Raw genomic sequence first — 143,046 nt, forward strand, 5'->3', positions numbered from 1 at the left:
TTCGCAACAGTCGAAGGTCTACACGTCATCATCGGGAGCACCACATACCCAGCGTTCATCAACTCAGCACTCGAACAGGATCACTATTCAAACTGAAAGATGAGATCTTGCATGGAATCAACAAAATACAATAGGAACATAGTGTTACTTACGCAAAAAGTGTCAGAGAACAGCAACGAAATGGTTGGGTGAAGTTCCTCAAGGAGATATAAACACTAAGATCACAATGGGAAAATGAAATGTTAGAAGATAACAAAAATCAAGATTGTCTTAGAATGCATGAAATATTAAGATATTCGTACGATATCAGTATCCAAGATGTATACGGATGATTCTTGTTGTAGGTAAGCTTGTCTAGCTTGTAAATGTAATTATACCAAAAGTATCCAATCTGACATAGAATGAAATCTGAGAAAATTTGTTGGAGTCATTATGGACTATGAAAAATGTTAATCCAATAAAATCTAACACTAGTGAAACTGTAACAATAGATGTCTTGATTGATATCCGTTTCCTTGTTTCAGCTTCTTCAAGCTTTTCCATCCACCTCTCCATCTGTAATGACAAGAACAAAACAGGTTTGACAAAGACCAAAACATAGATTCCAAACATACATAAGCATTCATACTTTTAAAGCAAAGAGATGTATTTATCTTCCTTCTTCAAGCTTTTCCATCCACCTCTCCATATTTTTGATTTACAAATCAGGAGGCACCTATTAGAGCTGATATCAAGATCCTCCAATTGGCCAATCTTGGTATCATCGTGGCTTCTATAAATTAAGCTGTACCTTTTAGGAAGAAGATGTTTGTCCCAAAACATTATGGAGTTGATACTAAGTATTTAATAGTTCAAGGTATTGAAACCTACTGTTGGATGATAGTAAGCATATATCATTCCGATACTCCATAGATATCGATCAAGTCCAGACCGGAAATGCCATTCATGTAAACGAGGGAACTTGGGCTTTGAAGGATCTGGATCATTGTAATCTGGATGTGGTTAATGGACGTTAGTTCCGATCAAATTAAAGAGAGAGGTCCAAGTCATAACTTTAAAAAGAGTACCCACCAAGGAGGAATGTAAATGGGCTCCAAACAACATCAAAAATCCCAGGTACCTCCCAGATCAAAATAACAACAGAAAAGCAAGCTGCAAACTTTATTGCAATCACAACACCAATCTCAGTGTATTTGTTTAGAATTCCAAGTGCACCATAGACCATAAGGGTAAACAGAGTATGCATTGGGCAGATATAGTACAGCATATAGTCATTGATAAGGGTGAGTGAAAAATGCCACAAAAAAATTAAGGCACCACATCATCTGTTGGACAGTCAAAAATGTAAATAATTAATTAGCCAAACATAGGAAAGAAACTAGAGGGTGAGTGAAAGTAAATGCAAAAGAATAACCAAGTCACCTGAGCAAATCGAGCAAGGCTAAAATCCTTTCATACATAATAGTAAGAAAAATTCCCAAACCCAGTCAACCACACATATGAAGCAATGAAAACTCGAATTGCATTGTAAATTTCCTTTGCATTGAAGTAGTTGTACATTAAAAACAATACCTGTAGAGGAAAGAGAAATGATAATAACAAAGAAAACTAACAGTTGATGGGTCTTATATTTGTTAGAATGTTAAAATGATAAATAGTTTCAATGCTTAAGAATTACACTGAAATAACACGGTTTACAAGGGATTAACCTAAGCACATGTCAAATATTATCTCATTCAAAACACAATAAAGTTTCAGAAGAACAAGGACAACTTGTGTTCTTCCTATGCTTCAATGATTTATTTTCATTGCCTTTCATCACTCTAATAATATACTAACTACTAAGATTGAGAAGATGGATTATTCTCAAACAAGTTATGTTTAATGATTAGCAGAAAAAATCAAACTAACAAATCACATGAATGCCTTCTGGTTTAACCATATATAAAGCTCTGTTCAAGGCAATGCTTCCAGAGAAAAAAACTCCCAATAACACAGCTCTGGGCTGATATACTTACGCCTATAAATGACGATGCCAGAAGAAATTGAAGCTAGAAAGAGAAACATGAGGAAGTAAACAGAAACTATGAACTAAATTGACAGTTATATGAAAAGAAAAGTGCAATTAACGCTCCTACAATTTTAGTACACTGAAGTTTTCAACCTTGTTTATGAGAACCAACTTCGTTGACTCTCCCCAAAACATGCTCCTCTACGTGTTACATAAACAAATCTAGGGACACAATGTTAGGCTGCTCAGTTTGGTATGCTATATAGAACATAAAGCTTTAAACTAGAATAATCTATTTTGTATGAGAAGCCAATACAGTTAATCTTAGAAAATAATTGTTATATGATCAAGTACGAAATCAAATGGATAACCAACCTGCATCCATCCTTTCCATTCCTCAGTCTGATGCCTATTCAAATACAATATAGATTTTCTTGAGAATGTTGACTTGTCTTGGTGAATTATAAATGAAGTTGATCATGCTCCGAGGTTCTCTAGGAGGACTCGCCGGTGTGTTGGCAAGAGAGTTGACGCGACTGAGCAATGCGTAGGTTAATCAAATTAGACAAGAGAAATGATCCTCCGCTCCCTTGCCTTTTCTTATTACTACCCTTTTATACACTTTTCTCTCAAACCTTTTACCCTCCTCATTAATGAGGTTGTATTTATTACAAGAGAGTAATGAAGCAATTATTGGTTCATTAATTACAAGAGATCTTTCGTCTCCTTCCAAACTTTTAATGAAGTTATGATTGATGAGGACATAGTAAATGCACATGACTATTAATTTACTTCTTCTGCCTGTTCTCCTTTCTCACATATCTATGAGCTCATAATGAACACTAAATATAAGTGGTGTTGGGCATTTAATGTAGGTCACAATAACGTATCAAGTTAATGCAACAATTCTACCGATCGGTGACTCGGTAATTTACCTCCCGAGCAGCAAGATGTCCGAGTTATGACACGATTTCTCAAAATCTAGAAATGATACCTAAGCGTCGGGCGATGACTCTACTCTAAACTCGCTCGGTAAGGCTTAGAAATGATTAGGACTTTCCTGGTAAATGAATTACCCACTCTCGATCAGCTTGATCATTACACGAGTAGTGTATCTCCCCTCCTAGACCTTAACTTTGACTGCCTCCTCCACTTACTATATTGACTTCTTGACACCACGTGGCACCTCCTGTGAACCGCCACGTCATAAGCCTCCCCCTTTAGTTCAGTCAAAGGAAGTGTATAGTTGACTGACTAGAGATGTAACTTAGTTAAAAGCTAATTATCATTGTCACGTGGAGAGAGAGAGAGGGAAGCCTTCTGCATTTATTTATTGCAAAAGAATCCGTGAGATTTGTTCATTTAAAGTCGTGGCGTCCATTAATGAGGCGTGTCATGATTGGTGACGTGTCATCTTCAGCGAATCAATAACCTTACGAGTCGTCATTTACCGAAATAAGGTCGCATCATGGTCACATCAAGTGATGTGACTATTAGTTGTTCCAAAGTGCTAACACAGATGAGTATACTCTGCACACTAGACGGCAATTAAATCCCGCCCCTTAGCAACTTTTGATATGACGACCACGTCGAGGAATCAATGCTATATTAGGATCTCTAAACATTTTGTCTTCTTTGCCGCCTCTGAGCTTTTGACATCTCTCTTCATCGTCTATACTCCCTTATTCTCATGTAAGTCCTCAATTTCATTTGGCTCCCTTTGTTTGTTAAGTCTCTTTCTCAAAAACTTCCAATGGCTTTCATCCCATGGTATGAGACAATGCATTCCTCTATGACCGGGGAGTTAAGGGGACTTAGGCTAGACTATGACATTCCTCCTGATGATGTGATTCAGGTGACTAGAGGGGACCACGTACCCTCGATGCCTCCTCCCGGTTTCACTACATTCTTTTACAACCAAGAGAGCGGTCTTCGCTTCGCTGTTCCCGAGTTTGTCAGAGACGTGTGTACGTATTTTGGAATTTCCCTTCATCAGCTAGCACTGAATGCTATTAGAATTTTGTGTAGGGTGGCTGTGATTTTCCGATTATATGACATCCCGCTCACCCCTACTTTCTTCCACTCCTTTCATCCAAAGCAAGTTGAGTTAGAAGTCTTTCATTTTATGTCCCGAGCTGGATGTAAGTTTTTAGAAGGCAACCCCTAGTCTCACAAAGGCCAAAAGAACAAAATTTTCTATTTGAAACCGCCGACCCTTTTCAACTTTTTGACTGGCTAGAGAGGAGAGCTCCCAAAACCACCGCCACTCGGGAAGTATAAGAAGAATCCCGAGTATCAATGGGTGTTAGAGACACTAGTCGGCATGTGCTTCAACTAAACCGCCATAATCCAAAATGAAGGTCTTCTCTATCGGCCTCGTTTAAGTCCTAACGCAGCCGATCTTAAGAAGTCGCTGAGTAAGCATTTCCTAGTCTTTATCTTCGGTGAGAACTAACTTACTTTTCTTGTCGACCTACAAAGGATACAGCTTCAATGAGCAAGCTCCTAAAGGCCAACCGAGCGGATTTTCGAGCTCTGATTACTCCAAAAGTTTCATCGGATGCCGATGGTGCTGCTTCAGGCGAGGTCGACCTATCTTCCCCTCGAGAGCCCTTGGGCACGGGCGTTGAGATTGCCTCATCAAGCCGAGATGCCACCACCTTTGAGGTGGATTCTAAAGCACTGCCACCTGTGGCCGAGCGAGTAGAAGATATTGTTCACTCTGTCCCTTAACCAACTATGGATCCAGATCAGTAGAGTGGCCCTTTCTCCGATCGACGAGGAGATCGAAGCACCGGCTTTCCCTCTGAGAATTAGGAGGGGCAAGCGCCCCAAGCCTCCCAGCCGAACGACGGCTTCGCTTGAGAGACCTTCCCCCCGATCGAGAACAAGTATTACAATTAGGGAGCCTTCTAGAGAACCCTTAATTAGTTCTCCAGTCACCAGTTATGTGCCCTCTGTATCTGAGACACCGCCTATCGTTCCAGTGGGCCTAACCGAAAGCGACTTCGTACCCGAGCTAGAAGGTTCCTTGAGCCCTATCTTTCCTCGAATTCCTCCTAGTCCCTACCAATCGAAAGATATGGCGCGCCAGGCCGGTATGATACAGATGTTGAAGAATGGTGATTATGCTAAGTCATTAGAAAAAATAGACCTGCTAAAAGTTAGCCGCCGCACAAATGGTACTCTGCTTAAGGTACACATTTTACATTTGTTGTCTTAGCTTCCTTACATAGTCAATTAAGGTAGCCGAAAATTCTTTGTGTAGCTATGGTCAGAACACATGCCCATCCATAGCTACATTCCCGAATTGGTTAAGCAGATGGTCAACTGCTGCAACAAATCACTGATCTAGAAGTGCGTATAGCAGAGCCTACCCGAGTGGCCGAAGAGGCTAAAGCAGAAGCTGCTCGAGCAAAAGAAGAATGTCTCATCTAGAGAAACTCGACTGCTAGGCTCCACAAGGAACTAGAACTTTCCAGCGCACAAGTGTTTTTCCTCCAAGCTAATTTAAATGAAGCAATTCAGAGGGAAAATCATCACAATCCAAAGTTATCTCGCTGGAAGCCGGCCTGGACAAGCTTACTTCCTGACTCACTGAACAAGAGGTTTGGCTCGCTGCACTGGATAAACAAGTGGCTGATCTGCAAGACCACACAGGCTGATGGAGAAACTACCACCCTTCACAAGCAGATGGCTAACGCTATTCAGAGCGAGGCGAAGGTGGTGACACTGCTGGAGGACGCTCAATAAGAGATGGCTTCTTATAAAGCCCAAGAAGAAGAGCGCAGAGCGGATTTCAAAGCGGACTTCCCAAAATCCGAGGAATATTCGCTCAGATTTTGAAAAGATTGAAGCAAGGGCTCGAAGGAGCTTCCCAACAATTTCTTAGAGTGGGATTGATTCCCCCAGACACCAACCTAGATTTTCTCGACTTAGAAAAAGTGTAGGAGGATTTACCTAAATCTGAAAAGACTTTGTAAGCAATTTGTAGCTTGGTCGATCTTTGTATAGCTTTTGAGCTCCTAAAGTCTTTCGAGCTTATATAAGTCCTTGTCTTGCTTAAATCAAACTTAGCATCAGAAATCTTTCGAGCACATATAAATCCTTGCCTTGTTAAATCTATTTTAATTATACAACGGTATGTCTCTAAGCTTCTATATGTCTATTGTATGTCTCATCGGGGAGAGAATAATGTGTCGAATAGATTATGGCTACCTCCCGAGAACATAACACTTAGAAAATATTGCTCTTTGTATAACTTTAGCTTCCGCTCGGGAAGGTTGAACCCTCATTTAGAAGATATCTTTAGTTAGGAAGGTTGAACCCTCATTTAGAAGATGTCTTTGGTTAGCTTCCGCTCGGAAAGGTTGAACCCTCGTTTAAAGAATATTTTAAGACATTGCAGCAGAAAGGCTAGGCAATAATAAAGTTTTATTTCCCAAAAAATGAAGCATATATTTATCTTTAAACAACATAAAGGAGATAAGCTTCAGTGACTTCTGTAGAGCTGCAAATGGTTAGCACTCCACGGTCAAGGTAGCTTTTTCCCGTTGAGCTTTTCTAGATAATAACTCCCCGAGCTTAACTTGACAATCACCCAGTAAGGACTCCCCCATTTTAGATCAAGCTTGTTGACATCCCCGATCAGTTTGATTCTTCGCCATACTAAGTCCCCAACTTGAAATGATCGAGGGATTACCTTCTTGTTATACGCCTATATGTAGTAAGCTGAGCGACTGCTTTTTCCCTAATTTCAGTAGCCAAGTCTAGATCAATGAAGCGTGGCTCAGCGTTATATTCTTCATCATAGTTTTGCCTACGAATTGACTCTTCTCCTACCTCGATCGACACCACTGCTTCCGCTCCATAAACTAAATGAAAAGGAGTTTCACCAGTGCTTTCTCTTGAAGTTGTTCGATAAGCCCACATGATACCCAGTAGTTCTTCAACCCAACTGCCTTTCACGTGGTCTAGCTTTATCTTGAGGCCACGAATAATTTCCCTATTGGCAACCTCTGCTTGCCCATTGCTCGGAGGATAAGGTACAAAAGTGAAAGCTTAATGAATACCAAGTCCTTCACACCATTCCCGAAGCTTGTGCCCTTGAAATTGTTGATCGTTATCAGATACTATTTTGTGAGGTATTCCATATCGACAAACAATATTTTGCCAAAACACTTTCATGACTACTTTTGTGATCTGAGCAAGAGTTTCAGCTTCTACCCATTTGGAAAAATAATCGATGATGACCAATAGGAATTTCTTTTGCTTTTTGACTGATCGAGAAGGGGTCTACCATATTTATTCTCCATTTAGTCAAACGAATATGACACAATAGAAATGTTAAGCTGCTCGATTGGGCGATATGACATGCAATGCTCACAAGAGGCTACAAATTTAACTATATCCACCTGTAATGTAGGCCAATAATATCCTGCCAATAACACCTTCCGCTTCCTCCTATATGATTTCCACATATGCCTTAATGAATTTTCCTCATGACATAATCAGTGTCATCAGGTCCAAGGTATTTAAGTAAAGGACGAACAAAGACACGGTAATATAATTGCTCCCCGATCAAGGTAAACCGAGCAACTCTTGTTTTAAGTGTAAGAGCTTTAGCCAAGTCGGCTGGTAATGTTCTATTCTGGAGGAAGGAGATCATAGAATTTCACCAATCTTCTTCCCGCTCGGTAGTATGGCTTATCTGAGCTATGTATAGAGTTTGAGAGCTCGGGCTATCCAACGTCCACGAGGCTAAAGCACTTGTCATCTTTGCTAGTTCATCTGCTCTCATATTCTTCGCTTGGGATATCTTTTGAAGACTTCCAAAAATTAAGTTAATCTTTAACTGTTCAAATGCCTCCACATATCTTTTCAGTCGCTCGTTCCAGACTTCAAAAGTACCTTCCAACTGTTGTGCCACAAGTTGTTAGTCACAATAAATAACTATCCGAACGGCTCCTACTCTTCTTGTTGCGTGGAGACCAAATAACAGAGCTTCATATTCAGCCTCATTATTAGATGCTCGAAAGTTGAGTCGAACGACTAACTGTATGACATTTCCCCGAGGTGAAATTAACAAGACTCCTACTCCGCTAGCCAGCCGATTGGAAGAACCATCCACGTCTGCCTTCTAGGTCTCATCATAATTTGGATTGGATACCTCTGCCATAAAGTCTACTAGAGTCTGATCTTTAATTGTCATGCAGGGTTGATATTGAATGTCATATTCTCCTAGTTCAGTTGTCCATTTTACAAGTCGCCCAAAAACTCCAAGGTTAATAAGAACCCGGCCGAGCTGACTATTTGTGGGAATAATAATAAAATGAGCCAAAAAAATATGGTCTTAACCGTCGAGCGATTAAGACCAATCCGAACATCAATTTCTCTAATATAGAATATCTTATTTTTGATATTTTTTTAATAAATGACAGAAAATATATGGGATATTGAATAGTACCTTCCTCCCGTAACAGAACTAAGTCGACTGCCTGCTAAGTCGTAGATAAATATAGAAACATCACCCACTACTGGTTTGGATAGCACAGGTAATCCAGCAAGATATTCCTTGAGTTCGTTGAGGGCTTGATCACATTTGACATCCCACTCAAATTTTAAAGCCTTACAAAGGATTTTGAAGAAGGGCAGACTTCGATCAGCCATTCGGGAAATTAACCTTGATAGAGTGGCTATTCGGCCCAATAACCTTTGAGTCCCCTGAAGGTTTCGGGGAGGAGTCATATGTTGCAAAGCCTCTACTTTGTCTGGGTTGGTCTTGGTCCCCCCTCGGTCACCATATATCCCAGAAAACGCCGCTCTTCTCTCCGAAGACACACTTCTTTGGATTTAGTTTAAGTCCATACCGTCTCAGAGTGTTACATGTCTCTTGAATATCAGTGCTCAAGTCTTGTCCATGAACTGTCTTAATAAATATGTCGTCCACATAGACTTCAAGATTTCGCCTAATCTGGTGTTTAAATGTCAATCCATCATCTTCTGATAAGTGGCTCCCGCATTTTTGAGACCGAACGACATAACAACAAAACAAAATGTTCCGTTAGTAGTGACAAAACTTATTTTTTCTTGATCATTTAGATCCAACAGGACTTGATGATATACCTGAAAGGCATCTAACATATAAATATACTCGCACCCAAAGGTTGAATCTATCATCTGGTCTATGCGAGGGAGAGGATAATAGTCTTTCGGACACGCTCTATTAAGGTTTCGAAAATTAATACAAACTCGTCACTTACCGCTCGGCTTTGAAACTAATACTACATTTGCGAGCCAGGTCAGGAATTGCACCTCTTACATATCTTGCCTCTAGGAGTTGATCAACCTCTGCTTGGATAATTTGATTCCGTTCTGCACTGAAATGCCTCCTCTGTTTGACTAGTCAGGAATCCGGCAATATATTTAACTTGTGCACTATCAAATTGGGAGGAACACCTTGACCTCTTTTGGTGACCAGGCGAAGACATCATAATTTTTCTTCAAATAATCTATTAGCTGTTGCTTCAACCCTGGCTCCAGATCAGCGGATATTCCTGTAACCTCGTCCTCTCGCTCGGGATGTACGCAGATCTCTTCTTGTTATTTTCCTTCCGAGCGTTGTGGCTTTTCTTCTTTATCTGGTCAAGGAAATGGAAACTCCTGAACTATTTAAAAAGTCTCGCTTGGGATGTACGCAGATCTCTTCTTGTTCTTTTCCTTCCAAGCGCTGTGGCTTTTCTTCTTTATCTGGTCGAGGTAATGGAAACTCCTGAACTATTTAAAAAGTCTCCATGGTTCTTCGAGCTTTCCGTGACTCAAGCCGAATAACATCTATGTAGCATTTCCGAGATGCTAGTTGATCACCTCTTACTTCACATACCCGGTTGTCAATCGGAAACTTGATGTTCTGGTGATAGGTGGAAACGATTGCTTGAAAAGCATTCAATGTCAGCCTCCCTAAGATGACATTATACGAGAAGGTTGTGTCTACTAACATAAACGATGTTCTTTTGGTCCGATCAGTAGTGTAGTCAATGGTAGCAACTCTTCATCATTGATTTGCATTAAGAAGGTGTCACGTGGCATCAAAAAGTCAATGTAGCAAATGAAGTAGTAGTCAAAGTCAAGGTCGAGGAGGGAAGTACACCGCTCGAGTAATGATCAAGCTGATCGAGGGTGGGCAATTCATTCACCCTGAAAGCTCTTATCGTTTCTAAGTTTTACCAAGCGGGTTTAGAGTAGAGTCATTGCTTAGTGCTCAATAACCTTTCTAGGTTTTGAGAAATCGTGTCATAACTCGAGCATCCTGTTGTTCGGGAGGCAAATTACCAAGTCACCGATCGGTAGAATTACTGCATTAACTCAATACGTTATTGTGGCTTACATTAAATACCCAACGTCGCTTATATTCAGTGTTCATGGGCTCATAGATACGTGAGAAAGGGAACGGACAGAAGCAAATTAATAGTCATGTGCATTTACTATGTCCTTATCAATCATAGCCTCTTTAAAAGTTTGTAAAGAGACAAAAGATCTCTTGTAATTAATGAATCAATAATTGGTTCATTACTCTCATGTAATAAATACAACCTCATTAATGAGGAAGATGAAAGGTTTGAGGGAAAAGTGTATAAAAGGATAGTAATAAGAAAAGGCAAAGGGATGGAGGATTATTTCTCTTCTCTAATTTGATTAACCTACGCATTGCTCAGTTGCATCAACTCTCTTGCCAACACAGTGGCGAGCCCTCCTGGAGAACCTCGAAGCAAGATCAGAAGTCATTGCTGTTGCAAGAATAAGAAGTACAGAAAAAGAAAGAGATCACGGCTGTAATTCTGCAGACAGACAAAACATAGAAGTCAGACTTCTGTAACTAAGTAGAATGACTTTAGTACTATTCCAACAATAGAGATTTTTATCCCCCATCATAATCTAAAGTGAATTATTGTATTCTCAATAAAAAACATGGTTGAAGGAATACAAGTCAAAAAGTGTTGGGTTAAATGTAATAAAAAGAATAATTCCAGATATTTCACAAACTTTATTATATAATCAAGTTGGGAGATTGTGTAAATTATATGTACAACTTTAGTAGTTCAATCTATTAGTATTTTATGCACCTGGCATTCTTTTCCCATCACTTTGTTATATAACCAAGTTGGGAGATTACATATTTCACCATCAAACTAAAAGTAGTAATATTTGAGTTATCAAACATTGAAATTGATAGTAACTGTTATCAATGACATGATCTGTAAAATGAGGCCATATCAACTAGCAGGAGGCACTAGTTTGTCGATTCACTTCAAATAGCTAAAATGTTGTATAAATTTTTTGTAAGTTATTACAAAACAAATAAAAATCACTTTGACAACAAGGGATGAGTTTTTGTGGCAATGTCATCCAATAGTTGATGGGTTGCTCTTATAGCATGCCCTTAGCCAGTTTTAGTTAAACTTAACCTATCCGTCACATAATTAAGTCCACCATTTCAAGATACAATGAGCTAAACTTTAAACTATAATGAACGAGAATCTAAAACAGTAATTAAAACTAGATAAAAGGCCTCTTGTTAAACGAAATAAAAAAGCTCACGGTTTAGTAGATGCCGAACTCTCTGTACTCCAACCATTCTGAATACATCCATGCAGTGGCGTAGCTAGGATTTTAGACTAGAAGGGGCGATTTTTAAAATTCTAAATATTAGTATAAATCAATTTTCACTCTCTAAAAGTTTAAATTTCGAATTCAATAAGTTAAAAATAAACTCAAATTTGAGATTTTTTTAGTTTAGCCCTTGATTTTAGTTAACACAATGATATGTTAATCCTTAGACCTTATCTATGACTCAAAGTCGAAGAATCATTTAGGTGGAAAAGGTAGAGGAGAAGGATGTAGTAGAGGGGATGATGACCTATTTGAAGTAGGTATATCTCATATTTTCTTAAAATACCTCGACATTCATATTTCACCTAATTTATCATTAGAATAATATTTTTAACACATAATTACTTAATTTAATGACTATCTTTTTTCCAACCATTCAAAAATAATAATAAAATTGATAGTAAACAAATAACATACTTGACTAGCAAATAAAAACATGAATATGAAAATTTGACACTATATATTTTTTTTAGCACTTTAATCTGTAACGAAAAAGAGCAAACAAGAAAATTACACCATAATCAAAACGTGTTTACTGTGGAGAATTGGTGTAGCGGCGATGACGATACTCGTAGCAAACAATGGCAGCGTTGGCAATAATATCGTGTGGTGATAATAATGTGGGTGGTTGTGGCAGAGGGGAAAACACAAGGAAAAAAAATAAAAACACGATATTGAAGACAAATAAAAAAAATGGGAGGGAGAGGGGAAAATGAAATCGGGGGAGAGAAAAAAATAAAACATGGTTAGTTTTTCATTACATTTTTTAAATATAAAAGTCCATAGATTTTTAAAATTTATAATAAAGTCTTTTTATTTTTTTCCCAATGTATAATTTTTTTTCTTAAATTTCAGGGGGTGCGGTCGCACCCCCAAAGCTCCACCTAGCTACGCCCCTGCATCCATGCCACAAAAAGTGGGATAAATCCAAGCAAAAATGACACCTGCCGTGTTACATTAAATAAATCAATTGAACCACTAAAACAGATGCGAAGTTACTTCCCAAACCTAAAACCAATAATCAGTGAGAATATGGTCCTTAATGAAAAGAAAGAAAAAAAAGGTCAGATTTCACTAGTTTCAACCGATCCCAGAGGATCGCTTAGTTATCAGTCCATTTCAACAGTATAAATATGGTCGTAATCTTTAATACTGAACCACAAGAAAACAAATTAGCTTTACTATCTTTCCTAGACAAAAAAAAAACAAGAAATTTATTCGTCACTTGCATTTTGTTTACCCCCGTGGATACAACTAGGGAACTCACTATCACTAGGTCTTGCTCCTTTCGCTTCTAAACCCTAGAAGTCCCACCGATTCAGCAATGTCACGACAGATAGACATAGACTACCACAAATATCGCGACTCCATCAACTACAATATATTGTAGATCCGAATCAGAACCGTAACTAAAATCGTCCTAAATCCCCCCAAAATGGAGGGCGAGTTACATTCTCAGTGAGACGGCAACTACTAGATCTGATTCAGGCCCCTTACCTGTCCCGGTGTCACGGCCTCACGGGGCACGGGGCTTGAGATCGCCATGGACGATCGCACAGACGAATCGAAAGTATCCTCATTTTGAAAATATTATAATAATAATAGTAGTAGAATAAGATATTTTTTGAATAAAAAAATAAGAGAAGGGTTGTCTTAATATATTTTTTAAATAAGGGTATCCTTTTAAATTTTGGGTAATTTTGCATGCAGTCCCTATTGGCAAATAAATCTTTGTATGCAGTCCCCATCTATGAAAATCTTTGTTTTCATTCTCCAGTCAAACATCTTTACCTAATTGCCCATGATATTTTTGGATACAAAAAGTCTAAAAATCAATATAAATCCTCTTAAATTGAGTATATTAACTTAGAATCTAATATATTTTCTATCAAATTGAGTACGATTCTTTTTTACCTCAAAATATACTCGATTTTAGTTTAATGTGCTGAATTTAATAGGAATTATACTCATTTTTAGACTATTTGTACCGAAAAATATGAGGGTTAATTTCGATAGAAAATATACTTAAAACTAGTATAGAGTACTAGATTATAGTATAAAGTGCTGAATTTAACATGAATTATACTTATGTTTAGACTTTTTATACCTAAAAAATAAGAGGGACAATTTTGATATAAAATATACTCGATTTTTAATATAAAGTACTGACTTTAAGAAGAATTATACTCATTTTTGGACTTTTTGTACTCAATTTTAGAATTTTTGTATCTAAAAAATTTGAGGGGTAATTTAGGTATCAATATTTGTATGAAGGAGTTGAAACAAGTAATAATTTGCATGCAGGGAGTGGAAACAAAGTTTTTTGGACATGGAGATTGTATACAAAGTTAACATTGTGATTGAGAATTTTTCTCTAATTTACCGTTAAATTTTTCCGTATTTTATTTTCGAAAAAAGAGAATTTACAGTATAATGATAATTTAAAACATGATATATTTAGAAACTGATAAATAATAAATCTTCATTAATTTAATATGGTTGCTGTGTCGGCAAAAAAAAAAAAAAAAAAAAAAGCCTGATCCGGTAGATATCCGAATCAATTTGATTCCGTTCTCTCCAAAAGTTTAGATTATTTTTATGGCAATTTAGTTAACAGATCAAAATTATATGACACATTTAAATAAAAATTGATTTCACCAAAGATACGATTCTGGATCAATTTCACTTATAAAAAAATATATGCATTCAAGTTAAATAAATTTTGTTGCTAATCTAAATGCATGAGCCACGTGACAGGTAACCCAGTCAAATGTAGATCAGGTCGGATTGGTCTGATGGAAGATAGACCGTGTTGGTCCAATGTAGGAAATGACCCGAGTCGGCCGTTTAGATCTCCGAGCTTGGGCTGATCTGAATAGGCTGAGGTGAGTAGAGCGGGCCGATGCGGACGGAGTCCGAATTGAAGGGTTTCCGCGCTTGAAGTAACACATACATTTCCCTAAATAGCAAGAATTGCCATTGACCCAGTTTTCACCCCCAACTCGCCACCGCCAAGATGCGAGTGCCGGACCTTTGTCAAAGTCAAACAAGGCACTAGATCTTTCACAGACTGGTTGACCTAACCAGAACTACAAGACAATGTCGTCGCCCTCGCATCCTGTGTCACGTTTGACATCTGCTATACGACTTTCGGAATAACAAAAATACATGTGCAATTAACAACGTCATGTTACGTGAAACAGGGATTGTTAATTAACTGAAGTTTGTAATAAGCTCAGCTCAAGACCTCTCCTGCATGCGTCAATCCCACCGGCCGTGCCTAAAATTCTATATAATCATGTTCATTTGTCAAACTTTTCTAGTTTATTTAATCATATCGTCTTGTTTATTTAATCACGATCTTCTTCTTCATCATCATCGTGGTTTTGGTTTTTATATTTGCTTTGTCTCCTAATAAAGATTCCCTTCCACCATTAGTGGCCACTTAGAGCAGCTAGCGGAGGTCAACTCAGGCCATGGATCTAATCTCTGCTTCGTCGGATTCCGAGAGTAACGAAGCCGGTGCCCTGTCGCTGGTGCAGTACCTTCCGCTGCTCCGGGCGAGGTCTTCGAGGTCGCCGACTCGGTCGTTGGGTCTGGTGAAGGCTGCCGTCGACGTGGTCCGGTCGCTGTTCCCCAGCATGCAGGCCTTGCTCCAGCCCTCGTGCCGGTGGACCCTGTCGCCGATCGTGCCGGCGCGAGGGCTGGGATACGGGGTCGTCTCTCACGGCGGCCGCGGACGGAGAGGAGTGGTCGCCGGCACTTTCTTCGGACGCCGGAAAGGCCGCGTCAGCTTCGCCGTGCAGGTCGACTCCCGGTCCGAGCCGGTGCTGCTGCTCGAACTGGCCGTGACGACGTGCGACCTGGTCAAGGAGATGGCGTCCGGGACGGTTAGGATTCTCCTGGAATGCGAACGGGCCGCGCAGCCGGACGTCGCCGGAGATCACAAGAAACAAAGCAACCGTGTACCCAAGAAGCAGAGGCCGATATGGGACGAACCGCTGTGGACCATGTACTGCAACGGGCACCGGTGCGGCTACGCCGTGGCTCGCCAGAGCAACGGCTTCGACCTCCACGTGCTGAGCACGGTGCGGGCGGTGTCGGTGGGTGCGGGAGTTCTGCCGTCGCCGCCGGCGGCGACTCCTCTGCTACCCGAACCCGACGCCTCCGAGCCGGAGAAGCCCCCCGGCGGCAAGGCCAGCTACGGGAAGGAGGCGGAATTGGGGGAGGTGGTGTACATGAGAGCCAAGTTTGAGCGAGTTATGGGGAGCAAAGATTCGGAGGCCTTCTACTTGATCAATCCGGACTCAGCGAGGCACGACATTTGCGGCGGCCCTGACCTCTGCATCTTCCTCCTCAGGATGTAGCAGTCGTCGATCTAATGATTGTTAGAGTTTGTCAAATGAGTATGTACATATATAATCAAAACAATTTTCTTCTTGTAATTTAATTTGCATCGGCAATGATATGATCGACAGCGTGCCTGATCGCTTCTAAACTCGAATTGGCTGAAAAACATGTTCCTCTGTTTTTTTTTGCATAGCACTGTTTACAAATCGATCGTCTTAATTTTTCGCCTGTAGCAAGTTCTTAATTTCCTTACAGTTCGAGTTGTTGCAGCCACGAGTACTCTTCCATGTTCCACGAGTTCTCGTCCCAAATGCTCTGGTCCAGTTCCCACGAATCCAGTGGCCTCCACAGGTCCTCGGAGGCCAGCAGCGGGGAGAGCTCCAGCGACTCTTCGACGGCCGCGCTAGACTTCACCGGGGAGGAAAGCCCTGAGCCGGCCTCCGCCGTCCTTCGGTCGTCGCAGGGATTCATCGGAACTGGTCCGCCGCCGCAAGCGGCGGCCACTGCCGTCGAGTTGCCGCCGGCCAAAGCGGCTCGGTGAATTCTCTGGAAGAGATGCGGCATCCACACGTGCCGCACGATTTCCTCGAACTGCTTGCTGTTGGCGTCGCAGTTGAGTAGCTTCGCGTGCTTCTGCACCCTAGTCCTCCAGTAGTTCTTGATCTCGTTGTCGGTCCTGCCCGGCAAGTACTGAGCAATCTTCGACCACCTGAAAAAATATTCACGTTTCCATTTCAGTCTAGCTAAATGGGAAATCGTACGTTCTAACAAGGTCGATCGATATACCGATCGCGCGCTTACCGGTTCCCCCAACGAGAATGGAGATCGAGGATGAGGAGTTGCTCTTCCGGAGTGATGTTGCCTCGCCGGACGTCGGGCCGGAGATAGTTGAGCCACCGGAGGCGACAGCTCTTCCCTGTTCTTAGCAGCCCTGTTCAAATTACACGAGAGAGAAGAATTCGATCAACTACCAATTCTTAACAAGAGGTTACGTTCATCCGAAGAATCAATCAATCGTCAATACCTGCAACGCTGGCGAGTGAGTTCCATCGCCCTTCTCCATGGGAAGCGACATTGTTGATCAGAAGAAGGTCCTCCTCCAGAGTCCAAGGCCCCCTTCTAACGTTCATCACCTCACTCTCCATTAAAGGGATTAGATATTCGAATTGGCTTGGTTTGCAGAAGAGTTGAGGGTTTATATAGAGTGGAAATGGCATGTAGGAGTCAAACAGCGTACAAAGCATTTGAACTGAAGTTTGACCATTCTGCCTTCGTCTGCTGTCTTACTCGGTTTGACTTTTCAGTCGGCATTGCCCTACTTGAACCCTACACGCGGGTCTCCATTCCGCGAAAGGCTTTACCGATGACAGGTGAAAAAGTTGCACTAGATAAGATTCATCACTTTAGGATTAATTGACGTAGAATGAGCGCATAAAATTTTACTCTGGGGACGAGGGAGCACTTTACGGCGACGACGAAATTAGAGACGTACAGTGAACTACAGGGTCAATGCAGTTTGGCACAAGATGACGTACGATGTCCATTTTCCCCTGCAAATTTCAAACGACAAATGGCACAAGTGCTTCCAAAACTAAAACAAAAGGCAAACCTTTGGCTTCCATCGAACCATGCGCATCCAAGCTCGCACCACTCGGCACGGTTGCACGATCAACTCCATTACTGGCACTGCACGATTGATTGGACGTGACAGTGCGATGAAGCTCCAAGTGGCCGGTTTATTCACAGCAGCAGTGTGATTGTAAACTTGAACAGTGAAAGTTTGACCTTTTGAGTGGGTCTCCATCTCCTGCATTCAGTCGGTACTCAGAAATTAGAAAGGTTGAAGAACCATCGTGACCAACGCAGTAAGTCTTCTTCGTATTTTATAAAAAGGGAAAATCACTGTTCGGCTCAGGGAATTTCTTTTAAGTACGTAAATTGTAAAACTTAAACTATATGTATTCGCAACAACAACTAATGATAAATAAATCTAGAGAACTTTTTAAAGGCGCTAACATTGTTCAAGTTGACAAACGTCGACGTCAACCTTACTTCCTAATCGTCCCTACTGACGCTCGATCGTTAGCGAATAAGAGAGGTCAACGCCTACGGAGTTAGTCAATATCCGAAGGTCAACGGGGAGCTTATGGTGCCCAATTAGTGCGGCTTACTGTCGTTGGTGGCTTGGTGCTGCGTGTGTGCCCGCGCACACAACGCTTTTGCGACGCTCGACGAAGCCGACGGATGCTGTATGTATCTAGTCCATTGAACTATCTTTTCATTAATCCTGAAAGAGTTTTACTTTAAACCTGACTTCCAAAGGTCAACGAACAGTTTAAAGTGGAGAAAGTATATGCCGTTTTAGGACGTAACATAGACGATAGGCGCATGATATATTTGGTGTAATTGTCAGAGTTCGATTTTCAAGAACTGACAATCTAATATTTATCTAATCATACGTTTGACGTATGTATACTTATATCAAGGTCGGCTCAAGACATAGATCATTAAGACATATGAATAAGGCTCCTATTATATTGGGACCATCAAATTATATATATATATATAATATTAATTTAGATATTAAATATTTAAAATTATAGTTAAAATAAATTTTAGTCCAGATTTATTTTCATCGATAATTTTAATTTTTTACTAGTTAAATTATATTTGGTCAATAATTTTTAATTTTTAGATTTAACCAATAATTTTTTATTTTTTATAGATTAAAGTTAATTTTATCGGTTTTATTTTTTTTTACTCGTATTAAATTTGATTGATAATTTTATTTTTTTAATATTAAAGTTAGATTTGGATGGTAATTTATTTTTATTTTTTAATAAAATTTGACTCATAATTTTTAATTTTTTAATAAAAAATTAATTTATTAATTAAAATTAAGTATCGTTAATAAATTAAAAATGTTATACTTAATTAATATTTATTTATAAAAGTACTTTTGAAAGTCTTTCAAAAGCATATTTAACATTGTATTATTATTTTTCTCTAAATTTTATTTTTTTTCTTTCTTTCTTTCCGCTCGTTTATTATTATATTTTTACCATTATTATTGTATCCTTGCTCTTCAATGAGTTATTATACACATCTTTTTTTTTAATAATTTGTCGTCGATATTTATTAGCTAAATATTTTTGACCAAATAATTTAATTGATGATTTATCCAAGTTAAAATTGATAAAAGACAGCTTGGTTCACGAAGGTCCAGCCAATGTGGGTCTATCATACAATATCGATATCTACTAGAATATTACTCGAATCTATTATATCTAAATCACACAATAATAATTTTTACCATTGCATCAAGACTTACCTTAAGTTAAAATTAATTGATAATTTTTTAAAACAAAATAACAATTAAAATGTATATTAATAATATTATATTAACTTATTAATCATTGTCAAATTAGTTAACATAAAATATTTTTTATTTTTTATAAATTTTACTAATAAAAAAGTGAGGTTTAACATAAGATAAAATTATTACTTTGTGACCTAGTTGGTCACTCTTCCGATTGTATAAATAATATTGGCAATGTATAAAATTGTCCTTTTAAATTTTACTAATAAAATTAAATATCTCTAATAATATTTTTAATATTTATTTTTTAAAAAATATTAAGGCTTTAATTAATTTTCAGCCTAAGGCCTCCAGCATAGTTGAGACGGTCCTGACTTATATGTATCTCCTTCCACAGACTCGGCTCAAGGCATAGGTCATTAAGGTCTATGTCTAGGGTCCAATATTATTGGGCTGATTAAATAATTAAGTAAAGATATTTAAAAAATTAAATTAGTCATTAATATTAATTAATGATAGTGTACACATTAATAAATATGTTAACCCATTAATGACATCTTATTAATTAATTTATTATTCCTATTTACACATTACACATATCATTATTTCTTCATAATTATACTTAATCAAGATTTTATTCTATTTAATTATATATCTTATAAAACTAATAAATTTTTTTCTTCTCAACGTCTTTAAAAAAATCTTAATATCTATAAAACCAATGTCTATTTCTTTTCTCCTCATTAATTTTATATATTTATATTCTCTGGCCAATATCTTTTTTCTTTTCTCATCAATAATTTTATACATTTATACTCTCTCAGCCGGTGGTACTCTTAGCCTTTCTCCTTTTTCGCTGATAATATTTTATTATCACTTTTTCTTTTTCTTCCTCGATAATAACATGAATCAAAGATTTTTTTTTATCCATACAACGCAAAGTAAAATGTTTCATAAAAAAAAATTTAGAATTAAAATTAATAAAATTTTATTTACGTTCAATATTTCAAAAAAATTAAATAATTTGACTGTGCTAAAAAAAATCTAAATATTAGCTAGAAATCTAAATTTTATATAAAAATAATATTTTATTTTTTAAAAAAATAAATTAATTTTTTTTAAACCGATCATTCTCATGCCAAAGTCAAATGAAAAAAATGAAAACAAAAATTAAAATATATTTAAAAAATAATTTATTTTTGTCTAAGGTCACTGGAAATTTTGAGATAGCCCTATCCTTCCAGATTCATGAGCTAGCACTACGAGAATTATTAACGTAGCGGATATACATTTGAGAAAGTGTATGCCTATCTACATCACCACGATGACGTTTCTTCTCACACACACGGGTCCCCATTTTCAAAAAGATATTCATAGTAGTGGGCTTTTGAGCCTTTGGGTGGGCCAAGAATCACTCCAATGAAGCCCAATGGAGCCCTGTAAAACAGATTGTTTATGTCTCGATAATTTAATGACGAATAATGAATAGATTAATCGTTTGATCGCTGTAAGCCCGCAACTACTCCATTCGGAGAGGTCGGCAACGGCGCTGTCTCAGTATTTACCGTTCGATTTCCATCGAGCGGCTGATCCTAATCCAAGTGTTCATGTACGGGCCCGGGCCGACGGTCTCTGGTCGGCGGCTCGATCCTGACGTGGCCGCACGGTCCGCGGACAGGAAGACGAAAAGCGCAGGGAAGGAAGGCGGTGATGCCTTATCTGAGGATCCCGAATCTCGACGCGAGATCTCCGGCTCATAAATCGTCGTGATTCCTGCGGAATCAAGGATTTCTGTCCAAAATCTACCGCCTTTCCATAAACACCCCTATCGGCGCCTATTTATACCGCCCCAACCCTCCGTCTGTCGTCTCATCGAAAAACACCTGCAAGATTCCGAAAGCTCTGTTTTTGATCCGCACACATGGCGCCGCAGATCGTTTCCAAGGTGGTCTCCGGGAAGGGAAAGAAGGATGAGTCGGTGGCGAGGGCGTACGTGACGTTCCTGGCAGGCGACGGCGACTACGTGAAGGGAGTGGTGGGGCTGGCGAAGGGGCTGAGGAAGGTGGGGTCCGCTTACCCTCTTGTGGTGGCGATGCTTCCCGATGTGCCTGAGAGCCACCGCCGTCTCCTCGCCGCCCAGGGCTGCGTCCTGCGTGAGATCGAGCCGGTGTACCCGCCGGAGAACCAGACGCAGTTCGCCATGGCCTACTACGTCATCAACTACTCCAAGCTTCGAATTTGGGAGGTACCGATCCAATCGATTGGTTATACTCGTCGGTTTGATCAAAACAGAGGATTGATTTTGTTTTTTTTTTTTTTTTTTGTTGAAGTTCGTGGAGTACGAGAAGATTATGTACCTCGACGCCGATATCCAAGTATACGACAACGTCGACCACCTGTTCGACCTGCCGAACGGCGGCTTCTACGCCGTCATGGACTGCTTCTGCGAGAAGACGTGGAGCCACACGCCGCAGTACCGGATTGGGTACTGCCAACAGTGTCCGGACAGAGTAGCGTGGCCGGCGGCCGAGCTCAGCCCGCCGCCTTCGCTCTACTTCAACGCCGGCATGTTCGTGCACGAGCCCAGCCTTGCCACCGCCGAGTCCCTCATCGCCACCGTCAAGATCACCGCTCCCACCCCCTTCGCCGAGCAGGTACAATAAACTAATTCACTTTGTTTCCCTGATCGAGAGGCTTTTGTTTAATTTTTTTCCTTAAAAATTTGTTTTTTTCCTTATATATCGTGCAGGATTTCTTGAACATGTTCTTCAAGGACGTCTACCAGCCGATTCCTTTGGTCTACAACCTGGTCATGGCGATGCTGTGGAGGCACCCGGAGAACGTCGAGCTCGAGAAGGTGAAGGTGGTGCACTACTGCGCCGCGGTACGTGTTCTGCATTCGTCTCATCAGGCTCGGTCAATTTTTATGATGAAAAATCAACGGCTATCGTTGGAATTGTTTCAGGGGTCGAAGCCATGGAGGTACACGGGGAAGGAGGCGAACATGGACAGAGAAGACATAAAGATGCTGGTATCCAAGTGGTGGGAGGTGTACAACGACGAGAGCCTCGACTACAAAGTTCCAGCCATCGCCGCCGCGCCGGAGGAGGCTATGGAAGCGGAGGAGGTGAAACAGCCGCTGATGTCGGCGGCGCTCTCGAAGGCCGGAGAGGTCAAGGTCATCAAGGCGCCGTCGGCGGCATGAGGACAGCACAATTGGTCCTGCTGTTGATTAATAAATAAATAAATAAAATTAAGCCTAAATATATTAATAGAACTCTTTGTCTAATATATTATATTTTTAAAAAATAATTGGACAATTTTCTTTTTATAGTTGTGTGAGTATATGAATTTTTATTATTGAGCGTGTATTTTATCATGATTGTAAGTTAAATGTTAAATAAGTAAAGAAATATATAGTTTTGGTATTTAATAATAAAATATTTTTTTTCCAAAACAAGCATTAAAATCGAATTAATATCGCACCAGTCTATGCGTACGTGTCGCTTCGCTGGATTCCGCCGACACCAACGTGGTGCGGCTGGAAGTCCGCCACGCGTCGCGATTGCATGTTTTGAATGACGTCGCCGCGATTAAGTGGGACTTTGGCGAATGAGGATGGATTGCTTAAGCAGCGGAGATTAACTTGCGGATTAAGGTTTATACGTGTCTAATTAATCGAGTAATTAATTAGCCAATTAACATCACATTGAAATCGATTGATAAAATGATGAACAGAAAACAAATTAAGCCCCATAATTCCTATTATTACATCGAGTAAATGTTTTTACTTTCACTCTATACACGCTGTTTTGATCTTCTCTGCAATCTCGATGATCAGTAACAGCCGCTCGACTCGATGTCCATGGTGGACCGCGGCACGCCGCGCAGCAGGCAGGCCACCGGCGGTATCGTCAGCGTGCGCGACACCCCGTACACGTTCCAGCAGAAGGGATCGGCGATGATCTCCCCCTGCGCCGGCAGGAGCTCCACCTCCGCCAGCGTGATGTTGGTGCAGGGCACCGCGTCGCTGCACCCGAAGTGCACCGCCGGGCTCCGGCTGTCGTACGACCCCTTGATCCCCTCGTACGCGACGTCGGAGACGAAGACCGCCGACGTCTGGTTCCGGCACGCTCCTCCTCCGACGCCGACGAGGCAGTAGTACTGGTTGATGATGATGGGGTTCCTCACCGCCTCCATGAGAACGTTGACGAAGCTGACGGAGGAGACGGATCCCGACCCGCCCTGCCACGTCTTGATCCGGAGACCGTTGTCGGAGTGCTTGATCACGCAGTCTTTCACCGTTATATTCCTCACGCATGCTCTGCTGCTCTGCTTTCCCAGGCTTCCGATGCTTATGCCATGGCTCGGCCCGCACGTTATGTTTCTGATGTGTATGTTGCTGCTTCCTGCTCCGATCGACACGCAGTCATCGCCTGTAAATGTGTATTTCACATGAGTCACCAATTCCAGAAGATCCTCAGCACTAATTAATTACCGCTGGAGATCACGGAATTGCGTAAGTTCACGTCGACGCTGTTCTCGACGTGAATGCCGTCGGTGTTGGGGCTCAGCGCCGGCGATCGGATCGATACGGAGTCGACGGTGACGTTCCGGCAGTTGTCGAACCGGAAATGGAACTGGGGGCTGTTCCTGACTCTGATCCCATGCACTTTAATATTCGAGCTCATGAAGAATCGAAAAGCCTGAAATCAAAAAAGAGTAATCACTGTATCAGATTCTTGGTGGTGTTAGTTGATCTTTTCAGTGAGTGTAGAGCTCACGACGGGACTATCGCAAGGTCCGGGCATCGTGGTGTGGTTTTTCCCCTGAGAAATAGAGTTAATCGAGATGGTTAGTGGAGTGATTAAGTAGAGTTGCGATCGATTTGTAGCGTGGTTGTATTACTCTGTGTGGTTTACAGGGGAGATTCCACCATTTGTGTCCTTTTCCATCGATCAGTCCACCACCTTGCAGTGCCAAGCCATTTGCTCTGTAGAACACCAGCCACTGCCGCAGGCTGTAATGCTGAGGCCACTCGCCCGGTCCATCAGGAGCCATGATCGTTCCATCAACCTTAACACAGCACAATTGAGCAACAGTCGCAAGATCGTGTTTTGGATAATCGACGATGTACCTGAAGAACGAGGCCGTTTCGACAAGGCCCTGCGAAAATGATCGACCTGATCTTGAAGGAGTAGCCGCGGGGAGCGACGATGACTGCCGGCTCTTCTTCTTCGCAGGCGGAGTCCCACGCGCTCTTGAAAGCTTCGGTGTCGTCGGAAACCCCGTCGCCTACCGCTCCAAACGACATGACGCTGTGAACACCGAGTTTAGTCAGAGGCGCCGGTGCCGGAGCAGGAGGCAGAGCGATGGATGGATTCGCCGGAGGCTTCTTCTTGTGGTAATGAGCTCTTGAATCCACACGAGTGCAGAAGAAAATATAGACAATGGAAAGAAGCAAAATTAGCTTCTTGCTTAGCTCCATTAATTGGCTTCACTTTGAAACCGCTAGTGAACAGTGTTGGTAGAACACTAACTCTTATAGAGCAGTACTTTCGCCATTGATGCCTGATGAAACATTCAATTCGTGGACAAGATCTTAAAGTGAGTAAATAACAACTACAATATCCACAAGTGATGGGTGGGCTCTAAAACAAAGCATTTGCTCTCTTTAGGTCCTTTTGTCTGGTTGCAGCTTTACGTATGCGACCTTCCCCTCATCTCTAGCAGCAGAAGGAATCTGTGATAAAGCAAACCGCAACAATGGTGGTCTCCTGCATGCTTCACTCAATGGCTTTAACTTAAGCACACTATAAACTCCCTAACCTTCAATTTTAATTCTTGGCCAATCGCAATGCACTTTTAAAGCTGCTTTAGATAGTCTTGCAGTTTCAGCACTAATCCTTAAAGTTTAGCCTTTTAGATTTATATACGCAATTGGCAGCATATTCTAGACGCAGGTTAATTATTGACAGATGATTGTTCTCCAATGATTACATATACAAACATCAAGGAAATAACACGCATGGAGGATTTAAGGACCACCCTCTTTTGATCGAGGTTATTTGTGGTCTTTGCTGCTTGTACATGGTAAAAGCCTAAAAGGCATTCATTTGGAGCCACGCCTGTAGTGACTACTTGCACGCGGCCCTAATGGTATTTGCTATATGCCATATTGGCATCCACAAAAGCTTAAACTGTAAATACTCTACTACTTCTGCGTCTCCAAGCTTCGTCTGTGTAATTCTCTGCTTAAATCGATCGTCTTGTCCGGATCTATCAAAGATTTCAACTAAGTAATAGAAAGGAAAAGAAACCCACGTCAAAAGATAAGCCGGCAGAGACAAGGTGCAGCCAGGCTTGTTCAGGATAAGTTGATCTCCCTGTCCAAAAGCAAGGTAGGAATATCATATGCAAAAGGTGGGGTGGTTTTAAAATCGAATCCTGGTCGACTCAACTAGTCGGTTGAGTCATCATAACAGAAAGGTGGGTTTATGCGTTGTTGGCTTTGGTCCAAGTAGTGTAATTATACACTACTAAGTTGGTCCATTCCACTATGTATCTTTCTTTTTTATTATTGCAGGATTCTTGAATTATGTTTACGTCTTGTCTGGAATCGCTTTCGGCCAAAGTTTATTGTCTCTGTTTTGATGTTTTGTAGAGCTTTCTAGTAATGGTTTTCTCAGTTAGTAGACTGACGTTTAATTACAATCAAGATGTGCAAACATTCACATTACGCAATGGCAAAATATGTGAGATTAGATTCACATAATGCACACAACTATATATTTGTGAAAGAGTCGTAAATGGCAAAATATAGATGCACCTTTGTTGAAGAACCTGATGCATTTAGATCATCCAATCAACCCCGGGAAGACGGTCAAAAAATAAATGATGCCTTCAGGCATTCTTGCTAGAGTTAGCAAAAAGTCTTTGTGCACCACCACTTCGCCAAACACCTCGGACTGGTTGGGTTTCAGAAGAACCATCAGCATTTCTGTTCTCTTGTGGTTCAGGAATAGCATCCCTGCGAGAAGGATCAAAAAGTGCAGCTGCTGAACCATCGCCCAGGCGTACCCTATTAAACTTTGATGTCTTCTTGCGTTGCTTACTGCTCCCACCATCAGCCAAATTCTGCTTTGTCATGCCCGTAACAAATTGTGGTTCCCTGTCGACACTAGTTTCGATGAAATTCACATCAATTGCGCCAGAGTTGGCAACTCCTGATGAACGAGGTTGATCCTTAGAAGCTTGGTAGCCATCCTTATGAAGTACCTCTTCTTCTTGAGCCTTCTGATTCAATTGTAGCTTCTTTACTGTGTCCAAAAAGTTATCAGATAATTTATTATTAGCCTTACTTATAGCTCGGGCAGAAGTTTTTCCCTTGCCTTTTCTACCATCACTAATGCCAGCATTTTCTCGCAGAGTTTTGTTCCGTAAATTCAGATTATAAGCATCAATTAGTTCCTTCTGCTTCTGAGCATCAGGACAGAGATGAGCAAGTTCAAGAACAAGATGTGACAGGCCAAATTGCTCAACATAAGAAAGATACTCCAATGTATTGATCAGATCTTGACGATACTCTAATGATATGCTTTTGAATGCACTATATTTATCCTCGTCCATACCTAAGCTAGCTCGAATCTGTTCTACCATGGATTTGTTAACAGCATAAACATCATTTGTGGAAGTATGAGATTGATTGCTTGAAGTTGATGATTCCTCTCTCTTGACAATAGGAACAGCTTGGCTTGAAAAACTCCCAGAGGCTAGGTTGGGAACTGATGCTGAATGCTTCATCCTATTAGCAGCGTCTGAATTAACAGAAGAACTAGCAGGTGAAGGTGATATAAATAGGTTTTCTCTTGTAGGGGCTCGTGGTTGAGAACTTGAGAAAGTTGATGCTGTGATGCCATGATTTGGAGTGGTCCTCAATTGAGAAGCAGATGGGAACATCTCATGATACTCTAGTGGCCTTGCTGGAGCAGAGTTAATCACAACAGAGTCTCTCTTCCGTTGGAGGCGGGCAGCAAGGGTATTTGTGGACAAACCTTCTGATCCATGAGAAGGCTTAGCCTTATTAGTCACACCAGGTAGAGGAGGAAATGATTCTTCCCTAAGTTTGGCAGGATTTCTGGAACTTTGACTAAGAGCCTGAGCATATCTAGAAGATGGCTCTGGTAGTTCTCTATCAGAAAGAGGAGGGAAGGAGGATTCTTCTAGTATCGGAGTTGTCCTAGTGCTTTGGTTCAAAGGTCCTTCTGGACCTTCATGGACAGTTGAGACCTCTGATGAACCAGTACCTGTATCGACACGCCTCATCCTCCTATTCCCACTGTCTGAATGAGCACCAAAAGAAGAATCCTGAAATCTACCATCAGCATCTGCTGCTGTTTCAAGGCTAGCTTGTATTGCCATAGTCAGCTGATCACCAGAAGAATTTTGGCGGAATCCACGACCTCTTCCTCGGCGCTGCTCTTGTTCATTCCTCCGATACCTGAAGCTTGTTGGTATCTGAGTGAAGAATGTGAATCAGAAGAATACTTCAACAGAATAAACAAAAAAAACAGTGATGAAGAAAACTGTTTCAGGAGAGAGGAAATCAAGTATAGTTTAATACCCTAAGTGCAGCATTTCGCATTGAACGCGACATGTTCCCCCCATGCTCAAGAGCATTATGCCTCTGCATGGAGATGCATAAAGGTCAGATAATTATGCATGAACTGTCTGCCAAAATGTGATATTGTTTATGAAATTGAAAGAGAAAAAAGACAGGACTGTCTGCAGAATGTCACCTTCATCTCTGCTTCAGTTTGAAAAACAATGAACTTCTTTTCTAAACATGCCTCATTTTCACAGAGGAAATGCTCCTGGCGGAAATGCATCTGTTGTACAACAATAATATTATAGTTAGATAATAGAGCTCTGAACTAGGAAAACGCTACTCTCATAGTCATCAGATGTTATTTTGCTCATCTTTTGACAGTGCATATGGAATCCTATATACAATGCAAAAAGGTTTGACTCCATTAAAATACGTCAGGTATGCACTCTTAAGCAAGTCTTTCTGAATACAGACGCAGCAGATTTCTCTAGGATTACATAAAAGTAGAGATTTACTACAAGTATTTCTAAATACAGCCGCAGCAGATTTCTCTAGGATTACATAAAAGTAGAGATTTACTACATTACCTCCAAGTCATTATAATCTCTGAAATAATCATATTGTCCTGGATGTTGTCTGCATTTGTCATGACAAGTGAAAAAATGTCATATAAAATTTGGACATAAAGAAGTCATCTGGCATGAGCTAAAACATACCGTTGACATATATGGCAGGTATAGTGTTCTGTTGACATGTGCATATAAAGTTCATTATCTCCATAGAATCGATTTCTGCAAAACTCGCACATGGGGTGCCCCATAAACCCACCGCGTTCACTCTCAGTGCCATCTACCTCAGAGTCCCCAGTGCTCTTGTGTTGATTTAGTTGTGATCTTGTGTATAGCTTTTGTTCGCAAATAAATACCTGCTTGAAATTACTAAAAAAATTCAGCAAGACATTGATATTATAGATATTCTTGACAATACAACAACAACAACAACAACAACCAAGCATTTTCCCACTAGGCGGGGTCGGCTATAGATATTCTTGACAATATATAAAAAAAATCAAATCAATTAGTTTGATGAGAAGCTAAAACAAGCCATGCCCTAATTTATTATTGTCTTCCCCAATAAAGTCATCATCATATCACTAAGGTGAGATCCTAACACAAATTTTTGCAGTAATTAGCTTTGCCAACAACTATCACCATTATGACAAGAATTGTTTAGCCTTGCCTTGATGACATCATCAGAATAATTAGAGGTTGATAATGTCACAATAGGTTTCTAAAGAAAACAGCATGGAAAATACAAAGGCATAAGATATTTTAAGCAATCAGGCTATAGTAGCTTCCGCTAACTTGGAAATTCAACCATCGAACCAAAGATGACATACTTTTTTGCCTATTCAACTAGCTAGAATGTTTCTGTTCGGACTGAACCGGCATGTATTAAGTGGTTCTAAATTAATTAGTCAAACAGGTTGGTCTATTCCATCTTTTTGAGCTGGGTGTATCAGTATTGTGAGCATGACTTGGGTGTTTCAGGAAAGAAGAGAGTTAAAAAGAAAAAAGGGAAATGCAACATCTGAAAAAATAAATACATAAGACAAACAGCAAGTAATATACCATGCAGAAAAAAACCAGTGAAAGAAAGCAAAAGAAAAAGAAGTATTTTAACAGAAGCACTAAGAAAACATGTCCATTAGTTGGAATCAGATTCAATGCAGGCATGTAAACAACAAACATGCAAACAAGATATTTAATCTTCTCATGCAGGTTAGGACATTCAGACACAACACTCAGCCATGAAAATAGAACAATTTTTTACGTTTAATGACCTTTCTTCCTTCCAAGCATAGATTGCACATGAATAAGTTGTGCTGATGCCTCAAATGACCATTTAATTGTTCTATGCTCCTAAATCTTGTCCTCCTCTTTGTGCTCTCGCCACCTTGACTCTCAGAATTATTGTCACAGATGCTACAGGAAAGCCGACACATTGCTTTTATCATCTTGTAATGGTCAGCATCGTCAAAGTAAGCTTGCGTGTCTTCATGGTACCAATATTGTCCAGTTTTCCCTTCAGTTGCTCCAGTTAAGAAAACTGAAAAATCAGCTACCACTCTAGTATAATCTCCAAGAGCCTGTTAATAACGACATTAGCTGATTGAAAAGTAACAATCAAGTAAGAGCCAAATAATTTAAATATACATGTAAGCAATGTATAAAATCACATCCGGTTCCTTGTAGGTAGATAAGAAAGAATCGGAAGACTACAATTTCATATTAATCAATAACGATTCTGACTGTGAACCAACGAAAAACAGATTGGAATATGAACAAAATAAGGCGAATCTTACCACTGTATAACAATTACAAAGAAACCTAATTTCGTTGGTAAAATAGAGGAAGGAACATTGGAGATGCCAAAGTTAATGCAAAAGTTCTCTCTCCAAAAACAATTGCTAATTAGGCATGGAAAAAACCAATATCACCGAAAAGGGAGAACAAGCGAGAGATGAAACATATTTGAGGTAATTCCCCGGGTGGGGTACCTTGGTGACAAAGATAATTGGGCACTCGGTCTTGCAGATACAACAACGGCGATCGCCGAGCACGAATCGGAGGCGCACGACACAGGTGGAGCAGACCTCCCGGTGGCCACATGGCCCGTAGGCAACCCACTCGAGGGGATCGGCGCAAACCGCACAGCTATCGTCCATCGGGGCCTGCCAGAGACCATCAAACACGCGGAAGGAGAGAGCTAGAGATCCGCGTCGAGATCGACAGCGAGGTAGGAGGAGGAGAAGCGCGAGCACGAGGAGCTTTGGGAAGGCGAGCGGCCGACTCTGGTACTTTCCCTTCGAACTGGAGTTTAGGTATCTATTTATTAAATAGAAAAATATATAAAAGGGACGTAATAAAAATTTCCATAATTTATTCTATTTATCCTCTTAAATATAACAACCCAATTAATAATTAATAATTAATAATTAATAATTTTTTTACTCTAGAACAGTCGATAGTTAAGTATTATAATGTATATGTGTTGGTTTTATAATATGAAAATAAGGTCGGTAAACGTAAAAAATAATCAATTATCTGGTCTCCACAATTTGGCTAGCTGCTGGCTCAAGGTCGGTAAACCATCAAAGATCGTTTGTCATTTAAGAGGATAAGCTCTAATCTTTTTGGGTCGGTACAAAGGAGATATAGAAACATCTATTCTTTAAATGTTTCATCACCAACTTAGTAGAGAGGAAGATCAGAAGTTGATTATCCATGCAATAGGGGAGACTATCTACGGGAGAATATTCAGAGTATTGCCAAATGATACCAAGACATTTGGGCCACGTATAATTAGAGGTAATATAATTAAATTAATAATGTAATAAAATTTATAAGGTATGTAATATTACATGGTTGTTTTTGGTGAAAGAGTTATATATTATACATGGAGTAACGATGGAGAGGGAAAAAATGGTAGGAAAATGGGAAGAATAGATATAAATTAATAGCTCGTTATTTTTTTTTTTTTTTGGTTTATCATTTTATGTGTTTATCTCTAATTTTTCTTTGAGATTTTTCTCTCTTTATGTCATTTTTCATTATTACATGTTGTTCCTATTCGAAAGCATGAAGCTAAAAAGTCGAGGATGTGATGACTTTGCTAACTGGATGAAGACCTCGCTTCTCTCTACAAAACAAAAGTAAACCAGGGAAGGGGTCCCTGCATTGGCCCTCCGACGCTCAAGTTAGAAACAGAAAAAAAAATAAAAGAGTGAAAGTACTAGGGACAAAGATTAATCCTCCTTTTCATCATATCTATCATACTCTTTATATCTATCTTAGTGTCCATTTATATTCCCCTGTTTAATGATATTAATTTTCATACAGAAGATATCTTTATCTTGGCTTCTCCGCATTCAATAATAGATGGAATGTTCTCTTTTGTTTTCTCTTCTCCTTGTTAAGTATCCGTTTTTTCCTCTTTTATTATACCGGTTCATTATTCACTTGTCAATGACATACCTCGAGTCAGACGGATGGTCCACTCAGCCCGCTCTCCTACCGATCGGCCTATATATCCCCCTCTCGCTCGGGCCACATTAATCATCTTGACTTTGACCTCCACCGTGGTCGTTGATCCGTGCCAAGTGGGCTCCTCCTTACTACTGCATCACAAGTCTCCCCTTTAAGTATAGTCGAAGGAGGTTGTAAGTCCGACTGACTGGACGAGATGTGTCGTGACGACTCTAAAGCCCCAGCGACCTTCATGCTCCAGTTTCCGATCGACGACAGGCTCACACCGCTCGACCCTCTTTCGAGGGGTCATTGCTCGACCCAAGCTTTTGAAGTGAAAAGATGCATAGGCCATTCAGATATGTGGTGATCACGTGTCTATGTCTGATCGGAACGACAGGCGATTATATTTGTGGCAATTTTCTCCTGCTTGCTCCTCGTGCCCCTCGGTCGAGAGCAGTCATGGCTGATGTCATCTGAATTTCTCGAAGACTGCGTAAATCCCTGATAATCATGGTCAAGCATGCGGCCATACCTTTTTAATTAAGTGCCTTAAATGTTGCTTCATGATCGAAGGGCACGTGTCTCATACTGTCGCCGCGTGCTTGATGTGGCAAGCGGATATCCACTTGTGACGTGGCATGCGCCTTTTCAAATTCAACGGTTGGATCTGTTTCTGTGTTTCCATAACTCCCAATCGGACGGCTTGGGTCGATTGGCCGCGAGGTTTATAAACCTAGCATGCATCGCCGTCTTCCTCACCTCGCATCTTCGTCTTCAAGTCTTCGTCTTCGAGCTTCCCTGTGACGCTACGTGTTTCTCTCTTTCCGGTGATCTTTTTAGTAAGTTCCCTCCTTTCAATCGAATTTCATTGTTTTCTTGTCGACCTTTGTTTTCGATGGCAAGCTCCTCACAACCTTCCGTCTCCGTTCCTGGACCCTGGTACACGTCCATCGAGTCCAGGTTCGACGGAGACGATGTTGAGAGTTTGAGAGCCGCATTTGAAATTCCCTTGGATTATCAAATCGATCTTCCTTCGGCTTTCGACAACCCGAACGAGCCGCCTCCGGGTTTTGTATGCTTCTTTTGGGACCAATTTACCACTAGTCTGCAGTTCCTGATCCACCCTTTCTTCTCTGTTGTTTATAAATATTTTTGTATTTCTCTCCATCAACTAGTGTCGAACTCCTTTCGACTGTTGTGCGGAGTTGTCGTTCTGTTCCGCCTGCAGGGCATTCCTCTTACTCCTCTGCTCTTCCACTATTTTTATTATCGCAAATTGTCTAAGCTGAGAACTTTTATCTTCCAAGCCCGAGTGGACCTAGTCTTTTTTGATAAAATGTCGTCATCCAACGAACATTGGCTACTACTTCTTTGTTCACTTTCCCGAGCGCCCGGACTTTCCGACAAGCTGGCAATTAGAGATGTCGAACCCTCCCGAGCTCAAGAAATACAAGAGTCGATCAGACTACCTTCATGTAGCTTCCAACTTGGCCAGTCAGAAATATCATATCCATAAGTTGCTGCTGGAGGGCGTCATCTACGTGTTTGACCTGAGCCCGATCCGAACAAGGCTTCCGTCCAGCCTAGGTATGCTCTTTCACTTCCCCAAACTTTGAATCTAATTGATTTTTCTTCCTTTTGTGCAGCTTGAATTATGTTGCGAGTGCGTCTGGTCGGTAAGTGTAAGCTTGCAGACGTAGACATCAACGTCATCGCCGTGGCTGTAGTCGAGTTAGAGAGCCGCGATTTGTAGCCTGTCGGTTCCAACAAAGATCCGCTTGACGAGGAAGAGGGAACTCAAGTGCTGGGGAGTGGTGCTGGAGGAAGTTGGACAGCATGGATGAAACCTCCGCGCCCTCGACATAGCAAGAGGGCCCGAGCAGAAGGGGATTCCTCCCAATCTGCGACTTTCACCTTGTAGACTCCAGCACCGATCGTCTTTCGTCCCCATTCCGAGCTGGACGAAACCTCCGCGCCTACTCCCAATCAGGGAGTTGCTGTGCTCCCAGGCTCTATATATTCCTATCGGACACTGTCTTTGTCTGGTTTGCCTAAGGAATTAGTAGTTGCACCGCCCGTCGCCTTCATGCCACCTCCTTTTTCGGCGGCACGAGTGTCCCACGTTCGACCGGCGTCATCACCCCAATCGGCTGGCAGAACAACATCAGCCTTGTCCTCTCCAAGCGGTCGATGCCAAATAACGACAGTCATTCATCTTCCTACGGATGAGTGGCATGCTTCGAACAGCGCTGAATCCCGAGCCCTTGAGCGTCAGATAATTATCCAGGGGACGCTCGCCCAAATATGGGCCGACGATAGGGCTCACGAGGCGGTCATGCCTTTGGGGGCACTTGTCGACAGTCATACCAGATGTCAACTGGGTGAGCATTTTAATTGTACGTTCTGATTTATTTTAATGCCTTAGGTTCCTTATAGTATTGGGTAGAGAGTCTGACCATGTGTCAAAGGCTCGCATTTTTTAAAATACTCCTTGAGCTCTTCCAATACCCGATAGCACTCCACGTCCCACTGGAATCTTGTCACTCGACGCAGCACATTAAAGAATGGTAGACTCCGATCGGATGACATGGATATGAATCTGGACAACATTGTGATTCGTCTGGTCAGCCGTTGGGCCTCTTTCAAGCTACGGGGCGGGGGCATGTCTTGCAGTGCCTTTACCTTGCTCGGATTTGCCTCGATCCCTTGCTCGGTGACGATGTATCCGAGAAAGCGTCCACTTTTAGCATCGAACAGACACTTGCTTGGGTTTAGTTTCATCCCGTGTATCCTCAAAGTTTGGCATGTTTCTTCGATATCTGCACATAGATCGACAACTCAGACTGACTTTATTAATATGTCGTCGACGTATATCTCTAAGTTACGGTCGATCTGCTTCTGAAACATTTTGTTCATGAGCCTTTGATAGGTGGCGTCGACGTTCTTCAGTTCGAACGGCATGGCGTGTTGGAGGATCGATGGTCGGCTTGAAGGGGGGTTTGATAGACGGCACCCCCAAATCCTTGCTTCCTATGATGTTAGCACAACGGAATACAAACAAACACAAATAGAAAGCTAAACACTAAATACAAGAATGGAAATGCAAACCGCTAACACGATCGTTTACGTGATTCGGAGATAACTTGCTCCTACTCCACGGCTGTCCGTAAGGTGGACGATCCCTCAATCCGTCGGTGGATTAGTCCCCGGAAACTCCGGTTAGCACAATCCTCCTTGTCGGTGGAGAAACCTCGCCACAACTCGATCAAGAACACTTGGATTGCTAGAGCACTAGATGACTACTAATTAGGCTTTAACCAAGTCTAATTTCGTCGTCTTGGCCGGCCATACCAAGCTCCTTCTTATAGAGCTTGGAACAAATCAGAACCTGATTTGCCCGTTACCAGTCGACTGGTCCATGCACCAGTCGACTGGTGCCAGCCCAACGGCTATCTAAACGGCTCTCTGCTACAGTGCATCAGTCGACTGGTCCATACACCAGTCGACTACTACAGTACGCTACAGAAACTGCTACTGTACGCTACAGTAACTGCTACAGTGCCGCTACAGTAAAACCCTAAAACTAGAATTTTACTCTGAGTACAATCTCTCATGCACTCGTACCCTCACGACTCATTTGACTCTTCTTTGCAGCCTTGACCTCTTGCCTTCAAGCCTACTTCCTTTGGCTCTCGTCCCTCGGATGCATCCAAGCCCGCGGTTCGTCTCCAATGTCATCCTTCGCGTATGCCTCGAAGTCGCTTCCCTCGGCCCTTGTCCTCGCTGCCTTGTCCACGGTCCCTCGGATGCTCCATCCTTCACCGGACCCGAAGCCGTCATATGTGTCACCTGCAGTCCTGCACAACTCAAGTACACATATCAAATAACAAGGGTAAACCTAACTTAAACCCTTTGCCCAAACACCAAAACACATGGTCCCGCGGACCATTGGGATTGCTCCAACAATCTCCCCCTTTTTGGTGTTTGGCAATACGTTTAAGTTAGGGAAAATAAATAGCAAATAAACATGCTAATACAATGGACTTACGATGCCAAGGCTACACACTTGGACTTACTCCGCCGAATGGACTTACGATGCCAAGGCTACACACTTGGACTTATAATGCCGAATGGACTTACGTTGCCAAGGCTACACACTTGGCCACCGCCGAAACAATGCACCAAGCATCGGAACCTATCACAAGGCTCCCCCTACACCTAAGCTCCCCGTTGAGCTAGGATTTTATCACAAGGCTTTTTAAGAACCTATCACAAGGCTTCCCCTACGCAAAGGCACCAAAGGTTTTCCCAACTAAATCTTAGTTCTCCCCCTTTGCCTAACATCCAAAAAGTTCTCCAACAATATCTCAATTGTTGAAAATTTATCATCCAAACTGACCCTAAACTCATGTATTAATCCCCCTTGGATCCCATACATCTAAGTGAGTTGACATGGTCACAAACCAATGCTGAAAACAATTTCAGACTGGTATCAGTCGACTGCCCTAAGTGCCAGTCGACTGCCCCCTTCGACACAACCTTACAGAACCATTCTGTGGTCGAAAAACACTGTTACTAGTCGACTGGTATCGGCACCAGTCGACTGGTATCGACAAAATGAGCTTACAGAGACATTCTGTGCTCAAAAACACTGTTACCAGTCGACTGACACTCTATTTCTGAAAAAATCAACCTTTTCATGCCAACTTCAGAAATGCACCAGAAATTCCCTAGATCTCCAAAAATTCTCAAATTTTGTGGAGAGGTCTATTGTACCATTGTCTACTTGGGAAAAATACATTACAAAATGTATCTATTACCAATCCCAAGATTGACACAAAATCCAAAACTAGCTAAATGGTTCAATTGAACCTTGACCTAAAGTCCTAGTTTTGGCTTCCTTTTGATGTATTTGCCCATACCAACCCACAATGCATCCCTAGCATTGGTTTATATGGCATCTATACATCCAAAACTAATTATCATACTATATGACCCCCAAATGTCATATTTCTTGCATGAAACATAAACCATGTGTGCCAAATCCCTAGGTTTGAGACTCAAATCCATCTCCAAACCTTTTGGCACACTCCATGGCTCCTCTAGACTCCCAAGTAGTATCCACCTGAGATCCATTGACTATGGGTCCAAATTTGACTCTTTGAGCTCCCCTAGAGCTCTTAGCCTTAGCCACCTCCCTAGGTGACTCATCCACAATGGCTAGGCCACATCGGTCCACCCCCGGTGACACTTGGCCTACAAACGTAACTTTCTTAACCTTGGACACCTTGTCCTTGGTTAATTTCTTCTTACTATTAAATGGTTTTTCCTTGCCATAGTCATATGCAACCCTAGCATAAGACTTTCCCTTAGCCTTGGAGGACTCTCCCTTGCCATGATCATTTGCCACCCTAGCATATGATCTCTTATTAGCCTTGGAGGGACTAGATCGGTATCCCAAGCCCGATCTATCATTGTTGGGTTTTTGACTCCCCAACACCATACTTAATCCCTTAGATCCAATAGTGAATCTCTTAAGGAATTTCTCTAAACCATCAAGCTTTGCCTTCAAAGCTTGATTCTCCCTTTCTAGGTTCCTAACCCTAGAGTCAACATGTCCACCTTGGACATTCCTAGACCTACCCTTTCTAGGCATATGTCTCCCCTTCTTGGGATTAATGCCTTGGGTCTCCTTAGGTCTACCATTTCTAAATTTATCATGCATAGATTTCCTAGGGTTATGATCCACATTTACCCTACTCCTATCATGATATCTAAAACTAAAATTTTGCATGGGCATATAATGATTAACATTATTTTTCCTAGCATTCATGGAGGAGTTTAAATTTGAATTAACCTCCAAGTTAGGGTATACCTCCCTTACCCTTGAAGCTCCCCCTTAACTCAAGCTCCTCTTCTTCTTCTCCCACTTCTTTAAATGCTCAAACTTCTTGATTTCCCCCTTCTTGGGACATTTGGTGTGGTAGTGTCCCTTCTCCCCACACGTGAAGCACACAATGCGCAATCTCCTCCTTTGGACTTCTTCATTCCTACAACCCTTGTTAGTGTTTAAATTAACTTGAATGTGTTTAGGATTTACCTTCTTCTTACCCATTGGACACCTACTCTTGTAGTGTCCCTTCTCATTGCGCCCGAAGCAAATGATGTGGTTCTTTGACTTTGCTTCGATAGAGGTGCTCACTAGGTTGACTTCTTCCAAGATTTCTTCTTCATTTGTCTTGGACTCTTCTTCAACCCTTGAGGATGTAGATGATGTTTCATCTTCCTTCTCCTCCTCAGTTGTTGAGCATTGCTCAACTTCCGGTCGCTCCTCCTCTACTTGAGCTTCAATATCCATTTCTTCGGATTTTTCTTTGTCTTCTTCTTCTAGTGTAGGCATAGGTTCTTCCCATTGAACCTTCTTGACCTTGCTCCACAACTCATGGGCATTCTTGTATTCACCTACATAACTTATCATGTTAGAAGGCAAAATTTCAATCAATATTGATATTACCTTGTCGTTTGCCTTCGACCGTGAGATTTGCTCCTCCGTCCAATGTCGTGGTCGAAGATTCTTTCCTTTCTTGTATTTCGGAACTTCGAATGGCTCTTTGACCACCATCATGGTGTTCCAATCCGTATTGAAGAAGACCTCCATCTTCATCATCCAATATGTGAAGTCCCATAAGCCTCCGCCTTCAAACTTTGGCGGTTCTATCAAGCCGGTCATCTTTGCTTCCTTGGCGGTTAGTCCAACGGAGAGCGTCCTTGCTCTGATACCACTTGTTGGAGGATCGGTGGTCGGCTTGAAGGGGGGTTGGATAGACGGCACCCCCAAATCCTTGCTTCCTATGATGTTAGCACAGCGGAATACAAACAAACACAAATAGAAAGCTAAACACTAAATACAAGAATGGAAATGCAAACCGCTAACACGATCGTTTACGTGGTTCGGAGATAACTTGCTCCTACTCTACGGCTGTCCGTAAGGTGGACGATCCCTCAATCCGTCGGTGGATTAGTCCCCGGAAACTCCGGCTAGCACAATCCTCCTTGTCGGTGGAGAAACCTCGCCACAACTCGATCAAGAACACTTGGATTGCTAGAGCACTAGATGACTACTAATTAGGCTTTAACCAAGTCTAATTTCGTCGCCTTGGCCGGCCATACCAAGCTCCTTCTTATAGAGCCTGGAACAAATCAGAACCTGATTTGCCCATTACCAGTCGACTGGTCCATGCACCAGTCGACTGGTGCCAGCCCAACAGCTATCTCAACGGCTCTCTGCTACAGTGCATCAGTCGACTGGTCCATACACCAGTCGACTACTACAGTACGCTACAGAAACTGCAACAGTGCCGCTACAGTAAAACCCTAAAACTAGAATTTTACTCCGAGTACAATCTCTCATGCACTCGTACCCTCACGACTCATTTGACTCTTCTTTGCAGCCTTGACCTCTTGCCTTCAAGCCTACTTCCTTTGGCTCTCGTCTCTCGGATGCATCCAAGTCCGCGGCTCGTCTCCAATGCCATCCTTCGCGTATGCCTCGAAGTCGCTTCCCTCGGCCCTTGTCCTCGCTGCCTTGTCCACGGTCCCTCGGATGCTCCATCCTTCACCGGACCCGAAGTCGTCAACCTGAGTCATATGTGTCACCTGCAGTCCTGCACAACTCAAGTACACATATCAAATAATAAGGGTAAACCTAACTTAAATCCTTTGCCCAAACACCAAAACACATGGTCCCGCGGACCATTGGGATTGCTCCAACATGGTGTTGTAGCAGAACGTTCCGTCGGTTTTGATAAAGTTAATATTTTCTTGATCTTCTTTGACGAGCGACACTTAGTGGTAGGTTTGATATGCGTCTAGCATGCAGATCAGCTCGTAGCACGCTGTAGAGTCCACCATCTGGTCTATCTGAGACAACAGATAGAAATCCTTTGGGCACGCCTTATTCAAGTCGCAGAAGTGGATGCACACCTACCATTTATTGCTCGGCTTGGAGACCAACACGACATTAGCAAGCCAACTCGAGAACTGGACTTCCTGAATGTGACTGATCTCCATCAATTTCTCTATTTCTACTCGGATGATCAGGTTCTGCTTCGCGCTGAAGTCCCTTTTCTGTTGCTTCATGGGTCGGTCGTCTAGTCGGATATGAAGCTCGTGCTGGATGATGATCGGTGAGATTCTATGGAACTCGTGGGTTGACCAAGCAAATACGTCATGATTCAGCCTGAGGCAGGCAGACAACTTCACCTTTTTCTCGCTCTCCAGATAGGCAGCAATGAAGGTGGTCGCATCCGATCGGCTCGGGTGAATCTAGACTTCTTCCTTTTCTTCATAAACCATCGTAGGGGGCTTCTCAATGATAGCGTTCACCTCCAAGCGCGGGTTTTTCCGAGCGGCTCTTACTTCAGACTAGACTATCTCAACGTAGCATCGAGCGGTCAACTGGTCTCCTCTGACTTCCCCTACCTTATCATCCACCGGGAATTTGATCTTCTGGCAATAAGTCGACACCACCGCTCGGAACTCATTGAGCGCTGGTTGGCCCAAAATGACATTGTAGGCTGAAGGTGCGTCTACCATGATAAAGTTTGTGGTCCTTGTCCTTTTCAGGGGCTCTTCTTCAAGCGAGATGGGCAGCTTAATCTGTCTGATCGACAACATTTCATTGCTCGTGAAGCCGTAGAGCGAGGTCATCATTGGCAGCAGCTCACCCAGGTTAATTTGTAGCTGATCGAATGTCTTCTTGAATATGATGTTCACCGAGCTCCCTGTATTAATAAAAGTTTGATGGATTGCATAATTAGTGATTACTGCTCTGATTATCAATGTGTTGTCGGGAAGAGTTTCCACTCCCTCTAAATCTCTTGGGGCGAAGCTGATTTCTTGTCGTTCAGCTCTCTCCTTACTGCAGCCAACAGCGTGGACCTCGAGTCGCCGAGCATACGACATCCTTGCTCGATTAGAATCTTCGTTGGTCGGGTCGTCGACGATCATCCCTATCTCTCCTTGAGCGACGTTACTCCAGTTCTCTTCCTCTTGTGTTGACGATTTGTTCCCCTTGACAAAGACTAGAGCGAGACTACGACTGCTCCCACGCTGAGGTCGATGGTGGCGTGGTTCGGCTGTTGTCTTGTCTTCTTCCCATCGACCGGTAGATTGACACCTTTGTCGTCGATCAAGTGATGGGGATCGACGACGATATCTCCGCAGGGGTGGTCTGCTTGCTGCCAGGTCGTAGCAATTCCGGGTGTTGTGCGTCGTTGACTGGTAGAAGGAGCAGAACATTGGCATCCATATCTTGCCTGTTGTAGCCTTCGACCAAGTGGACGCAACATGCTGCATGGCATGTGTCCTGGGCTCGTGTGGCGGGGCTCCTCCTAAGAGAGGTCCTTCGGGGGGTTGATGACTGTTCAGCTGGCGCCGTTTAGACGCTCTTGCGGGCTTGGTTGGCGTCTCATTCTTTCTTGCCGCCTGGGCTTCTTTCACCTTGATGTATTCATTGATCTTCTTTTATAGGTGGCCAAAGTCCCTCGGCGACCTCCGAATAAGTGACCGGAAGAACTCTCCTTCGATGAGCCCTTGAGTGAAGGCATTCACTAACACGTCCGAGGAGACTGTCGGGATGTCTATCGCCACATGATTGAAGCGCTGAATATAAGCGCTTAATGCCTTTTAGGCCCCTGCTTTAATGAGAATAGATTCACACTCATCTTCTGATGGCGGCGACTGCTAATGAAGTGATGTAGGAAGGCCGCTCAGAAGTCCTTGAAGCTGTGGATCGAGCCGCTCGACAACCGTTTGAACCAACGTTGTGCCGATCCAGATAACGTGGTGATGAAGACTTGATATTTCACCCTATCTGTGTACTGATGAAGTGTGGTCGCGTTATCAAACTTGGCCAAGTGATCGTCGAGGTCAGTCGCTCTATTATATTCCTCGATCGTCAGTGGAGTGTAATGCTTCAGCAGAGGGTCATTTAGAATTCCCTCCGAAAACTATTGATTAACCCGTTCGGGCGAATCATCCTCTCTAGGTACCTTCCTTTTCCTTGTGCCTCGAGCAGGTGCCTCATCCGAGGAAGATCCTCGGTCTTTGTCCACTCGGACCCTCTCTTCTGTTGGAGTCCATAACGAGGCTTGGTGGAATGAGACCGGCGCATCAGGGGCTTCCCCATAGGTGTCACTCGACCTTTTGTTTGGTTTCCGAATGTCTTGATCCCCTCGCTCAGCCTAACAGTCTACCGCGGAGGCTGCAGACTCTTGCGCTTGACGTTCAGACAATATCTGTTGTTGCTATTGTTCCACTATCTTCGCTGGTCGGGCCTGTATCAGCGCATCGAGTTCCTCTTGCATCACTGTCACCGTTGTGATTCGTCTAGCGTCTTCCATCTTCTCGTTCGAATGCAGGTTGCATTTCCACAGATGGCGCCAAAATGTTCCTATCTGAAAGCATGAAACTGGAAAGCGGGGGACGTGGCGGCTCTGCTAACTGGATGAAGACCTCGCTCCTCTCTGTAAAACAAAACCAAACCAGGGGAAGGGGTCCCTGACGTTGGCCCTCCGACGCTAAGTTAGAAATAGAAGAAAAAGGAGAAGAGAGTGAAAGTACTAGGGACAAAGATTAATCCTTCTTTTCTTCATACCTATCATACTCTTTTATACCTGTCTTAGTGTCCCTTCATATTCCCCTATTTAATGATATTAATTTGCATACAGAAGACATCTTTGTCTTGACTTATCCGCATTCAATGATACATGGAGTATTCTCTTTTATTTTTTTCCCCTTATTAAATATCCGATTTTTTCTCTTTTATTATACAGGTTCATTATTCACTTGTCAATGGCATACCCCGAGCCAAAACAGATGACCCGTTCGGCCCGCTCTCTTGACGATCGGCCTATGTATCTCCCTCTCGCTCGGGCCACGTTGACCGTCTTGACTTTGACCTCCATCGTGATCGTTGACTTATGTCAGGTGAACTCCTCCTTACCGCTATATCACATGTAATCTTTGATTATAATAATAATTTAATTCTTTTATTTGCTGTGGATTATTTTTTATAATGAAAATAATTTATATTATTATAAAATGATAAAAAAAACTTTTAACCTCTGTCGATGGCGGCCGTCGATGATGATGGTAGCAGGCGGTGCTAACGCCTGGAGGTGGAGGTGGTGGCCGATGGCAATGACAACAAGTGGGCGGCAGTGGTCGTGATCGATGGCGATGATGCTCGACGACCGACGACGATGACTAATGGCGATAGCAACATTGACAATTAATTGGTACAAGAAATGAAGTAGGATATATTTAACACTTAAATTTTAATTAAATATTAAACTTAAAATATAATTAGATTACATAATGTTGATGTTATAATCTAGATTGTAAAATCTTTCCTGATCTAAATTATATAAGATTACAATTTTAATTGTACTAAATAATGGAATAATCAATATGACGAGTGAAACACTTATCTACATCTATAATTCATTATATATTTTAGATGAAAAAGATAATGTAAAAAATATTAATGAGCGTTGATACAATATGTAATTTTGTTCATGACTTTTACAAATATTTCGGTGCGGACACCTGATCATGAAGATCAGGGACCATATCAAACTCATATATCCTACGAGGTCAGATCCTCTAGTCCAGAAAATTCTGATTAGAGGAGGTCCTATCCATATATTGATTGGATGAATTGAATTCCATCCATTAATGCATAAGCAGAAGATTAGGATTGATCAGAAATTCTAGACTAGAGGATTCCTGTCCTATATTTTACCTATCTATGAATAACCACGGACATTTATGGTTATTTTTTAAAAAAAAAGGGTAGGATTTAAAATCATATTTTGGTATAATGTTATTTATAAATTCTAATGAATTTGATATACTGTGGACCTCTACATGCGGAATCATCCGAACCAGATTTGAAATATTTAGAATTGTCTAAACGCCCGTTGGTGAGATGGTCCAGGCATCAAAACTTATTTAGTATATATTTTTTAATTTTATTTTAAGATATATTATATATATTTAAAGTTTAAAATTTTAAAATTTAGAAATTGGATTATAATGAATTTGAGTCGATAAGATTTTTTCTCTAAAATTCATACTTCTTTCCTAGTTTATAGTATCTCATATTAAAAATTTTAAATGCTCAGGTATATTATATATATTTAACGTTTAAAATTTTAAAATTTAAGAATTGAGTTATAATGAATTTAAGCTAATAAGATTTAAATTTTTCTCTTAAATTGTTTTCTTGGATTATAGTGTTTAGGATAAATAATTTTTAAAATTTTCTCTTGGATTATAATGTTCAGGATAAATAATTTTAATGATTATATATATATATAATTTTGAATATCTATTAAATTTAATAGTTTATCAGATATAACAGAATATTTAAGGTGAATATTGTAGCTAATATGAGCATATTTACTTATTGAAAAAATAATTTTAAAATATTTTTTTTATTAAATTTGAGTAATTTTAATTAAATTAATAAAAAAATTATATAAGAGTCAGCTATGTATATTAATTTTAATAAAGTTAGAGTAATTTTGCTCTATATTGTATTTACTATAAATGAAAAATATATTAAGAGGTTATTTTAATATATATTTTTTAAAAGGACATCTTTTTAAATTTTTATCCTTAAAAAAATTAATGCAAAGATATATTCAATGCTATATATGGAATTTTTAATATAAAATTTATTTGATGCTTATAGCAATTGATGATAGCTCACTATTATCTAATTATTATTTTTTAAAAATCAGACGCCTTCGCAGTATATTTTGAAATATTTGTTTGTTGTATTTATAGCAATTGGCACAATTTTTATTAAATATCATTTTAATATATTTATTGACTTTTGGTGAATGCGAGTGCGTCAATCTCGGGGGCGGCCGTCTCGTGCTGCCATTGGCTTAGTAGGCGCGGGCCCCGCAACAGTCGGGATGCCCGTTCCATTCCCAAGTAAGCCGACGACCACCCACCCACCAACGGCCAGAGATGCTGAATCCACCACCTATAGAGAAACGTGGCATCTCATCTACCGTACATCTTGAAATCGTGTCGGAGAATGAGGGCAATAATGGTAATTCAATCAATCGGTTCTTTTATTGGCGTGGTGGAGCAGGACAGCGATGCCACGTGCTTAGATATATGTGGCCAGTGGCATTTTTGGGATTGTTTATTTTACTTGATTTTCTATATCTACAACAAAAATTCTTTTAGAAACAATTTCGAAAAAATCATTTTCTTTAGTCATGTTTCTATTACTTTTCGTCATTGTACAGCTGGACCTGGTAAGATGCTATTCGGTAGGTGAGCTCACCTGCGGTTACTCCAACGCGCCTTAAATCGACGGCAATTTCAGCAAGGTCGAACACTCTCAGATTTCGCCTTCCTTCCGGCTTTCCTGCGCGCTTGACTTTCCAGTTTCCAAGATCGGAGCCCCGTTCTACCGTGGGTCAGTCTTCTACCGCCCTCTCTCGGATCCGGTTTGTGGAAATCTTCTTTATAAATTCTTACTTTGATTTCTAGTTCATCGTCTTTGATTCTCAAGGAATCTGTTATCATCGAAATTTTGAGTGATTATTTGGGACTTTGATGTTCTTTTTCCGAACCTGTTGATCTTCGTTATTTCGGTATCAGATATCGAGTTGATCGGTGCAAGTTGTTGAATAGTGGCAGTTAAAGCCCTAGAAACATTGTTGGCTTCCAAATCTCCGCAATCACTAATTTTATTTTTCCTGTTCTGGTCTCAATTCGGTTACTATTGTTTGGTCTATTGTTCACGTTACTCAAATAATGGAAGGATTGGTAGTATGTGCTGAAGGTTGTTTTGCTAAAACTGGATGCTAATGCAGGTCATATACCTCTGTATGTTCAAGTCGCATATGTCATATTTTTCACATTAGGATCTTCTCATTGATATATATATGAACAATAAAGAAAAATAGTCATTTCGAAACAAATCTGTGAGTTGAGTAATATTTTGTTTGTTGTTTCGTGTATATCGTTTACAGGAAGGAGTTTGCTGCTACAGTCTATTATTGCCCATGTAGTTTTACTTTTATCTTTCAGATAAACTAGAAATAAGTCTATATTATTTATTTAGTGGAATTCCAAACCTGCCGAGGAGACAGTTCATTAAAATTCTGTGATTTTTTTTTTTTATTTCATCTTCTTTTAAAGAGTTAGTAATTTGTATGGTAAAGCAACATCATATGCATTGTTGTGAATAATACTTTTGATTTGATTGGTAAAAGGAAATTGGAGGATCTTTTACCTTTATTTCTTTGCAAAATTAAACAATATTGTTCTACCATCAGAGAAAAAAATTATGATTTTTTAACTACCTTAGTAGTTGTTCACTTGCAGCTGTGGCTATTTACTGTGGTTGTTGCCAAGTACAATATTACAGTTTGAATTAAATATTTTATTTAGCTTATTTTTTGGAATATTTTCACATTTGTTTTCAATAAAGTTGCAAGCTAGATTGCTGCATTATCTAATACACTCATTTTGATTAATCTTGTTGCATTTTATTCCTTTCATACTTTGCCTACATAAATGATATACTTCCCAATCCAACCTATATGCATTCTGTTGACTTTTGTCTATTTTACAAACTTAATGAATAATTTTTACTGGATTTTTTTTTCTTTTGTAAACAGGTTTTCTTAGTTACAACTTACAAGTCTGGTAGCATCATCGCAAGCGCTCTTAAAAAACACAAAATGTCGTGCTTTGGATGTTGCGAAGAGAATGATAATAATCGAACTGCTGCCAGTGGTGGTCCTTATGTTGCAAGCCATTCAGCTGGTAAGGATACCTAAAATGGCCACTAGAGTTTTTTTTTTATTCCAAATTAAGTCTTCTTCCATTTCAACTGGATGACTAAATCTATTTTTAAGGTATCATTAGCAATTTTTCAGTTCTAATGAATATGGATACCTATTTTGCAGGAAATGATGGAGCCTATCTTTCTGCCAATACTCCTTCTAAGGGTGCCCAAACTGTTAAACCGCAACCTATTGCAGTCCCAGCTATTCCTGTTGACGAGATAAGGGAGATCACAAAAAATTTTGGTGATGAAGCTTTGATTGGGGAGGGTTCATTTGGTAGAGTGTATTTTGGTGTCCTAAAGAATGAGAGAAGCACAGCTGTAAAAAAATTAGATTCGAGCAAGCAGCCAGACCAAGAGTTTTTGGCACAGGTTTTAGTCATACTTAGTTTAACCTTATTAGTTGGGGTGTCATGCTCATATGAACATTACAGGTTTCCATGGTGTCACGGCTGAAGCATGAGAATGTCGTGGAGTTGGTTGGTTACAGTGTTGAAGGAAATCTCCGTCTGTTAGCATATGAGTTTGCTACAATGGGGTCTCTCCATGACGTTCTTCATGGTATGAACTTTTCTTAGGCAAACTTATCCATTATTGCAACCATGTTATTACAATGGCACATTGATTAAAATCAAGTATTAGAAAACATATGCAAACAATATATGATTGGTCACTTGACTGCATAGTTTATATAAAGGACACAGACACATGTGGACATATATGTCACCAAAATATTTAAACCACTCAACTGCATAGTTTATATAAGGAACACAGATACATGTGGACATCTATTGCGTCAAAATTTTTAAGTTAATTATGTTGATGAGAGTATGTGGCAATGTGTATGAAAATATTTAAGCGTACATCAGTTACAAAACATATCCTATGATAAAACCTAAGTAATCCGTTTAAAATAATTTTTCACATCTACCACCCTTATGTCATTTTAATCAAGCTAAGTAAACTAGAAATTTTCACATCTATCACGTAGCACACTAAAAATCAACATATTGTCTTAGGCAGTTTAAGATTCCCCTTTTCCATTAAGGAGAGCCTCATCCTTTGCCTTTGTCAATTGTCATTTGACAACTTGTAATTTTTGCAATGGATCTTAAGCAATACTATTTTGCCACATGATAATATCCATAACAATGTTTAATACAAACTGAACCTAAGTTCATCAATTAAACAGAGGGAACCATGTGGTGTTCTTTCCTTTGTATGCTTATTGAACAGGTAAATGTTCGGCTTAAGTTAATGTCAGGGATTGAAGATAAGTGGCTAAGTTGCTTTTTCATGGGAGCAGGACTGCTGGCTTTTGTCTATATTTCTCACCAACATGTACAACCTGTGAAGTACAAAGAAATGTGCTCATTAAAGAATTTAGTAGAATTATTCAAGGAACACATAAAACTATAATTAATTAAATGTTATTCTGAATTTGTTTTCTAATCTCCTAGTACAACCAATTGTGTGTGGCTCATCTCATGATCATTCCAACTGTTGAAGATGTTTATCATTTAATGACACATTAAATCCTTCTTTCTCCCTGTGATAGATAGTAAAACATCTATATGGTCAGATAGTCCAAAATCATTTATGTTTATTTTACTGCTGAACTAAATGATAAAATAGATACGCAGAGTGAAGCAATAGATGAGATTTTATCATCATTATGTTGATGCTCTATACTATGATTTCATGTATCAAGCTTGCCTAGAGAGTTCTAAAGTGACAATGGATTCAGAAGATTAGCACTTAAGTAATTTATTTAAAAGTAGCAAACAGTGATGTCTATAATTATGCACAGGACGAAAAGGAGTTAAAGGAGCACAACCAGGACCAGTGTTGTCATGGCTCCAAAGAGTTAAAATTGCTGTCGGAGCAGCAAAAGGATTGGAATACCTGCATGAGAAAGCTCAGCCTCATATCATTCATCGTGATATAAAGTCAAGTAATGTTTTACTCTTTGATGATGATGTTGCAAAAATAGCTGATTTTGACCTATCAAATCAAGCTCCTGACATGGCTGCTAGACTTCATTCTACCAGAGTTCTGGGAACTTTTGGATATCATGCACCAGAGTAAGTTTTTGTTAACGTATCATGCCAATTTTAGTACTAGAACCAATGTGCACCTGCATTGTATTTGTTTTACATGCAATATGACTTGAGCTTTTTGTTGGAGCCTGCAGGTATGCAATGACTGGTCAACTTAGCTCTAAAAGTGACGTGTACAGTTTTGGTGTTGTTCTATTAGAGCTCTTGACTGGTCGTAAACCTGTGGATCATACATTACCGAGAGGACAACAAAGTCTTGTCACTTGGGTAAAGTGATTAGCCCTTTGACTTATTTCACTTTAATCGATTGGAGTGATGTTGTTTGCAGCATCATAAAGACGTGGCAACAACATTTTGCAGCTTACCTTTTTTTGGAATATTGAAAATATACAGGCAACACCAAGGCTCAGCGAAGACAAAGTAAGGCAATGCATTGACTCAAGGCTAAATGGAGAGTATCCACCCAAAGCAGTTGCCAAGGTAATCATCCTATACTCCATTAGTGATCTGGTCAAATTGTGAGTTCTTTCAATCTCAACCTGAGTTCAATTTTCACATTAGGTCTTGTTTTCTAGAAAGCTTGGTAATCTAGAGCTAATTTTGTGTCTGTAGATGAGCTCAAACTTGAAGTAAAGAATTAAAATTTTCATTCATAACCTTATCAAATATGTAATGTAAACCTTTCTATAAACAAGGAAATCTAGGTCTTAGAACTTGTTCATGGGTGTTTTCCCATCAATAGTATATCTACTATCATACCAAATTTGATAAGAAAAAAATATCTAGTTTAAATTTTTGCTAATGATATGAAAATGTACGATATTTTACCCACTGTCTTAGGTATATATTTAATTTTTTTATAGTAAATCTTCAATTGCATTTTTAAACGACCCCCCTGTATAAGCACTAAATTATTGATAATCCATCAAAAAAATGAGCGAAATTTATTCATGCCTCTATATAGCCTACGTCATAAAATACTAAAACAAACAATAGGAGCTTGTAGGTGGACATAAAACACAGTGGGGAATGCATGAGTTTTAAGGCTTAAAAAGCACATGAAAGCAGGCAATAAACAATTAAGTTACTCCATAATCCATATATAGTATGTTGTGTATATGTGTCCCTCTTTTTAGAAAAGAAATAGTATTAATTTTATATTTATAGTTATATTAGCAATAATGTATAATGCATCTAAAAATATTTTTATACATAAATTACATATTATATGAAGATAATCTACCTAATTTATTAATGAAAATAAAAAAATTATTATTTTCTAGACAATCAAATGGATTCCCTAAGAAATTCATAATGCTGTACAAAAATGAATCTAATCAAATATCTTTAATATAAAACATAATATTCAAATATCCATGTTAACCAACTAACACTACCTATAGTTAAGAAATATGTATATGTTCATGATTTCATCATGAAGGTAAAAATGGTCATCTGTGTGTTTTAATCATCAGGAAGGTCAAAACAAAGTTATCGACAACTACTTCAGAAACAATTGTTTGTTTATGAAGCTATTTTTTAGAAAATGGTATTTAAACCCATCGCACCTACATCCATATGCATTTTATAAACCTCAGTTGAATTTTTAGGCCAAACAACTTTTTGGCGATTGATATGATGGGGGCTAACCTGATTATGCTTCTATCTAATGTTGTCTGCAATTATATCCCGTCAGTTATGAATAATCTTTGTAACTTTTAGCCATCTTCTAAGATTCCAGTAGCTTTCTTCTAAGATTCGTTTGACATTGGGATCTTGTTTGTGTCATAAGGTTTGATAGGAAATATGCATAATCTATATTTGGTTATCATAGATACTTGATAGATATGATTCGATTGGTCTAAATAAATTTTAATGCTACCTGTGTAGACGTAATCAATTAACTTTAAAGTTGAATATTAAGAGTTCTAGGATTCGTATAGTCAATTTTAAAATGTAGTGGATTCTAAATAGTTGTCACTAATACAACGAAACAATACAATGATGATTTCTTAATTGTGTTCAACAGTTTGCTGCAGTGGCTGCATTGTGCGTGCAATACGAAGCTGATTTTCGGCCAAACATGAGCATTGTCGTTAAAGCTTTACAGCCGCTGCTGAATACTCGGTCTGGCCACCCCGGTGAAGGCCCCGGAATGTGAACTCTGATATGATTCATTGGCTCAGATTATGTGTGCAGAGTTAAGTGCAGTCCTAACCTGTAGATTATATATATCACCATTGGTTTCAAATGATCAATTATTTCAAACCTCTGCCCTCTAGCTTTGAATATCCTTTGATTCAAACGTGCACCTCTAAGTTTGATCTCGATTTGCCACAATATGGGAAGGATTGTTTCACAACTTGTATCTTGCTTTCTTTGTTCTGAATGCATCTGTAAAATGCGATTCGATTTTGAAGAGATTAGGAATTGGTGGATAACAAACTCATGGATTTCTTCATTCCAAATATTAATCGCAACAGTTAAAAATATAATTCGTAAGTCACCATGCTACTATTCTTATTAACGGTACAATTTAATGTTAATCCGAAACGTCTAAATATGAGTACTATGCATATGTTCAACTTTTACCATTTAAACGACTACAAAACACACATTCCTAAAACAATCTTAAATCTATCACTCGCTAGATAACAACTTTGAAAAAACAAAAAATGAACACAGGCAAAGTAGATGCCCTCTGAAGTCTAATCAACATATCATTAAAATGAAATTAATATATGTTGAGCATCATCTGCACTTTAGTTGTCCCTCCTATCATTTATCTGCTTGTCTCTTGTTCCTTTGGATTTAGAATCAGGATTGGGATTTATCAAAATCTTCCAGTTTTGTTTCAGTATCTCCTTTCGCAACTCGATTGTGCAGTCTTTGGTCCTGTAAAATGAATTTGTTAGATATGAAGTATCTACAACGGCATGCACAGTCTAAGATCACAAAAGGTAAACAATGTTACTCAAACTCATACTAGTATCATAGATAGTTGTAGATCCAAGTGCCATTTACAAACTTGATTCAATTTCAACAGAAAGTAGTAAAGATGATTTTCAAGCTACAGAACTTAACCCGCATCGAGTCTTGTGTAGGCAAATGCCATTAGAATAGTCGTACAAGATAACTAGATTTAGATGTTCGTGTTTTCAACAGATTTGGCTATGAAATTCCTTGAACGTATGCTTGTGTTTTAGATTTGCATAATTCCAGATTTAGACTATAGTTCAAAACCTTTGCAACTCCAGACTTAACGATCAGAAAGGTTACCTAAATTTTAGGACTGAATATCTTCTTTTTGTGAGTTAGAAGGCCCTATCGCATAGCAATATGTTCTGAACTTTTAGCCCCATCATATAGGGAATGAAAAACAAGAAGGGTTGAAGGTTTTGACAGAGTTATTAATATTGTGCACAAGGAATAGATCGTGCAGAAAATGCAGTTGACATTCAAAATGTTTAGCATAAATAGAAATTTCTATCTTGAACTATCACAGCATCTTGTTGGATCGAATATAAGTACTTGTTACTTCATCCATAAGCAGTTTTAGACTAGTGATTTCCATAACCCAGATTTTATATGCTGTTAACTCGTTAATTGTTATCTTCCAGTATGATCACGGTTGTGTGTCAGCCTAGGCTTTCAAAGATCATAATTAAATACAAATGAACTTGGAAGCCTACTAGTCTCTTTTTATCGACTATTACTAGGAGATTAAAAAGTGAACCTCGCATGATTTATGGTTATCAGGTTCCAGCATTTGAACAACCTGCCCCATTGTTGGTCTCTTCTCTGAATCAAGTTCAACACACCTCAATGCTACTAAAAGGGCTTTTTTCAGAGCCTTAGAAGTTGGCCTAATCACTATGGTTGGATCTCCCACTTCTTCAGAACGACGGTTGGCAATCATCCATTTAAGCCAGTCAACAAGATGTACCTGCAATCATAACAAGAAAATATATTAGTCAGATGTGGAAGGTTCACGAATTTGCTGAACTAACATGTTTTTATTTTTGCATAAAATACATAGCAACTATTATTATGTTCAACTCTTTCGCAATTATCATATCAATACAGGCGATAGATATTGACAATCAAACTCAAAGTTGAAAGTTGATGCAGTGAGATTCTTAATGTGGATTGACATATGATAACAATTAACTGTACTCGAAGTGTCTAACTTGGACAAAATTTATGTTATTGCAGTTTCCTTCCAATGCTTTACAAGTAGATCAAAATGAATTTTCCTAAGATTTTGAGTGATTGAATCACAATCCTATACTATTACAGACACAGAATTCCTGTCAGAAATAGGAAGACTTGTTATTCTACTTCTCCAGCTGGCAAAACCTGAACAATGAGAATCTTTGAGATATACTACCATAGGAAAAGTAAATCAGGCAGTGTTTAAATTTACCAGATCTGAAAAGCTTATTAGTAAGGATAAACCATGGTAGTATTTCAAGTTGAACAAGTGCATGTAAATATGAGATATCATGATTTCCTAAGAAAAATTAGGTTAGCAGCTTCCGGTATCAGAAAACCAATTCTGAACAGGAACTAGAGTTTTCATCATGTCGTGCATGTTGTTTAGGCAGCCTTCAGCATCTTGGAAAACAAAGTTGAGGCCTATAATTGGCACAAATCCATTCATTCTATTTGGTTGGCGTGGAAAAGAAAAGGTTTAACGCAACCAGATAGTAGTTATTGAAATCGTTCAGGAAATATTTCAAGGTTACATAAGCACAGCCGAATGATGTTGTTTTGGATTGCTTATTTAAAGGAAAAATATTATTACTAGCTAAGATCAGTACTCTACCTCATCAGGAGGATGTTGATAGTTAATTGGGTCCCTCCCAGTAATGGCCTCCAGGAGAAGAACACCAAAACTGTATACATCGCTCTTTTCATTTAGACATCCAGAATTTGCATATTCTGGTGCAACATACCTGCATGTAAGAGATAAATGACAGTAAATAACATTGCTGTTTTAAGTTGCCTTCAAATTAAGTAAGTTCATAAATATTTAGCAAATATAAACAGTTTGCCATTTCAGATAGAGCATTTACCCAAAAGTGCCCATAACACGGGTAGTGATATGGCTTTTCTCAGCACCCAACAACTTTGCTAAGCCAAAATCAGATATTTTGGCATTAAAGTCCTCGTCTATCAATATGTTATTGGACTTAATATCCCGATGGACGACTTTTGGTTCAACAGCCTCATGTAAATAGGCAAGCCTGTAAATGTACATAAAGGTTTAAAACCCACAAAACATGAAATAGTCTCTCCCATTAGGTAGATATGCTAAAGCGTAAAGTCACACCTAAAGAAGTTAAGAGGTTGAATTAGTAAAGACACACGAGAGTTTTTAAGTTTTAAATATAATCAGAAAGTAAACTTCATATTACAAACATATGTATATAAGCATGCTGATTTTAGTAAAGTGTCATGATTTGCCAAAGAATCTCAATCTGTAAACCATTGCCTTTGACTTAAGCATGTGCAAATTGGGAAAAATGCGAGAGCAATCTTCAGATGATTTACTCACGCTTTAGCTGTTCCCAAGATAATCTTCATACGAAGATCCCAAGTAAGAGAACCCTTCTGTCCTACAGCCCCGTGAAGCCACTGTTCAAGATTCCCATTATTGGCATACTCATAAACCAGCATCCTGATAAAGGACAAGAACTATGAGGAATATACATCAGATACAGATAGAAAAGATTCATTATTTTGCACAATAATCTAAAGTTAGTTCGAGGCTTTGGTTTGATCCAAAGAACTATCTCGAAGAAAATGCATTTGGTTCGATCTACTATTGTTGTAGCAACTTGTCGGTGTTTAAGTGAATGGTGAACCTTTGAGTGCCTTCCACACAGAATCCAAGGAGCCGAACTAGGTTCTTGTGGCGAACATGACCAATTGCTTCAATTTCCACCCTAAATTCTTTTTCTGCTTGGCCACTGAAACCCACAATACCACAAAACTCCATAAGGAATGAAAATGCAAGGCAATATTTAACCTAACTGTATAGAAATATCGCACATGTATGTATTCTACATGAACTTACAAATTGTTAAGGAGTCTCTTGATTGCTACTGGAGTTCCGTTGATCAGCTTCCCACGATAGACAACTCCATAACCACCCTCACCAATAACATTATCCTTTGAAAACCAATTCGTCGCAATTCCTAAGTCCCTTGAGGTAAACCAATGACCCCAACCAAGGAGAGAAGACTCTGGAATGCTTGATAATTGTGGAGCAGCAGCAGGGTTAGAAGAATGCTGTCTGTTTACCATAAAGTTTGCTGCCCTTATTTCAATACACTTGGAGTTAGTATGTTTCTGGACATAATGGAAAGAGTTGAAATTGATATTGTTTTCACCTGGTTCCAGTTTTCCAAAGTTCACTCCCATGTTGGAACCATTGTCACTAGAGCCAGCATAGCCTTTAAGAAGAACAGAATCATTTTTTATAGGCTTCTCAACTGGGACTTCCTGGATGTCTCTGGTAAATGCAGGAATCTCAGTGGTGGGAAGATAACCAGAAGGACTTCTATATCTTCTTCTGTTCTGGCAACAGAGACACATCATCAACAACGAGAGTGCACATAACAGGACTGCTCCAAAGCTAATGCCAATTATCTGCCACACTCTAAGACCAAAAGGACTAATTTTTCCAGATAGATGATCAGAAAGAGAAGGATTGGACGATGACATGTTTCTGATGGCACGGTATCTGCAAGAATCAAACGTCAAGATCAAACTAACTAAAATCATGAATATGGAGCAATCGTGGAAACTCAATAAAATAGGGTCACAATTCAAGAAAACAACTACGCCAGAAGCAACAGTAACTTCAAGTGCCCAAATCATGTCGAAATGCCAAATTTTCCCTCAATAACATCAGTGTCTAAATGAGACACAGCAAGCGACGGCAATGACGAAAATCAATCTGAAAGCAAGAAATCAGGCGTTCATAATCCAACGAATGAATCGGAAAACATTCATCGGAACATGGCAATCAATCAGAAACCCTAATTTGGCAGTCACCCTACCTCCAAAAATCCTACTTTCACGGACGTAGCTCCTTCAATCGTCTCCCTTCGCCTAACCCGCTTATACCTCTGCCGCCGCTGGACCCCATACGGCACGGGCGAAGCTACAAGAAGTCTTCCGGGGGACAGGACGGAGATCACGTCGCACGGTAGTCAGTGTTTAGCTTCCTCTTCCCCCCGGTTGGTGAGTCGGCGATGGGTCCTCTTGGAGTCGCAGCAGGTGCTTGACGCATTGTCGGCAGAGACAGCAACATCTACCGTATAAAAAAAAGGAGGAGCGGCGTTGTCTCACCTTCTTCTGGACCTCCTCCGCCTTTTCCTCTTCGTGGTAATTTGACATGGGAGTTGGATTTGGAGGGCACTAGGCGGTAGTGAACAACAAAAGGAAGAAGCGGGGGTTCTAAACAAGTAATAATAATATAATAACAATGATAATATAAATTGTAATATAGTAAAAATTCTAATACAATATTATTGTAGTATTATAGCAGTTAAGTAACTGTTATAATTGTTATAAAATGATTTTGATCGAGTTGATAAAGAATATATTTTGATATAATAATATTTAAAATTTTGAATGATAGTTCATAGTAAAATTTAATATAACAACGATAATTAGTGCAATATTAAAAATTATCTATCTCACCCAAAATAAATCATAAACTCATCCTAAACACATTATAACAACTACTAAATAACTTATAATCTTCTACACACGTTTAAAAGCCACTTAATAATTTTTATACATTATAACAACTACACTAGAACAAAAAATATTTTCAGAATAAAAGTTCTTTTGATTTTGATTTTTATTTTTCTTAAAATACCTTTGGAGCATCTTTTTCCCATTGTGGAGCTTTGACTTGGTCATGGGAAGGAACTCGCTTCCATTATTTCCTTTCTATGAAAGAGCAGCTCAGTGCTCTCTTTTTTCTTTATTTTTTTTTGTTTATGTTAAAACAATAAAATATTTTTTAAAAAATAAAAAATACTAAACGTTACATTTTAGCCATTGAATAATGGCCAATTTTTAGCCACTGTTCAATCATTAATTTTTATTTTTTATTTAAAAAATTATCTATAAATATATTTTTAACCTTTCATTCTTTTTATCATTTTCTCAATTCTCTATTTCTTTCAACTATGAAAATATCTTGATTTATTTCAAATGACTGAAAATCCAGATTAATCTATATTTGTAAATTCTGGATAAATGAATTGATAGAAAATGAGGAGGATATATACGAACAAAGAATGTTTCAGCTATATGAGCAACGACAAATGGTACGTCAAAAAGCTCAAAATTCTTTCAGTAGAAAATAAAAGAGAATGAATTTAAATCGAGATCGGGAAGTCGGACATGCTAGTATTTTCAATGATTACTTCTTTGAGGAGCCAGTATATCCTGATGATATTTCGACGTCGATTTCAAATGCAAAAAGAGTTATTCCTTTGTATAGTCAATGCCTTAAAAAATCATTCAGAATATTTTCAATAGAAGGTTGATGCGATAGGAAAAAAATATTTGTCACAACTTCAGAAATGCATGACAACTATCCATCAATTAGAGTATGGAGTCATTGCTAATCATTTTGATGAATACCTACGAATTACCGAAACGGTAATCATCCAATGCTTATCCAACTTTTGTTGATGTGTGATTGGATTGTTAGAGGCCAATATTTGAGAAGATCTGATATTGTTGATATCCAACACTTACTTGAAATGCATGAGTAGAGACACGGCTTCCCTGGTATGTTGGGTAGTCTTGATTATATGTATTAGTAATAGAAAAATTACCCCGTCGCTTGAAAAGACCAGTTTACTTAGGGAGATCATGACGTCCCAATAATTATATTTGAAACAGTCACATCTGCAGACTTATGGATATGACACTCCTTTTTTGGGATTGTAAGGTTGCATTAGCATAACAAAGCATCTTTATTTAACGTCTTATAAGGAAATGCACTCGAAGTTAATTTTACAATTAACAATACGCAATATACAAAAAGATATTATCTGATTGATGAGATCTATCAAGAATGGGTTACTTTTGTTAAGAGCTTTCCATGCCCCTAAGATCATAAGAGAAAAATGTTTAAGGAATGACAAGAGACCGCAAGAAAGGATGTCGAGCGGATATTTGGGAAGCACTAATATCGATGGGTAATAATTAGAAGTCCAGGACGATTTGGTACAAGGATAATTTAAAGGGTATCATGTATACATGTATTATTTTACACAACATAATTATTGAGAATGAGAAAGATACAGTAGTCAATAGGTTGGATGATGGGCATCACCCAAGATTCTAAGAATACCTTTGGAGAAATTGTAAGCTATATGATAACCAATTGCATCATCAACTTTAAGCCAACTTGGTTGAACATAGATAGACACACTGTAATTGTAATTTATGAAAAAATAATTTATTAATTATGATATATTTAAATAATTTATAAGTATGAAGCCAAAGTTTTTTTTTTTTTTTTTTTTTTTTTTGAATAGTTGAGAGGTGTATAAGATTTTTTAACTTTTATAAGAACTTTCTAAAAGCATCTAGAATGAACTTCTACCACTATAACAATAAAAGAGCTTAGAGAGCATCCATAATGAGCTCTAACTATTATAGATGCTCTCATGATTTATAAAATATAAACACACTTTTAATTTTTACCTAAGAATTAATAATATAAAAATAGTATAATAATTAATAACAACCAGCAAACAAATATAAAAATATCAAATACACAAAACATTATCAATTCCAAAAAGCTGGATACTGAATAAAAAAATGAACAAAACAATACATGAAATGTGGATGATTCCATCAATAGAACCACACGAGAGAATTATATAGACCATTCCATAGCATTGATATAAAGTCAGTATATGTTTCGTAATATAAAAAGAGACCTAACATTCATTTACAAAGGTAGACACAGACAAAACAGCTCTTTATCTCTTAGCAAAAACAACAAGGACCAGCATAGACATGGAAGCAATGACCTTAAACCCTTGACTCTCCCAGAAATTCAATCTATCACCACAATTAGAACAATTTTGTTGCCGCATAGCCAATTGATCCTTCAACTCCTTGATTGCCTTGTCTCTTTTCTCACCCATCTGTTACATGAACAAAGGCTTGTGTTTAAGATACATCATTGACAAAGGTCCCAAAGATACATTGAGCTTTGAAGGAACTTGAGCCAATTAATGCTAATTTAAGTTGGGACCAAATGTATAGTTTAAATATACTTTTGATGCACTATATTAGACATAAACTAATCTGACAGAATATATAGATTTAAATTCTCTTAGTGGAATAATCTTTCACTGAACTACATTAAGTTATCCGAGAGGGAAAGACAGGAAAGGAGGAGGCATGTCATAGCTTCAATTCATCAATCTAGAGGTGTAGTTACTTAAATAAAGTCACAATGCTAATATTTTATAGGAGAAATTTCATATTCACCCATTCAATGTGGTACAAAACATTACTATAAAATTATGGAGATAACTAGATAGTATAGTGAAAGATAGACCTCCTTCAACACAAACATTCATAGTTACTAGTAATCATGTACACGAGTCACGTGTGTAATATAATACATTAAAATCACATTGACTCTTTATAATAAAATTATATTAATTAAAGTATTTTAGCATTAAAATACTAAAGTAAAGTCATTAGGGTAAAGTACCTGACTTTTCAAAATCTAAATTATTTGAGTCTTTGAAAATCCGAATTATTTGGATTTTCGAATGTCACCCTCATCAAACCTATGCAATAATGCAAGGGTGACGCTAGAGAATCTCAGTAACAAACTACTTGAATTGGCTTCCCTATGAAAAAAATAATTTAATTTAATATTATACTTATCTTAGTAAAAAAAACTAAGAAAAGTATATTTTTTAACATTGTCGGCCTAAAGTATTTATAGAAGCTTCTTTGATCATAGTATTGTCAATTCTAAGATGTGAGACTAAAGAGAACTATATTTTTTTATATAAAACAACCAGAGAAAATTAATAATAAGAAAAATTCATAATAATACGCCGCAACTAAGTCTCGAACTCTATATCACCGATTGTTTCACTTGTGGAATTACTAATAAATCTTTGAATTATTTTTAGTGTCAATAGAAAAAATGATATTAACGTAAATTCATTTTAGGTTTCACCAAAGTTAGTTAGTAAAGGGGGAGATTTTTAATAAAATAGTAAGATGTATAAACAAATATAGAAAAATACAATCAAACTACTTGAATTTCCCTCAAACAAGTTACCTTCTGGAGCTTCTTCATCTGGGATCGTGCTTCTTGAAGACAGAATTCAAGTTTCATTATCCTCTTCTTCAGCTCCTGATCATTCCTACGCTGTTGCTCTAGCTATAATACATATACTAAATAAGCAAAATAAAAAGAAAAACATAATGTTGTTGAAACTCAGGTTTGCAATCAGATGACGACTAACCTGCACTTGTAATTCCTCAGTTAGTTGTTTCCAGTGTGTAGACAACTCTCTAATCTCATCTCTCAACCTGGCAATTTCTTCATCTTTTGCAGTCAGCTGCTTAGTGATGTTCTCAATGTTCTTTGGGGAAACTTCAGCCAAAATCTTCCTTAGTTCACAGTCTTTTTTAGCTCCAGCCATTTCAACCGCGTCCATTATCTCTTTCTCTATTCTCAATACTTCCTCCCTTAGCTGCCTTTGTGAGGATTCTCTTGATTTGAGATCATTTTGCAGAAAATCTATCTGCTTCCCTAGTTTGTTTACTCTGTTTTCATGCGCTTCTAGCATACTATGTTTTTCATCAAGCTCTCTTAACAAATCCAAGCACTGAGATTGAGCTGACTGAGCTGATGCAGCACTGCCCTCAGCAGTTGCTTGAGTAAGTGCCAGTTGAGATTTAAGAACATCTAGCTCCTTCGTGTACTATATGACATGACGCAAGTTAAGAATATTTTTTAAAACAAATACTTATACTGTCAATGTAAATTATACAGAATGAAATATTTTTAAATTCATGTAATATGGTGGTTGACAGTGTGGAAGATACCGTTCCAGACTAGAACATGCAATCATTATTTAACAACATTATTCAAGTTTGAGAAGATAACACTGTTTTGGCACTTAATTAGGTGACAAGCATTTATCGCCTGTAACAGAAAACCTGAATTTATCTAAAAATAAAAAGAACACTAAGATATTTATTCGACACTATTCAAACGGCATTAGTTTTGGAAGTGTGATGGCATTTTTCAGTATTATTGTTCACTATTTTCTGTGAATAATTTGCATTTAAGCTGCTAGCAAGCCTCTTCAAAATTGGTATAAACACAGGAAAGTTAATTCTAGGAAAGTATTCCAGGGAAGATTAAAATTTTCAAGATTGTTAATTTGATAGCTTACTTACTGATGCATAATTATTAGACTGTGAGAGTTATGATCTCATCAAATCCCATGATGCGTGAAAACACTATAGATTTAACTCATTACTTATGTGGAGGTCTCTGTCGAGTACCTACATGGCCTTTAGGTCAATACCTAGGGTTGAGTTGTCAGTCAAAGTCAAGATAGGTCAGACTTAGTCACTAAGACAGTCAACTTAACCCAAATGAGGTCCATGTTCCCCATCGGAGATTAAGTCTAACCAAGGAACAAATTCCAGATTCTCTTGCTCGATCGTAGACTCCCTACTCAGAAGCTGTCTCAGTTTTAGAAGTCGTCTCAGTCTCAGAAGCCATCTCAATCTTAGAAGCCATCTCAGTCTCAAAAGTTATCTCGGTCTTAGACACCATCTCATTCTCAGAAGTCATCTCGGTCTCAAACATCATCTCAATCTCAGACATCATCTTGGTCTCAAAAGTCATCATAGTATCATAAATAATCTCGGTCTCATAAACCATCTCGGTCTTGGATGTTGTCTTCGTCTGCTCGCGTGACCTTGGCAACAACTTCGTCTTAGCCTTGCTCGCTGATACACCCATCCTTCGAAGAAGTTATATACATCATTCTCCTCAAAACCACTCCATGTCAATGTCACGTTCTCTGTCCTTAAAGCAGGTTTGCACCCTGCATGCACTGGCAGGCGTAGCTGTAATATTCCTAGACACATATCAATCAAGGAATGGCGAAGTGGTTATAAGAGCATCTGCAACACTAATTCGTTATAACATCCACCATCTCATCAAAAAGTATGGGACCGTCACATACTCATTATAACAACATATCTCTTTCACTCACATCCCTTTTAACATTAACACTCATTATTATAAGCCCCACCATCCACTTATTCATCCCTTTTATTAGTTTTTAAATAATATTAAAAATTTAATAATTTAAAAAAGAAAAAAAATATTAAAAAATTAAGAGAGAGGATGTTCAAAGGTGTTCAAACCTTTGAACACCCTCTCTCCTCTCTCTTGTGAGTGAGCATTATAATGTCCACTCACAATGGGAAGGGGGTGTTAAATGGACATTATAATGCCCATTTAACATCCCATTGTAGATGTTCTAAGGATGTCACGACTAGTCCCCTAGATACCTCCCTATTGACACGTGACACTAGATGAATGGAAAGGGAATCAATGACTGCCCAATCTGGTCTCTTTCCCTACCTTCATAATTATGACATCCCAACTGACATAGAGATGCTCTCAAGAAAAGTCATATAAGTACTCACGAAGAGGAGGAGAGGAGGGTCTCCGGATTAGGTTAGAGCTTCCTCCAACTTCTACTTGTTTAAGCCGATCATCTAAAGAAAACCCTAACTTGGACATCGGAGTAGCGACGAGACCTGTCCTACAGCCAATCTAACCTTCCATTTAAGTATGTTCAAGTTTCCTTCGATTGCTTCATCAATAGTCTTCGGAGCAAACACACCTCAGTAAGTTTGTTGACCGATGGCTCGACCATCGATATTTTGGCTGGAACAAATACAAAAAAATCTATCTCTATAGAAATAGTATATTGGGATAACATTAAGAGATTTCCATACTTCTCTTATGGTCACATTCTCCAAATAATCCATCACCCACGGAACATACAAGAATATGGGTGTATAAATAAATTAGGAATCTTCATTTATTATCGATATCTTGTTAAAATGTATATAAAACTGAGAATAAAGCTAGTGAACCACTGAATTTGAAGTTTCTGATTTAAACAAGATCAAAATTCTAAGTGATTAAGAAAACTAACTTTCCTACTAAAATTTAGGTTCTTAACATGGAACTGCACAAAAACATGCTTACTTACAAATGGAACTTTGTGTATGTACATAATGTGTAAGATTTGCAATACATTATATATATACTAAAGGATATATCTATAACAAGATCTAGCGTTATCAATCTCTAAAGCTCAATAGAAAACAGACAATAGCTCATGAATAGCTCACATGATTCCATCACAATGCTATAGCCTCTTGTCACCGGAATATCTCGCGAACGCAACGAATATCTTCCGCAAGATTGAGCAGACAAAACCACATTTCTTCTCAATGGGGGAGAAGAAACTGGAAGAAGAGAGCTAGGTTCAACACGCCCTAATGAACCTTATCTTTTCCCTTTTATACTTGGCCCAACCTATGGAGACTATCCATCATAAAAGCTCATGTCTCATTAACAACTCATCAATGTTAATGAATCGGGTTATAAGATCTACACATTAAATCTGCATCCACTTAATGCAAATCCTCTTTATATGTATTGAAGTATTAGATCACTTAATTGAGTTTAGTTACTTTAATGACAATTAGTTGTGTGTGTATCAATCAAATGTGAGCCCAACCTTATGGAGATTAAGTCCACTCATGTGGACTCAATTGGTGAATTGGATCTAGTCCATCCATGTGGACTTAATCCTATGTAATATACTTAATCAGACAGAATCAACGTCTAATGTACAAGAAAATAGAAAACATAAAACTATAGAAAATAGAAAAACGAAACCCTAGTATCTGTACCTGCTGAGTTGTACTCAAAGTTGCATTCAGCTTTTCATCCTTCTCTTGAAGGTACATCTGCAACCGGCCTATCTCTTCTTCCATGCTCCTTGCCTTCGTCTCTGCTACCTGTCAAAGACTTCACCACTTCATTCCCATTCACATACCAACCACACTACCTTGGCATCCGCCAATCCCACTCTACAAAACCAGAATCAAAAGCTACCTTTCTCGTGTGTGCCTCTTTTGCAAAAGACTGCTCCTGCAAGACCAAGCGGCGTCGCGCATCTTTCAGCTCCGCCGCTAATGTAACTACGTTCTTCTTAAAGATCAACTTTTTCTCTGATAGATCCTTGAGAAGTGGATCCACCTCTATTGATGATGAAGAGGAGGCCAAAGGCTCGACTGTCTCCGCCACGGACATCAGCAAATCACCAGTCTAACATGCAAATAAATGGGTACAGATGCTATGGCAGGTGTCTTCGAGCTAGAATTTCCCTCCCCTGCAAGATGATTCAGGCAACAAGTGGATACAATTTCCTCAAATCTGATGGAAATTCAAAGAGACGGCCACTGGTCTTTGGTCCAGTTGCAGAACTGTTTGCATTTAAATCCCAAGTGACACCAAAAGCCAAAACCGTAATATTCACTGTCAAATTAAAATAAAGAGGAATTTTCCAAAAAAAAAAAAAACGTCAATTTGCGGGGACATCTCAAGATCCGCAGGGTAACCACGAAACATATAGCTATTATGAAAGGTACAGCTACTATTTCAGGATGGACTTCCACAGCTTGAAGAACGCAAGTATATCTACACTGACCAAGCTTTTCCACGTTTCAAACACAGAAATCACGAGGAGAGAGTTCCCTCACTGCAGTGGCATCCACCCAGACCGCAAAACGCTGAAACGACGCTTCCATGCCAAAAATCTCTCTCCGAAGGAATTTTGACAAAAGATATCTAGTAAAGGCGTCAAATCGATTCAACTACTTTTTTATAAGTGTAAATCGCCGCAAAACTCGACCGATCTCTAGACAAAGGGAGCTACCAGGGAGAAGCGGTTGCTCAGATGATAAAATCCTTCAAAAATATATATATATAAAAAAGACAATGTTGACTACTACTCCCCGTTCCTTCGCCTCTCCTCCGCGTCCTTGTCAACGGACCCAAGTTCATTTCCCATCTCAGAAGCGCCTCCTCCGGCTGCGGAACCGAAATAGAAGAAAACCTAGAAAAGTGCACTCACCTAAAAACGGTGACAAGAAGCTCAAAATCTCCCCTTTCTGCCTTTCGCCGATTTCTCCTCCTCGGAGAACAGAGGCGGCGTTAAGGCAAGCAATAGCGCTCCGCCGCGGACCACTTGGCTCCGCTCGGCCTGGGCATATAAAAATGGAAGCTACCGAGCTATGGTGCGGATCCGGACCACATTTGCTCAGGCAAACTCAAAAGCCGAGAGCGCGCGCCTAAATCCAAATTTCGGACGCCGAAAGGAATGGACACGTGGCGGTTCGGGTACCAGTATCGAACCTTTGTCGCGTGAGAAGACTAAAATGACCTTCCCTTGCCGGACTGGTAATTAAGGATTCTTGGTTGGATTTTAATTAATGCACGTCAAATATAATTGGCAGCTATATTTGGTTATTCCTTCTATTCTAAGCAGTGAAGCAGGCGAGAAAATATTTTTCTAAAAAATATTTAATATGGGCAAAGTATTTCCACTCAACTTAATAGTGAATAAATTAATTAAATTTTGTAATAAAATATGAGCCTGCTAAAGAAAACTATGTGAATATATAAACTTTGATAATGTGGGTAAGTAAACTCAAGGATGACTAGTTTGACCTTGAATATTATATTGTCAAACGAAAATAATAATTATTAATATTTAAAGATCTTAAAATTGAAACATGAGGTAATTGAAGATTTATAAGTTAAAATTAAGAAAAATTTAAGGTGTGAAATAGCTATCTTGAGTTTAGCTCGAAAAATTTAAAATTTTATGTTCGAATTAAGGCTAAGTTCGAGTTCGGTTTGAAACGAATTATTCGAATTATTGTTGAAAATAAGTATTCAAAAATTTAAAAATTTATTTTTTTAATTTATATTAATAAAATATTAATACTCAAAAGCAATTCAAGAACTATCGAATAATAAAATTTGGATTCGAATTTGGTTAAAAAAAAATCAAATATATTCAAGTTCAACTCGAATTCGATAAATTTAAATACGAATTAAACATTTTTGGAATCAGCTTGAAAAAATTTATGAACCGATTCGTTTCGTTACGACCCTAATTAAAATGACACAAGATCTCTATCCATTATGCTAACAGATACGTCCCTTCGGATGGGCCTAGTGGCTAGCGCGTGAAGTGTTGCTACAATGAGGTCTGGAGTTCGAATTTCGGCAAAGTCGAGGTAAATACCTTCCTTATGTGCTAGTCACTATTCCAAAGGCTAGTAGTCGTCCGTGATTTATCTCCTCCGTATTCGTCTGTCGCCCATGATTTATTTTTTCCGTGTTAACCTTGGGACGAATTGACAGGAACACTAAGAACAAATATATTTATCTTTTGCCACAATTATGCTAACAGATACAAATGGCAGATACACGGTCACCTAGGAATATAGCGACATAGCTGACGGTACGTTTACAGAGGGAGACGCAACAAAACACAGCGGAAGCCGAAACGAGGAGGGAGTTCAGAGCAACCCCTCTCGAGAGTCCCCGTGATGCCTTCCAAAAGCCATAATTAATGCCAGTGTCTTAAAACAATAGTGCTGGTAGGTATCTTCATTTTTAAACATATAAGAATCGAATTTCAATTTTCGGAATTAATAAATAATTTTTTTAATGGATAATTGCTGGACAGTTTCGGTTGTGAAACACTGGTTAATTCAGCAAGTAAACCATATAAATTAGTTAAGAATAGTAGGGGAGAGACCTGCACACGCAGTAGGAGTTCGATCGTGTTCGAGGTTTATGCACGAATAAAGGTAGACAAACTATGAGGAATCTTGAGGGAATTTTGACATGATATTTACATGCACAAGAGTGAAAATGAATTGGTGTAAAACAAATGGTGACACGTGATAGAGGATAAGTTTTTGCGGTGAAAATGTTTCTATCGCTACTTCATTAAAATTTTGAAAGAAAAGAAAAATATAATCCATCAATGGAAGAGAAATAAAATTGATCATCTCAAAATCGGACAAAAAATAACGGATGGAAAAAAATAACGCATGTACTCCTTTTTATTTATAAAATTATATTATATATCGAAAAAATGACGACAGTATCATTTTTAGCTCACAAAATTACACCATATATCTAAAAATGATGCATAGACCCTTTTTTAATTACAAAAATTACATTGCAAGTACCCATCTTATTCAATCAATGCAAGGTAAATAAACATGTAGAGGAAAAGATTTTTTTCCCTTTCCATTATCTCTTCACATGCTCCTAGATTTATTTCCTTCATCCATCGTCCACTCCTTCAGGTAAATAGAGCATTAGAGCATCTACATCAGCTAGCTTATTCAAATATTTTACTTTAAAGTTAGGTAGTTAAAAAATCTTCGCATAAGTTACCCTATCTATTCTCTAAATTTAGATTTGATGAATAATGATTCTCTAAATTTAAAAAATGAAATCTCTACCTTAAAAATAAAATAATATTTCTTTTTAATCTCTCTCTTTCTACTCATCCTTTTTCAGTCTCTCTCCTTCCACACATTTCATAAATCTGATAATAAAAAATAAAAGAAAGAGAAGAAAATAATAAAAAATTAAGGATGATGAAAATTTTAGGATAGTTGATATAGTATGTAATAAAAAGTGATTATCTAAATTTAATAAAGTGAATTATTTATTTTAAATTTTAGATATAGTGATAGAGAAACTGATATAGATACTCTTAAGCTCTGCGAGTTTTCAGACATGATACGCAAGATATCGAAGCAACCTCTTCAATACTCGTGAAAGTACATGTACTAGTCCCTTCGAATGGGTCTAGTGGCTAGTACATGAGATGTTGTCATCATGAGATCTGAGGTTCGAATTTCGGTAAAGCCGAGATAAATGTCTCCCTTATGTGCTAATCACTATTCCAAAGGTTAGTAATCGCCCGTAATTTACCTCCTCCTTGTTGGTCCTGAGGCGGATTGACGGGGGACGCTGGAGGCGAACGTGTTAGCTAGAGCCCTAGAGTCAATCATTTGATGATTGTATTATGGACTTATTGTATCATATTCATATATTAATAAAGACATTTGTTTGGTTATTATACTTACTTGTATTGGTGCCAAATAAACTAAGTATAATAACGTCCTTGAGTAGAAGGTTCTTACCTATATCAATCGATTGGTTGAATCGATAGTGAGATGATATAGGGAACACTACTCTAAATCATTCCTAGTCGAGTATTAACATTCAGGAACAATGTTAATACAATAAGACTAGCATGTAGGTCAACTTGATGACTTGATCTCACAAGTCATGGATATGGAGATATCAAGTTGACACATGGGTATGCATTGGAGAATGTATACTGAATGACCCGCCATGAGAAAGTATCATGGATCGTTATATGAGTGTCATATACTTTCTCATGTGACTATTAGTATGACTATTAGTCCTTAGAACTGAAGTCACCATGGTTCCCTACATAAGGAGTTATGTACTTTGGTTTCGTCAAACGTCACCCGTAACTGGGTGGACTATAAAGGCGATTACTGGGTATGTAACAAATTATGCGGAGGGATGTGAGTGATGTAGATGGGATCTATCCCTCCTATATGACGGGAGAGACATCGGTATTCTTGATAGAGTGAGACCACGAAGTGCATGACCATGCCCAAATGAGTCAATATGAGATATTGAGCTCATTTGATTGAGTGAGCCTACTTGGAGTTAAAGATTTAGATTGATTAGAGGATGACACGGTCTATGTCTCACATTGATCAATCTAGATGTCTAGGATAGAAGGACACTTGTCATATATTGTGAGGAGTCACAATTAGTAGTCACAAGGTGATGTTGGATCTCAACATTCTTGTAACTTGGGTAGTAATGATGTATTGCTAGATACCGCTCATTACTTATGTTTCTAAATGAGTCTAGGGGCATTGCCAACGTTACAAGAACCTATTGGGTCACACACAATGAACAAGTAGATGGAGATTAGGTTCATATGATGAACCAAGAGGATTAGATTCATTTGACGAATCAATTTGGATTAAAAGTAATCCTAATTGGGCTAATTGAGTTGGACTCAAGTTGATTCATGTGTTCAATGAGTCTAATTTAGATTATGACTCATTGAATCAATTTAATTAAATGAATTAGATTCATTATATTAAATTAGCTTGAATTAAATGGTTGGATTAGATCAACCATGAGAGAGATTAAGTCAAGTTTGACTTGACTTGAGAGGAAGATGAAGAGTCAAGTTTGACTTGACTTTATGTCACCTCATTGGTGAGTTGGCATTAAGTGGACCAATGATGATGCTCCACATCATCATGGTTACTTAAGTGAAGTGTCACCTCATGGGAGTTACCAAGAGTTGTGACTCTTGGTATCCCATGGAGGTTACAAACCACTTAATTAGATGAAAAGAGTTTCATTTTGCACTTGTAACTCTCATTCAAGTGATCTTCCTCCTCCTAAGCTCTCTTTTTGCTCCTTCTCTTCTCTTGGTCGTGGGTTTCAAGCAAGGGAGAAGAAAGGAGAGTGAATCTAATCCAAGAAGAAAGGTTAGTGAAAGTCACATAGAGATTTTAGAGGAGTGTGTTCTCTTCTTTTCCTTTCTTCTTCTTCCAATCCTACCCGAGAGCCCTAGAGAGTGCTAGCACACTTGTGGTGCTCTCTTCTCCATCCTTGTGTGTTAGAGAACACATCTTGTTTGTGTGGATATCACTAGAGAGTTGTCTACGTTGACAACTTCGAGATCCGGCGTACCTTGGACGAGCGGGATACGCGAAGGGCACGCTTCAAAGGTATAAAATGTTTTTCCTTTGTAGATCTACTGTAGATCATAGTTTGAAACTCGTACTCGTATTTTCAAAAGTTTTCTTCGCTCGGATCCAATGGCTAGGGGGTTTCGGGGTTTCCGCGACGCGAAAAAATGATTTTCGCGGCCCGAAAAATCCAACAGAACGTATTCATCGTTTACCATCGTGAAGTACATATACTAGGCCCGAGGCACAGTGCTATGGTAAGCGACAAGGCAAATAACCCAAACAGCAAGGGTTCTATTCTCATGCTAGGTATTCTCGAACTCCTATATATGATGCTTGAACTACTAGTAACATTGGTGTACTCTCAGATTTATTTGATAGACGGTGAGAAATTTCCGTAAAATAAGGTTGCCCACCTCTGAAATTAATTGGATTGCAAGAATTGAATATCTTGATTATATATATATATATATATGTATATAAAAAAGACGATAAGGGGAACCCTCAAAAGAGAGGAAATAACAAACTATAACTGCTGTAAGAAATTATTATATACCTTCACAATAAGATGGGAGAGATCAAAAGCAGCTGATGTGTAGATTTTGCTTTAAAACAATTCTTCAATATTTTAGAGAGAAATATCACTTGCATGCTCCGCACATTTTCATCAGAACTTCATCAAACATATGAACCATTTGCAATGCAATTTTACTGAAGGCATCATGTGCTTTTGATGGCAAAATTTGTGAAGAAACTTAGCTCAAAAGGATTTTGTTAGTTCAAGAAAGAGAAAATATCAACTTCCTGGATTGCTCAAGGCAATCTAGAACCAAAGCTTAGTAAACCATATGCACTAATTTTGAAAAACTTCATTTTTCACAAGTATTGATCAACTAGAAGTCATAAAATCATGTTCTAGTTCATGATTGATTCTCCGAGCTATTTGAAATCAAATAAACAAATAAACTACAGCAGAAAGCAATAACAAAACAGAAAGATTTACTAAAACAACTTGAAACTTGTTTTTTCTCAGCGCCACATATATGAGTTTAGAGTTGAGCTCCTTGATCTGCAATCAAGTGGATGTTACACAGTAAAAAAATGGAATTAGAGAATAAAGCCAAAATCAAGGGTTCAATTAACTGACCATGATTTGCTTATTATCGAGCTGCTTAGTAACCTCAGGAAGATAATACTGAAGTTTAACTCCTTGACAGAGTACTTTCGTGATTCTGATTTGCTTCACCAGAAGTAGTTGTCATGTGAGGGAACATGATCCACCATAGAAATTTACTGTTACTTATGTAGTAAGTACCAATGAAGCTAAAAAGACTTGTAGATTAAAGTTTCAGTTTTCAATCTTATCTGATGACAAGAAGATACGTTGAATCGATTAGGATTTATGGTGTAGGACCGTTGGGCCAGCTAGAAGGGGGGGGGGGGGGGGGGGTGAATAGCCCTGAATAAAACATACCCTTTCTCGAACAATTAAGCTAACACTTGAAAAATAGATTAAGCATAAAATAAAGCATAAAAACGAGGCACCGGATTTGACTTGGTTACAACCGGGGAGGTTGTTAATCCAAGAAAGATGGTTGCACTAAGAACTCCTTCAGGCGGAGAAGCCTCGTTTACAGCAATGTAGGCACAAAAAGAAAGAAGCTAATCAAAGCAGTGGAAGCACACAAGTGTTGTTACAATTTCTGAACTAATGAAAAGCTTCTGGACCAAGGCTATATTTATAGTCTTGGTCGGGGCGCCTGGAAGGGTTCCGGGCGCCCTGGGGGGATAAAATTTATCCCCCAATGGTTGGATCGAGTCAAAGCTCGATCCTGTGAAAAAGTCAATTCCGGGCGCCCGAAAGGGTTCCGGGCGCCCCGGAGCCAAAAGTCAACCCAGTTGACTTTTGGTCCGTGCTCTCTTCTGCGGTTCAGCTCGCCTCTGGTCCGGGTCTTTCTGCTTCGGCTCCGCTTGCTTGGGTGATCTCTGACATCCAGAATAAGGCTCACCCGAACCCATCTTCCGGTCTTCTCGAGCATGCTTCCCTCCGGCTTCTCGTCCCTCGGAATTGCCGCGTGCCCCTTCTCGTCCACCACCGTACTCATCCGCAAACTTCGTCCCTCGGTCGCACCCCGTGCCGACCTTCGCGCTAGCTGCGTCTTTTGCTCCCCGAGCAATCTTCCGCTCCGGCTTTCGTACCTCGGAACTACCGCGCGCACTTCCTTCTCGTCCGCCGGTGTACTCTTCCGCAGCACCTCGTCCCTCGGACTGTCGTCCTTCTCGCTAGCTGCGTCTTCCGCTCGACTACCTGTGTTCCTAAGCTCTTGCACACTTAGACACAAGATTAGAAACACACAGGACCTAACTTAACTTGTTGATCACATCAAAACAACCTTGGGGTTCCAACAATCTCCCCCTTTTTGGTGTGATCAACCCAAGTTAAGCTAAGGTAAAATAGACTTTAAATAAAATTAAGTAACTTAACTTAATTTACAATTTAAGTACAAAAAGATAGGAAAAAAATAACTCTATCTACCTCAGTAAAAAAGATAGACAAAAAATTAAATCTATCTACCTCCCCCTAGACTTATACTTTCCCTTCTCCCCCTTTGATCACAAAAAAATGGGGTTCCAAGAGAAACAATCTAAGTCAATAACATGATATTTCTAACTTTAAAAAAAAATTTCTAAGTAATTTGAGCATAAATTTCTAATTTCAGAAAATCTTTTAACTTAAGAAAGAATGATTTTTGAGAATGATTAAGCACATAAATGACTAGGCAATTAAAAATTTCTAAGTAAGTAAATTTCTAAATTGAAATAAAATGTTTTGAATAACCCTTTTTAAAGCACTAATTAATTCTTGTATTAATGCTTCATTAGTAAGTTAATTAAACATTTATTTCAATATTTTGGCTTCCAGGTCGTGGCGAGGCACGAGGCCTTCTTGGTTATTGGAGCAACAACCACTTCCTTGACAAAACCTCATAAAGAAATTCTTTGTTTAATTTTCTCACTTAAAGCGCTAATTTTAATTTTAAAATTCAGTTTAAGCATGATTTAGGAACCCAATATAGGTTCCAACCTACTGGATTAACAAAAACGTTTTTAGAAATATATTTTCTTGAAATGTTCCTAATTTGTCCAGGGTGATTAAAGTACCAATTTAAATTATTAAATCTTCTACCATTGGTTTTAAATGAACATGTATGGTTTTTCAAATTATCTACTTGAATTTTCAAGTCATTATTTTCAAGTTTCAATTTTTCATTTTCCAATTTTGATTTATCTAATTCTTCTAGAGGGCAAGACTTAGCTAAAATTATTTTTAAATTTTTTATTTCTTTTTCTAATTTACAGCAGTCTTTAGTTAATAACTTAACAAATTTATAAAGTTTATTGGGAGGAAGAGAACGTACCTGACTTACCTTATCGAGTTCGTTTTCCGTGTCTCCCCCTGAACTGCTGCTTTCTTCTGACGACGCTCCCCCTTCATCGATGCTCTCGATGCTCATTTCGGAAGAGCTTGACTCATAGTCGTCGTTTTGATGACTTGCCATTAGAGCAAGTCCGGAGAATGCCTCGACTTCCGACTCCGACGACGTATCATCCCACGTCGCTTTTAGGGCTTTTCGCTTTTGGATAGACTTCTTATCCTTTTCCTTGTTCTTGCTCTTCAGCTTGGGGCAATTGTCCTTAACGTGCCCTTCTTCGTCGCAATGGTAGCAGCGGATCGTCCTTTTCTTCTTCCCCTGCGGATGGTTAGTAGATCTGGATTTACAAAGTTTCTTGAATCTTCTTACCATCATTACCATTTCCTCGTCGTCGAGAGAAGATTCCGACTCAGGTTCGTCTCTCGAAGCTTTGAGGGCGGCGTTGTTCTTGAGCTCCTTCATTCCTGCACATCTTGTCTCATGCACTTCAAATGTTGAAAAAAATTCTTCTAATGAAATTTTTTCTAAGTCCTTCGAAATGTAAAAAGCATCTACTAGTGATGCCCATTTTGAATTTCTTGGAAATGAATTTAAGGCGTACCTGAGCGAATCTCGGTTACTTACCTTTTCTCCGAGATTCGTGAGTCCGGTGATGATTTCTTTTATTCTGGAGTGCAGATGTGCGACTGTCTCGTCTTCCCCAAGTCGCAGGCTAGTGAGCTGATTGCGAAGCAGATCTCGTCTAGCGAGTTTGGCTTCGGACGTACCTTCGTGCAGCTCGAGGAACTTCTCCCAAAGTTCCTTTGCGGAGTTGTATTTACCGATCCTGTTGACTTCTTGAGGCGGAAGAACGCTTAGCAGATGGTACTCTGCTTTGCCGTTCGCCACAAAGTCAGCCTGCTCCTTTTTTGTCCATTTATCTATCTCCTTGTCCTCTGGAGCTTCAAAGCCAAATTTCATTGTTAAAAATAGTTCAATATCTGTTGTAAGAAATACCTGCATCAGTTTTTTCCACATAGAGAAGTCCCCTTCGTATTTCGACGGATGGATGCTTGGTCCGGCCATGACGTTGCTTCGTTCGGCGGTTAGTCCTCCAGAAGCGCCTCGGCTCTGATACCACTTGTAGGACCGTTGGGCCGGCTAGAAGGGGGGTTGAATAGCCCTGAATAAAACACAACCCTTTCTCGAACAATTAAGCTAACACTTGAAAAATAGATTAAGCAGAAAATAAAGCATAAAAACGAGGCACCGGATTTGACTTGGTTACAACCGGGGAGGTTGTTAATCCAAGGAAGATGGTTGCACTAAGAACTCCTTCAGGCGGAGAAGCCTCGTTTACAGCAGTGTAGGCACAAAAAGAAAGAAGCTAATCAAAGCAGTGGAAGCACACAAGTGTTGTTACAATTTCTGAACTAATGAAAAGCTTCTGGACCAAGGCTATATTTATAGCCTTGGTCGGGGCGCCTGGAAGGGTTCCGGGCGCCCTGGGGGGGATAAAATTTATCCCCCAACGGTTGGATCGAGTCAAAGCTCGATCCTGTGAAAAAGTCACTTCCGGGCGCCCCGGACAGCTCCGGGCGCCCCGGAGCCAAAAGTCAACCCAGTTGACTTTTGGTCCGTGCTCTCTTCTCCGGTTCAGCTCGCCTCTGGTCCGGGTCTTTCTGCTCCGGCTCCGCTTGCTTGGGTGATCTCTGACATCCGGAATAGGGCTCACCCGAACCCATCTTCCGGTCTTCTCGAGCATGCTTCCCTCCGGCTTCTCGTCCCTCGGAATTGCCGCGTGTCCCTTCTCGTCCACCAGCGTACTCATCCGCAGACTTCGTCCCTCGGTCGCACCCCGTGCCGACCTTCGCGCTAGCTGCGTCTCTTGCTCCCCGAGCAATCTTCCGCTCCGGCTTTCGTACCTCGGAACTACCGCGCGCACTTCCTTCTCATCTGCCGGTGTACTCTTCCGCAGTACCTCGTCCCTCGGACTGTCGTCCTTCTCGCTAGCTGCGTCTTCCGCTCGACTACCTGTGTTCCTAAGGTCCTGCACACTTAGACACAAGGTTAGAAACACACAGGACCTAACTTAACTTGTTGATCACACCAAAACAATCTTGGGGTTCCAACATATGGTGCAAGGATACTAAAAGTAGGAGACTTATGGAAATTATAAATACAAAAGAAAGCTAAAATGAATTCTACATGATGAATAATATAGCCTTCCACAAGGTCCAATGGATGGTACAAAAGGATAATTGTCGACATGAAATAGGTACCAACAACATAAAGATGTTGGAAAATAAACTTAATAAAAAAAAATATTATAGAGTTAATGGATAAAGATAAAATACCATGGAGTTAGTGAATAGAGCTAGAATAGATGTAGTGGTAATTGTTGATAGAATATTATGGATAGAGATCAAATAGATGAGGTGACAATTTTTTATAAGAATAAGTGTTCGTGATAAAAAATAAAATGGTCTAGATTCAATAAAAAAATGTGGAACCGCCACATCAGCGGCCCCCCTAAAGCCAAATGGTCTAGATTCAATGTATTTGAGATTAGTGGTTATCCAATAAATCTATAAATATGTAACTTTTTCAATGAAAGAAAGTAAGCTGAGTTCATATTTTTTTCTTATTCTCCTCTTCCACCTAAAGTGAATTTCTTTTCCCATATTTTTTTCTAACAAAGTGGTATCAGAGCTATGACTAATGGAGGTATGACTCACTTCCAAGTTCTAGTACTCAAGTTGAGTAATTATGATAATTAGAGTATCAAGATGAAAGCGATTCTAGGAGCTCATGATGTTTGGGAGGTTATGGAGAAAGGCTACGATGAGCCGCGTGATGACTCGTGCTATCTCTAACTGAAAAAGACAGTATGAGAGATTGAAGAAAGAGAGACAAGAAGGTTCTCTTCATCATTTATCAAGCTTTAGATGAGGATGTTTTTGAGAATATCTCAAGTGCTACTTCAGCGAAGTAAGCATGGGAAAAACTTCAAGTCTCGTTTCAAGGAGAAGAAAAGGTGAAAAATGTACGACTTCAGACATTAAGAAGTCAATTTGATGTTCTTTGTATGAAGGAAGGTGAATTGGTATTTGATTATTTTTCTAGAGTCTCTACCATTTCCAATCAACTAAACAGAAATAGTGAGAAACTAGAAGAAGTAACTATCATTGAGAAAATTCTTCGATTATTGGATTCAAAATTTGATAGTATTACAACCATCATCGAAGAGACTAAGGATTTACAAGTCATGACGATAGAACAACTCTTGGGTTCATTACAAGCCCGCGAAGAAAAGAGGAAAATTAATACAAAGATTATTCAACAACTCCTTAAGACTTCCCTTCGGCCAACTAAGAAGGATGAAAGCTTCTTTAGCAATAGAGGTCAACATAGAAGAGGCTGTGGATATGGATGAGGCCGCACTAGTGAACAAAGATGGATTTCCAACAACAACAATGAGAACATTCGACAAGAGGATCTGGAAGAGGGTGCACAAACTCAAGGTACGATAAATCTTAAGTTAAGTGCTACAATTGTGACAAATTTAGACATTATGCTAAAGAATGTAGATCGCCCAAGAATAAAGTATATAAAAGAGCAAACTATATGGAAGAAAGGAAAGAAGAAGATGACACCCTACTGTTAGCATATAAAGATAATGAAAGAGGCGAAGATATAATGTGCTATCTTGACACTGACGTAAGCAATCACATGTGTGGAAAAAAAAGCATGTTCGTTGAGCTTGATGAATCAATTAATAATGGATCCTTTGGAGATGAATCAAAGATCGATGCGAAAGGCAAAGGTAACATTCTCATTCGTTTGAAGAATGGAATACATGAACATATTTCGAATGTTTTCTTTGTGCCAAATATGAAGAGCAACATTTTAAGCATAGGACAACTCTTAGAAAAAGGATATCATATTCATCTGAAAGATAATATGCTCATCTTGAAAGATAATATTGGTTATTTAATTGCTAAGGTACTTATGTCAAGAAATAAAAAGTTCTTACTTAATATTCAAAATGATGTTGTCAATTGTCTCAAAGTTTGTTATAAAGACACCACTTGACTATGACATCTTCGATTTGGGTATCTCAATTTTAGAGGACTAAAATTGCTTTCAAATAAAGAGACGGTGAAAAAACTACCTTGCATCAAACATCCTGACCAATTATGTGAAGCATGTCTACTTGGGAAGCAATTTAGAAAAGGTTTTCCAAAGGAGTCAGAGCCCAAAAGCAACTTGAACACATACAGATGTTTACTGTCCGATAAAGTCAAGTTCACTTGGTAAGAATAATTATTTCATTCTTTTCATAGATGACTTTTCTCGAAAAACATGGGTATATTTCTCGAAGCAAAAATCAGAGGTCTTCGACATATTCAAGAAATTTAAAGCTACTATAGAAAATGAGAGTTGTCTCGAGATCAAAGTTATGCGTTCTGATCGAGGAGGAGAATTTACCTCAAAAGAATTTTGTGAAGCAAATAGAATATGACGACCCTTGACAGTTCCAAGATCCTCTCAACAAAATGGAGTGACAGAAAAAAAGAAAGAATCGAACCATCTTTGACATGACAAAAAGAATTCTAAAAACCAAGAGGCTACCAAAGGAACTTTTGTAGGATTTCTGATCTAAGAGTTTTGGGGAGTATAGCTCATGTTCATGTGCCTGACAAAGCAAGAAGTAAATTGGATGATAAAAGTAAGAAGTTCATTTTTATTGACTATAATACTAACTCAAAAGGGTATACGCTATACAATCTAGATACTAGAAAGACAATCATTAGCCGATATCTCGTATTTGATGAAGGAGAGTGGAATTGGGAATCTCAAAATGAAGATTACAACTTCCCATACTTTGAAGAAGAAAATATGGAGCAACCAAGGGTGGAGCAAACAATAGAGGAGCCTACTACTCCACTAGTAACACCAACATCATCAAGGAAATTTATCTGCATCAACTTCAAGTGAAAATTCAAGTGAAAAAGTATGGATTTCCAAGAAGCTATAAAGAATAAAAGGTGGAAAGATGCGATGGATGGAGAAATCAATACGACCGAGAGGAATGGTACATGGGAGTTAACTCCATTTCCTGAACGAAATAAGGCAATTGGTGTGAAGTGAGTGCACAAAATAAAGAAGAATGCCAAAGGAGAAGTTGAAAGATATAAAGTGATCCTGTCCGAAAGCGTGCGAGTCCGCTGACCGAATGTGGATTCCGCTTTACTCTGCAAAACAGACGACGTCAATGCCGAGCCAAGGAAAGGGTCCCCAGCGTTGGCCCTCCGAGGTTCAAGTCAATCATCGGAATGTGGAGAAGAAATGAAATAGTAGAATTATAAGCCAAAATAAATCACGCATACCTCCGTCAATATTGATGGACCCCTATAAAGAGCCCTGGTGGGTGACGTGCACGCTCCTCGAGACGTGGACACGCTCTCTGATATGTATGCGGTCACGTTCTCCAACATGTTTGTGGCCACGTCCCCCACGATGTCCTATGATAGGATGTCGCGAGAACCACAGTCCTGCTGCTTAGCCGAGCGGATCAGCTGCTTGGCCGAGCGGATCATCCGCTCGACTAGGACTCCTCTATGTCCATGGTCAGGTCCCGCTGCTTGGCCGAGTGGGTATTCGCTCGGCCGGGAGTCCTCCGATCTGTCAACTTCAGTTGCTCCTCCGTATGGTGTCTGTGTAGTAACCTGACTTCCTCCGTTCAAACAAACTATCTGGTCTCCCTCAGCGTCTTGATAATATGACTTGAGCGCCTGCCTATGATATTCTCCCTAGTCGAAAGGATTTGTCCGCCTGGACATATCTCCCGCCGACTGAACCCTACCTGTCCCGACCGGCCGTTGCATTTATCCTCCGTTCGGCTCTTTGACACTTGGGCGTTGATCTTGACTTTGACCTCCACCCTATCGGGTGACCCCGTGCCAGGTGGGCCTCCTCCTATCGCCGCATCACAAGCCCTCCCCTTCAAGCCTAGTCGAAGGAGGCTGCAAGTCCGACTGACTGGACAAGATGTCTTCGTCGACTCTAAGACCCAATCGGCCCATACTCAAGTTTCTGATCGACGCACATGTCCACGTCGTTCAGCCTTATTTCGCTAGACTGGGTCTGTTACTGTAGCTTGGCCCAAGCATTCAAAGGAAAATGTGTCTCAGTCATTCGGTTGTGTGATAATCACTTATCCGTGCCCGATCGGGAGGACAGGCGATTATACTTGGCGGCAATTATCTATTGCTCCCCGCACTCCTTGGCCGAGCGCCTAACTTCATCTAAATTTCTAGAAGATAGTGTAAATCTCTGCTCATTATGATCGAGCACGCAACCATACTTTTTAATTAAGCCTCATTAATGTCGTCCGATGATTGAGTATCACATGTCAACTTTCTGTCACCGCACATTTGACGTGATAGACGGATATCCACTGATGACGTGATAGGCGGCCTTTCAAATTCAACGGTTGGATCTTCTTCTAGGAATTCGTAACTCCAGATCGGACGACTGAAGTCAATCGGCCATGGGGTTTATAAACCTCGCGTGCGTCGTCGTCTTCCTCACTTCACATCTCTTCGTCTTCAAGCTTCTCGGCGACGCTTTGCTTCCTTTTTCGCTCTGGCGATCCTTCTCGTAAGCCTCCTCACCCTTTCAATCGAATCTATTCATTGTTCTTCGTCGACCTCTTTGTTTCCGTTGTTTCCGATGACAAGCTCCTCACAACCTCCCGTCACCGTCCCTGGGCTTTGGTACACGTCCATCTAGTCTAGGTTTGGCGAAGGCGATGCTGAGAGTTTGAGAGCTGCTTATGAGATTCCATCAAACTATCAAATCGTTATTCCCTCTGCTTCCGACCGACCGCATGAACCACCGGCGGGTTGTTTATGCTTCTTTAGGGATCAATTCATCATCGGTCTGCGGTTTCCTGTCCACCCCTTCTTTTCCATAGTCTGTAAATATTTTCGAATTTCTCTCCACCAATTAGTCCCGAACTCCTTTAGGTTGCTGTGCGGGGTCGTCGCCCTTTTCCGCCTGTATGACATTCCTTTGACCCTTCGGCTCTTCCACTACTATTATCCTAAATTGTCCGAGCCGGGGACCTTCCTATATTCCAAGCCTGAGTGGGTTTGGTCTTCTTTGATAAGATGTCATCCTTTAGAAGGACTACTATTTTTTCATTCACTTTCCCGAGCGGCCAGATTTCCCGACCGGCTAGCAACTTGAAGTGGTAAACCCTCGACACTCAAAAAGTACAAGAGATGATCGGATTACCTCCACGCAACCTCGAGTTTGGTTGGCAAGAAGTACCATATTCATAAGTTGTTGCTGGAGGACATCCTCTATGTGTTTAGCCTAAGCCCGATCTGCACGAAACTCATGACCAGTCTAGGTATGTTCTATCTTCTCCCAACCCTTAAATCTAACTGATTTTTCTCTTTCTTTTGTAGCCCGAATCATGTTGTGTGCCCATCTGGCTAGAAAATGCAAGCTCACGGACACGAAGGTAAATGCTATGGGCGTAGTCGAGCTGGAGAGCTGAGGCTTACAGCCGGTCGGCTCCCAAGAGGACCCACTTGGTGACAGCGAGGGAGCGCCATTGTAGGTGAGCGAAGGGGGAGCCAGCCGGACGGCTGGTGATGGGGCAACCGGTACAGCAGATCTCCCACCAGGGCGGCTTCTGGTGCTCCTAGTCGACGCAGCCTCAGAGTCGACCTCTTCTGGAGAACCGTTGATAAGCCGGAAGAGGCGCCGCGCGGAAGTCGCCTCTCGATCCACTACTTTTGCTATGCAAACCCCCACCCGAGCTAGCGCACGCCCTCCGTCCGAGCTAGGCAAGACCTCTACACCTGCTCCTCCCGAACAAGCGGTACACGTCCTCCATACTTCGATTTCATCTGATCGGATGTCGTCCTTGTCCAAACTGCCACGAGGGGCCATCTGCGTGCCGCCTGTCGCTTTCATACCGCCTCCCTCTTTACCAGCGGCCCAGAAGTCACGCATTCGACTGATACCAGCGTCTTAGTCGGCCAGCAGAGCTGCCTCTACCCCGTCCAGTCTGAGCAGCCAGTGTCACATAACGACAGTCATCCATCTGCCAACAGACGAGTGGCGCGACCTAGACGACGCCACATCCTGGCCCCCGAGCACCAAATAATTATTCAAGGACCGCTCACCTAGATATAGGTCGACACCCGGACCTGTGCGGCGGTCATGCCTCCTGGGGCACTCGCCAATAGTCATACCCAGATGTCTACTGGGGTAAGCATCTTACATTTATGGTTGTTGGCTCCGGCTTTTCTTTTAAAATTTCTTCTTTCCTTGTAATATTGGGTAGAGAGTCTCGCCATGTGTCAAAGACTTGTATTTTTGGAACATGAACTCGAGCAGATTTGCGCCCCGAGCGGTAAAGAAACTACTTCTCAGAAGCGCCTGGAGCGGATGAACGCTAAGATCGCCCAACTAAAGGCTAATCTGAATAAGAGCTCCAAGCAGCTCGAGACGAAGAAGGGCAAAACCGCTGAGCAGACCACTTTGTTGGCTCAGGTAAATAAACAGGCTAGTACCTTCGAGTCTAAGATTCACTCAGCCAATGCCCGGAAGCTCCAAGCCATCGAAGACTTGGAGATCAAAAACAAGGAGGCCTGGCTCTGGCGCAAAACTTGAAGGAGGCTAAAGCCGCACTGAAGACCGAGAGAGAGGGTCGATCGACCGAGCAAATTGCTGCAAAGACCCAACTTGTTGCGAAGGATGAAGAGTTGGCGGCATTGAAGGTGGAAATGGAGACCTCCCGAGCGGCCCTAGCGACTTATCAAGGAGTCGAGTCTAGCAAATTCGAGCTGATGAAGAAGGTCTACCTCCGCTCGGACGCCTTTAATGACAAAGTCGCCGATCGGGCTCTCCGCCTTTTCAACCTTGCGATCAACAGGACGCTCGACCAACTGAAGGACGACGGCTACATTTCGACCGCGCTGACAAACAAGGTCATCAGCCGGGACAAGATGACCGAGTCGCTACCTGACAATGTTTTAGATTATATTGAGTGAGCCCGTTCGTGTGAGTTTTGCCTTATTTTGTACTACCGTTCTAAAGCTTGTAAGAACTTTCCCAAGTGTCAATGCACAATTCTCTGTTCAACGATTTTTTCTTGTTCGTTCGTAGCCTTATCTCGTTTGGCGTTTTCTCTCCGGGTCGACTTACATTTTCACGACCGATCGATCAATTCAAGATTGTTGAACGACCACCTATAGCGAAAACCATTGCTTTTGATTGGTGTGTTTCCTGGTTGGTCGTTTTCTTCGGTACTATTTCTCGTCGAAGTCCTGAGTTTAGGGTCGTCGCTCGATCATTGATGGAGACATGGCTTTAAGGTCGCCGCTCGACTGTAAATGTAGACAAGGGTTTAAGGTCGTCGCTTGACCGTTGAATAACGTAGACATGGATTTAAGATCGTCGCTCGACCGTTGAATGGCGTAGACATGTGTTTAAGGTTGTCGCTCGACCGTTGAATGGCGTAGACATGGGTTTAAGGTCGTCGCTCGACCATTGAATGGCGTAGACATGGGTTTAAGGTTGTCGCTCGACCATTGAATGACGTAGACATGGGTTGGTAGCGGCTCGACCACTGAATGGCGTAGACATGAGTTTAAGGTCGCCGCTCGACCGTTGATGAATACCAATCCGATCAGTATAAGAATCTGGAATACTCCATATTTTTCATTCATAGTTTTCCTGCATTCACAAGACGCACTTATGCATTTACATTCGGACTCATTCACACACCTCTCACCCGACTCTATAAGGTTGAAGGTGATTTGCGCTCCAAGGACGCTCGAGCTGTCTGTCATTTTCGTCCTGCAGGTAGTATAATCCTGAGCGGAGCTTTTGCACTCCTTTGAAGGGACCTCCCCAGGGAGCTTCGAGCTTGGTGACGTCGCCGACTGGCTTTATTCTTTTCCAAACTAAATCACCGACCTGGAAGGACCTTAGGATCACCCTATGATTATAGTTTTACCTCATCCTCTTCCGGTACGCCGTTAGTCAAACGACAGCCTTATTCCGCACCTCATCCACCAAGTCAAGCTCTATTAGCCTCCGCTCGGTGTTCCCCTCGTCGTAGAGATGCACCCGGTCGGACTCTACTCCCACTTCCACTGGGACCACTGCTTCACCTCCATACACCAGTTGAAATGGTGTTACGCCGGTTGCCTCTTTTGGAGTCGTGCGAAGTGGCCACAAGATACTCGGGAGCTCATCGATCCAACCTCCTCCTGTGTAGTCGAGCCAAGCCCGTAGACCTCTGAGGATCTCCCAGTTTGTGACTTTCGCCTGGTCGTTGCTTTGGGGGTAAGTTACTGAAGTGAAGGCATGCTGGATGTCGTAGTCATCGCACCACTCCTTGAGTTTCCTATCAGCGAATTACCTCCCATTATCCGAGACGAGCTGGTGGGGGATGCCAAACCGACACAATATGTTCTGCCAGATGAATTTTATGACCATCTGCTCACTTATCTTTGCCAGCGGCTCGGTCTACATCCACTTTGAGAAGTAGTCCACCGCGACGAGCAGAAACCTCCACTGACCGGTCAACATGGGAAATGGTCCTACGACATCAGTGCCCTATTGGTCGAACGGGCAAGATGATGTACGTAAATAGTATGATCGTTTATGCATGTTTTGACGCACATTCACTTGCTTTATACGTATATATTTCTTGCATGATCACCTCTTTTAGCATGTATTCACCATATATACTCTTTTGTTTGGATATCTGCTCTTTGTTTGGTTTTGTGTTGACAGAAATAACTTTTGGAGCGAAAACGGTGATTGTCGACGCACCAGGACAAAGCAGAGAGCACAGTCGTGCAACCATGCACGGTCGTGTGGCCAATCCAGAGAGGAATCAGAGCATGGTCGTGCAACCATGCACGGTCATGCCTCACCACCATCAGCCAAGCAAGGTATGGCCATGCAACCATGCACGGTCGTGCCCCCATGACAGTGGCCAAGCAGCACACGGTCGTGCCAACATTCCAGTGGAGCCGTGTGACCCTGGGCAGAGAAGCAGAAGGCCATGGCCGTGCAACCTTGCACGGCCGTTTGCACGGACGTGTGGCCACTCCAGAGAGGAAGCAAAGCATGGTCGTGCAATCTTGCACGGTCGTGCCTCACAACCAGCGGCCAAGGAAGACATGGCCGTGCGGACTCGCACGGTCGTGCCACTCAACCAGAAGGAAGGAAAGGCGTGGCCGTGCCTGTTGGGATCTTAGATGGCTAGAGGGGGGGGTGAATAGCTCCTTTAAAAACTTAAACGAAAACTTCTACACAGATAATCGTTAGCACAGCGGAATTAGAAAACTAAAGGAGAGAAAAACATAAGCACACTAACACTAGGATTTACGAGGTTCGGGGATAACTTGCCCCTACTCCTCGGCGTGTCCGTAAGGTGGACGACTCCTTGATCTTCGGTAGATCGCACCCCGGATAAATTCCGGCTAAAGATCCTCCTTCTCGGTGGAGTAACCTCTCCACAAAGATCACAAGAGTAGATTTGAAAGTGAAGCACAATTACTTACAGAGTGTGGCTAAAGGATTGAACAGTTTAACTTACAGCCACGAAGCAGAAAAACAACTACAGGAGGAATCAGCCAAGAGCTCAACGAAAACGCACAGCCTCTTGCTTGAACGACAGAGAGAGTTTTTCCAGAGTATATTTCTCATCCTCTCCTCTTCCTCCTTCTTATTTCTCTGCTTTCTTCATTGCGTTTGCCTGCATCGAATCACTGCAAACCAGTAGCGTATCACTGTCGCCAAACCAGGCGTCGCCAATCACGCTTCTTCCTCATCTGAACTCACACCAATACCATCCTTGGTCTTCTCTGAGCTCGAACCAATAAGGAAGAGTCAAGCTGATCGCAGCCAGTGAGACAACTGAACAAGCCAGTGAACGTTGACGCTTCTTTTGCACAATTTGCAGCGATAACCAGTAGAAAAACCATTTTGTTTTATTCCTTTGATAGTCATTGATTTGAAATCAAACATCACCATGGTACGTGCAGCCTGTAACTCAAAAAGCTCACAAGCAGATGTTAGATCAGATGCATCGAAACGAGTCGAAATCTCGAGAAGTAGCAGGAGGCGTGCGACATCATCGTGGATCGGCCGCCAGACCGATCCATAGTTCTGGACCGATCGGGAGATCGGTCCGGAAGATCTGATCGATGCGTGGACCGATCAGATTATGTGGATCGGTCCACGCACCGTTCCACCCTTTCTCGCCGCGTTTCGATCACTTCTTTCGATCGGTCCAGATCGATCGATAACCCACGAATGCTTACGTAGTTCTTGATCGGTCCACCGATCGGTTAACCCACGAATGTTTACGTGTGGATCCCGATCGGTCACCGCATCGATCGATAGCCCATGATAGTTCAGGTTACCGATCGGTCACCCGACCGATCGCTGATCTTGAGATCGATCGGGCACCGATCCAGACGACAGTATCCTTTGGATCGATGCGTCAGACCGATCCAATGCTACCGAGTGAGTTTTGCGACTTTCCGAAACCACGAGGTCTTCCCCGGTCCCGAGACCGAGCTCGAGCCCTCTCGACCTAGTCCGGAGAACGAGCTCGAGCCCTCTCGACCTCATCCGGTCCGAGAACGAGCTACCGAGCCCTCTCGACCATTCCGTGCCAAGTCACCATACTTGGACTTTTCCGTGCCAAGCTCCTGCTTGGACTTTTACCGAATGTTCCGTCAACCTTGACCCATCTGGATTTCCCTTACTGGCTTCACTCACGGGACTTTCCTCTCCAAGTCAACCTCGATCAAGAGTCATTCATTAAATTAATATCGATACAAACTTAAATCGGTGTCAACATCAAAACAACAGCAGACTGTATCAACAATCTCCCCTTTTGTTGTTTGACAACACGATTTAAGTTTAGATCATTGTTCAAATTTTCATAATTTTAGGGGAATCAAGATCCTCCCCCTAAGACAGATACAGTACCATGTAAGAATAGGAGACTCATGATTTTAGGGGAATCAAGATCCTCCCCCTAAGACAAACTTTCATTTAATTCTAAACTTAGTTACCTTCTCCCCCTTTGTCAAACACCGAAAAGGTGCGAACCAAGTAAGAAAATGTTAAAAGACTCCCCCTTAACCCATACTGTTTTTTTCTTAATCCCCCAAAATGCCTCTAAGTGTATTACGAGACAGTGATAAAGAGATAAATGACAAACAGGACATGCAAGTGAACAGCATATTAATATCCAATAGAAAATGAAGCATAATAAAGAGCAAGCAAAAAGAAAACGGAGTAGCATAAATACAGGAGTAGCATCAGAAGTGCAAACATCCAGGTCAGTCATAAAGACTAACAAAATACAGACAGCCAACAAACAAACTGTATCAATCAACATCCTCACACTGAGGAATATCACCATCATCGGCAGGAGGGGTGAAATCCTGAGGCGGCATGCCGGAGGATGAATAGCCTGGGTAAGACTGTGGAGGCGGGTAGCGCGCCATCCATCCGAGTAGCAACTGCTGTGTCACCACCTGATGACTGCGCATATCATCGAAGCGCTGGTTAATATGCCCGCGCAGGTCATCGTAGCGCTGGTCAATCCGTACGCGTAGTCCATCGAACTTAGCAGTCACCATCTCCTCGTGACGATCAAATCGGCTCTCCAACTCAGCGATCTGCCAGCGCAGGTCTGGATCCGCCTCGCCAATGTCAGCAGGAGGAGCAGCAACAGGAGCCGTGGTAACTCACCTAAAGCTCTCCCATCCTTCCACCGAACACCCCATTTTGCCCTATGATTCCAGACTTGGAAAATGCCCGTTTCCCAAGTCAGCAATCCTGCCTGACCATTTTGATTATTCTACCCTTAGAGACATCAACCTGAAGGGTCTCAAGCCAATCAGTAATTATATGCCCATAAGGCATATAAATAGTGAAGCCGCTAGGCTGAGAATATGATATGATCGAGGAGTAGATGCTCGACATGATATCAAAATCGAGACGCCGACGCAAACCATAAAGCATAAGACAATGATATGATCGGATCTCAGATAATGGTTTAGATGTGATAGGTAGAAGGCAGTTCGTGACAATTTTAAAAAGAATGTAATCTTGAGGAGATAATCTCAAGGCTGCAAAAGTAGGGAAGTCAACATCTAGCTCATCTAGCCCTTGTCTAGGCTGTCTGAAGAAGTACTCATATATATCGTCAGGTGAGATATCAAACGGTGGAAGTAATCGATCTCGTAAGTCGAAATATCGAAAAGACATCACCGAACACCTCCGACAATTGAGATACTCAAAGAAAGATGAGATACTGAAATCAAGAGTCCGCTTAGCAACTCTTGTTTTAAAACCTTGATCATTAGTCTCATGAAGGTTATTATAGAACTCAGAGACCAAGTCATAGTTGATATCCCGTTCCAAGTAGACTAGTGAATCGAGTTTGTAGTATGCTATGATTTCGGACACTTGTGGGCAAAATTCGTCCATGAATTTTCTATCCACGGACCTACAAGGGAGTAATTTGAATGTCCTTTGTTGAAAAGCTTGCTCAGACTGGCGGTTTGGGAATCTACTGGAACTAGCTGGTTGGGGTCGGGAAGGAGCAGCAGAAGTTTTGGATTTGGATGTCTTGGTTGGTTCCTTAGAGGTTCCCTCACCATCAGTGGGTTTCTTCCTAAGGGGACACAATGGGAAAAACGAAAAGCACAGGAGCCACCAACAATTAAGAACCGAAACAACAGATTCAGTGAGAAACATAATGCAAAGTTCTAGAGAGGTAAGAAGTTACCTTGGTGCCATTTGAACTTTAGACTAGGGCTTCCGAGGGTTAGAGCTTCGGGTAGGGTTTGGCGTGCAAAGAGAAGAGAAAAGGGGTGAACTGGTGGGGAGAGTCGGCTAGGGTTCGCGTGAACGAGGAAAAGAAGGGATCGGGAGGTTTTAAGGGTTTAGATGGGTGTACAGTGAAGAAATGATCGGACGGTTGTCCGATCAGAAGGTGTCAGAAGCCTCCTGATCGGTCCCTGGACCGATCCAGGAACATCCTGATCGGTCCACGGACCGATCAGGAGACGATCAGTACGATCAGCGAGCTTCCTGATCGGTCGGTAGACCGATCAGAGATTGATCAGTGGCTTTTGTGCCGAATTGATCTGATCGGTCTCCGGACCGATCAGGGATCTCTCTGATCGGTCTGTAGACCGATCAGAAAGGGATCAGTAGCGTGCTAGACTGACTTGATCGGTCCGTAGACCGATCAGTGTCTGATTTCTCCCGTAATTTCAGTAACTGAAAGTTGTAATTCCGGTAACTGAAAGCTGTAATTTCAGTAACTTGTGTTCGATAATTTGTGGAAGTTTCTCTAGGAAAACTTCCATGTTCAGAGCCTAGAACCTACAAGCATAACTCTTACCTAAAAGTTATGGTCTGAACTTGTTTATAGTCTTAAGGTTTCAGATTCTTATCAAACAAAAACCTCACACTAACTCCAACCATATGGGGTTCTGTCTTCTTGGTCCTTAAGAGTTCAAAACTCATTTCTATGATCAGGTTCAAGTTTGTCAAAATATAAACAACTTGTCCTAATTTTCAAGCAAGGCACGAAAGCTGAAATTCTTGATCCTTGTTATGTTTAGTTTCAAGTTTGTCAAAATATATCCAAGTTATTATTATTTCCTTTAATACCCTATTGTTTTATCAATCAAAGTCATGACTTGAACCAAGCAATAATACCAATCAACACATCAACCATCAACCATGATTAGAAAATTTCTAGGCAAAAGTCCAACCAAGATTCCTTGGTTGGAATATATGAGTAAGATCTAGGAGCCAAATACACATGAATTATGTAATGACCTTCCCCATACTCAATTAATGTCTCTTCAACCTAATTATTCAAGGGATGCATGATACATTTTGAATAATTGGGTTGATCCTACCATCTCACCCCATTTCTAGCAAACAAAAATATTTTGTTAAACCTTATAGTTTGTGTGAGATGTTCCCAAGTTGCCCAAATTATTGTCCCAATTACTCTTGTCATTTTAATAGTCCTTATTGATCATGGTGAAGTTCTAATGACCTAAGGAGCCAAACACATTCCCAACTCCCTCCTTAAATGACTAAATTCATTCTCCGGAAGGGGTTTGGTGAAAATGTCGGCTAGGTTTGACTTTGACTCCACATATGTGAGCACAATGTCTCCCCTAGCTATGTGATCTCTTATGAAGTGATGACGCACCTCAATGTGTTTGGTCCTCGAATGATGGACTGGATTTTTAGTTAGGTTGATCGTGCTAATGTTGTCACATAGCACTTGTACACCCTTATAGGAAAGTCCATAATCCTCTAGAGTGTGAATCATCCACAACAATTGTGATACACTCTCTCCCATGGCAATGTATTCAGCCTCGGTCGTGGAGAGAGCCACACAATGTTGCTTCCGACTTGACCAACTAACTAATGATGAACCTAAAAATTGGCAACCCCCACTAGTGCTTTTCCGATCCAGTTTGCACCCAGCATAATCGGAATCGGTATAGCCTATCAAGTCAAAAGACTCTGTACGAGGGTACCATAGACCTACTCGAATTGTGCCCTTAAGGTATCTCAATATTCTCTTAACTGCAATTAAATGAGATTCCTTGGCACAGACTTGATATCTAGCACACATGCCCACAGCAAAAAGTATGTCTGGTCGACTAGCTGTGAGATATAGAAGACTACCAATCATGCTTCTATATTGCGTTAGATCAATTGGTTTTCCACTCTCATCATTGTCAAGGCGAGTGCTTGTCGCCATTGGAGTGGACATTTCCTTAGAGTCACTCATATTGAATTTTCTAAGCATCTCTTGAGTGTATTTCGTCTGATGGACATAAATGCCATCTCGAGTTTGTTTGATTTCAAGTCCAAGAAAGAATGTCAATTCTCCTACTAGACTCATCTCAAACTCACTTTCCATGTGAGAAATAAATTCATTCAAATAGCCCTTGTTATTTGAGCCACAAATTATGTCATCGACATATACTTGGGCTACAAAAATATTTTCACCATCTCTATGCAGAAATAGTGTTGGGTCTATTTGGCCTCTTACAAAGCCCTTTTCTAGTAAATAAGTTGACAGCCTTTCATACCAAGCTCGAGGTGCTTGTTTAAGCCCATAAAGAGCTTTCTTGAGCTTGTATACGTGGTTTGGAGCTTCGGTACTCACAAACCCCGGGGGTTGTTCAACATAGACCTCTTCTTTAATGAAGTCATTTAAGAAGGCAGATTTAACATCCATTTGATAGAGCTTGAAACCTCTATGTGCAGCAAAAGCTAGCATCAGACGAATGGATTCTAATCGGGCCACGGGAGCATAAGTCTCATCATAATCGAGACCTTCGACTTGACTATAGCCCTTGGCTACAAGTCTTGCCTTGTTTCTTACAACTTCGCCCTTTTGATTTAACTTATTTTTGAAGACCCATTTAGTTCCAATAATGGTGGTCTTCTTAGGTCTAGGAACTAAGTCCCACACTTGGCTCCTTTCAAATTGACCTAACTCATCTTGCATAGCTATGATCCAATCAGGATCGCGCAATGCCTCATCAACTAATTTTGGTTCAATCTCTGAAATCAATGCGACTTCATTAGACTCATTTCTAAAGAATGACCTAGTCCTAACCCCTTGTTGGATATCTCCCACGATTTGGTCTTGGGGATGACTAGTGGTTATCCTAGATTGTCTTGGTGTTGGTGGTGCCTCATGAATGGTCTCACTAGGCACAGGCAAGGACTCAATATCAGGCAAGGGATCAGCCGGAGCCCTTTGTTGCCTTTGCTCATCGTCATCAGAGTCAACCTCGACTCTTTCTTCATTTTGATCATTCAAACTTAGATTTCTAAGTTCAAGTTGAATTTCTCCTACATCCCTTGATTGATCATTTGATTTAGGGATTTCTTCAAAAGCTACATCAGAGGACTCTTCAATCAATTTAGTCCGATTGTTGTAGACTCGATAGGCTTTGCTGGTGAGCGAGTACCCGACCAGTATCCCTTCATCAGCCTTGGCCGAAAATTTTCCAAGATGGTCCTTGGTGTTCAAAATAAACACCTTACAACCAAACACCCTAAGATGTTTAATTGTATGTGGTTTCCCAAACCAAAGTTCATGAGGAGTCTTTCCTAAAAACCTATGTATCAGGATTCGGTTTTGCACATAGCAAGCTGTATTCACAGCTTCAGCCCACAAGTAACTCGGTAGTGAGTACTCATTGAGCATGCTTCGTGCAGCCTCTTGTAAGACTCGGTTCTTTCTCTCCACAACCCCATTTTGCTGTGGGGTCCTTGGAGTTGAGAACTCATGTCTATACCCTTTTGCTTGACAAAATTCTAAGAACCTATGGTTTTGAAATTCACCACCATGATCACTTCTAATAGTTTTAATTGTTGTTGATTTTTCATTTTCAGTTCTTCTACAAAAAGAAATAAAAATATCTATGGTTTGATCCTTAGTTTTCAAAAAGAAGGTCCATGTATATCTAGTAAAATCATCAATAATTACTAAACAATATCTACTACCATTCAACGAAATAACATTGTTACAATCAAACAAGTCCATATGTAATAAGTCTAAGGCAGTAGATGTACTCACAATGCTTTTACCTTTATGAGATGCTTTTGTTTGCTTACCCATTTGACATGCATCACATAGTTTGTTCTTTTGGTACTTGATGCTTGGTAAGCCTCGTACTAGTCCTTTGTTGGCCAACTTCCGAATGTTCTTCATGTTTACATGTGCCAACCTTCTATGCCAGAGCCAAGACTCTTCTTCTTTTGACATGAAACACTTAATCAAAGCATTAGTAGCACTTTTAAATGATACTTGATAAATATTATCAACCCTTGTGCCTACTAGTACCGTGTCAAGTGTGTCAATGTGTTTAACCAAACATTGACTTGAATGAAATTCAATTGTGTAACCCGTATCACACAATTGACTGACACTTAGGAGATTAAAAGTCATCCCCTTGACTAGAAGAACATTCTTGATGTGGAGACATTCGGATATATGAATGTCTCCAACCCCTATAACTTTAAGACTACCATTATTGCCAAAAGACACATTACCTCTATTTTTATTTTGTATGGTAGAGAATAGTGACTTGTCCCCTGCCATGTGCTTGGAGCATCCACTATCAACAAACCAAGTTGATAGACGCTCCCCCTCGACCAATGCCTACAAGACACGAAAGACGGATGTTTTAGGTACCCAAATTCTGGGACCTAATGCATCTACAATGAGAGACTTAGGCACCCATGCCTTAGTCACCTTCTTCCTAGTCTCATGAACCCTAGAAACATGTGTTCTATGAAATTGGGTTCTTGACACTAAAGAAATAAAACTAGACTCCTTAGGTTGGTATCCTAATCCAGCCTTGTTGTAAACCGCCCTTTGGGCATTTAGAATCATGTCTAAGGTCTTAGAGCTGGTTGAGAATTTCTCAAGCATTTTCTTGAGCTTCTCAATTTCACCCTTCAAGGTTTTGTTTTCATCCTCTAGGGCCTCTTGATAAAGGTCATCGACCTCATCTTCCCTAAGGGCCCTTAATTTCTCTATTTCATCTTTTAGCAGTTTAGTTTCTGTTTTTGATTTTTTAAGGGAAGTAGACAAATGTGCAATTGTTTTATAACACTTTTCTAAATGGGGAGATGTTACCTCTTCATCATCCGAAGATGATGAAGTCGCGGCTGAAGAGCTTGAGTCCTCACTCTCGGACTCGGACTCCTCTCTTGCCATGAGGGCTAACTGTCGTGTACTCTTCTCCCTCTTCTCTTCCTCAGATGAACTTGAAGAAGACTCATCCCATGTAGCTTTTAGAGCCTTCTTCTTCTTGACTCTTTCCTCCTTCTTTTTGGCTCGTTCCTCCTTCCTTTTTAATTTCGGACACTCGCTCCGATAGTGTCCCTTTTTGTTGCACTCATAACATGTAACATTAGTTTTGTCAATATTTTGTTCACTAGGTTTACCTTTCCCTTTGTATCTTCTGCTCCTTCTCATGATTCTTCTCACGAAGTTGGCCATCTCGCTTGATGATGATTCACCTTCATCATCGGACTCGGAGGAGGATAAAGATGAAACAATTTCTTTCTCCTTCTTCTTTTCTTTCTTTCTTCTTCCCTCCTTGCTCTTTTCTTCTGCAACCAAAGCAATACCTTTCTCTTTTTGCCCTTTGTTAGCAAGTTCATGTAATTCCATTTCACAAAAAAATTCATCTAACTTAACAATGGAAAGATCCTTGGATACCTTGTAGGCATCCACCATAGATGACCACAAGACATTCCTAGGAAAAGCTTTTAGAGCATACCTTACGAGGTCACGGTTTTCTACTCGTTCATCCACCGAATGGAGACCATTGATGATCTCCTTGAACCTTCCATGTATCTCACTTACAGTTTCATTTTCCTTCATGACAAGGTTCTGTAGTTGGTTTAGGAACAAATCCCTCTTGGCGATCCAAGAGTCTCGAGTCCCTTCTTGGAGCTCGATGAGCTTGTTCCATAGATCCTTCGCACTTGTGAAAGGACCAACCTTGACAAGTTGATCCTTGGCTATCCCACATTGCAAGGTGACAACCGCCTTGGCATCGGCTTGTCCCTTGCGAGTTTGCTCGGTTGACCATCTCGATGAGTCAAGTTCCTTACCTTCTTCGTCCTTTGGAGGTGAGAATCCCTCCTTGACGGAGAACCACATGGAGATATCGGTCTTGAGGTAATACTCCATGCGACTTTTCCAGTATTGAAAATTTGCTCCATCGAAATAGGGTGGACGGTTGGTGCTGAGTCCCTCCTTCATGGCCATTGTTTAGCTCTTTGGGTTGTTAAGCCGAAATGAAGAGCACCAGGCTCTGATACCACTTGTTGGGATCTTAGATGGCTAGAGGGGGGGTGAATAGCTCCTTTAAAAACTTAAACGAAAACTTCTACACAGATAATCGTTAGCACAGCGGAATTAGACAACTAAAGGAGAGAAAAACATAAGCACACTAACACTAGGATTTACGAGGTTCGGGGATAACTTGCCCCTACTCCTCGGCGTGTCCGTAAGGTGGACGACTCCTTGATCTTCGGTAGATCGCACCCCGGATAAATTCCGGCTAAAGATCCTCCTTCTCGGTGGAGTAACCTCTCCACAAAGATCACAAGAGTAGATTTGAAAGTGAAGCACAATTACTTACAGAGTGTGGCTAAAGGATTGAACAGTTTAACTTACAGCCACGAAGCAGAAAAACAACTACAGGAGGAATCAGCCAAGAGCTCAACGAAAACGCACAGCCTCTTGCTTGAACGACAGAGAGAGTTTTTCCAGAGTATTTTTTTCATCCTCTCCTCTTCCTCCTTCTTATTTCTCTGCTTTCTTCACTGCGTTTGCCTGCATCGAATCACTGCAAACCAGTAGCGTATCACTGTCGCCAAACCAGGCGTCGCCAATCACGCTTCTTCCTCATCTGAACTCACACCAATTCCATCCTTGGTCTTCTCTGAGCTCGAACCAATAAGGAAGAGTCAAGCTGATCGTAGCCAGTGAGACAACTGAACAAGCCAGTGAACGTTGACACTTCTTTTGCACAATTTGCAGCGATAACCAGTAGAAAAACCATTTTGTTTTATTCCTTTGATAGTCATTGATTTGAATTCAAACATCACCATGGTACCTGCAGCCTGTAACTCAAAAAGCTCACAAGCAGATGTTAGATCAGATGCATCAGAAACGAGTCAGAAATCTCAGAGAAGTAGCAGGAGACGTGCGACATCACTGTGGATCGGTCAGCAGACCGATCCATAGGTTTCTGGACCGATCAGGAGATCGGTCCGGGAAGATCCTGATCGGTCTGTGGACCGATCAGACTATGTGTGGATCGGTCCACAGACCGTTCCACCCTTTCTCAGCGTTTCTGATCACTTCTTTCTGATCGGTCTGTAGACCGATCAGATAACCCACAGAATGCTTCTGTGTGGTTACTGATCGGTCTAATTTTGACAGTTCTGGGTTGATAGCTTATCACTTAGCCAAAAATTGGCCCAGCTAAACCATGAGCACAAGAAGTTGTAGGATTCGATCGGCCAACCGGACACTTCCAATGATCTATTCGATCGACTTTCACAAGAAGTAGCTCAACTGAAGAGGGAGCTAGAGACCCAATCCCTAGTCCCGAGACCGAGCTACCGAGCCCTCTCCGACCTCATCCGGTCCAGAGAACGAGCTACCGAGCCCTCTCCGACCTCATCCGGTCCAGAGAACGAGCTACCGAGCCCTCTCTGACCATTCCGTGCCAAGTCACCATACTTGGACTTTTCCCGTGCCAAGCTCCCTGCTTGGACTTTTTACTAGATATCTGGTCAACCTTGACCCATCTGGATTTCCCTTGCCTGGCTTCACTCACCAGGACTTTCCCTCCCAACTGATCAACCTCGATCAGTAGTCATTCTGAGTTAAATTAATATCTGATACAAACTTAAATCAGTGTCAACATCAAAACAACAGCCAGGTCAGACTGTATCAACAGTGCCAACCTTGCACAGTCGTGCCAACCTTGCACAGCCGTGCCACGACCCGTGCGGTGCCCGTTCCCTAGCGTTTAGTTCGGGACTTCGTCCCTCCCCTCGGGGAAAGCCGTCGAGCTTCGTCCACCGCCGTCTCTTCACGATCCGTCCATCTTCAGAGCAAGGAGGCATCCCCAAGACATCGGAATCATCGGCGAGCATCTCTTCTCCCCTTTCTTCTCACATCTAGGGTTGTAAATATGCTTTTCTTATTGTTCTGGGATTGTTCTTCCCCCACAATGGAGTAGACATCCTCTTTTAGGATTAGAGAGTACTTGTAACGCGATGGAGATGTAGAACTATGTGGATCTATCTTATTTTTATTCGATGACTTGTTCATGCCTTGTTCATACTTGTGTGACATATTTATATTTCATGCTTTGTTGATTGATGTGGAGGATGGTTAATCCCGCAAAGGGGACGCCCTAGAGCGTATTGACCAAGGTACCCTAGTGACAGGGGTAACCATTTCCAGACGTCTAAGACATTCCCTTAAAAGGAGAAACAATCCCTTAGGAATTGATGTTCTCGTAGAAAGAGTGCTCTAGATCGTACACCCGAGGGGCCCTAGTGACAAGGGCAACCCATTCACGAACGTCTAGGACATTCTCTTGAAAGGAGAGGCAATTCCTCCATAAGGAAGTAGGAACCCGTACCATCTACCTTTATCCTTATTGCTATTTACTATACACGAATTCTTGCGATCTACCGAGGCGCCCTCGTGACAGGGGGTTAACCGTTACAGGATTTAAGAGGGATCGTCTATATTCGATACTTAGGGATATTGACCAATCTAACTTCCTACAAGAGCATGGACATAGAGGGTAGAAACTAAGCAATCTACGTAGTATCTCTTAGTATTACAATGAAACCGAAATCCTAGAATCCATCTCCCGTAGCTCAGTCTGTCTAAGATCAGTTCTTTCTCTTTTTCTCATCCTTCTCTTTCTCTCTTAAATTACACTCGATAGTTTGCAAGCGTCAAAGCCAACTTTCGACCGTCTAGATAACTTACTTGCGACATCTCTAGTGCTTAATCAACAGTCCCTGTGGATTCGACAAATCTTTTATATTACTGACGACGAAACCGTACACTTGCGGATGCGTAACACAAGACACCGTGGATGCTTTCATCTCCTCAGTCGGTCGGCGCGGGATGTTGTGATACCTTTGGCAGGACAAACAATTGGCTACTGTCTGAGCGGCATCTGCTCGGAGAGTGGGCCAAAAATACCTGGCCAGGAGAATCCTTCGAGCTAGTGAGCGGCCACCTGGATGACTTCCGCAAGAGCCTTGGTGCACTTCTTGGAGGATGTACTCTATGTCTTCTGACCTAATACACTTGAGCAGGGGTCTAGAAAATGTTCTCTTATACAGCTAGTCTCCGACCAAGGTGAACCGTCCTACCCTCTTTTTTAGTAGTCGTGTTGCCTCCTGGTCAACTGGCATGTTACTCGATCGGAAGAATTCAATCAGCGGTGTCATCCAGTCGCTCGGGAAGACTATTCCCTCCATCTAGTCGATATGCGCCACCAGTGAAACATGTTCGATCGGCTGGTTTATCCCGACCGGTGATAATGAACTAGCTAACTTAGCCAGTTCATCCGCTGCTTGATTGTCCAATCGGGAAATCTTCTGTACACTAACCTCTTAAAAATTTACCTTCAGCTTCTCAAATACTACATATAACTTGAGTCGGGAGCTGCTAATCTCGAACGTCCCCGATAGCTGTTAGGCGGCCAACTGAGAGTCCAAGTGAATGAGGACTTTTGTGGCTCTAACATACCGCGCTGCCTATAAGCCGGCTATTAAGGCTTCATATTCGGCTTCATTGTTAGTGGCACGATAATCCAACCGAACGGAAAGTTGCATCCGATCTTCCCGCGGTGAAATGAGTAGAGTACTGACCCCGCTGCCATACCGAGTGGACGAACCATTGATATATATCTTCCAAATAGATTCTGGCTCGGGGTTCTAGGCCTCTATGACAAAATCAGCCAAGGCCTGAGCTTTGATTGTCGATCGAAGCTAGTATTGAATGTCAAACTCACTTAGTTTGGTGGTCCCCTTGATCAGCCATCCAGACGCCTCAAGGTTAAGGAGGACTCTCCCCAAGGCGTTGTTGGTCATCACGATAATCGAATATGCGAGGAAGTAGGGACGGAATCTTTGAGCGGCAAGTACCAGTGCGTAAGCTAACTTTTCAAGACCAGTGTAGCGGGAGTCGACATCTTTCAATATATGCCTTAAAAATACACGGGTTGTTGTTCATGGTCGTTCTGCTTAACTAATGCCGAGTCTACCACATACTCGGTGAATGACAGATAGATCCAGAGCGGCTCCCTAGCGCTCGGCTTAGCTAACACAGGCAGGAAGTTAAGATACTCCTTGAGCTCTTCCAACGCCCGGTCGCACTCCACGTCCCACTGGAATTTTGTCACTCGGTGTAGCACTTTGAAGAATGGTAGGATCCGGTCAAAGGACTTGGATATGAATATGGACAATACTATGATCCGTTTGTCAGTCGTTGGGCCTCCTTTAAGCTACGTGGTGGGGACATGTCTTGCAGTGCCTTCACCTTGCTCAGATTCGTCTCGATCCCCCGCTCGATGACGATGTAATCCAAGAATCAACCGCTCCTCGTGCCGAACAGACACTTGTTTAGGTTCAGCTTTATTCCATAGGCCTTAAGAGTTTGGCACGTCTCATCAACATCTGCACAGAGGTCGACAGCTCGGAGGGATTTATTAGAATGTCATCAACATATACCTTTATATTACGGTCGATCTGCCGTTGGAACACCTTGTTAATCAACCTCTGATAGGTGGTGCCGACATTCTTCAGTCCGAACGGCATGACGTTGTAGCAATATGTTCCATCAGCTGTAATGAAGCTGACATTTTCCTGATCTTCTCAGGCGAGCGACACTTGGTCGTATTCTTGATACACGTCGAGCATACAAATCAGCTCACAGCCCGCTGTGGAATCCACCATCTGCTCTATCCTGGGCAGTGGATAGAAATTCTTCAGGCACGCCATATTCAAGTTGCGGAAGTCAATATAGACCCGTCATTTGTTGTCCGGCTTGGAGATCAGTACCACATTAGCAAGCTAGCTCGGGAACTGGACTTCCCATATATGACCGCCTCCAGCAGTTTCTCTATCTCCGCCCGGATTATTAGGTTTTGCTCCGCGTTGAAGTTCCTTTTCTTTTACTTCATTGGTCGGGCATCCGGTCAAACATGAAGTTCGTGCTGCGCCACGCTCGGCGAGATTCCGGGGAGCTCATGAGTCGACCAAGTGAACACATCATGGTTTCGCATAAGGCAGGCGGCCAGCTCTGCCTTCTTCTCGCTCTCTATATCGACGGCAATGAAGGTGGTTGCTTCCGACCAACTGGGGTGGATCTGAATCTCCTCCTTTTCTTCGTAAACCAGTGTAGAAGGTTTCTCAGTGATAACGTTCACCTCCAGTCGAGTATTTGTCTTAGCGGCCCTTGCTTCTGATCTGACCATCTCAAGGTAGCATCGCCGAGCGATCAATTGGTCATCTTTGGCTTCTCCTACCTTATTGTCCACCGGAAACTTAATCTTCTGGCAGTAGGTAGACACTACTGCTTGGAACTCGTTGAGGGCCGGTCGGCCCAATATGACATTGTAGGCCGACGGTGCGTCCACCACAATGAATTTTGTGGTCCTTGCCCTCTTCAGGGGCTCCTCTCCAAGTGAGATGACCAGCTTGGTCTGGTCGATCAGCAACACTTCGTTGCCCATGAAATCGTAGAGCGGGGTTGTCATCGGCAGCAGTACGCTCCGGTCGATTTGTAACTGATCGAACGTCTTCTTGAATATGATGTTCACCAAACTCCCTATATTAACAAAAGTTTGATGAACTATATAATTGGCGATTACCGCTCGGATGATCAGTGCATCGTCGTGAGGGATCTCCATTCCCTCTAGGTCTCTCGAGCCAAAGTTGATATTGGGTCCTTCGGCCTTCTCCTTGCTACAGCCCACAGCGTGGATCTCGAGTCGCCGAACGTGCGACTTCCTCGTCCGGTTAGAATCACCGCCGGTCGGTCCACCGGCGATCATTCCAATTTCTCCCCAAGCGTCGTTGCTCCGGTTCTCCTTCTCCTGTTCCGACGGTCTTATCCGCTCGTTAGAGTCTCGGGGGGGACTCGTGTTATTTCTTCACGAGGGTTGATGATGGCGTGGCTCAGCCGTCCTCCTTTCCTCCCATCGCTGAGCAGATTGGCATTTGTATCGTTGACCAGGAGACGGTGATCGGCGACGGTATCCACGTGGGGTCGGTCTGCTAGTTATTGGCGTAAGATCGTAGCAATCCTGCGTATTGTGTGTTGTCGATTGGTGGAAGGAGCAGTAGAGTGGTGTCCATGCCTTGCCTTTTGCGGCCTTCTTGTAGCCAGCCGCCACATGCTGTACGGCATGAGTCCTTGGCTTTTGGTGAGGGTGGGCCCCACCCGATCAAGGCCCCTTCGGAGGTTAATGGTTACTTGACAGCCTCCGTTCAGATGCGGTTGTTGGCTCGGCAGGCGTCTCCCTTTTTATCGACGCTTGGGCTTCTTCCACGTTAAAGTATTTCGTGGCCTTCCTCTGAAGATGTTCGAAGTCCCGTGGCGGCTTCGAATGAGTGATCGGAAGAACTCCCCTTCTGTGAGTCCTTGGGTGAAGGCGTCCACCAACACGTCCGAGGAGACCGCCGGGATGTCCATCGCCACCTGATTAATGCGTTGGATGTAGGACCTCAGGGAAGCGCTTCCCTGGCCCTTGCTTCAAGGCGAACAAGTTGATGCTCGTCTTCTGGTAGCGACGATTGCTAGCGAAGTGATGCAGGAAGGCCGCTCGGAAGTCCTTGAAGCTGTGGATCGAGCCTCTCGACAACCGTTTGAACCAACGTTGTACCGATCCAGATAGCGTGGTGAGGAAGACTCGATACTTCACCCCATCAGTATACTGGTGAAGTGTGACCGCGTTATCAAACTTGGTCAAATGGTCGTCCGGGTCAGTCACTCCATTATATTCTCCGATCGCCAATGGGGTGTAATGCTTCGGCGGAGGGTCGTCTAGAATTCCCTGCAAGAACTGTTGATTGATCCGCTCGGGCGAATCATCTTCCCTTAATGCTTTTCTTTTTCTTGTGCCCCGGACTAGCGCATCATCCGATGAAGATCCCCGGTCTCTATCCGCACGACCCCTCTCTTCTGATGGAATCCGAAATAACGCTCAAAGGAATGGGATCGGCGCATGAGGGGTTTCCCTATAGGTGTCAATCGGCTTCCTGGTTTGCTCCCAAGCGGCTATTTGGTCCACTTGCTCTACTCGTTCGGCCAACCGGCTTACAGCTGATGTCGCAGGCTCTAATGCTTAGCGCTCGGCCAGCGCTTGTTGTTGTTGTTGTTGTTGCTCCACTATCTTTGCTGTTCGGGCTTGTATCAGCGCGTCCAGCTCTTCTTGCGTCAGCATCATCGTGTGGTGTCGTCCAACATCTTCCATCTCCTCGTTTTGGATGTAAGCTACATTTCCACAGACGACGCCAAAATAATCATGTTCGAAAGCGTGCGAGTTGGAAAGCTAGGATATGGTTTCGCTGACCGAATGTGGATTCCACTTTGCTCTGCAAAACATACGACGTCAGTACCGAGCCAGGAAAGAGTCCCTGGCATTGACCCTCCGACGCTCAAGTCAATCATCGAAATGTGGAGAAGAAATGAAATAGTAGAATTATATGCCAAAATAAATCACGCGTACCTCCGTCGATGATGGATCCCCCTTTATATAGAGCCCTGGTGGGCGACGTGCATGCTTCTTAAGGCATGGGCATGTTCTCCGATATGTTCGTGGCCACGTTATCCAATATGTTCGTGGTCACGCCCCCCACGATGCCCTATGATAGGATGTCGCGAGAACCACAGTCCTGCTGCTTGGCCGAGCGGATCAGCCGCTCGGCTAGGACTCCGCTCTGTCCATGGTCAGGTCCCATTGCTTCGCCGAGCGAGTATCTGCTCGGCCAGGAGTCCTCCGATCTGTTAACTTCAGTTGCTCCTCCGTGCGATGTCTGTGTAGTAACCTGACTTCCTCTATTCGGACAAACTATCCGGTATCCCTCAGCGTTTTGATAATATGACATGTGTGCCTGCCTATGATATTCTCCCGAGTCGGAAGGATTTGTCCATCCAGACATATCTCCCGTCGATCGAGTCCTACCTGTCCTGACTGGCAGTTGTATTTATCCTCCGTTCGGCCCTTTGACACTTGGCCATTGATCTTGACTTTGACCTCCACCCTGTCGAGTGACCTCATGCCAGGTGGGCCTCCTATCGCCGCATCACAAAGCAAGATTGGTGGTAAAATGTTATAGTCAAAGATCTGGCATTAATTATGCTGAGGTATTCGCTCCCATTGCTTAATTAGAAACTGTTAGACTAATCATTTCTTTAGTAGCTCAAAATAAATGGAGAATACATTAAATGAATGTAAAACCTGTTTTCTTAAATGAAATTCTTGAAGTAGAAGTCTATATTCAGCAGCCATCAAATATGAAGTCAAAGGACAAGAAGATAGAGTTCTAAAATTGAAGATGACTCTCTACGGGCTAAAACAAGCACCAAGGGCATGGAATAATTGGATAGACAGAGAAAGGTTTCATTAAATGTCCTTATAAACATGCATTATACATTCAGAATAAGGATAAAGATGTTTTGATTGCCTGCCTATGTGTCGATGATTTGATCTTCACGGGAAGTAATCCAAGTATGTTTGGAGAATTCAAAGAAGTGATGACTAAAGAGTTTGAGATGATTGATATTAGGCTCATAGCATGCTATCTAGACATTGAAGTGAACTAAAGGAACAATGGAATCTTCATCTCACAAGTAGGTTATGTAAGAGAGATATTAAATAAATTTATAATGGATAACAGTAAACCCATAAATACCTCAGTAGAATGTGGAGTTAAGTTATCAAAGCATAATAAAGGAGAAAAGTTGATCCACCAATTTTCAAGAGCTTGGTTGGAAGCTTACGATACTTGACATGCACAAGGCCTGATATCTTTTTTGTTGTTGGACTTGTTAGCAGCTACATGAAATCTCTAAGTACCACCCACCTTAAGATTGCCAAGATAATTTTGCGCTATAGCAAAGGTATGATAGATTTTGGATTGCTTTATTCAACATCTAACCATTTCAAACTTGAAGGATATAGCGACAGTGATTGAAGTAGAAATATCGATGATAGAAAGAGTACTACAGGATTTGTGTTTTTTATGGGAGATACCGTTTTCGCTTGGATGTCGAAGAAATAACATATTGTCACGCTTTCTACTTGTAAAGCTAAACATGTGGTTGTGGCCTCATGTGTGTGTCATGATATTTGGCTCAAAAATTTATTGAATGAACTAAGTTTACCACAAGAAGAGGCAACCAAGATTCAAGTTGATAACAAGTCTACAATAGCACTAGCAAAGAATCTAGTTTTCCATGATAGAAATAAGCACATCGATATGCGCTATAGTGCATTACAAGAAAAGTGGTGCCAGTGGAATACATAAAGTCTCAAGATCAAGTTGCTGATATTTTTATCAAACCACTCAAATTTGAAGAATTCATCAAGATGCGATAGTTGTTCAGAGTCAAAATCAAGTTTAAGAGGAGGTGTTGGAAATTAAACTTAATTTTATTGATAGAGATATAATATTATAGAGTTAATGAATAAAGATAGAATACCATGGAGTTAGTGGATAAAGATAGAATAAATGAGGAGACAACTGTTGATAGAATATTATGGATAGAGATAAAATAGATGAGGTGGCAATTGTTGATAAGAATGAGTGTTCGTGATAAAAAATAAAATGGTCGAGATTCAATGTATTCAAGATTAGTGGTTATCCAATAAGTCTATAAATATAACTTTTTCAATGAATGAAAGCAAGTTGAGTTCACATTTTTTTCTTATTCTCTTCTTCCCTAGGACCCCGCATAGCGCGGGAGTTTCGTTGACCGGACTATCCTTTTTTTGTTTTTTTCTCCTCTTTCACCTAAAGTGCATTTCTTTTCCGATATTTTTTCCCCAACCAAAAATCGACACAGTTCTGCAGGCAAATCGACTCTATATATTCATGGTAATCATAATTTCCCTTAATTGATGTCCAATGTCCTCCCTACTTTAAAAAGGAATACACCATAAACAAAAGAGAAGCAAATCCATCAAATCTACACTAGGGTTACACAACAAAGATAAATCTTACTGATAAATGTCCTCCAGCTCCGCGATAGTCGCCATTCCTTTTCCTCCCGAAAACAACGAGAAATGAAAGCCAGCCGCGGCCGCGCAGCACGACTCTCACAAATTCTAGAGCGTAGAAGGGATTACACTCCCCAATCCTCCACCTCAAAGGAGAAGAAGATCGATTCCCTATCGGAACCAAGAGCAGATCAATCCCTCGCGACTGATCGAAGCATGCTTTCCTAACTGAAACAGACAAAATCGTCGTATGCCATTTTATTGTGCTCTCTCCATTTTTACAGGAAACGAAGACGTACGCTATGGAAGAAGAAAAACAATGATCCGTCCGATCGTAATTTAACGGCTCCTGTGGAACCTCGAACGAGGCCTATCAAGGAGTCCTCTTTTGGGCATTCAATGGACCGCATCGAGTTGGCCCATCGACCGCGAAATCACGGCGGCCCGCGCAACATTAAAGTTCTTAAGTGTGTTTACTAAAACCAAGCCCATGGCCTATTTTGACCTTTTTATTTTCTTGTATTAAATTAGGATTGTAAAAATCAGTTAATATTCTAATTAGATCAATTTTTATTTAAAGATAATGCGTAGTGTTAAATATTTCAAACTTAGATAGATTCCGAGACTGATAATAAGTTCTTTCAAAATTAACTATTTATTCCTCTGTTAGAAATGTTGTAAAAATGTCTACGATCGAGTAAATAGCTCTACGAACGAATGACTCGGATCGAATTGAAAAATGAAAAAATTTGTACAAGTTATACCTTTCGTCACCACTTTGTGTAAAATCGTTAAGTATAAATATGTTAGACCGACTCTAACAAACTCGTGGATACCTCGCCTAATCTCAACCTAATTTATCTCTCTTTTTTTATTTTAATTTTATTTTTAATATCAACTAGTGCTAGTCATTCTCAACTCTATTTATTTACTTGGTCGGTTTGTTTGGTAGATTTACACATGCATGATTCACTTTGAACGATCATCGTTAACACTAACAAACACATATAGCGTATAAATAGAGAGAAAGCGTCCAAAGAATACCTAAAAAAGTATAGCAAAAATAGAAAATGCATATTGTTTGTGAACTCTTAGCCTCTTACAAGACAAAACGCCCCTGGATTTCCTTTCTAAGTCTAAAAAGCGATCGATCCACCATGAGTGCCACGTTTGTCAAATTATGAAGATCAATTAAGAAGATTTAGTTAAATACGATTGCGACCGTTCAAAAGCCCCACTCATAAGAGAATTAAGATTTAGTTTAAAATGCCACGTTTGAGTTGTAGATGTAACAATTCAATAGCATTGTCATCGTTTTATTATCATTCTATTGATTAGCTTATTCTCTTGATAAGAGAATTAAGATGTGGAAAACTTTCTTTTTTAAAAGTTTGAAAAAAAAAACCCCGTAAGAGTTACGCTGTTGGCTTATGCATTATTTCATCCATTAATTAATAATTATTTTTTTAATTAAATAGGCAATTAATTCATTCTTAATAATTACTTGATTATCTCTTAAAATTTTAAAATAAATTTTATTTCTAAATTATTTTCTCATTGATTATTGGTCCCGCACCCATACTGGTCAGATAAATTATGATGGGCATTCTACTAATCTATGAAAAGTATAAATTTTAAATATTTGATTATTAAAAATAATAATTTCATTTTAAATTTATGTCAATAAAGTAAATATTTATTTGTGACTCTAATTTTATTTGATTATTAAAAATAAATATATCATTAATTAATATTTTTTTCTAAAATTCTTGTCAATAAAATAAATATTTATTGGTGACTTCAATTTCTATAAATAGACCAGTTGTCTGTTAACATTTCTTAGGATATATGATTAATGGTTGACTATATTTTGCTTTTAAATTTTTTATTAGTAAAAATTATTCATGCTTAATTATAGAAAGTTTTAAATATTTAATTATTAAAAATATTAATGTTTGATTATAGAAATTTTTAAATATTTGATTATTAAAATAGATATATCATTAATTATTCCTTTACAAATACGTGTAAACAAAATAATATATATTTATTTGTGACTATATATTTATTGATGAGACCATATTTTTTATATTAATTTTTTTTTATTTCATGATTAATTGATCTAATATTTTTTCTTACAACTTACTATTTTTGTTTTCAAGATGTCATTGGTCAAATGGTTGCACGAGACTTATCACAAAATAAAGAATTTGATTATGGTCTTACAAAGTTTCTTGATTTTATTTTAGGAGATTCAAAGTAAATATGTTTAACTTTGTTTTTGATTTTATTATTTACTATATTTTAATAATTTGGTATTTTATTATTTTAGGAACAATAGGTTATCATGCATTTTGTAGGGAGACTTTGTCAATGACATCATTATATACTTGAAACAAATAGGTGAAGAACGGGTTATTATCTATAAGTACTTTGGGTAAGTTTTGATGTGATCAATCATATTAAGTTAGGTTTTGTTGTATTTGATGTCTTGTGTATAAGTGTGTAGGAGGTTAGGAACACAAGAAGTCGAGTGGACGACGCAGCTAGCAAGAATGATGGTACGAGAAGAGAGCAGATGAGTTCGGTACATTCGAGGGATAAGGTATTGCGAAAGAGTACATCGATGGACGAGAAAGATGTGTGCGGCGTCTGAGAGATGAGAAGCCAAAGCAGAATGCTACTCGAGGAGAAGGCCGAAGTTGGATTCAGGTGAGCTCAACTTTGGAAGGTCAGAACATCACCCAAACAACTGGAGACGAAGCCAACGATCGGAGAAGGTGTCGGACGGTCAGCACGAAACTTACCGATCTGGGCGCCCGAACCACCACAGTGCCCGGAGGGCGCCTCATCGTTGTAGATCGACTTTTGGGGCTGTGTTAGCACTAGTCAGGGCGTCAAGACATGGTCCAGGCACCCGGAGATGAAAAAGTCTATCTTCTTGCCGTTGTGTAACCATTGCGTGGGGATAGAGGTTGCCTCGCTGGGGCGCCCAGAGAGGGTTCAGACGCCCGAACTGCACCACGTCATCAAACGGCTAGTTTCGACTAATGGACTATAAACAAATCCCTAGTCTTCTTCATTAACACAACACTTTCTGTATTCAACTTCTTTCACTCTGTTCTTCATTTGTCTATGTGTTCAATGTTATGTACGAGGCTCCGACTTGTGTTGAAAAAGGAATTGATTAGTTAAGTTTCTTTTGCCTTAGATTAGTAACCTCCTCAATTCCAAACTAAGTAAATATTTTTGTCTCGTACTGATTTTATGTATTTTAGTTTATTTTATTAAAGTGTGTCTTAATCAAAGCTGTAAGTTTCGAGAAGGGTATTGTTATTTTTTTAGGGCAATTTACCCCTCTCTTGCTGGTCACACAGGACTTATAATTGGTATCAAAGCGAGGATGTTTTAGAAGGACTAATTGCCGATCGAAGCATAAGAAATGACTAGAGCTAGCATCTATTCATTAATGTTCGAGGGGGAGTTTGTGTTTTGGAAACATCAAATGGAGATATACTTTGAAATCGATTTCAATATTTTACTAACAATTAAGTATGGTTTTGATATGTCCAAAAGAGAAGAAGGAAAAGAACTAGAGGAGCATTGATGGATTGAAAAGTAGCGCAATGATTTTATGGCTAATGGTAAGGTTGAGTTTCACCTTATGAGCATTTTGTCTGCTGAGGAACTCGACAGAATCCACAACTACAAGAGTACAAAAGAACTTTGGGAAAATGTCTTAAAGCTCCATAAAGAACCAAAAGAAACTGAATTCAACTCATCGATGGGCACGAAGTCATCGTCAAAAAAATCCGAGACTGAGGAAATTGCGGGAACAACATTTATAGTCGAATACCTATCCAAAAACAAAGAAAGCTTATCCAAGATGAGTATCGATGAAGGGGGGAGTGTTCAGAAGATAGCAGTGACAAAAGGGGAGCATCAGACAACAAAACTGACATGGTGAGTAATGTATATCAGCTTTCTCCTGATCAATTATTTGAGTGTATTAAAATGCTAAGTAAATTTCTATGTAAATTACGAATCAAGGTTGTCTCATTGAAAAAAGTTAATATTGACTTAGAAAATAAAATAGACAACATATACCTAAAAGAATAATTTGAGAAATTAATATATGAAAATATAAAATTAAAAGATAAAATAGAATTGCTAGAAAAAAATAATTCATGATTTCATGCTTAAATTTTTTACCTACTCCAGAAAGAAATTTAAAATATCAATGAATGCTTAATTGATATTTTAAATATCACAAAGATCAAATTAGAAAAATTATAATAAAATTTATTCCTAGTAAATATCTGATTAATCCAGTAGGTAAAAGCTTATATTAGGTTTTAAAATCATGCTTATGTTAAATTTTGATACTGTTGGAGTGTATACTGAAAGTCTAAGCTTTGTAAACATTCATTATGAATAAAGAATCACATTTGGTCTAATTATCTACATTTGTTTGTAGTTGTTCATTTAATTTATATTGTAGATAACATAGTATGTGGTGTCACATACAGAAGATGATGTTATCAGTACCTTATAAATTATAAACAGTAGCCCACGACCAGAATGGAAAGGAACAAACCATTAGAAGGTCGTAGTGTAATTAGGTATTAGTTTATCTTGACTATATAATTACACTAGTACACTCAGAGTGTATTGAGTAGGACCATTTGAGGTCGTTTCTTTTATACTGACTTTATAAAGGAACAAAGACCTCAGTTATTATGGAAGTGTGTGCTCTTAATCCTAATATAATAACAAGCACATATATTTGATATTTATTTCTTTAATTTATCAATGGGTGAGATTTAGTTCGTTGAATCAATAAACCCGATAAGTTGGGAAATGGTATCACTTATAGTGTGTGTTGTTGATTATAGAAGGAAACTATGTCCTAGAGATACTAGGTTGATAATGTCCTCAAGAGGAGCTCATAAGGATTGTCATGTTAAACCCTGCAGGTGGACTTAGTCCGACATGACGATAAGGTTGAGTGGTACTACTCTTGGACTAAGATATTAATTAAATGAGTTGTCAGTAACTCACTTAATTAGTGGACATTCGACATCTTAAACACAGGGAGACTAACACACTCATAATAAGAAGGAGCCCAAAAAATGTAATTTGGGATTGGTGCGGTAGTTCAATAATAGTTCTCTAGTGGAATGAATTATTATTGATAAAATTAAGTTGTGTGTTCGGGGCGAACACGGGATGCTTAATTTTATCGGGAGACCAAAACTAATTTCTCCTCTCGGTCCCTATCGTAGCCTCTTATTTATAGAGTACTATACCCACCTATACCCACCTTCATACCCAATTGGGGTCGGCCAAGCTAGCTTGGGAACAAAGCTAGGGTCGGCGCCTGGGTATATGGGTGGCGGCCCTAGCTTGAACCCAAGCTAGGGCCGGCCAAATAAAATTAAAAAGAAATTTAATTTTAATTTTTATTATGTGGAAGATATATTTTAAAGAGAATTAAAATTAAAATATCTCTCTTGTAAAAGATCTACAAAAGATTAAAAAAAGAGATTAGATCTCTTTCCTTATTTGTAGATTGGAGAGATGTTTTGTTTTTTTCTTTAAAAATTATTCACATGTTGATAAAATTAAAATTATAGAAATTTCCTTTTATCAACCATGAAGAGATTTTAAAGAGAAATTTTATTTTTTAAAATTTCCGGAAACAAATTAGGAAGTTTTAATTGTTGATTAAAACTTGTCCTCTTTTGTTTCCAATGATGTGGCCGGCCATCTCAAGTTAATTGGGAAATTTTGTTTTATTTTTCTCAATTAATTCATGTCAAGAAAGTTAAGGAAATTTTATTGTAATTAAATTTCCTAATTTGCCTAGGCCAAGGAATATAAAAGAAGGGGTAGGGGTGCCTTCATGAGACACAACCTCTATTGTTTTCTCTCCCTTTTTCCTTGGTGTTGTGGTCGGCCATTACCCTCTCCCTCTCTTCCTCTTGTGGTGGCCGAATACTTCATCTCTCTTGGAGTTCTTGTGGTGACCGGATACTACTTGGAGAAGAAGAAGAAGAAGGAGAGAAAGCTAACATCTCTTGGAGCTTGGTTAGTATTTTGATTTTCTTCTTTGGTGAAGTTCTTCCTTTGTGGCCGAACCTTGCTTGGAGGAGAAGAAGGTGGTTGGTGGTTTCTCATCTCGGTAGATCGTTGCCCACACAACGTCCGAGGTTAGAAGAGGAATACGGTAGAAGATCAAGAGGTTTTTCTACAAGGTATAACTAGTAATTTCTATTTCCGCATCATGCTAGTTATTTATGGAAATAATACCAAATACAAGAGACTTACGTTCTAGAATTTCGAATATGTTTTTTCGAAGTTGTGTTCTTTTGTTTTTTTCTTTTCCTTATGATTTGATTGTTCTCTTTGGTTAACCTAAAGTTATTTTAGGAAATTAAATATTAGCTTTCTATTAAAGGTTTTGTCTAGTCGGTGGTGGTTGCTCCCATATCCAAGAAGGCCATGTGCCTCGCCACGTCAGTACTGGAAACCTTTTATGGAAATTAATATTTAATGGAATTAATAACTTAAGGAGACTTGGGTCGAACGTGTTAAGTTCCGCAGGAGATCCAAGTCAAAACCTAAAAGAACAAATAGATTAAGTTTTGGATCAAACGTGTTAAGTTCTGCAGGTGATCCAAAATTTAATTTAAAAGAACACATGGTAGCTAGGAAAAGGTTCAGACCTTTGTACAAAATTTTTGTACAGTGGAACCTATAGGTTTTCCGAGTAGCAACCAATAGATACGTGTGTTAAATTTTAATTTGCGTTAATATTTTATTTACATGCTTAAAATTATCTAATTTTTCAAATAAATTGTTGCATAACCTTTATCTTTGAAATTAATTAGATATTTTTTTTTTGTGAAAAAAATTTGTTAGTTATATGTAAGAAAAATTTTAAAATTTTTTGACCGCTATATTATTTTTTATAAATTTGTCAACAAAATTTGTATTTTTAAAATTTAAATTATTTTATAGATCTAATTTTTTTAAAAAATTTATTTTTTTTATGATAAATCGTCTTCTCTATCAAAGAAATTTTTATCCAAATTTTTTGTCTGTTATTTAATTTTCTACAAATTTTTTATCAAAATACTAATTTTTAATAAAAAAAAATTTTAAACATTCAATTTTTTATTTTTAAATTTTCAGAAATACTTTCTATTTCACATACTTATAAAAAATTATAAGAATTTTAGAGTTCAAAATCTATTTATTAGTATTTTTCTTTGTAAATACATCTCTCTATATAAAATAATTTATTACTATTTATATAAATTATGTTTATTCATGAAAATTTTCTCCCTATTTTGGATAAGTATGTTTAACATTGAATTTTTTTTAAAGAATTTTTCAAGAATTAAAAATAATTATAAAATTATTTTCGTAAGAATTGGTTTTTTAATTTTGAAAATTTATATTTTCAAAAAATAATTTCTATAATTTTTGTAAGTGTTTGTCACTATTTGTGTAAACTTTATAAATTTTATCCCTATTTTTAATACGATCAAAGGAGAGGAATATTAGATTAAGTCTAGGGGAGGATTAATAATAATTTTTTTTGTCATTATTTTACAAATTCTTTACTTATTACAAAATCTTTGCAGTAAATTGCAAAATCAAATTTTACTTTTCTTTTTATTACCATAACTTAACTTATAGTGGATGCACATAAAAAAAAAAATTAAAAAAAAAAAAAAAAAAGGAAAGATTTTAAGTATCCCAAGATAAGATTTGATGTAATCAACCGGGTTAAGTTAGGTTCTCTTATATTTGATGTCCTGTGGCTAAGTGTGCAGAAGCTTAAAAATACAAGAAGACGAGCGGAAGATGCAACTAGCGAGAATGACACGGGAAGAGAATTGATGGGTTCGATGCATCTGAGTGACGAGGTGCTGCGGAAGAGAACACCGGTGGACAAGAATAACGTGCGTGACGTTCGAAAGACGAGAAATTGGAGAGGAAACTTGCTCAAGAAGGCTGGAGTTGAGCTCGGGCGAGCTCAACTCTGGAAGGCAGAAGCATCGCCCAAGAGACCGGAGACGAAGCCAACGATCAGAGAAGGCGTCGGATGGTCAGCATGAAGCTTACCGGTCCATGCACCTGGACCATCCAAGCGCTCGGACCACCAGGGTGCCTCGTTGCTACGGATCAACTTTTGGGTCTATGTCAGCTTCGGGTCGAGCGCCTGGAGATGAAAAAGTCTATCTTCTTGCCGTTGCGTGGAGATAGAGGTTGCCTCGCTGGGGCGCCTGGACAGTGCCACGTCAGCAAACGGTTAGTTTTGACTAATGGATTATAAATAGAGTTTTGGTCTTCTTCATTAACACAACACTTTCTACACTCGATTGCTTTCATTTTGTTCTTCATTTGTCTGTGCGTTCAACATTCTGTATGAGACTTTTCCACCTCTTGCCGGTCACACGGAACATATATTATCTTTCTTCAAATGTGTCGAGCAAAACAATTTTATGGGTGAAGTTCATGTTTCAAATATTTTCCATGTTAACAAGAAGTTAGTATTATGGGAATTTGGATGAAATTATAAAATTTCGTAATAGATAATTTCAATTATTCAATTTCATTTTAATATTTAATCATTATATATGGTCTTGTAATCGGCAATAACCCTTAAAACGAATATTGTATATATATATCCATAAAACCCAAATTCAAGACCCCAAATTTAATCAGTACTATTTTAGCATCATCAACTCAAACAATCTTGAAAGAACTTTCAAATGCAAATTTTTTAATCAGCAGCCATCGTTAACCGCATGTCATTATCCAGAGTTACGAATTCTAGGGTCTAAAAATTTTGATATGTGATAGTGATAGCAACCAGAAAAATTCATCAACAAAACCTTGTATTTAAGGAAGTTTTTCAAAATTTATATATTTTTTTAAATAGTAGGATCTATAATCAATTTAGTTTATTTGTATTTTAATGATTTATTAAAATGCTCCTACTTACTAATTTTAACAGTTTGATTACATCACACGGGTAAAATACTAGTACAAATTACAAAATAGGTTTTTCTTATGATTTAGATATAAACAAGTTTATTTTTTAAAGAAATATGAATTTTTAAAAATAATTTAAATTAACATGAATGTGATTTAATAAAAAATCATCATGATTAACACTCATTCAAAGTAATTAAATTAGTGAAGAGCCTTCCCAATTCTCCCAAACGAATTACCTCTAATATCTCATTAAATATATTAATTAGCAGTGGCCCATGAACATGACATCCTTTAAAAAAAGCCACGTGGAGGGGCTACATGGAAATCGCTTAAAGGTAACGTTTTAAAACTACTTAGTAGATTATTAATGACTTGTCTTGTTCCACATATATAAAATCATTATTTGCCTTTATATGTTTTATTTTCTAATCTTTTACGCAAACAATTTTGACGTCCAACCATTTAAATTAGACGTTTTTAAAAGTTAAATGAATAATTGCTCAGATATTTTGGGTAATCTGACACTGAGTATATTTATTATTAATTGATCTTGTCCGAAAGCTGAATCAATAAACACCGGGCATGTGACACTCTCCAAATTATTGGCGTAGATCTCCTGACTGTCCGCACAGACCTTCGATGAACCTGCACAGAAGTCAGGCCAGGAAGGAGTTCCCGGCGATGACCATCCAACGCTCAAGTGAGGTAAGCGAATAACGAAGAAGTGGCTCCCAATATCGTAGAACACGTACCTCTGGTGAAGTGCAAAGCTCCTTATATAGAGCTGGGGAGGAGCTCAGACACACATACCTAGGCAAACACGTGTCCTCAGCCCATACCCCAATAAGGGCCTGTCAGCAAGTTTACCTGACACCATACTGCTACAGTCCAAGCATGTCTTCGATGGGACAGCGGAATCCCTTGTCGTCAGATTTGGAGTATGGCCGGATTATAAAGCATGCCCGCTGTCAGAATATGTCTTTTGTCATTTTCTCCTTACTCCCTGTCGGGCGTCTGGTCGGCCAGCACTTGCCTTACGTCCGGCCGATCATATATAGTGATCTACTTGGGAAATACTCGGTAATGTGCTTTGTGGAGACTGTTAGCAGTATGCTACCTTATGTCTTCGGCCGAGCGTGCCATCCGCTCAGTCTTACGATCCTGTTCAAAGAGCGCCGGAGCTCCGACTCCCTCTGGGACGCCTTTTGCCATCAGTTGGACACCGGTCGATCGGTCGGGCGGTCGACCCACCATTCTCCTATCGACTCTTTGACTTCCATGTGCCGTTGACTCCCCAGGACAGAGTCCCTTGTTCTTACTGCCGGATCATTAATATTATTCATTTTTAATATATATATAAAAGGAAAAATGAAGAAAAAGAGGTCTGAGCGTTTTAAATGATTAATTTTCCATGAAATGGGGCCCACAAACTATACGATGATGAGTCAGCAATCCGACAAATCAAAATCCGCAATCGCCGTTGTATATGAGCTGGCAACCCTACCGCTCGGATCGGGGACCGTTAATAAAATTGAAGTTTTTTTTAAAGTACGGAACTGGGACATCAAGATTTTTAAAAAGGTACGTGAAATAAAAAGTTAACAAAACAGTTCGAATTATCATGGGGTAAAATTTAAAGTTTATAGTTGAAGAATAATAATAAAATTTTGATGTTATTTTTTTATCTTAAAATTAATGTAATATGGATATAGCTATATAATTATATATTATCAATTTGATCATAAAAAATTACTTTAGAGCTTTCTATTCGAAATGTTTCAATAGATTTTTAAAATATTAATGTGGTACGATATGACATGTCTAAATTATAAAAAAAAAACTATTGTAGAATTTAAATCATTGGAAATACTTCGAGAGCATCGATAGTCATTGGAGCTCTTAGAGAGCTCCTTCATTGTCATATGTAAATATTTCAGATTAGTCTTGATGTTGCCAACTATGTTAAGTTAAGTCTTATTATGTTTAATTCTCGTGTCTAAGTATGTATGAGCTTATAAACATAAGAAGTTAAGAAAAAAATTCAACTAATGAGAAGGATGGTATGGGAAGGGAGTCAATGAGCTCGGTACATTCGAGGGACGAGATGTTGTGAAAAAATATGTTGACAGATGAGAAGGAAGCACGCAACGTTTATGAGGCACGAAAAATCGGAACAGAAGACTGCTTAAGGAGAGAAACCCGGAGTTGGATTTGAATGAACTCAATTTTAGATGGCCGAAAAATCACCCAAGCGATTGAAACAGAAGATCAAACAAAAGTGAACTCTGAGTTGACCTGTCCGAGCACCTGGAGCTGGTCCGAGCACTCTCACCACCAGGGTGCCGATCAGGCATCCTTTGGTACGGATTAATTTTTAGTCCATGTCAGTATCACTCCAGGCATCTAGATTAGGTCCAAGCGTTGGACTATGATAAAATTATATCTTTGTACCGTTACATAGCCATCGTGAGCAAATAAGACACACAGCTAGGGGCGCTCGGAGCGAGTCTAGGTGCTCGAAGTTGCTACATCATCAAACGACTATTTTCGATCAGTGAACTATTAATAGAGTCCTAATCTTCTTCATTTAAAGATAACACTTACGATAATTGAATTTCCATTATGTTCTTTATTTATTTGAGTTGTCAATGTCTTATATGAGACTTCTCTACCTCCTACTTGTGTCGAAGAAGGAGTTGACATATAGAAATTAATAACATCTCTGATTATAAATCAAATAATTCCAATAGTGTCATATTTAGTTTTAAGTATTCCTTTTTTTTATTTAAATATTTGTCTAATTTAAAAGTCGAAATCTTTAAAAAGGGTGTGTTTTTCATTTAAAATAATTCAAATCTGACCACTTATCCACCATCGTTATTCTCCGGACGACCTTCAACCGTCCGTTCTGAATCAAATTATAATTTAATAGGGACCGTGAATTTAAATATAATCACAATTAATTATGATTAAATTATTATCACGATCCTATTATAAATATGAATCATCCATCTACTTGATTAAAAAAAAAAAATTATCCAAAGGTATGCTCTCATACAATGGAGCTCCGAACATGGCCTCAAGGCTCATTCATATCCGCACAGCAATTCACATACAACACGTCAATATTTTACTATTATCCGGAAGACCCACGTCACTCGTCAGTACGTCACGCGATGGAAATATTTATAGAAACGTGCTCAGATTGTCGAATATTACGCCCTACCTGTTCCGAGGACGATTTCGAGAAGTTAGTTACTGCACATAAAGGGTTGGGATTCAAAATTATTGAATTAATTGTACTATTACAGAAAAGGGCTGCCCGATCTCCGGGCTCACTTCGTTCCGCGGCCCGTCTCCTCCGCTTTTAATCCCCTTCCTCCGCAAGGGCCTTCCTTCGACACCCTCCGCTCTCCTTCGATGCCTTCGCCGCCGTGGCCTCGTTAACTTCGCTTTCTGCCGTTGCTTTTTCTTCTTCCTCCTCCTCGTCGTCGCCTGTGATTTGAGCTTCTTGGCCAAGCTATGGCGGCGAAGAAGGCTGCCGAGTCGTTCTCCAAGACGCTGGCGGAGGAGGTACAGCGATGGGGAAGCATGAAGCAGACTGGGGTCAGCCTACGCTACATGATGGAGTTCGGAGCCCGGCCCAACCAGAAGAACCTCCTCCTCTCCGCCCAGTTCCTCCACAAGGAGCTCTCCATAAGGATCGCCCGGAGGGCTACTGAGCTGGAGTCCCTGCCTTTCGGCTTGTCCGAGAAATCAGCTGTTTTAAAGGTAATTTAGATTTCCCACGATTTTTCTGCTGTAAGATTCCCGTTTCCTTTTTTTCCCTGTGCGTTGGGTCTGTGGATGCGCTTTCCTGTTCTAAATTCCGACTCGTTTATGCATTTGTATGATGAATCTTGCCTTTTTTTTTGTTGCAAATTTGAGGAATAAAATTATTTGGTTGTCACTTACGGGGAACCTTCTCATTTTTTTAAGCCTAAGATTTCACCATGGAATCTCGTGTTGCAGACTTATACCAATTCAAGGGAAAGATTCGGCTTTCTTTTTTTATGTTGGTATTTTGATAGTATGTCATTGGATTTTTTTCATTGGAAAATTCTTTTCCTACCGAGTGATTGGATAGAATCTATCGGACTATTTTGCGAGTAGACTGTGTGGGAAATTAAATTTTCTAATGAATGAGAAATTAATTTCCAAAACTATTCCAGATAGAGAAAATCGTGATAATCATTGGTTTGGTCCAGCTTGATCGCCGTTGGATTTTCTGTTGGAAATTGCTTTCCTAACTGACTGTGACCGTGGATCATAGGATTTTCTGTTGGAAATTGACTTTCTAACCAAGTTAGCGAATAGACTTTAGCATGTGTTCAATTAATTTCCTAGGAGAATGAGAAATGAATATCCAAACTATTTGAGAAAGTGAGGAAATTGTGATATTCATAGGTGTAGTTCAGCTTGATGAAACTGGGGCATGAGCTTGTATATTAGTGTGGTTTGTGAATGTAATTGAGTTGTCAACGACAAATTCACCACCCTAACAAGGAAAATCTACTTCAACAAACATTTTCTTTTGTCTCTATGTCTCAACAAGCAGTGGCGGAACTAGAGTCATCAGAACCACCTAATATGGCGGTTTGTGACTGTGGGGGCTGCTTTTGCAGCCCCAGTCTTCTTCTCCGGCAGCCCAGCTGCCGGAGAAGAGTTTTTTTTTTTAATGCCCAAAGGGTATTAAAAAAAAACAGCCTTTTCAGCCTTCACGTGATTTTCCTCCCAAATTCCTCCATTTCCCCATTCTTCTTTCTCTTCCCCATTTCAAATCAAAACCTAACCAGTAACCACCCAATCTCCAAAAAAAATTATATATATTTATTTAGCCGCACAAAAAAATTATCAGTGCAACCCCCCCAAATTTTTTTCTGGTCCTGCCCTTGTCAACAAGTATTTTAATGTAGACAAGTCCTCACCTAATATTGTACACATAGTTACATTTGGGAGCAAATATGCCAGGATGGGATTTCTTTGCTGCAGAGATAACTGTATTAAGTAGGTTGCATCTTGTTGTGCTTTGAGACCATAGTTTAATTAACACAGTATTGAAAGCCCTAGGGCAATGGTAGGTTTAAGAAATTATGAGTTAATTATATGGGTTTGGAATTCTGTATAGTTTACAGCTGACTTTCTTAAACAATTTTTTGTTGCATTTTTTGGGTAGTTCGATATGCATTTGTTATGTTTTTGACATTCACTTCCCCCTCTTGCTTAAATTGGTTTTTAAGAAGGTTTTGTTTATTGCTTATCATATGACATGCTAGTTTGAGCTATTTTATTTTCGTTTGTGCTCACTTGATATAGGCTTCCGGATTATTTGAGCACGTGCCCAGTAAAACACCTGGGACATGATTTTGCAATTGCATTGCTAGGTACTGTTGACGAGTCAAAGATTTTGTAAATGCAATGTAATGCAAGCAATTTTTGCAAAGTTACATTAGGTTGATGACCATAAATTAGTTATTATTATTATTATTTTGGTTTTGGGTTCTCCTTCTTTATGGCTTGTTTCTTTTAGTTAATCGCAAGTCTAACTGACAGATAATCAGTAGAATGTTGTCTCATTCAATATTCAGCTCGAGTATATGCTAGATTTATATTTATGAAGGCCTAATTAAACGAGCCCCTTCTTTTAAGGTCAGAGATTGGTATCAGGATTCTTTCCGTGATATGCGGTCATTTCCTGAAATTAAAGACACAGCCGATGAATTAGCTTTTACCCAAATGATTAAGATGATCAAAGTGAGGCACAACAACGTCGTACCAGCAATGGCTTTAGGAGTACAACAACTAAAAAGAGACCTGAAGCACAAGGTTGTGCCAGCAGAACTACAAGAGATTCATCAATTTCTTGATCGTTTTTACCTGTCAAGAATTGGGATACGCATGCTTATAGGTAAAAAAACATTTTCTTAATTCATTTATCCTTTATTTTCAGATTTCACTATGCTGTGCGTGTATTAACTACATGGAAACACATTTATGCATGATCTTTTTTCACTGTTTAGCGAACCTCAAAAAGTTGAAGTTTTGATATGGAAGGATAAAACTCATGACATATTTGTTAAACTCAGGGCAGCATGTGGCATTGCATGATCCTGACCCAGAACCAGGATGTGTTGGGAATATAAACACTAGACTTTCTCCAATGCAAGTTGCACAAGCTGCCAGCGAAGATGCTCGCTTTCTCTGTTCCAGGGAATATGGGAGTGCTCCTGAGGTTAATATATATGGTGATCCAAATTTCACCTTCCCGTGAGTGTTACTTGTAAATTCATTTATTTAGCATTCCTTAAAACAATTTTTTAAAGCAATGTTTTCAAGTTTTTTTTTTCCCTTTAATCTCTTGGTTTTAATCAGTAGTAATATCAGATTAAGGCGTGTATAGTGTATACTAATTAGGAAAACTTCTCTCATGGCTATGCTTCAGTTTTCTTATTTTATTTGTTTCCATTTCTTTCCCAAATTTGATATGCTTTCTCTTATTTTTCCTGGTGCATGGGCAGTTATTCATAAGTACCATTGATAATGCCATAATGTAGTGATCAATAGGCTTGGACTTGCTTTCCATATATTATCTCTGTAACAAAGCTGGAGTAGTTGTTGCATGACAGTGCATGATAACAATTCCAACTGAATATATACCATGTCAATTATTTAGTATTTTGTAAGATCATGATTTTTTTTCCCATAATATTATGATGATAATTTTCTATTTGAGGCCACATCCTTTCTGTATAAATATTTCTTTGATGATAGAGTACATTTGTCACTTATCTGATTATATCTTTCTACTTGTTTCCATGGACCAGGTATGTTCCTTCTCATTTGCATCTTATGGTCTTTGAGTTGGTTAAAAACTCTTTGCGTGCAGTTCAAGAACGTTTTATGAATTCTGACAAGGATGCCCCTACTGTTAGAATTATTGTTGCCGATGGGATTGAAGATGTTACAATAAAGGTACATCACCAACAAATAATTATATTTTCAGTTTCTATTGTGTTGGTAAGCAGAAATGCAAGACATAAAAGAATTGCAAAAAAATAGTTGAAATTTCATCCTGTCTTGATGAGTTGCAAAATTTGAATTTAACACAAGGTTATTTTCAGTACATCTGAAAATAGAAACTAGATGTAGTGGAGAAGAAAATAAGTTTTGGATTATATTTCCTTTGGGAATTGTTTTCAGGTTGCTGATGCGAAATGTGTTGATATTGCAGAACTTCCAAATGTAGCTTTGCGAGACCGAACAATTTACATTGAATAACATAATTGGATTAAATCCTCACTCTTTAAAGTGGTAGTTTAGACTTTACAAATAACATAGGAACCAAATATTTCACAAATTTTGGGCTCATGGCCACCAGCTTACTTTTAAACGACAATCATTATGTGAAATCCAAGAGCTTTCCACTACATTCTTGTGTATATGTGACCATATGCACACAAGGAGACGTTAGAGCCTGTTGAAAATCTTTTTATGCCAACTACATGTATATCAGCATCTGCTGTTGATACAAATACAACCATATAGAAGATATATGCAAAACAGTTTGCTAATGTTTGTAATTTATCTTCTACTTAGTATGAGCGAATTGGTTGCATTTTACTGTTTGCTAATGCTCGTCGTATGAGTTTTAAGGTTTACTGATGTAATCATCTAGTTTCTCTATCTTTGGAGCACTGTTGATTTTGATATGTCATCAACTATTGCAGATATCAGATGAAGGGGGTGGCATACGAAGAAGCGGTCTTCCAAAGATTTTCACATATCTCTATAGCACTGCAAAAAATCCTCTGGAAGAAAACTATGAAGGAAGCTCAGATGGAGTAATTATGGCAGGTTATGGTTATGGGCTCCCAATTAGCCGTCTCTATGCTCGTTATTTTGGTGGTGACTTACAAATTATCTCTATGGAAGGATATGGTAGGCCCAATTCTTTCTTTTATTCAATAATCCAAGTTCATTCTGTGCTGCTTGAATTACAATATGGCTCTTTTTATTTCCTAATTATTATCGTATTCAATACATAGTTTTTATGGCAAATGCATAGTGTAATCCTGGTGTAGTATTTTTATTGTTAGTACTAACTTGGGCTAATATCAAGCAATCATGTGGAACAATTTGGCCAAGGAGTGAAGTAACACCCAAGTCATAAGAGATCCATCATCTCTGATGTTTTCTAGTTTATAGCATTTGCCTTGTGATCTGAATATAAAGCTCATCTTATTATGGTCCTTTGGGTGATTTTTCACATATAATTTCCAGCTTGTTTCATGCAAACACAGCAAGCTTAGCTCTTTTAAGATTCCTCTTCAACGTTTAACAACCTTGAGATGGATCTTTATCGTTGAGGTCTTGGTTAAAGGATAAGTTATATTGCTGAAAAGGAATATATAACTCTTAATTCATAGGAAAAATGTGTGTTTGAAAGAGAAAACAACCCAAAGCAAACATTGTCTTTGTTCTTTTTTACTACTTGCAGCTTGGATTTCATGCTTAAACCACACTGTTTCAATTATGTCGTCACTGAGAGTTTCCTTCCATCTTCTCTACTCAGGAACAGATGCTTATCTTCATCTCTCTCGACTGGGAGACTCGCAAGAACCCCTGCCATAGGGTCATTTCCTGGTCATTAATAATTTGCTATCTACTGTTGATCTACTTATGTTGTGAGTTGCATCTTGCTGCTAGTTCACCCTATTGTACTCGCATATTTGTATTGTGCTACTCTACAGATCATCTCGAGGTGATCTCCCCAAGAAATCTCCTTGCAACTAAGCGAGTTCTTTGGGTTAGCTTTCGCGCCGAGTTTTTCTTTTTCTGCCATTTCCCCCAGCCGTTTCAGCTTAAGAATTCAGTAAATTATCTTCAGTGTGTTCATCTTTATGAGATGACTAACTCTTCTCCTGCAGGAGACTCTCTTGCTGGTGAAGTTTGGTAAAACAATACACAATATGGTTCTTATGTGATTCTAACTACAAATTCGGTGCAAGCTCAACCTCTATAGATTAGAGTATAATTTATGATATAATATGATACTATTTACAATATAAATTAATGTGATTAAAAAAATATTTAATGATTTAGAGTAATTGTTTAATATCTATATAATTTAATAACACTTGATATCTAAATTTAGTAGCTAAATATGATATAATTTGGTTAATACTTATAATATAATTTAATAACATCATAAGATTTGAATACAACATTTATTATTCGGCAAAATTCAAAATGGCATCCCAAATAACATTAGGTTAGCGTTCTTTTTATGAAAAAGTCAAATGAACGCCCTTCTATGATTTCATCCTGAAAATACTTTTAGATTTAACACTATTGTAGAAGCTACTGATTAATTTTTATAATACGTAGAATCTAGTAAATGGTTGCTACACGTTATAGAAGTTACACTTGATTATGATTAGATTTTGTTTATTTTAAATGTAATGAGTGTGATGGAGTCTCCATCGTTTGGTTTACTTGTTAAAATGTTGTTTTATTCATGTTATCACTTAGAAAAATAAATTCAAAATAATATAAAATCATCGCTAATAAATTCAAAATAATATAAAATCATCGTTGTAGAAACTAGCAACTAGTTTCTACATATTGTAGAAGTTAGCAATTAGTTTTTGCACGTTGTAGAAGTTAAATACTAGTTTCTATATGGGTGATTGTAATCAAATAATATTTATTTGAAATGTAACAAGTGTTATGGAGTTCTAGTCGTTTATTTTGCTCGTTAAAATATTATTCTAACCAGATTATCACTCAGATAAGTAAACTCAAATGATATAAAATTATTATTGCAGAAGCTAGCAACTAGCTTCTACAATGTTAGCTGCCACATGGTCGAATAATCAGATAACATATTATATTGTAGAAGTTAGTTGCTAGCTTCTACAAACCTAAATGTTATATTCTACTATTGTAGAAATTAATTGTTAGTTTCTACACGACTGAATTATTATTTTAATGTAAGGATGTTTTGAGCATATCATTTTAAAAGGGGATACAGCGAGTGCTTATTTGACTTAATCGGAAAATAAGGTGTCTATTTGAGGAAGAGAGGTGCTTATTTGACTTAATCGGAAATAAGGTATCAATTTGATGAAAATAGACATGATGGATGCCCATTTGAATTTTATCCTTTATTATTTTATGATTTAATTGGATGGTATATATAATACAATTTAGTAGCATAAATAACATATCTAAATATTATAAGCACAAGATCCTCTATTTTCAGGATTAGGCGTGTAATTTTTGCAACTATTTCATGAAAACTTACAATGTTACTAATCGAAATACACTTGATATATATTTTATAAATTTATTATTTATATAAATATTTTGTTTTATTTATCTAAATATAAATCTATTCCAAGTCTAGAAACAAGGGTAGGGTTTGCTGCCGTATGTGGTCACTGCTATCGGCATTAATGGAGATGGAAGGCATGATTTTCTCTGTGTAGAAGGTTGGCTTTCAACCTCCACTGGGTGATCCGCTAGATGGGGAAGGGAGTTCTAATGGCAATGCTCAGAAGATTAAGTTTGGAGGAGCTGGTTTGAAGGTGGCGCCTGCTGTTTCTTTTCGAGATAAAGCATTGGGAAATAAACAAGCTCCACGTTTAAGGGAGTAGTCAAATTTGATAACACAAAAAATGGTTCGTGTGGAATATGAGAATGGAAATGGGTTGTTGCCAAAGGTGTACCTAGATGATCGGGTTTTCTAGGAGTTTTGTAGCCCTTGGCATGATGCCTTGGTTATGAAACTACTAGCCAAAAACATAGGGTAATATTAAAGGAGAGACTATAAAAGTTGTGGAAATTGAGTGGAGGTTTTGATACTGTGGGTGTTGTTAATGGTTTTTACATGGTTAAGTTTGAATTGGAAGCAGATAAAGTGAAGGTCAAGGAGGATAGTCCTTGGATGGTTTTTCATCACTATCTAGCAGTGACCAAATAGAATCCAGAGTTTGTGTCCCCCTCAGCGACTATTGATCATACCTTGGTCTGGATTCGGTTTTTGGGATTAAATTTAGTTTATTATGATGAAAGCTTCTCTTTGCGCTTGCTTCAACGATTGGAAGGCCCATCAGAGTAGACACAAATGCGTAGAGAATACGTAGAGGGTGGAGAGAGGGAGATTTGTAAGAACATGTGTGGAGATTGATCTCACTAAGCCTGCATGTATGGCTGAAGGATCATTTGTACAAAGTACATTATGAGAGTCTTCATCTTATTTGTGCAAGGTGTGGGTGCTACGGTCATTTGGCTAGAACTGTCTGGTGAAAAAACCATTGTGGAAGGAGATGAAGAAAGTTTCAGAGACGACTAACTTGTAGATTGCTAGTGAACCAATAAAGGAAGTTGCTCCAATCGTGGAGAGAAATCCAAGATTGGAGGCTACCTTAATTAGCTCGCATAAGGCGGAGGAAGAGATTCATGGGGAGTGGATGATAGTTATCCGAAATAAACGCTTAGCTTTAAATGGGAAGGATAAAAAAGTACCGTACCATCAAGAGGGAACAAATATGAGAAACTTTCAAAAATTGACGATTTGACATTGCATGATTATAGGAAGAGTAAATTAGAGAAAAATCCTCAATAATCACAATTTTAACTTTGCATGTAGTTCCTATATCTAAATTTTTTTTTCCACTCTCTATATGCAAAGTTTTATTTGTTTCAACTTCCCCAAGCAAATATCATTACCTAATTATCCTTCAGATTTTTTAGGTACAAAAAGTCCAAAAATGAGTATAATTCCTTTTAAATTCAGCACTTTAAACTAGAATCTAGTATATTTCTATCAAAATTCAACACTTTAAACTGGAATTCAGTATATTTCTATCAAAATTGACCCCTCATATTTTTTAGGTATAAAAAACCTAAAAATAAGTATAATTCCTTTTAAATTCGACACTTTAAATTAGATTTCAGTATATTTTCTATCAAATTGAACATGATTTTTTTCCTACTTAATATAATTTCTTCTAAATTCAGCACAATTCAAAGAAAATCTAATATATTTTCTATTCAATTGAGTATCATTTAAAGAAAATCTAGTATACTCATTTTTGAAGTTTTTATATCTGAAAATATCAGGTGCAATTAGATAAATTAGTGTCTATTATATTTGACTAGAGAGTGGAAATAAAAATTTTGATCAATGAGGACTACATGCAAAGTTGAATTTATGATTAGGAACTGCATGCAAATTTACCCATTATAGGAAGGAATTCCATGATCTTCTCAAGCAAGTTAATAAGTCAATACATTCTAATAGGGATCCGAAAAATTGTAATAGAATGAAAAAGAGGAGACATGATACAGAATCTCCCTTGGTGGGTCAATTAGTAGCTAATGTAGCTAAGGCACATGATTCTCAACAAAATTCTCACGTGCCTCTGAGTACTATGTCCCTTTATCAAGATGTGCCTATAAAAATAAAGAATGAGGTTGTTAATTCTCCTCATACACAACAAGAGCTGATTGTTCCCTCTCCAACATTGATGAATATTGAGCCGTTTGACCCGCACCAATTCTGATTATTGATGATGATCATCCACCTGATCCTAGTTCGTCTTATCCTATGAAGATAAATGACAACACTACTGACTCTAGCAAAGAGGAAACTCATAAGGTTTATGATGTGGAGATGGAGGTCTCCAAGGCTTGACTCTTTTTTTTTTTGACATCTTTGGATATTGGATTTATTGATAGGATTTATTACTTGATTTTTATGCCTAATCTTATATGTATAAATTTAATGATAGAATTTAAAGATATTACTATCCTCTCCTGGAATACAAGGGGGGTTTATAAGAAGGCAAATCAAAGAGGTTACTCGATATGTCATCCTATCTTTATTTTTTTATGAAGACACAAATTCAATTTGAAAGGACTAAAGCTTTCTGGAATAAGATTGATTACAAGCCAGTAGCTATTGTCGAAGCTCGAGGCCAAGCTGGTGGTCTTTGGATTTTAGCTCAAAATTCGATCAACTATATGGTGACAGTCATAGATCTCTCCTTATTCTGTGACTTTTAGCATTGATGTTAATACTAAAAAATGGGTCTGCATAGGAGTGTATGTGAGTCCCGTTCCTTCTAATTGTATTGCTTTTTGGTATCACATTTGTAACTAGAGTTTGGATAATATTTCTCCTTGGGGCCTTCTGAGAGATTTTAACGAAATTATGGTTCTTAAGGATCAAAGAGGTGGTGTCTTTTGCCAATCAAGAGCTGATGCCTTTGCGAATGTTTTGGAGCATTGCAACCTTGTTGATATACACACTATCGGAGATAGATTTACCTGGCATAGGAATTGTAGAGGGAATAGAAGCATTTCTAAAAAAACTTGATAGAGGACTGGCCAATGTTCAGTGGCATCTAGCCTTTCCTTAAGCTTTTATCGAGGTTCTTACATGGTCTACTCAGATTATAATCCCATTCTCCTTCGCTTAGGAGGCTTGCCTCAAACTCGAGGCCCTAGATCCTTTAGGTTTGAAGCTGCATGGATTGTACATAGTGATTATAAACATGTAGTGGAAAAAGCCTGATGTAACAAGAGAGGAAGACTCGTAGTTGCCTTAGAGAAAGTTTAAGAAGAATCTATTAAGTTTGTTCATGAGGTCTTCAGAAATATTTTTAAAAGAAGAGAGATATTGAGGCCAGATTAAAGGGGATCCAAAAGAAGCTAAAAAGGATAGATTCGTTTGCCTTAGTTCATCTTGAACAGACTCTTCAGCATGAATATGACCAGGTGTTATTTCAAGAAGAGCTTCATTGGTTCCAGAAGTTTAGAGAGTTGTGGGCTAAACTTGGTAACAAAAATACTGCCTTCTTCCATGCACAAACAGTCGTAAGGAGAAAACATAATAAAATTCATGTTCTTAATCTCCCTAATGGTATTTGGTCTTCAGATGAAACTATTCTTCAAGAGGAAGCCCTCATGTTTTTAAATCTTTATCCTGCTCTTCCCATCAAGGTAATCATCAACAATTTGTGGTCTCTAATATACCTTTACTTGATGAGCTTAGTAAAACTGTGCTTACAGATCTTGTTAGTAAGGAAGAAGTATTAAGGGCGTTAAACTCTTTGAAGCCGTATAAAGCACTAAGGCCGGATGGATTTCAGTGTATCTTCTTCAAACAATAATTACATATTGTGGGAGATGATATTTGGAAGCTTGTTAAGGATGCCTTTGCTATTGGTACCTTTGACCTAGCAATTGTAGAAACTTTTATTGTACTTATCCCTAAAGTTGATAACCCAGATAATTTTAAAGAATTCTGCCCCAGTAGCTTGTGTAATATAATTAATAAAATTATTACCAGGTAATGATTTTGAGATTGAGTCCTTGATGATATTATTTGCTCTTGTCAAAGTAGTTTTCTTCCTTAGAGGAGTACTTCAGATAACAGATAATGTTATTATTCTCTAAGAAATTGCTCAGAGTATGCATAAATAAATATAAGAAGAACAAAAGGTGATGTTGCTTTTAAAATGGATCTTGAAAAGGCTTATGATCATGTGGATTAGGGTTATTTAGAAACATGTTTAAAGGATTTTGGCTTCCCTCCCATAATGGTCAAATTAATTATGCACGTGTTTCTTCTTCTTCTTCTTCTTTGTCTGTTTTATATATGGAATGGAAAAGACTTCCAAATTTCTCACCTATAAGAGGGCTTAGACAAGGGGATCCTCTTTCTCCCTATCTTATTGTAATTTGTGTGGAAAAGCTATCATTAGATGTTAATAATGAGGTCGTCATGAGAAGATGGATCCCTACCAAGGTCTCTAAACATTGTTTGGTGTCTCTCATTTATTTTTCGCTACGATATCCTCCTATTCACTAAAGTAAAAAACTTTTAATTCAGAATGGTGGCTAATTTTTTTCAAGAATTTCAGTGGAACTTCGGAGTTGAAAGCTAATGAAGGATTGAAATAGCCATAGAGGGGGTGAGTGAATATCACTTGTTATAAATTTTTTCTTTTTGTAAAACTAAATCAAAGTATAGCAGTAGAATTAAAAAATAATAGACAAGGTTGGTTACTTGGATCGGAGCCTACTCCTACTTCAAGACTCGCGATTCTTGATCGCACCGTTGGATAATTTATTATAATTCGTAGAATGAAGTTTACAAGTATTATGCAAGCTAAAGTAAATATAACGACAATGAAATACAAGATGAAGATCGTCAGAGCTTTTTGGTATCGTAGATTGCACTGAGTTAAAGCGTAGAGCAGTAGCACAAACAATAGAAAGATGCTCAGGAGATTATACAAAAGTGTTGTAGTCAACTCGAATCTCGAGGTCCTTTTATAAGTTGTGTTTGGTCGATTGATTTTTTCGGCCAGTCGATCTCCCTATCAGTCGACTGATCACATAGAATTTCTTTGCCGAGATTTGATCGTTGCCTTATTAATAACATTTATTGTTTGGTTGACTGATCCTTGGGTTCGACCAACGGATCCGTCTGATTTCCTTCTTCGCTGAGATTCAATCTTCTTAGTCATTAATGCCTTTAAACGTTCGGTCGACTAATCCCTAGGTTCAGTCGACTGATCCACCTGACTTCCAAATTTTGCTCTACATGATATGAACTCTATCACATCAGTTAGGTTCGATCAACTGAACCTCTTATTTGGTCGACCGATCCCTTCGACTTATGCAAAACAGAGTTAGTTCCACAGTATAAAAGATATCTCTGCAATACAAAGTTATAACAATAGTATAATACTGCATGAGTATGAAAAGATAGTAAAACATGTCTTGATTTCAACTTAGAAACCTCTTAGTTTCTTTAGTTGGATCAGTGATCTAGGGTTTGTCCCTTCCCAGGACACAACCTCCTCGTTGCTCCACTCCAGTTGCTTACCTCAACCTATCTGCCAACATTTGGTCCTCCAAACTTGTTCGGACTTTCTCTGCTCAGTGTCTGATCACCTGATCTACTAAGACTTTTCCTGCAATACTAAATTAGCCAACAACAACAATAATAATACATAATATTATGGTAAAACTAAACTTAGGTTTACCAATATCCGTTGGTTCGGTCGACCACTCAGAGTTCACTCCTCTAAAACTTTTCGTTATCTAAGGTTACCCCCTCTAGGATTTTTATCACCTAACTTCACTCACCAAGACCTTGGGTTACCTCCCCCTAGGGTTTTCACCACCTGCTCCACTCACCAGGACCTAGGGTTATCTCCCCTTAGGGTTTTCACCACCTGACTTCATTTAGTAGGACTCAACATCTGATCGGTCCGCATGGGATTCGATATCGGGTTCTTCAGACTTATCGAATCCTACTTGATTTTCATGATCTGCCGAGATTTCTCTTGCCTAATGCCCGACTAGGACTTCCCTTGCCTAACTATAGTTAGGACTTTCCTTGCCTAATTAAAGTTAGGACTAATCACTTGGTAGACTTCTCACCTTATCCTTATTAGTTAACCGGTCAGTCTTGACCAAACTAGACTCCATTAAACATATTATCAAATAAATATCAAAATTTTAGAGTCGATTGCACCAACAGTTAATGTGACCAAATTCAGGGCTGACTATTCTTATGGTGTACCAAGACAAAAAGTGGAACATCTCATTGCTATATGGTCCATTCGTAGTACTACTAACTTAGTCTACTATTTGGGTTTTCCAATTCTCAAAGGGAGAACTAAGAAGGAGGATTTTACTTTTATTATAGATAAAATATAGGCTAATCTAGTAGCTTGGAAGAATAGGTGTTTAAATAAAGCTGAGAGAATAGCATTGTCATCTTCGATTCTATCTTCTATTCTCACATATTATATGTAGATTGCTCCCCCAAAATATTTGTGCTTTGATTGACCAAGTCGTCATTTTATTTGGAAGGGGAGGAACAATAAGGGCATGCATCTTGTTAGATGGGAGAAGCTAATTAAGAAAAAGAAAAATGGTAGGCTCGGAATTCGTAGAGCTAGGGAGGCTAATGTAGCTATCCTTGGTAAGTTAGTATGGGATATGCGACATAAGACAGAGAAACAATTGGTCTAAATTTTATCCCATAAATATGTCCATAATGGTGTTTTCCTTTATGGTGATCAAGCTAGAGGCTCTCATGTTTGAAACTCAATTTTAAAAGCCAAACTTGTTCATGGCTATAGCATGCACATTGGAGTAGGTGACTCTCTTTTCTAATATCATCCTTGGACACCGTTTGGACCATTGTATAATTTGGTATATTTAGTATGTTAATCTTAGAGTGCGTTTGATTAGGGGTTATTCTTAATAATTTTAGTTATTTATCCAAGGTGATCAACAAAAATTCTGTTTGATTTAGGTCATCAATGATTCCTGAGTCATGATCTATACTCGACACGTCAACAAAAAAGGGCATGTAATCCGGAATCAAAAAAACCTTGAAAAACTAACGTTTTTCTTAATTCTGGGATTAACGATTTTTTTTTACCAAAAAAACCTTTCGATAAAAGAAAAACATAAAAAATAGAACAAACTAGAAAAAACATTTTAAAATAATAAAAAACATTAAAAGAAATAAAAAAATATTTTAAAAATAGAAAAATGTAAAAAAATAAAAACTAAAAAATAGGAAAAAGTAAAAAATAAAAAAACGTAAAAAATATAAATAAAAATAGGAAAAACATAAAAAATTAAAAAATAAAAAAAATAAAAACATAAAAAAATAAAAAAACATAAAAAATAGAAAAAAAATGTAAAAATATATAAAAATTTAAAAAACTAGAAAATTAAAAAAGCTTTAAAAATTAAAATAATAATAATAAATAAACAAAAACGTAAAAAATAAAATAAAAATAAAAAATTTAAAACCGTAAAAAAACAAAATAAAAATGTAAAAATATATATATATATATATATAAAATAAAGAAAAGCATGAAAAAAAATGTTATTACTATGTATAGTTAGTTTTGTAACTGAGGATAATACAGTAAAATATTAAGTTAAGTTATTGATTAAAATCTTCAAACAAACAAGTTTTTGTTACATTACCTAGGTTGAACCAAACAATATTTGATTATGTATTATTTCTCATAACCTTGATTATGTGATTACCTGGTAATCATATTAGCAAGGTTATACATGATAAGATCATATAACCAAGGTTATATATGATAATTTGAACCAAACGCAAAAACTCTATTTGGTTTAGGTAATCAATGATTCTTGAGTAATGTTCTATGCTCTACACGTCAACAAAAGGGGCATGCAACTCGGAATTAGAAAACTTTGAAAAATTGAAGTTTTTCTTAATTTTGGGGTTAACGAATTTTTTTTACAAAAAATATCTTCCGATAAGAGAAAAATGTAAAAAAAATAGAACAAAATAGAAAAAACATAAAAAAATAATAAAAAACATTAAAAAAATATTTTAAAAATAGAAAAATGTAAAAAAAATAAAAAACATAAAAATAGAAAAATAGAAAAAATTAAAAAATATAAAAACAAAAAAAATAAAAAAACATAAAAAAAATATAAAAAAATAAAAATAAAAATAGAAAAAATAAAAAAATAAAAAAAGGGAAAAAAAGGAAAAACATAAAAAATTAAAAAATATAAAATTAAAAAAATATTTAACAATTAAAAAAATAATAAAAAATAAATAAAAATATAAAAACGTAAAAAATAAAATAAAATAAAAATAAAAAAAATTAAGAAACGTCAAAAAAAATAAAATAAAATAAAAATGTAAAAGATGTATAATGAATGTTAAAAGGTTTTTGTACTGTGTTCGTGACTGCTCAACGTCAAAAAATTTATGGATTGCTCTTGGTCTTTACTGTGAAAGCATGCAGCAAGATGTGGTTGCTTGGCTGAGAGATGGTTCATATGGTCCCATTACATTTCTTTTCATGGATGGGGTATGTTGGGCTTGGAGAGTCCGGAACATTATTTGTATTGGTAAGAAAACTATGCCCATGTGCACTCTTTTATCAAATGTCCGTAACTTTGAAAACACTCTTCACGCTTGTTATTTGGATATTAGAAGTGATATTATGCGGGAGTAATATGTACATGGACATTCTCTTGACATTGAGCACATTATTCTTAACATGGATGGTAGCTCCTTTTGGGATAGTGTGGTAGTTAAGACATAAGGTGTTATCATATTAGGTCATGATGTCTAAATTCGGCACGTCCGAATATACCTTCTCTCATGCTTTGGCCATTGTACTAATGACATATGTAATTTATTTTCTCTGTGTTGACCTATCAACGAATTGACGGGAGCGCTGAAAATGAAGAATCGCCTATTACCATATTAACATGGATAGTAGCTACATAGGCAAACTAGGTATAGTAAGTTTTGGAGGTGTTATTCATGGCTCTCATGGTGCTTGGATTGGCTTGCTGGTTCTATCGATTTTTCTAATATCTTTTATGCAGAGCTAGTAGCTATTTTACATGGTCTCTCATTATCTTGGTTCTTGGGATTTAGAGACCTCGTTTGCTACTTTGATTGAAACAATGTTATATCTTTGATTAAAGATATGATGCTTTCTATGCATAAATTTGTAGTTATTATGTATGCATGATATTTAACACACTGAACAAAGATGGGACAATTAGAGTGTGTTTAGTTTAAATCATCATATATAATTTCGGTTATATAATTATATGATAATCATATAACTAAGATTACGGAGAATAAAATATAGTTTAATATTATTTAGTTCAATCCCTAATTTGATATTTAGTATATTACCCTTCGTCCAATACTAAATACCTTTCCAACTAAATAAATTTAATATTTGATTAATTGATTTTTAAATAAATTAAATTAATAATATTTAAGTAAAATAAACGAGCAGGTGCACCATGAATCTATCTCTCATCTTCCCCTTCCATGCCTAGCTTAGACGGAGTAATCTAAAAACTTGTGTGGAAAAGAATTATAATAGTAATTTAAAATTTCTTCTATTAAACTCTACAATAGTTATTAACACTTAGAACAAATAAGAAACAAACTAAAAAAAAAAGACAAAGTATAATTCAATGGAGGAAAAGCAAGTCAAACCACACACACACTTTATCGTATTTTCCTTTTGTTATCACGCAGTCGCGCACTGTAGGCGAGTGGGACTGGTGGCGACCGCCGACGAGCACCACCGAGGTCGAGGTTGAGGAACAGGTGGTAATCCCTCGCTTCTCGAGGGTACTAATTAGCTGCTGTGACAAGCCTTATATGCATTGGCGTGCTCGGGCTATAACTCGGGGATCCAGTTGATGATTAGGTTGATTTTATTTATTCATCCCTTGTATTTTGGATTTTTAAAAGGAAAAAACAGAACGTTTAGTCCGGATGACAATTTTAGCTCAGGTGGACTATGGTTCCGGGCTCCGCCAGTGCTAACATGGCAATAGAGAGCTCATCCTAGTCCACACCGACAACGAAGCGCTCTTCTCCTTCTTCGTCCTCCTCGGAGTTGTAGGAGTCAGCGACGTGTTCCTCATCCTTGTCGTTCTCCTCAAGCGGAGACTCGGGGAGGCCACGGAAGCTCTTGAAAGCCTTCTCGCTGAGAATGGATTTGGGAGAGGCGATAAAGACGGGGACGAAAACGGGAAGAGCACGAGGAGCTCTCGGAGTGGTGGAGAACTAGGGGAAAGCGAAGCCCCTAGTGGCAAAAGCAGGGAGTTGGAGGAGGCCACCAATGTCCGAGGGGGAAGAGTGAACAAGGGAAGAGTAGTAGTAGAGGGAGGATATGCCGATGGTGAAACTGGAGGCGGAGGCAACCATGGTGGAGTGGAGGAGGTAGCCCCCTTTGTCCACCAGCTCCGCTCCTTTCCCGCCTAGATAGTCGCTTGCCCTCCTTTGTGCGAACTGCAAGGATAATTTTGAAAGAATTTCTTTTTTAATCCTTGAACGAAGAAAAACCCTACGCTTCCAATATGATATGATTCCCTTTTTTACTGAAGTTTTAATGATGTGACGAACATTCTTTATTCATAGGAGTTGATCAATACCTAAATCAAACAAAGTTATCATTGAATCAAAGATACCATTAGGATAGAATATACTTTAAGAGAAGAGAATTTTTATACTGACTATATGATTAAAATTGAAATATCGAATATAAATCAGATAGAAATTTCTCGTTCGATTCAACGGGACATCACGTAGTTCGGATCCTTTGTTCTTATTTTTCTTTGTCTCCGTGTCCCATTGTCGATTGACTGGATCAGATTAAATCTCAAAACATCATGACATCTTTAAAATATGTGCAGTATCCTCGTAATGTGTAAAACATCCTTGAAATTTAATCTGATCCGTCTGATCGACAATGAGACACGAGGATAAAGAAAAATAAGGACAGAGAATCTAAACTAAACGTCACAATCTTCTTTTTAGCACATGCTTATAGGGTTGCTAAGTTGCTAACTTTTATTTTCTTTATTGCTTTTTCTTTCTTATCGTTAATCTAAGGATATAATATACTTTAAGATAAGGGAATTTTTATACTGACTATATGACCAAGGTTGAAATATTGAATATAAATCAAATAGAAATTTTCCGTTCGATTCAGACATCATTCGGATCTATCCTTATTTGTCGCTCTCAGTGTCCCATTGTGATCGGACGGATCGAAATCTCAAGGCATCATGATATCTTTAAAATATGTGTAATATCTTTGATGTGCAAACATCGAGATTTAATGAATCGTCGATCAACAATAACTGAGAAGACGAATATCTATAGCGACCTCGTTTTTGCGCATTCTGACAAAAGCGAAGCCCTTCGAGGGCCCCCATGGGACCCACGGCCATCGTGAGGAGGTAATCCGTGAAAGCTAGTATGGAGATAGGGTGGGATCAGGGATAGATTTATTCCCCGCTGCCATGAGTTTCGACCAATGGCCTCATTACCCTGACTCATCATCTGCATTCGGATGACCAGGGTCCAGCTTTTAGCACATGCTTATAGGGTTGCTAAGTTGCTAACTTTTATTTTCTTTATTGCTTTTTCTTTCTTATCGTTAATCTACCCCCCAACAAAAAACTATACCGAATTTTAAATTATAGAATAAAAAATTAAAATTTTACTATTACTTTTATTATTTATAAGCTCACCAACCAAAAGACCGGAAAAGGTGTTTCGTGCATTATGAATAACAGCTGATCCTAAAACCGGCCCGCTACCGACTACCGAGTCCATAGCCGCGTCAATCACTGAGTAATAATAAATAAATAAACCCTCGTACCCATCGGCCCAACTCTAATTCTACAGCGACGAGGGAGGGAGGGGGAAGGAGAGGGAGGGAGGGGATGGCCGCCGCAATCCGTTGATCCCCGCTGGTACCCTAGTTGTAGAGAAGGGAGGATATGCGATGGGAGGGGGCAGAGGATCGGTAGCGGTGGGCCTGGCTTTGGAGGATGACTATGCGACGGTGAAGACGTCGGTGTGGTGGGATATCGAGAACTGCCAAGTCCCGAAGGTATGCGACTCGCACCTGATTGCCCAGAACATTAGCTCGGCGCTGGCGGCGTTGGGATACCGCGGCCCCGTCTCGATCTCCGCCTTCGGAGACACGAACAAGATACCCCAGTCCGTGCAACAAGCGCTCAATAGCACCGGCATCGCGCTTAACCACGTCCCCGCCGGTAAAATTTCTTGATGCTTTACTTTCTATGGTAAACCATAATTTTCTCGACGTTGTGGTTTGTGGATCTTCTTTTTCTGCCCTAAAGTGTGCCCAAATTGCCTGTTTTGTTCTATCCTATGGTAAGGCCTTAATTTTATCTTTAATTTTTGGGGTTTCATTATTGAGTTATCAACTCTTTTGTTGTTTTTCATATATGCTTTGATTGTCTGGGAACTTCTTAATACTTCATGCTTGTTCTTCGTTAATCCCTGCTGGCTAGAAAGTAACAAGACCTAAACAAGAATGCGGCAAAGATTGCCAGATGACTAAAGTAATCATCATGACGAGGTGCTGAGATAATCAACGATTTGGTAAAACTTGCCAATTGATTTTATTGCAAATTAGTTCTTTTGTCTTGTTGCACGAAGAAGGGGCAACACTTCTCAATCTCCAACGCGGAAGAAGAGGAAGAGAGAAAAAGATCGCACGGAGCAACGAGGCAAAGACGCACAAGAAAGGAGCAAATGCGAGGAAGGAGAAGAAGAAGAGAAAGAAGAAGAGTTAAAGTGTTTTGGTAGCGTGCCTACTTTACAAAAACAACCGAAGCTTTATTAGAATTCTCTCTACTCAAGAGAATCACATTCAATGATTCTCATGATTGTACAATAGGTTTACAATGATCTATATAAATAGTGCATAAATCTCAGACCCGGTAAAATCATAACAGAATTTTGTTATGAAAAATCTTAACAAAAATTCTGTTATGAAAAGCCGTAACAGAATTCTGTTATATAAAATCGTAATAGAATTTTATTACGAAAAATCTTAACAGATTTTTTTTTCCATGACATCCATCGCATTGATCTTCATCCAAATATGAGCCATCCGTTAACTTTTTCACCTTGGCGAATATTCACCCCTTCGAAGAACACGAGTATTTGAATAAAACTCCACCTGGATCTCTGATCTAGGTTTCCTCTAGCATCTAGAGATATGGATCAAGTTCAAGCAATGCTTGAACTTCTCTGTGGTCAGCATGTCTACAACATTGTCAGCATGTCTGTAGCATTGTCTACAGTGTGAACATTCTCAAGTTGAATTTCTTCGGAAGTAATCAACTCTATGATCTTGTGAAACCGTACATCAATGTGCTTGGTTCTCGCATGATACACAACCAACTACATTGACATAAGGAACCTTTGACATCTCTTGGATCTCGTCATCCATTTTTGGACACTGTATACTGATAACTTGAAGTGATGCACCAGGTGTTTGCTCACCGGCTTTGCATTCTTCATGTTGAACCTATCCAACACCTTCTCCACATAGCTACGTTGAGACAACTATAATCTCCCTGCAGCTCTATCCCAGTGAATCTCCATCTCAAGAATCTTCTTGGCTTCTTTTAAATCTTTCGTGTTAAATTCCTTGCTAAGTAGCCTCTTCAATTTGTCGATCTCTTTCATCTTCTTCGTAACAATAAGCATGTCATCTGCGCATAGTAGTAAGAAAACCAGTACTTCATCTTCAAGGCTCTTCACATATATGCAGTAATCATACTCACATCTCCTATATCCATTTTGAATCATGTATGAATAAAAACGTTTATACCATTGCCTAGAAGATTTCTTTAATCCATAGAGCGATTTCTTCAACTTACAAACCAACTGCTCTTGTCAGACTAAATCCCTCAGGTTGTGACATAAAAATCTGCTTCTCCAAATTTCCATGAAGAAATGCCGTCTTCACATCCATTTGCTCCAACTGCAAATCGTAATGTTCCACCAAAGCCAACACCGCTCTAATTGACGTATGTCTTACTATTGGAGAGAAAAAATTTTCATAGTTAATATATTTTTTCTGTGAATGCCCTTTGCCACTAACCGACCCTTGAACTTCACTTCTTCTCCCACATTGCTTCTTTTTTCTTGAATATCTACTTGCACCCTATAACTTTCTTTCCTTCAGGAAGTTCCACTAGATCCAATGTTTGGTTCTTATGCAATGACTCTATCTCCTCTGCCATAACATCCGTTCACTTGTCCTTCTCACAGCTGTGTATCGCCTCCTGAAAAGACGTAGGATTTCCGCTACTAGTGATAAATTCATAAGATACTAAGTTTTCAAATCCGTATATGGTGGGTGGCTTTACAACTTGTCTCGCTCTGCCACCAGCTATAATGTGTGCTCTAAGTTGGAATCATCAGAGTCATGAGTTTGTAGCTCCACCTACACGACATCTTTCTCCATATTGCTTTATGGTGTTTCCTTTCCTTCTTCCTGAGTACGTTGTAGCATAGCCTTCTAGTCAAACATTACATCTCTGCTAATCATCACCTTGTTTACCTTAGGATCCCAAAGCTTGAAGCCTTTGACTCCTTTCTGACACTCCAGAAAAATGCACTGCTTTGACTTCGCATCCAACTTTGATTTTTCCTCACTAGATATGTGCATATAAGCTGGACATCCAAAACTCGAAGATGAGAGTAATCTACTTAATTTTCTGTTCATACTTTCTCTGATACTTTGCCTTCTAGTGCCGCCCTTGGTGATTTATTAATGAGATAATATGCCCTGTTAACTGCTTCCGCCCAGAAATTCTTTTCTAGCTTTGCATTTAGCCTGAGACATCTTGTCTTCTCAATGATAGTCTTGTTCAATCTTTCCGCTACCTCGTTTTGTTGAGGTGTCTTGCGAATCGAAAAATGTCTCATTATCTGATGTTGCTCACAAAATTTGATCTTCCTTCCGGTCTGATTCTCCACTTAAGTTTTCCATAGTTTAAACTTTGTGAAAGTTTCCGACTTGTGACGCATAAAAGTATACTCAGACCTTTCGTGAGTAATCATTAGTAAAACTCACAAAATACAAGTGTCCTCCACATGATGCTACACTAGTTGATCCTAGAGATCTGTATGCATGTAGTACAGAATCCCCTCCGTCTTATTTGTTGCCGTCTTGATTTGCATTTTGCTTTATTTTCCAAGAACACAGAATTTGTAGAATTCAAGCTTGCACGTCTTGACACCCTTTAACAAATCTCTCATGTGAAGTTTTTGCATTCCACATTCACCCATATGCTCTAGCCGCATATGCCATAAGACAATACTATCAGATTCAGATTCTACCGAGACAACTTCATCTACAACTGTAGTCCCTATTAATTTATAGATATTCTTTGCTAACTTTTGTCATTTCATTACCGTTAGAGCTCCCTTGCTGACTTTTATCATTCCGCTCATTGATTTGTAACTACAACCAATATCATCTAGTATGCCCTAGCGAGATTAAGTTTTTCCTTAGATTTGGTATATATCTGACATCACATAGGGTTCTGATCACACCATCAAACATCTTGATTTTGACATTTCCTCTACCGATAACTTTGCATAACGTATCGTTTTCCATCAATACTGAACTAGAATCCACTACCCTATAGATGTCAAACCAATCCTTGTTTGGAGTCATGTGATATGAATATGTAGAATCTAAAATTCATACATCCGCCAGCTGCTCCGAACTCGGCATAATTGATAATATATCTCCATCACCGCTCTATGAATTTTCCTCTGCAACTATTTTTGCTGACTTTGCCGAACTACCTTTGTTTTCTGCAACATGTTTCTTTATTTCTGGACAATCTCTCTTAATATGATCTTTGCCTCCACATTTGTAGCACGTGATCACCTTCTTCCTTCTCGACTTAGAACGAGCCTTGTTGTTGTTACCCGATCCATGTTGAGATTTGCTCCTACCATGCTCTTGGTTGCTATTTATCATAAGTCTTTCTCCCTAAAAACTTCATCGCTTATTTTCTTCCATTGGTGAAAACTTAGCAACGCACCTATGATCTCCTCCAATTTGAGAGTTTCCTTACCCCACATCAAAGTAGTAACTAAATTCTCGTACGTAGGAGATGAAGGTAGAGAATTCAACAACATCAACGCCTTGTCTTCATCTTCGATCTTCACATCAACCCGCCTCATATTACTTACAATCTGGTTAAATACGTTGATGTGCTAGCTCAGATCGGTTCCTTCAGCCTGAATAATTTCTACTTAAGACACATCTTGTTTGTCAATATACCGACTTTCCAGCTTTTGCCAAACTATCACTGGTGATTTTTCGTCCATGACACGGTACATCACATCATCTGTAAGACAAAGCCTGATTATTGTCATTGCCTTCACCTGAAGTTCTTCCCAATTTGATCTCTCTATGCTTTCCGGTTCCCTTTCTCCTAGCGCCTTCACCATACCTTGTTGCACCAACAAATCCTTGACCCTTCTTTGCCATAATCTGAAGTACCCAGTTCCGTCACCATATCGAACTTCGCAGAAGTCGTCCTCGACATATTGAAGAAATCTGCCAAAACCTATAGCTATGATACCAATTGTTGCGTAAGGAGGGGGCAACACCTCTCAACCTCTAATGTAGCAGAAGAGGAAGAGAGAAAGAGATCGCGCGGAATAACGAGGCAAAGACGCACAAAAAAGGAGCAAACATGAGAAAGTAGAAGAAGAAGAGAAAGAAGAAGAGAAAGAAGAAGAGAAAGAAGAAGAGTTACCGTGGTTGGCAGTGTGTCTACTCTACAAAAACGACCGAAGTTTTATTAGAATTCTTTTTACTCAAGAGATACAATAGGTTTACAATGATCCCTATAACTAGTACATAAACCTCAAATCCGGTAAAATCGTAATAGAATTTTGTTATGAAAAATTGCAACAGAATTTTGTTATAAAAAACTGTAATAGAATTCTGTTATATAAAATTGTAACAAAATTTTATTACGAAAAATCTTAACATCCATCGCATTAACTTTCATCCAAATATGAGTCATCCGTCAACATGTCTTGTATAGAAGATTGACAATTGATTTTATTAACTTGTGTAGATGATTGTATAGGTAGATTTCTAGGGAGCCATTTGGGGACTATATATATATATATATATATAGACGACCTACGGCCAATTCACTTACTAGGTAAATCCGAAGCACAACTTATGCACACTTGGAGCCGACCTCCATCATATTCGTCCCTATTGGGATTTGAACCATGGGTCTCTTTATTGGTCCTTTGAGTGTTTTACCAATTGCACTACACCGATGGGGGCTCTACTATTTGATCAGTCAAGATGTATAACAACAAAAAATACTAACTCGTCCTTCTGATTTTCATGGTATCATAGCCAAAATTTTCCTCCCTCTTCAAATCCTATCAATTTTGTTGGTTGGTCTTCTATTCTCTCTTCTCCCATTTTCTTTGTCAATTTTCTGGTCCAACGGATTCCATACTGCAATTTCTTTATTCTCTGTTTGTTTACCAATAGATCACACCACAGATTAATTAATACCTTCTTTTAAATTTCTTTTTCAAATATTGAATTGCTGCCTCCGCCCTGCATCTTTACCTTCCTTCAAATATTGGAAAAGTAGGTACTTTTTTTTATTCCTACATCAAATTTAATACGGTCACTTCTACCTTTCATTCAGAGATAACATAATTAATGTTCTCCCTTACTGCCCTAAGAAGCTATGCTTCCTTCTGCCATCGTGTTGCCACACCAATTTGCCATCACCAATGACTTTCTATCATAAAAGGGGGTTGGTGACGACTCCTAAACAAACCAATTGGTCGCTATTGTGCCAAGTGGTCTGAATCATCTCTGTCGCTTCACTGGAGTCCTTCACTCTACAAAATTTATGCCATTGACCAATATTGCTATTGCTGGTCTTTCAATGCAGTCAATGCCGTTCCCTCCTATGGTGAAGATGAATAAGTTGATTGAGCTTGAATTGTAGGATTGACAAGGACTCATTGCTTCTTGCATCGCCTGCTCCTTCCTCAAGAAGAGGCAATTGCGTCTGCCAACACTAAGGCTACGTTTGGTAGGGTGTAATCTGCCTTGTAATGTAATCAAGATTACATTACAAGGCTGATTATTTTGTTTGATTTAACTTTAAGCTTGTAATGTAATGTAATCTCGATTACAAAAGGTAGTGATGTTTTGTAATTTGGATTACAAAGTAAATACTATGTAATCCGATTACATTACGAGGTCACTAATTAACTAAAATTTGAATGTCGAATATACCCCTAGTCGGTCGTCGGCCGCTGCTGGCCGCTGCCAGTGGCTGCCGCAAGCTTCGACCCGTCGGTAAAAGTCGCAGGATATTTTTGTCATTTTATAATAATATGAATTACATTCCTTATAAAAAATAATGGACACCAAACAAAAGAATGTAATCATCCTTGTAATCAAAGATTACATACATTATATTACCAAACGTAGTAATGTAATCAAGATTACATTACATTACATTACAAATTTAATTACATTACAAGCTCCATTACATTACACCCAACCAAACGTAATCTAAGCCTCATCCTTTAGTGCCAAGATCCACTACAATGCCAAGTCATTATAGTTGCAAGCTTTCTATACAAAACACCCTCTAAAAAAGATAATATCATGGTGTGTCTGTTACTGATTAAAAATGGAGGAAAAAAACAAAAAAGGAAAGAAACATAATTAAAAAAAATTAGTTAATGTAGGCCGTAGGCGTTTACTTATTGAAAAAATTTACAATGTGTAGTCTCGATTGATAAAGATGCATATTGTTGGGTGAGAAAAACTAACCTACATCATGGATAAAAGTGCTCCACCTGTTGCGTTGGAAAAGAGAGGTAAAAGATGGTAAATCAAAAGATAAAACATTGACTTCTGATATCTGGCTCCTGACATCATGAAGCATTATTTTCATATACCCATTGCTCATAAAATCTAGAGTATTCAAGCTTTTTGTGATGGTAATAATGAGATGCATATTATTCTTTGCATCAGAAAGCCTTCTTAGTCAAATAAGGTGCCTAACCCCTCTCAGTATAATATTGGGAGCTCTTAGTATATATATTATGGGAACTACTAGAAATTTTTTGGTAACTAAATTATTGTTATAAAGTAGCCATAAAGGATTTCGATGATCCAACGTATGATAGGCCTTTTAGTGAACTTGAGTACATATATTTTATTCTGAATTAGATAAATATTTTTATCATCATTTATGAGAAATTTTATGGCATGACCCACTTCTATGTTTGGAAGAGTGTTATTCTTTAGT

At 39.3% G+C, this 143,046-nt stretch overlaps 11 protein-coding genes, 1 long non-coding RNA gene and 1 pseudogene across 14 annotated transcripts in view; 6 read left to right on the forward strand and 7 right to left on the reverse strand.

Annotated features, from left to right (window-relative positions):
- Nucleotides 1-350: 350 nt before the first annotated feature.
- Nucleotides 351-2,488, reverse strand: LOC122008525 (annotated as a pseudogene).
- Nucleotides 2,489-15,156: 12,668 nt separating this feature from the next.
- Nucleotides 15,157-16,047, forward strand: LOC122008534 (protein MIZU-KUSSEI 1-like). Its single transcript, XM_042564294.1, has one exon. It carries the CDS (start codon nt 15,157-15,159, stop codon nt 16,045-16,047), a length of 891 nt encoding a protein of 296 aa, XP_042420228.1.
- A 50-nt stretch (nt 16,048-16,097) lies between these two features.
- LOC122038779 (transcription factor MYB78-like) lies at nt 16,098-17,197 on the reverse strand. The gene is made up of 3 exons (XM_042598719.1): nt 17,055-17,197; nt 16,832-16,961; nt 16,098-16,739 (listed from the first exon to the last, which is right to left on the reverse strand). Exons 1-3 carry the CDS (start codon nt 17,173-17,175, stop codon nt 16,280-16,282), a joined length of 711 nt encoding a protein of 236 aa, XP_042454653.1. The 5' UTR covers nt 17,176-17,197; the 3' UTR covers nt 16,098-16,279.
- Nucleotides 17,198-21,241: 4,044 nt separating this feature from the next.
- On the forward strand, nt 21,242-22,604 carry LOC122038782 (galactinol synthase 1-like). Its single transcript, XM_042598722.1, has 4 exons — nt 21,242-21,594; nt 21,680-22,003; nt 22,099-22,233; nt 22,315-22,604. Exons 1-4 carry the CDS (start codon nt 21,271-21,273, stop codon nt 22,552-22,554), a joined length of 1,023 nt encoding a protein of 340 aa, XP_042454656.1. The 5' UTR covers nt 21,242-21,270; the 3' UTR covers nt 22,555-22,604.
- A 511-nt stretch (nt 22,605-23,115) lies between these two features.
- Nucleotides 23,116-24,921, reverse strand: LOC122038781 (polygalacturonase At1g48100-like). Its single transcript, XM_042598721.1, has 5 exons — nt 24,487-24,921; nt 24,258-24,425; nt 24,134-24,178; nt 23,848-24,055; nt 23,116-23,785 (listed from the first exon to the last, which is right to left on the reverse strand). Exons 1-5 carry the CDS (start codon nt 24,835-24,837, stop codon nt 23,187-23,189), a joined length of 1,371 nt encoding a protein of 456 aa, XP_042454655.1. The 5' UTR covers nt 24,838-24,921; the 3' UTR covers nt 23,116-23,186.
- A 1,150-nt stretch (nt 24,922-26,071) lies between these two features.
- LOC122038780 (E3 ubiquitin-protein ligase hel2-like) lies at nt 26,072-30,836 on the reverse strand. Its single transcript, XM_042598720.1, has 7 exons — nt 30,518-30,836; nt 29,801-30,106; nt 28,674-28,882; nt 28,545-28,593; nt 28,148-28,237; nt 27,973-28,035; nt 26,072-27,866 (listed from the first exon to the last, which is right to left on the reverse strand). The coding sequence occupies exons 1-7, from the start codon at nt 30,683-30,685 to the stop codon at nt 26,253-26,255; spliced, it is 2,499 nt and encodes an 832-aa protein (XP_042454654.1). The 5' UTR covers nt 30,686-30,836; the 3' UTR covers nt 26,072-26,252.
- Nucleotides 30,837-45,346: 14,510 nt separating this feature from the next.
- Nucleotides 45,347-51,351, forward strand: LOC122038785 (pto-interacting protein 1-like). Of its 2 annotated transcripts, none has more exons than XM_042598726.1 (8): nt 45,347-45,492; nt 46,703-46,850; nt 46,994-47,244; nt 47,307-47,433; nt 48,683-48,956; nt 49,067-49,199; nt 49,326-49,412; nt 50,962-51,351. In XM_042598726.1, exons 2-8 carry the CDS (start codon nt 46,766-46,768, stop codon nt 51,091-51,093), a joined length of 1,089 nt encoding a protein of 362 aa, XP_042454660.1. In that variant the 5' UTR covers nt 45,347-45,492; nt 46,703-46,765; the 3' UTR covers nt 51,094-51,351. The 2 variants fall into 2 exon arrangements, with proteins under 2 accessions (XP_042454660.1, XP_042454659.1); XM_042598725.1 differs by having other exon boundaries at nt 45,371-45,523.
- Nucleotides 51,352-51,600: 249 nt separating this feature from the next.
- LOC122038783 (probable receptor-like protein kinase At5g18500) lies at nt 51,601-56,372 on the reverse strand. 2 transcript variants are annotated; one of them, XM_042598723.1, is made up of 9 exons: nt 56,003-56,372; nt 55,331-55,899; nt 55,015-55,252; nt 54,803-54,907; nt 54,493-54,615; nt 54,011-54,181; nt 53,761-53,890; nt 52,669-52,878; nt 51,601-51,827 (listed from the first exon to the last, which is right to left on the reverse strand). In XM_042598723.1, the coding sequence occupies exons 2-9, from the start codon at nt 55,818-55,820 to the stop codon at nt 51,750-51,752; spliced, it is 1,545 nt and encodes a 514-aa protein (XP_042454657.1). In that variant the 5' UTR covers nt 55,821-55,899; nt 56,003-56,372; the 3' UTR covers nt 51,601-51,749. The 2 variants fall into 2 exon arrangements, with proteins under 2 accessions (XP_042454657.1, XP_042454658.1); XM_042598724.1 differs by having other exon boundaries at nt 55,015-55,683; nt 56,003-56,371.
- Nucleotides 51,769-53,040, forward strand: LOC122038786. The gene is made up of 2 exons (XR_006127940.1): nt 51,769-51,892; nt 52,692-53,040. It is a non-coding gene; the product is annotated as an uncharacterized LOC122038786 (long non-coding RNA).
- A 2,443-nt stretch (nt 56,373-58,815) lies between the features above and the next one.
- Nucleotides 58,816-65,386, reverse strand: LOC122038787 (nuclear envelope-associated protein 2-like). Its single transcript, XM_042598728.1, has 6 exons — nt 65,201-65,386; nt 64,180-64,456; nt 63,975-64,082; nt 60,479-60,940; nt 60,292-60,393; nt 58,816-59,128 (listed from the first exon to the last, which is right to left on the reverse strand). Exons 2-6 carry the CDS (start codon nt 64,375-64,377, stop codon nt 58,961-58,963), a joined length of 1,038 nt encoding a protein of 345 aa, XP_042454662.1. The 5' UTR covers nt 64,378-64,456; nt 65,201-65,386; the 3' UTR covers nt 58,816-58,960.
- Nucleotides 65,387-70,849: 5,463 nt separating this feature from the next.
- Nucleotides 70,850-104,657, reverse strand: LOC122008542. Its single transcript, XM_042564306.1, has 4 exons — nt 104,606-104,657; nt 104,252-104,547; nt 71,065-71,157; nt 70,850-70,986 (listed from the first exon to the last, which is right to left on the reverse strand). Exons 1-4 carry the CDS (start codon nt 104,655-104,657, stop codon nt 70,867-70,869), a joined length of 561 nt encoding a protein of 186 aa, XP_042420240.1. The 3' UTR covers nt 70,850-70,866.
- An 11,961-nt stretch (nt 104,658-116,618) lies between these two features.
- LOC122038788 (pyruvate dehydrogenase (acetyl-transferring) kinase, mitochondrial-like) lies at nt 116,619-122,108 on the forward strand. Its single transcript, XM_042598729.1, has 6 exons — nt 116,619-117,030; nt 118,948-119,206; nt 119,385-119,565; nt 120,123-120,270; nt 121,026-121,236; nt 121,871-122,108. Exons 1-6 carry the CDS (start codon nt 116,782-116,784, stop codon nt 121,927-121,929), a joined length of 1,107 nt encoding a protein of 368 aa, XP_042454663.1. The 5' UTR covers nt 116,619-116,781; the 3' UTR covers nt 121,930-122,108.
- Nucleotides 122,109-135,568: 13,460 nt separating this feature from the next.
- The window catches only part of LOC122038789, a 13,600-nt gene continuing 6,122 nt past the window's right edge, over nt 135,569-143,046 (forward strand). Inside the window, exon 1 of the mRNA XM_042598730.1 lies at nt 135,569-135,942. Within this exon, the coding sequence (XP_042454664.1) occupies nt 135,669-135,942 (274 nt within the window). The 5' untranslated portion in view covers nt 135,569-135,668. The remainder of the gene's footprint in view (nt 135,943-143,046) is intronic.

Source organism: Zingiber officinale, chromosome 1A (genome assembly GCF_018446385.1).
Source record: "Zingiber officinale cultivar Zhangliang chromosome 1A, Zo_v1.1, whole genome shotgun sequence".
NCBI classification, from domain to species: Eukaryota; Viridiplantae; Streptophyta; class Magnoliopsida; order Zingiberales; family Zingiberaceae; genus Zingiber; species Zingiber officinale.

Excerpts from the sequence above, each read along its gene's own strand:
- LOC122038783 (XM_042598723.1), bottom strand. The coding sequence starts at position 55,820 with ATGATTTGGGCACTTGAAGTTACTGTTGCTTCTGGCGTAGTTGTTTTC. Across the intron at positions 54,908-55,014 it reads AAGAGACTCCTTAACAATTT|TGGCCAAGCAGAAAAAGAAT; the intron begins GTAAGTTCATGT and ends TGTGGGTTTCAG. Across the intron at positions 53,891-54,010 it reads CGTGTTATGGGCACTTTTGG|GTATGTTGCACCAGAATATG; the intron begins GTAAATGCTCTA and ends TCTTACATGCAG.
- LOC122038779 (XM_042598719.1), bottom strand. The coding sequence starts at position 17,175 with ATGGAGAGTGAGGTGATGAACGTTAGAAGGGGGCCTTGGACTCTGGAG. Across the intron at positions 16,962-17,054 it reads CTCACTCGCCAGCGTTGCAG|GGCTGCTAAGAACAGGGAAG; the intron begins GTATTGACGATT and ends TAATTTGAACAG. Across the intron at positions 16,740-16,831 it reads CATTCTCGTTGGGGGAACCG|GTGGTCGAAGATTGCTCAGT; the intron begins GTAAGCGCGCGA and ends ATATTTTTTCAG.
- LOC122038788 (XM_042598729.1), top strand. The coding sequence starts at position 116,782 with ATGGCGGCGAAGAAGGCTGCCGAGTCGTTCTCCAAGACGCTGGCGGAG. Across the intron at positions 119,207-119,384 it reads TGGGATACGCATGCTTATAG|GGCAGCATGTGGCATTGCAT; the intron begins GTAAAAAAACAT and ends TGTTAAACTCAG. Across the intron at positions 119,566-120,122 it reads GATCCAAATTTCACCTTCCC|GTATGTTCCTTCTCATTTGC; the intron begins GTGAGTGTTACT and ends TCCATGGACCAG.
- LOC122038781 (XM_042598721.1), bottom strand. The coding sequence starts at position 24,837 with ATGGAGCTAAGCAAGAAGCTAATTTTGCTTCTTTCCATTGTCTATATT. Across the intron at positions 24,426-24,486 it reads GAAACGGCCTCGTTCTTCAG|GTTGATGGAACGATCATGGC; the intron begins GTACATCGTCGA and ends TGCTGTGTTAAG. Across the intron at positions 23,786-23,847 it reads CAATTCCGTGATCTCCAGCG|GCGATGACTGCGTGTCGATC; the intron begins GTAATTAATTAG and ends ACACATTTACAG.
- LOC122038785 (XM_042598726.1), top strand. The coding sequence starts at position 46,766 with ATGTCGTGCTTTGGATGTTGCGAAGAGAATGATAATAATCGAACTGCT. Across the intron at positions 46,851-46,993 it reads TGTTGCAAGCCATTCAGCTG|GAAATGATGGAGCCTATCTT; the intron begins GTAAGGATACCT and ends CCTATTTTGCAG. Across the intron at positions 49,413-50,961 it reads CACCCAAAGCAGTTGCCAAG|TTTGCTGCAGTGGCTGCATT; the intron begins GTAATCATCCTA and ends TGTGTTCAACAG.
- LOC122038782 (XM_042598722.1), top strand. The coding sequence starts at position 21,271 with ATGGCGCCGCAGATCGTTTCCAAGGTGGTCTCCGGGAAGGGAAAGAAG. Across the intron at positions 22,004-22,098 it reads CCACCCCCTTCGCCGAGCAG|GATTTCTTGAACATGTTCTT; the intron begins GTACAATAAACT and ends TATATCGTGCAG. Across the intron at positions 22,234-22,314 it reads TGGTGCACTACTGCGCCGCG|GGGTCGAAGCCATGGAGGTA; the intron begins GTACGTGTTCTG and ends GAATTGTTTCAG.
- LOC122008534 (XM_042564294.1), top strand. The coding sequence starts at position 15,157 with ATGGATCTAATCTCTGCTTCGTCGGATTCCGAGAGTAACGAAGCCGGT.
- LOC122038780 (XM_042598720.1), bottom strand. The coding sequence starts at position 30,685 with ATGGACGATAGCTGTGCGGTTTGCGCCGATCCCCTCGAGTGGGTTGCC. Across the intron at positions 30,107-30,517 it reads CAATTATCTTTGTCACCAAG|GCTCTTGGAGATTATACTAG; the intron begins GTACCCCACCCG and ends CGTTATTAACAG. Across the intron at positions 28,238-28,544 it reads GAGATTATAATGACTTGGAG|ATGCATTTCCGCCAGGAGCA; the intron begins GTAATGTAGTAA and ends GTTGTACAACAG.
- LOC122038787 (XM_042598728.1), bottom strand. The coding sequence starts at position 64,377 with ATGTCCGTGGCGGAGACAGTCGAGCCTTTGGCCTCCTCTTCATCATCA. Across the intron at positions 60,394-60,478 it reads CTGAGGAATTACAAGTGCAG|CTAGAGCAACAGCGTAGGAA; the intron begins GTTAGTCGTCAT and ends TATGTATTATAG. Across the intron at positions 59,129-60,291 it reads AGATGAAGAAGCTCCAGAAG|ATGGGTGAGAAAAGAGACAA; the intron begins GTAACTTGTTTG and ends TTCATGTAACAG.
- LOC122008542 (XM_042564306.1), bottom strand. The coding sequence starts at position 104,657 with ATGCGGTCCATTGAATGCCCAAAAGAGGACTCCTTGATAGGCCTCGTT. Across the intron at positions 104,548-104,605 it reads CTTGATAGGCCTCGTTCGAG|CGTACGTCTTCGTTTCCTGT; the intron begins GTTCCACAGGAG and ends CTTCTTCCATAG. Across the intron at positions 70,987-71,064 it reads TCGATAATAAGCAAATCATG|ATCAAGGAGCTCAACTCTAA; the intron begins GTCAGTTAATTG and ends ACTTGATTGCAG.